Genomic DNA, 121896 nt, shown 5'->3' on the forward strand with positions numbered 1-121896 from the left:
AAGAAAAGGAAGAAGAAGAAGGAGGAAGAAGAAGAAGAAGAAGAAAAAAAAAAAACCTGAATCGGCAAAGATTAATTCTTCCCCCCCCCCCCGCGACCCACTTGTTCCAACGCCTCCACAACTGCTTGGGCTTTGTTCATGGGTTCTAAAGGAGTCTAATGGTGGTGGTGGTTGACGAGATTTACATAAAAAATGGCGGATCGCCGTCACACCACCTTCGCCACACCCCTCACAGTTTCTTCCATTTTCACCACCAAATCTCTCCAAATTTGGGATGTAATAGGTAGAGGGAATGTCATGAAGTTGATTCTAGGTGGTTAAGTAGTGCAATTTGCCGGAAAAATGGGTGAAAATTTGTCGGAAAAAAAGAATGATGCGGGTCAGGTCGCGGGTCAAAGAGAGACCCGGCCGTTCCCCTCCTTCTCCCCTCCCTCCTTTCTCTCATTTCCTCCTCCCTCATTCGCCACCTCATTTCTCTCTCCTCCTCCCCTTGGCCGAAACTCTCCAATTTCTCTCCTGAAACTCTCTTCTTCCTTTCTTCCTTCTTCTTCCTCCTTCTTTTTCTGGGTTGCAAACGACTTTTCTTTTTTTTTCTTTTTTCTCTCCTTCTTCTTCCTCTGGGTTGGGGGCGCGAGGGAGAGGGGGAAAATGGATTGTTAATTTTTTTTTAATTTTAATTATTTATTTAATTTTTAAATATTTTTAATGACACATGGCGCCTAGTCATTGTCCACATGGACGCCACGTCATCACTTAACGGGAGAACTAACAGTTTGACTAACGGATGTATGAGACTGTCCCAAAATTAACACTTTAGGTATGACTCTGGGATGCAAAAAAAATTGATGTACTAAATGTTGAAAACCATGAAACTTGAAGGTAGTAAACAGTCTTTTGCCCAACTAAATATATAAATTTATGATACAAAGTTTATGACATACCCCGTCCCGAAGGAGGGCATGCTGGCCGTCACGTGAGAGTGACGTAACCATTTGCACAGTACGGAAGCTTTAAGATACAATTTATAAGTTAATACACCCGAAGGTGAGTCCTAATTTTGTCCAATCTGTCAGAACACCGTCAAATTCCTCGTAGTCACCACACCTTTGTGATTCCTGAACCTGGAGGGGCGCAAAACCAAAATTGAGTGGGTCAGTAAAACAATTCTTTTCCAAATCCAAACATTTCTCAAAACGTTGTAACCCCTCTCCGTAAAACCTGTATACTTTCCCAGAAATATAAAATATAAATATACATATATATATTCTCAATACTTCAATTCATTAACTCAACATTTTCATCATAATTATGCCATGCCACATCATCTCAACATTTCTCATATTAATTATGCCATGCCACATCATCTCAACAGTAATAAGGTATGAATGCATCAACATAAATCATATCAGGTGCAATAAAGTAATCAACCGGAGGCCCTCTATTAGCCCGGTTGAACCTAGAGCTCAAAATCTATCACTCTCACACTCTGCCGGAGTCACTCCGCGTGACCTGTACGGCCTTCTGCACATAAGTTACGCTCTAGTGCTTCTCATAAATCATCTGTGCACATAATCTAAGGTCACCCACCAGTCGGAATCTCACTAACACTCTCGCGACTGGCCTGTCGTACCCACTCCGCGTGGACTGTACGACTAGCATCTACTTGGATCCAAGGCGAGCGTGCGATGCGGTGAATACTATAAGCACTAAACTATGGTGCAGGATTTGAGCTCAATATACATCAACATCATCATAACAGAAATAACTACTCACGTGTGCGTCCACCGCACCATTTCATACATATGCATCATAAATCAATTCTTACCTGTGCGTCCACCGCACCAATTCATACATATGCATCATAAATCAATTCTTACCTGTGCGTCCACCGCACCAATTCATACATATGCATCATATATTAATTCATGCATGGCATTTCAACTCACATTTCTATATACTTTTCATATCAATTCTATGCATGGTATTTCACTTCCCGTTTTTCCACATAACTCATATGCATTTCATTTTAAACATATTTTCATTTCAATTCAATTTCTGGGAAACGTCAAGTTTATATATATACGGAAAACAAAACTGCCCACTCACCTGGAGTTCGTCCAACAACTCCCTAGCACCACACATCAAGGCGTCACGACGATCGCCGCCTAGAATAGTAATCAAATCCAACCTCAGAATTCATATCGATAGAATATATAACTTATATAAAATACGTCACTACGTAGTTCGATCCGGAAGATCTGCCACTCAGATTTTAAATCCATAACTTCCAGAGGTCCACAATATATCTCTAGGACAACATCCTAAAATTTCATCACCATCCAACGGTCAGATCTCCGTCAATTAACAAAACTAAGTGACTGTTTACATTCTATTTTATGAACTTACAACTCAAATTCCGGAAGATCCGTAAATCGGATTCCCAATCCGTAAGTTCCTATAATCCTCAAATATTACGTATTACAACGTATCAAAGTTTGGTGACGATCCAACGGTCGGATCATCAATTCACATTTTCACCTAATGCGAAAATTATAAAACGTTATTTGAACACCTAACCAACAATCCTTAATAACTTTCTCATACGGTGCTCAATTTGGGTATATGAATATACCAAAGTGATCTACTCGACGTCACGAACGTCGACATATTTTTAGATTATTTTTTTGATGTGCCACGCGCCCCCACGCGCCAGGACAAGCACGGGGACACGCGCCCCCACGCGCATCATCCCCAACCTTGGTTCGCCGGACTGGTTTTTCCGGCGACCGGAAAACTGGAGAATTTTCAAATGCTTCGTTCTCCTTCGTTTCTCAACCATTTTCTTCGTATAATATATCAAATTGAAGCCCTCAACATGTAGAATCATAATATACTACTTTAAAGCTCTAAAAACTACGAAATCTTACCGGAAAAATTCCACAAGAACCGGCCAACTTTGAACGTGGTGATCCCGACGTCCAAAACTTCCAAACAACATACTCCGAGCTTCCTTGGGACTTCCTAAAGCTCACTGTGAGCTTAGTTTGGCCTAAAACACAACCAATTCAAAGCTCATGAACAGTACACTTTCACGGGGAGTTTAGAATCTAGGTTTTCCGAAGTAAAACTTACCTGAAATTGGTGTCTACGTGATCGTGGAGGTTCCAGGAGTTCGATGGTGGTCTTAACTCCGTTGTTGGTAGAAGTTTAGGGTGGTTTTGGAGCTTGTCCGTGTGAGTTCGAAGGAGAGGGAGAGAGAACTGAGAGTTTCGTGAGGGAGGAGAGAGAGAGTGAGACAATGTTACGGGTTATGGGGAGGGTTTTGAGGTGTGGGGATCCCACGTGTCCAACCCAATCCCAATTTCATAAATTCCCACATAAAAATCCAAACTTAAGCCTAGTTTAAGTTCCTAAAACCAAATAACTTAGGAACTTTAAGTAAAACCAATCGTTAAATTTTCGCCCCTTAGTCCCATTTAAGGGCATTTTCGTCTTTTCACGTCCTCGAAATTAAAATTCCGGGACGGGCTGTGACAGTTTAGCCATAAAACATAAATATATCATATGTAATTTTTCTATCGTTAATTAATTATACAATATCAGATGATGGTAAACACATGGGCACAAATACAACTAAAACTTTAAAAAATATGGGCACAACAAGAAATTAATATATGGGTACAAATTAAAACTGAAAAGAAAATTGGTACAAATTAAAAATGGGTACAAATTAAAAATAAAAATATATGATAAAAAATTTAGCCATAAATATAAATATACTAATTGTAACATTTTTAACACTAAATGAATATTTTTAGGTAAAAATATTTTATTATTGAAATAATTAATGATGTTATTAATACCCGAAGACCTTGATCAAAAATTGAAAAAGAATAAGGTTTTAATCAATGGAGTAGCAAAAGGAGGGATGGGAACCTAATTTATCCTTGATTTAATTAGTGATTTTATATGATTTAATTAGGTTTGATATGATTTAATTTGGTCTTGGTTTCCTTGCCTTTGTGCCCACTCATCAATTTCTCATATTCCACGGGTCATTTTACCCATTCCAATATTCCTCCACATTCCAGGCCTTTTTTCGCCCGAATCATCATCCGCAGGCCTTGTCCGCCCAATTCAACATTTCTCAATAGCACAGGTATAATACGACTTTTCCATCTACTTTTTACAATTGCATGATCCTTTTAACGTTCAAAATTTTCATAACACATAACATTAATTTGAGACTTCAATTAAACGCTCATCTTTAAAGCTATAACATGAAATACAATATTTTAAAATTTTCCTTCTCCCATTCAATCATACGAACACAACCATTTCACAATCATCCATATCCATGATTTAAATGAAAGGCATTCTAACTACTATTTGAAGTAATAATGATGCATATGAATTTCACTTCACATTTTCTAAGATTAAATAAAAACTAACCGAACCACTTATTCAACATACAATCAACATTCATCGACAGAAACTCTGCTTCCAAATAAATTAACACAATACATGAGCTCAACACATCGATACCAACCAAAAGCAATGTCACATAAGTAACACAAGGCTTCAACCCAACAAGATCCAACGCTTAACTAGCATCCCGTCAGAGTTACAAATGACATTACCTAAAAAATCGTTCCTACACTACGGTAAAGGTACAAGGACCTAATACCTAAGCTCTGATACCATTAAAAGTTGTCACGCCCTGATCACGACATACTTCCAGGATCGACACATGACGTCACCAAATACCCGTAACTCAACATATCCCGCCTCCGGAATATGTACAAAGTATAATTCAAGATCCAGATGCATAATAATTTTTCGTACACTTTATGGTTGCATCTAACCTCTTTGTTAGACGGCCTACGTACTCTCAATAAGGATGAAGTCATTCGTAGTTCAACTTCACTATAACTCGACATATAACACAGTCTGTTGAAACCCAAAATGCATAACATTTCTCAATCAAACATTTGGACTTGACAAGCATGAATTATTCAATTCAAACTACATAACAACCCACATGACAATCAAGGTTTCTATTTCATCCATCATATAAATCATTATGTTTCAACATAAAATCGCTATTCATATCATGTAATATATCAAAGAATCAACACAGCACAATAGTATCCTCTAATCGAATTGATCAATGACCTAATCATATTAATAACAATCATATTCAACATCCTTCCACAATCATCTTAAGTAACCCATTCCATGATATCAAGGAGGCACGATATTAACATTTAATTATGTTAATTAGTTAATCAGATCACACCTCAATGCACAAAATTAATAAAGGACTTCTACATAATTCCCTACTTGGATTTCAAGTAATAACTTGATAATTCTAATTTATATTCACAAGATCTATTGTGGGTAAATCTCATTCACTCGAATCTAGGGAACAAGTCTAACTTATGGAAATGAGCAAGAGTAGGGATTCCGGACCACTCAACGTAATCCAAATTAGGATACGATTCCAGACCATCACTCAACGGAATCCGAGTGGATACGATTTTGGACCATCACTCAACGGAATCACGGAGTACAATGCATAACAACCACTAAATGAAACCCAAGCTGGATACGATTTCGGACCATCACTCAACGGAATCGCAGAGTATAAGGGATTCCAGACCATCTCTCAATCAAATCCGAGTGGATACGATTCCGGACCATCACTCAAAGGAATCCAAACCAGGATACGATTCCGGACCATCACTCAACGGAATCGCGAAGTATAAGGGATTCCGAACCATCACCCAACGGAATCTAAACTAAATTATGATCGCCTATCAAAATGTGCCAAGTACAACTAATCATCATCATCTCTAAAATGCGTATGGTCCCCCATCACGGATATACCAAGCAGAACCATAAGCATAATTTCATCATGCAGGCAGTGATCACCTATCGCAGATATACCAAGCATGATCACCCCTAAATACATATGGTTCCCCATCACGGATATACCAAGCAGAACCATATGCATAATCTAATAACATAGGCAGTGATCACCCATCGTGGATATACCAAGCATGATCACCCCTAACAATCCCCCATTGCGGATATACCAAGCAAGACTGTATTTTGTAGCTCTAGGTAGTGATCACCCATCGCAGATATACCAAGCATGATCACTCCTAGAATGCGTATGGTCCCCCATTGCGGATATACCAAGCAGGACCATCCATGTACCAATGCTATATGGTGCAATCAAACCAACACACAACCAACCTCCTACCTCCACACTTATGATTTACAACATGAGCACATACACCATCCATTTCTGTAATTCCCATCTAGATTCCAAAGCATTGTTTCAAATTATTACTACAAGCATCCACCACCTCGATCAACTCTTATTCTCAAGTATATGCAATTACTAAATGCATCACTTTCGACTCTAGTCTTAATTAGATTACTTGGGACTACTAATAACACTATGAGATCCAAGTACTATTTTGGTTAACTTGCATTAGCATGATCAAAATAAATGTAACATTTGAATGAAACACTTATAGAAAATAAGTGAAGATGTTATTTACAAATATAGATGTGTCTGTATATATAAGCCTTGGCAATTGGTGCATATATATTTCCAGGGATATAAGCAAGTTCCTTTGAATATGCATACATAGACATATGTATACGGTAAAAAAGAAAATCATTTCATCCCTTCATTATTTTATACATACATATGAGGATTCGTTCTACTTCAGACATATGCAAAAAGGTCTGATAATGTTAAACCAATGAGATGGAATTAATATGTTCATCAATGGTTATTCACTGTCATTCATATAAAAGCCATGGCTATTCACTATCATCACAAAGACAAAATATGGACCACGTCTGACTAAATGTATACAAATAACTCTAGCAACATTGTACTAAATATAAAGAGAAACAATTTCACATTATGAGACAATATAAATGTCGATTCCCCATCATCAACATTACATTAATGCATTCACTAACTTTAAAGCAACAATTGCAACATGAAAAATGGGTAATTTTCAAATAAGACTATACATACATAGTGTCAACCATCATCATGGTTTTCTACTAGCCTGGGATGTTAGGTAACAGCTGAGAAAAGGCACACCAAAGCAGCAGAGTTATAGGTGTTCATCAAACAAAACCAAAGAGACTATCTCCCAATAGTAAGAGCCACATATAGTATAATGTAATGATCATCATATTTTCAACATTAACTAAATAAGCTCAAATTTACATGGTAGCTAAAGCTCAACAAGGGAAACACTTTTCACAACTAAGCCAACAAAAAATTCTAACCGGAAACCGTCCAAATTCACCGGAGAAAACCGGATTTCTAGAGTTCTACACACCCAACTCTAAAATGAATACGAAAGCATGAACCAAGCATACCAACTTGAAGATTATGAAGAGTAGATGAAGTTTCATACCTCATTCGAAGAAATGGTTGCCGGAATCACCGGAAAAATGATAAAACCACCGGAAAAGTCGTGGGTTTTGTGGCTTCGAACTGCAAATATGGAAAATAAAATGGGAAATCTATCACTACGGAGTTGTAGGGCTCGTCAAGAGCTTTCCATGGACACCAAAATCACCCAAAACGGAGCTCGGACGGAGTAGATACAAGCGGGTCAAGTTTGTGGGTTAACCGGTCCAATTCACCCCCAATATGGGTTAGAATCAGACCCTCTCCCTTTCTCCCATCTTTTTATTTTTATTTTTTTTTTCAGAAACCTTCCCCTTTTTAAACTAGCTTAACCTTTAACCCACATGTGGGAATTAAATAATTCCCACAATCTATAGTTCACAACTTCAAACATCCGTAACTATACCGTTATAACTCGAACTCGCAAACGGCTTTCACCTATGCGTTCGTGGGTTCGAACCCTAGTTAAAACTTCGAAAAGTCAACGAAAGATAAAGATTGATTACGAAAATTCAAACCCGATAACTATTCGATTTAATTCCCAAAATTTATGGAATTCAAATTAAGTAATAAAAATGACGTAAACGTGAAATACGAACTTAAATTACGAGATACATACTGAATAGTGAAATTCTGGGGACGGGATTTCACAATCCTCACCATGGAGACTTGCTGGTTGATGGTTCCATTCTCGAATTAGTTAATTTTTTTTATTTATTTTGTGTTGTTTTGTGTTGTTTTGTGTTGCATATCAGGCTGTGATATATCACTTTGGCGAGTCGTTTGTGGCCTTGTTCTTGCAATGGCTTTTGTGGCGCCGGTGCTAGATTTATTACGTATGCCGTAATTCTAGCGGATCTACACTAGTAGCTTATGGTTCTTATGTATTGTGGTAGCCATGTAGGGGTTTTCCTTATTAGCAAATTTATGGGGATTTATCTCCCGATCAAAATATTTGGTCACTACAGAATTATACCCATCTGACACCTCGATTTAACTTTGATCGTACGTGTTTGTTCTGATCAACAAAATTATATCCCTTCTGTCATAAAATAAAATAAAATAAGCAGGCCATCATGGCATTTTAACCACTAATTTACTTTTCTCTGTCCTCTAATTCTTCAGCAGCGTTTTGCGGCGCATTTGTGCATATGAATTTTTCTCGTCAGTTACCCAATCTTTAGAATTTTCGCGGGCCTTTTTAATGTTTCTGCCAATTGGAACGCATGCGGTAAGTTTATTTTTGAGGAGTGAACATTTCCTTGCTTTACATTGGATATGCATGTCTACTAATTCTAAGATCATGATGGGAAGTTTATTACTCCCTGGATGCTTTCAAGGTTTGAATCTATGTATCATTTCTTCTATGGGTATCTAACGTATATTATTCATCCTTTGCTTTAGTCTCTACCTCGATTTTCTTGGATTAAGCTTAACACACTAATGGTTTGTCTTAAACAATCATAGTTGTGATGCTTGTGAGGAAGTTTTCAAAATAAGCGTATATGTATGAGTGTTTTTTTTTTTATACCACAATATATTTACACTAAAGGCAGTGGCGGAGGCAGTTAAGGACTACAGTAGTCCTAGGCCTACTCTCACTTAAAAAATAAGATTAGTCTACTACACCTATTTCTATTGCTTTGCAGCCCTTCTCAACAACTAAAACAAATTCATTCATTATCTATTTTTCATCTCATAGATACCATCCCAAAAATAAGTATATATTTTAAATGGTCATTTATCACAAAGAGTAGTGCTATCTGCATACATTTTTTTACCTTTAACACATTTTTGTTAATTTATGTCATTCAATATTCAATTCATTCAATCAGACGATCGCAAATTGAGAGGGTGTATGGAAAGCAAAAAGAGGTGTGTGGATAGCACAACCCTCTCACAAATCAATAACATTAAATTAAAACCCATCATTCACTTTTAATTAAAATAAAATCGTCTTTCACTTATGCACGGGGAGAGTTTTTACCTTTTCTTATTGAATTTCATATATTTAGCCATTCTAAATCCCAAATTTATTGAATAAAGAACAAAAAGGTTTGTAATACTCTATTATTCACTATAAAACATTTGTTTCTATTCTATCCCACCTCTTACTTGAGTTTTAGGGTTTGCAAAGATTTTCGTACTTCTCTCTATTCAGTTTAATAATTATTTAAATACTATAGATGACATTATGCAACTGTTTAATTGCAATTCGTCAAGAATAATTTTGATTACTATGGATAGATAAAATTATCTATGCATATGTTAATTTTGACTACTTAATTATTTGGATAAATATTATGATGTTTTGCATTAATAATTTTATAACCACTATTTGTTTTTCTTCTTCTATACTTGTTTGAGGCCCCTCCTCACAAGAAATCTTGGCTCCGCCATTGACTAAAGGGATATGAGATAAATTGATTTTGAACTTGTTATCATCGAGAATCGAATCTAAGACTACTTACTAGTGAAAATGAATATCTCTAAACTATCGTGCTAAGTGATAATATAATTGACAATAAGCTTAAATTCATTGACTAAAAATCATGTCACCAATCCATGAAAAATCTATCTAACACAATGGATTTTTATTCCTACAATATATACAAGAGTGATCTTGAGTAGGATCAAAACGACAATAGGTAAATTACCATTGTTGTTTCTAGGGCTGGCAATTCCTGACACGACCCGATAATCCGACACGACATGACACGAAATTAACAGGTGTTTAGGTCGACACGATAATGAATCGAGTCGTTATCGGGTAACCCAATAAGCACCTGTTAAGATAGCAGGTTGATTCGGGTATACACGTGGGTAACACGATACATGATAAGTAAAATATTAATTTTATAATTTTATAACCCTAAAAAAATACTATAATAATTATATATATTAATTTAACAATTTTATACCCCTAAAAACTATAATATATATATATATATATATGTATATTAAATTAACTATAATAATTATAATAATTATATATACTATAATAATTATACCCCCAAAATATTAACTATAATAATTATATATATATATATATATTAAATTTTATAAAAACTATAATAATTATTAATTAATATGCATCCATTGATTCCATAATTCCATTCCATTCCTGTTGCGCCCTTTGAAGAAAAAGGGAAGGAAAATGAAAATTATAAGAAAAGCTGAAAAGGAAACAAAAAAGAGAGGGAAAGATGGGTAGGCCGCCCTTTGAAGAAAAAGAAGGGAGGCAAAAATGAAAATTATAAGAAAAGCTAAAAAGGAAACAAAAAAGAGAGGGAAAAATGAAAATTAATAAAAGTGGTGAGAAATTTTATTTTTTTAAAGTTATTAACTTTTTATCATACATCCCACTATTTTTATAATGACACGTGATGTACTACTCCGTGTACTGGTCGATTATACGTGCAAAATAAATAGATTTAAATCTACTTAATAAATAAATATATATATACACACACCATTGAACTTGATGGGATACGAATTATATGAAACTAATTTCAACGATCGAACCGTCAAACTTGTTTGTATATGCTTCGAGATCATATCAGCAAAAAATCGTAAAAAACAAACATTTAGAGATCAAGTAACCGAACAAAACTTTTCGATGGTTATAAAACCAAAAATCACAATTTAACAGTTATTTTAACTCCGATTTTGATTATTTTTTTATAGCTACACTCCTTAATTTTATATGAATACAATGAATGAATTCGATCGTTAATTTAAAATATTTACACTAGTGAATACCACAAAATCTTATGTTATACTTTTTGAAAATATAAATAAACTCTAAGTGTTAGTGAATCTACCGTTTTGATGAGATATGCATCATACAAAACTAATTTCAATGATCTAACCGTCAAACTTGTTTGTATATACTTCGAGATCATATACGCCAAAAATTGCAAAAAACAAACATTCAGAGATCAAGTAACGAGACAAAACCTTTCAACGGTTATAAACGAAAAATCACGATTTAACGGTTATTTTAAGTCCGATTTTGATGATTTTTTACAGCTACACTCTTTGATTCTATATGAATACAATGAATGAATTCGATCTTCAATTTAAAATATTTACACTAGTGGATACCACAAAATCTTATGTTATACTTAAGAAAGTATGAATAAACTCTCAAGTATTAGTGAATCTATTGTTTTGATGGGATACTCATTCTACGAAACTAGTTTCAATGATCCAACCGTCAAACATGTTTGTATATACTTCGAGATCGCATACACCAAAAATTACAAAAAACAAACATTCAGAGTTCAAGTAACAGGACAAAACTTTTCGACAGTTATAACAAGAAAAATCACGATTTAACAGTTATTTTAACTCCAATTTTGATGATTTTTTGCAGCTACACTCCTTGACCCTATATGAATACAATGAATGAATTCGATCTTCAATTTAAAATAGTGTAACACTAGTGGATACCACGAAATCTTATGTTATACTTAATGAAAGTACGAATAAACTCTTAAGTGGTAGTGAATCTATTGTTTTGATGAGATACACACATTCTATGAAACTAGTTTCAACGATCCAACCGTCAAACATGTTTGTATATACTTCGAGATCGCATACACCAAAAATTACAAAAAACAAACATTCAGAAATCAAGTAACGGGACAAAACTTTTCGATGGTTATAAAACGAAAAATCACGATTTAACGGTTATTTTAACTCTGATTTTGATGATTTTTTACAGCTACACTCCTTGACCCTATATGAATACAAAGAATGAATTCGATCTTCAATTTAAAATATTTACACTAGTGGATATCACAAAATCTTATGTTATACTTAATAAAAGTATGAATAAACTACAATAATTATATATATTAATTGCATATCCTTGCACATTTAATATTTGTAATAGATTAGTAGTGTATGTATTATTTTTTTATTAGGCTCTTATTTTCGAGTGTAGATGTAGTACTTAAACGACAAATGTGTTTTAATGTTTTGAAGTAATATTTATGTGGCAATGTGTGGTATGTGCAAATTTAAGAAAAAAAATATTTTTCTTAACGGGTCGGGTCACTGTGATACGACATGACCCATTAAGATAACAGGTGTTACACGAAAACAATACGAATATGACAGACACGACTCGTTTGCCAGGCCAAGTTGTTTCCATTTGACTACAGAATAATTTTATTCTCATAGACCCTACTCGTAACTTTCCTCTGGTGGAGACCTAAATTTTCTGAATGCAGCCAAGGTTGCCGCCCAACTTTTCTACATTCCAACTGCTTGGAAAATCATCCGAATTTGAAAAGAAGTTGAGAAGATTGACTAACATCTATGTTTCTTAATCAACTCCCAAAACCATAGCTTTTGTGAGGTGTGTATATATATATTTATAGAATGATTGTGTGTTGAAAATTTTGAGTAGAAATCTTCATTTTACATTGTTCCATATTAGTCACTACTAAAAGGTTTCCTCACTTTATAAGGTTTTGTCTCTATTAAAAAGTGATCGAAGTGTTGGACATTGGAGAGTAACATTGGGCTCAAACCTTGGGTTTTGGACTTTGGGATGTGCTAATTAATTGATAATTAATATATTAAAAGATGGGCTCGGGCTCTAATAATTAAATTCTTTAATTAATTAATTTTTAATTTCAGATTTAATTAATTAATTAATTTTTATATTAACACTCATATTTTCAGATGAAGTCTGAAGTGATGAAAAAATGCCAGAGAGCAAAGCACCCGTATGAGAAGATGTCTTCCAATAGACGCACCGTTCTCATACTTGTTGCGAACAAGCATAAACCTATTATATATACACTCATCTGCATGACATTTATAACACAGAAAAATCAAATTCATCTTCTACAATCTCAAACCTTCTTACTGAGAAAACCATAAAGAAATTCACCAGAAGTCTAGTTTTCCGGTGCTAGAATCTTGACTTTAATCGTTAAATCCTGGTGAAGTAGACGTCTGTAAAACTACAAGCACAAAGTATGGATGAAATTTCTATTTCAAGGACATTGTGGTACGCAAGCCTCGATCTTCAGTTTATCTGTTTAATATTATTTCGTTTTGTTTATACTCTGTTAAATTATTCATTCTTATTTATTATTTGTTAACATATAAAAATTTATCAATAATTGTTGATATTTATCCAACACCGTGGACCACGAGACCCACCAAAACGGAGACATGTTGTATATGCTGACAAAAGATATAAGAAAATGAAATCACTGTGATATCTAGTCCCACCCATTGACGAATGATAAGTGCAAAGACTTAAAGATGCCTTTCAACTTTAAAAAGAAAATATCTCTACGGGCCAATTTGAAGAAGGCAAGTGGTTAGCCGTGTAAAGCTTGGCTTAACGGCAGCAGACAAAGTTGACGTCCGCATGACATTAGTTACAGTCTCGTTTTTTTTGTGCCTGTAGTACACGTGCATCTTGGGTGAGTGGGGCGACAATTTTACTGTCGTGGGCTTTACTGTTGCAACTCCAAAAGAAAGCCCAACAACTGGCCCACGTGGCACGATGAGAGCACGATGAGAGAGATCAAGATCGTTACATTTTAAAAAAGTATTTGAAAATTTTATTGTTGTACCACATGGCAAGTGTTGGAGCATCGGATTCAATAACTAAAAAACATATGGTCATGATTAATTCAATCGTTAAAAATGAAAAAAAATTACAGGAAAAGGAAAAAAAAACCAAAAGTGAAAAATTAATTTTTTATTTCATAAATATCCAACCATCTTCTCGTTCACCTTTTATTTTTAATTAATTAGGTTTGTTGTAATGTATGCTTTGGTTGGTATTTGAAATTAAATTATCGAAGTTAAAAATAATAAAAAAATCAAAGTTCACAATTAAACACACTTACAAGTCATAAAAAATAAAAAAAAATATTTTTGTGAATAGTAATTGTCTTTGCCCTTGGCCAACTGTTGAAGTTGCACAAAGACAATCACTTTTCAAAGGGCAATTCCAAAGCCCTTGCCCTTGCATTGCCCTGGCCCTCCGCCAACAGGTGATATAGTTTGGCGTCTTACTTTCAAGTAGGGTTGTGTTGGTTTACTTTATATCTTAGCTCACCTACCTTATTTTCATTTTATTTTTTCATTTCTCTTAGAATCAATAAATAACAAACATAAAATTTTAGTGGTCGTCTTATAACTATTTCGTTTTTAATTTTTACTGTTTTTTTTGTCCAAAAACTATTTATATTTGGCTAAATAGCCAAAATGGTCCATGAGATTTGCATAACCCATCACTTTGGTCCCTAACATTTAAAATCAGTAAAAGTGGTCCATGAGATTGTCCACCATCCATCATTTTGGTTATTTCATTAAAAACTCCGTTAAGTATCCCGGAACTCTTGCCGGAAGTTTGGGCAATTTTCAAAGCTTCGTAACTCAATCGTTTCTTAACCAAATTTGACCCATAATATATCAAAATGAAGATAAGAAAGTGTAGAATAATATTATATCTATTTGGAAGCCCAATGGCTGTCGGAGATGGCTGAAAAATAGCCTCAAAGTTGACTGGTCCGAGGGAAAACTGGAAAATTCGCCGGAAATTGAGTAAACTTTAAACGTTCATAACTTCTTCAATACTCAACAAAATCAAGTGATTGAAAAAATGAAAATCATACTTCTCGACGAGACGAAGAGAATGGTACCTTTTTAGATGGCTAACTAGCCGTGATTTGGTCTGAAAACAGCTCGAAAGTGGCTGTCTTGGTCTCGAGTTAGCCACTTTCGAGCCGTTTTCTGGCCAAACCACAGTGATTTATCAGTCTAAAAATGTACCATTCTCTTCGTCTCGTCGAGAATTATGATTTTAGTTTTTCAATCACTTGATTTTGTTGAGTATTGAAGAAGTTATGAACGTTTAAAGTTTACCTAGTTTCCAGCGAGTTTTCTAGTTTTCCCTTGGACCAATCAACTTTGAGGCTATTTTCCGGCTATCTCCGGTAGCCATTGGGCTTTCAAATAGATATAATATTATTCTACACTTTCCTATCTTCATTTTGATATATTATGGATCGAATTTGGTTAAAAAACGATTAAGTTTCGAAGCTTTGAAAATTGCCCAAACTTCCACCCAAGAGCTTCGAGACACTTAACAAAGTTTTTGACGGAAGAACCAAAATGATGGATGGTGGATAATTTCAGGGACCACTTTTATCGATTTGAAATGTTAGGAACCAAAGTGATGAGTTATGCAAATCTCAGGGACCATTTTGGCTATTTAGCCTTTATATTTCAACCAAAAAGTGAGAACAATTGCAGTTTTAATTTAATTATGAATGTAATGGTAGAAATCCTAGTAGATTGCATTTAGGAGTATTTTCCAGACCTTTTGTATTACTTATAAGGTAAGCAAACCCATTATGTTTACTATAAATAAAGGCACAAGTTATGAAAAATATTATCACAAAATCTCCTCACTCACTCTTCTCTCTCTCCCCTACCTTACCCTCATCTCCCCTCACTAAAATAAGTATACAACAAGTTATCATTAACCTCATGACTTTGAGCTACACAGTTGGAGAAGGATCTTCTAAAATCAAGTTCAAAGACCTCCTAAATTTCACCAAAACCTTTTAAAACATGATTTTAATTTTTGTCAAATCCTACTCGTGTAAGTCGCGGCTTGAAGCCGTGTGAGCTGTGTTGCCAAAACCACTATCCCAAGATCAAAATGACAATGTTTCACTGTGTCGTCATTGTCTTTCAATCCCCGCATCCTCAACGACCTTCAGTGACCCCTGCACACTTCTCCAACGACTTGCAATCATCCTCCAACCTCGAGAAGGTATTTCCTGGTGGAAACAGGAGATTCCAGGAGAATTATTGTTTTACCCCTTAATAGCTAAACTATAAGAGAAAATTATAACAATGGTACCTTAACTTTAATCCAATTGGAGCAATAGCCCTTCAATTAAAAATTCATGTGTTTGTACCATACTTGACCAATCCCGAAACTACTGAGCACCGGTCAACGTTATACCGTCAAGGACCCAAAAGAGTTTCCCTCCAGCCCGGAGGCCAATCACAGTGCGACACGTGTTGACATCAGAAGCAAATCACAGTGCGACACATGTCAACATCAGAAGCTAATCACAACACGACACGTGTCAATGTCAGAACAAAGCTAGAAACTCTTCTATAAAAGGAGATCATTCTCCCACAATATTTCTAAATGTCATTTGTACTAAATCATTCACTTGTACTCACTAAAGGAGAACTTGAACCTAAGTACATGTGTAAACCCTTCACAATTAATGAGAACTTCTCTACTCCGTGGACGCAGCCAATCTGGTGAACCACGTACATCTTGTGTTTGCTTCCATGTCTCTATCCATTTACATACTTATCCACACTAATGACCAGAGTAATCTAGCGAAGGTCACAAGCTTGACACTTTCTGTGTTACCAAAGTCCACACTGATTTTGTGCATCAACATTTGGCGCTATCTGTGGGAACGACACTTATTCCCACTCTCTTCAGCTTTGTTAAGCTGGTTTCCACCATTCATACACTCTCTTTTGACCAGGCATCCATTTCCAACATGGGGAGCAAAAGAAGCCACATCACACAGAATGACACCCCTCTTGCACCTGGTTTAAAGCAACGAAAGAAGGAACAAAAGACGTTTGCTCTTCAGGCTAAAATCGATGAGCAAGAGGCTCAGAACAACAAGATATCGATGAAGAATGAGATCCTCCAAGAGCAGTATGAGAAGGTCTTCGAAATGCTCCACGAGGCTAGATATACTAAAACACACGAGCTCATCACCCCTGTGGAAGTCAACCATTAACTGGGTGCCCCCCAACACGGAGGGTTATTCGCCTTCGACATAGGTATTCATGTTGATGAGCGAGCTACTCATCGAAATGGCGACCAACATGAGACTTCTTTTAACCCAGCTGCTTTGACCCGAAACAGGAGGAGTGGAGGAAGACACCTCCTTACAGAAGGAGTAGAGGGATCGAAAGTCATCTTTCATGACTGTTGAGACTTCTTAAAGCAACGTCGAGACAATCCCATCCAGGTAAGCTTGAAGATCAATGACCCAAGGGTCTCTGAAAGACTCGGTCCCCTCCCATGTCTCAGGCCGGTTACCAATTTAGGGAAGGGGCAATAAGTCCTAGAGAAACACGAAGGTATAAGGGACTCAGAGATGTTCCGATAGACATACCTTGGAAGTCAGTACGGCGAGTCCAGGGAAAAATCACATGCTCTTGATCAAACCTTCATACTTTCAAGAGGAGATGGAGATTTATGAAAGAAAGCTCCAGTGGTACATGACTCCACTCAGGACCCTCTTGTCTTACAACTCCTTAAGGGAGTAAACAAGTTGAAGGCCGAATGACAAGCTGAGATACCTGATTGGAACCAACCTAGGTTTGCCCCTCTTACAAGGAGGATCCTCGACACCACGCACCAAGCAAAGACAAAGCAGAAGCTTGGCTTGCAACTCTATACTGGAAAAGAGGACCCGATTAAGCACCTTAACTTCTTTAAGTCCACCATGGCATACCGAATGCACACCGATGAAGAGTGATGTCTTCTCTTCCCCTTCACCCTCTCTGGCGGAGCTCTAAACTGGTATTGCCATCTTCCACCTGAGACAGTAGACTCATTTGAGGAATTGAGGAAACTGTTTGTTTCTCAACACATTTTCCAGACTGATCGCTTGCACTCTGCGGATGACTTGTACATTATTCGCCATAAGCCAGACGAGTCATTACATATGTATGTTGGCCACTTTAGCTATGAGTATTCCCGTTGTGTCGAGACAGATGACAAGACTACCCTCAAAGCCTTCACAGCAGGCTTACGTGACTGTTTCTTTAAGTACATGATCGATGCCAACACTTGGAAGACTTACTCTGAGGTGATGGTGCATACTTATAACCATGCCTCCGCTGAGGCAAGGACATACTAAGAGAAACCGCCAACAACCATTCCCTATCAACAAGTGGGGAGTGGAAGCCAGACCCACCCAAATGAGAAGACCTCAACCTTCCAAACGGCAGCAGTGCCTTCCCCTGCCTTAATTAATACTTTGCCAAGTTAACAGACATATCAATCTCAGGGCAAAAAGAAAAAATTTCATCCTCACCAGTTTCATTTTAGTGAAATGAGTAAGGGACACTATCGCGATAACCAAGGGTATCGCCACGATAATGCCCATCCCCAGGCAGTCAACATAATGGGCCATGCTTGTGTCAGGACAGGCCCTACCCTGAGGTATGAGACATACACACCTTTGAACGCCACATGCGTGGCCATTTACCCCAGCATAGCACACCTGATACCGAAGTCAATGCCAAGGCAGTAGGGTTACAAGCCCACGAAGAACACGGGCACGTTTTTCTGCCACCACGAGCGGAACGGCCATGACGACGATAAGTGTATCACCCTTCGTGATCATATTGAAGCTTTGGCATGTGAAGGAAAAAATGATCAATTCCTCATTCACCCTCTACGAGGTAACCGTAATCAACGCCAGGTAAATGTGATATATTCCATAAGTGGTGGCACACCCATATCTAAATCTTCCAACAGGGCCATGAAAAATAGTGAATAAGCTTTAAGGTCTGGCTACCAAATGTTTCACATGGAAGACATCAGGGGAGGCAAGTATCAAAAGCCTAACTGGGATCCAATATGTTTCTACCCTGAGGAAGAAAGAGGTATCATCTACCCACATAACGACCCACTGATCGTGAAAGCTCACATAGCCAACTTTGAAGTATGATGAATCCTGGTAGACACGGGGGCTTCAGTCAATATCATGTTTGCTGAAGCTTTCAGGGCACTTAATGTAGCTGAACACTTGCTCGAACCCTTGATTTCTCCTCTGATAAGTTTCTCCAGTGATATCGTGCAACCTTTGGGGAGCATACACTTACCTTTCACCATTGGTATAGGCCCTTACACAGCTACCATTACCACTAACTTCCTGGTGGTTGATTGCCCAACGGCATACAATGCCATCTTCGGACACACATGCATCAATAATCTCAAGGTCATGGTATCAACACATATGTTGTTGATGAAATTTCCAACCCCCTATGGCAATGGTTACATCAGAGGAGATCAACTTAGTGCACGATCATGTTACAACACTTCGGTCAAGCAACAGCACCTGCCTGTGCCTAAGGAAACCCTTTCTATACATGACTAAGTCATAAAGACCAGCCCAAATGAAGCCAACTTGGATCTTCACGGTGGCAATAGTCAACCCGACGATCGTCAAGATGACTCTTTCACCCAACAAGTACAACCCACTGAAGAGTTGGAGAAGATCTCTATCTCAAAAGATTATCCGGATCGCATGGTGAAGATTGGCACCACCCATTCGGTTGGCATTGATCTCTTTTTTGCAAGAAAACACTAAGGTCTTTGCCTGGTCATACGAAGACATGCCAGACATTTCTCCCGATATCATCTGTCATCGCTTAAGTATTGACCCTAGGACCAAGCCAATGAGATAGAAGCGAAGATCTTATGACACTGAACAGTACAAGGCAATGAAGGCAGAAGTTGAAAAACTCAAAGGCATAGGCTTCATCCGCGAAGTCAATTATCCAAGGTGGGTAACTTTCCTCTTCCTCTCATAGACAGACTTATATATTTCTTCTTCCTTATTAAGAAAAATCCGACCAAGGAAAGTCTCCTGCTCCAAAAGGTCTTGTGGAGAATGTGTGTTGATTACACCGACCTAAACAAAGGATGCCTGAAGGATAGCTTTCCTTTTCCTCTCATAGACAGACTTATAGATTCTACGGTAGGGTGTGAACTCTTGAGCTTCATGGATGCTTACTCAAGATACAACCAAATCCTCATGAACCCTCAAGACCAAGAACACACAACCTTCACTATTGACAGGGGACTATATTGCTATAAGGTCATGCCCTTCGGCCTAAAGAATGCAGGAGCGACTTATCAGAGACTGGTCAATTCAATGTTCGCCAAACAGATTGGGAAGAGCATGAAAGTTTACGTTGATGATATGCTAGTCAAGAGCAAACATGTTGACCAACACATCACTAACCTATCTGAAACTTTCACCATTTTGAAGAGGTATCGAATGAGGTTGAACCCCAACAAATGTGCTTTCAGCGTAGGCTCTGGCAAATTCTTAGGCTTCATGATAAGCCAACAAGGCATTGAGGCTAATCCCGAGAAGATCAAAGCAATCCTTGACATGAAGGAACCAGTAACTTCAAAAGACATCCAAAACCTTACTGGCAAGGTGGCAGCCTTAACTAGGTTCATCTCTAAGGCCACAGATAGATGTGCTCATTTCTTCAAAGCACTTAAGGGAGGTAAGAAGTACATTATATGGACTAATGAATGTGACAAGGCATTCAAGAACCTCAAAGACTACATGAGTAAAGCCCCTCTGCTCTCCAAACCTGAGGTTGGTGACACTCTCATTATCTATCTGTCGGTATCGGCTTCAGCAGTAAGTTTCGTTCTCATTCAAAATGATGGTAATGTCGAACGACCTATCTACTACGCTAGCAAGACCTTATAAGATGCGGAGACACGATACTCCAACATTGAGAAATTGGCTTTAGCATTGGTCATGTTTGCTCGAAAACTTCGCCCTTACTTCCAAGCACACTCTATCATTGTGCTTGCCAATCATCTTCTTTGACAAATACTCCAAAGTCCTGACATTTTCGGGTGAATGATCAAATTGGCGATATCATTGGGTGAGTTTGACATATCTTACCAACCAAAACCAGCTGAGAAGGGCCAAACAGTGGCATACTTTATCGCCGACTTCGCACATCCTGTTGACATTGTTTCTACTTCCTAAAGAAGTGGTTTCATTACCCTCAGAAGCTCAGAAAATATAACCAATAGCCCCAGCATGGAGTCTATATGTTGATGGCTCGTCCAACCAACAGGGTTGTGGAGCAGGACTAGTCCTTACGACCCTTGACAAAGTGGCAATGAAGTATGCTCTTTATTTCAAATTCAAAGCGTCGAACAATGAGGCCAAATATGAAGCCTTCCTAGTAGGCTTACGTTTGGCCAAACACCTTGGGGTTAAACAAATTAATATCTTCAGTGACTCCCAATTGGTGGTTAACCAGGTCACCAACAACTTTGACGTTAAGGATAACTCCATGGCAACATATCTGGCACAAACACAATTGTTGCTCAAGCACTTCCACTATCAGATCACCCAAATTCCTCGAGCGACAAATAGTCATGCAGATGCTTTGGCTCGACTTACCTTAGTGGTGGAAGACAAGATTGGGAGAAAAATTCAGGTCGAATTGTTGGCAGCACCAAGCACCATGGCTACGGAAGTGTGCAACTTACAACAGGAGAATAGTTGGATTACCCCAATTTATAGATTCTTTGCTCATGTCACCTTTCTAAATGACAAAGTCCAAGTTAAGCAGATTCGATACAAGACTACCCGTTACTTGATCATTAATGACAAACTCTACCCGTTACTTGGATTACCCCGATTTATGATGCCTTACGCCCGCAGAGGCAGAAACTGTCCTTCGGGAAATACATGAAGGAGTCTGCAGAGATCATGTTGGATCTCGATCCCTAGCACACAAGGTTTTTCACCAAGGATATTACTGGCCAACACTCCACCAAGATGCCATCATAATATCCCGCTCATGTGATAAGTGTTAACGCTGCGTAACTATTCCTCACTCCCCTACCGAGCCACTCACTCCTATGATCAGCCCTTGGCCCTTCGCCCAATGAGGACTTGATTTGAACGGCTCAATGCCTGCAGGGAAGGGCAAGGTTCGCTATGCAATTGTTGCAGTTGACTACTTCACAAAGTGGGCCGAAGTATAATCCTTTGCAACCATTACTGAGGCAAAAATAGAAGACTTCGTATGCAAGAACATCCTTTGCAGATTCGGCATTCCCAATGCGATAATCACTGACAACGGGTGACAGTTCGACAACAATAAGTTCATGATGTTCTACTTTAAGTTCAACATCAACTTATGTTTTGCCTCCTCAGCTCATCCCGAGTCTAATGGACAAGTTGAAGCCATCAACAAAATAATCAAGCGAACTTTGAAAACCAGCTTGGACAAGGCTAAAGGTTGTTGGCCAGAATTTGTACCCCATGTTCTTTGGTTATACCGCACTTCGTATCGGACATCAACAGGAGAAATCTCATTCTCACTTACCTTTGGTACAGAGGCAGTTGTCCTAGTTGAGCTTGAGCAAGCAACATTCCGAGTCCAGAACTACGTGCAAAGCAAAAATGACAAACAACTTACCCTCAACTTAGATCTAGTCGAGGAACACAGAAACCAGGCTCACTTGAGGAATGTCGCCTATAAGCAGCGCATCTCCAACTACTATGACTCAAGGGTCAAACCGCGTTCTTTCAAAGTGAGGGACTGGGTATTGAAGAAAAGATTACTCTGGGACAGAGTCCCAAGTGAAGGAATACTTAGTCTAAACTGGGATGGACCGTTTGAAGTTGTTGGCATCAATCATCCTAGCTCCTACAAGCTTATAAGCTTCGATGGCAAGACCTTTGGTCATCCATGGAACGCTGATCACTTGAAGTACTATTACAAGTAAACTCACATTGTATAAGTGTTAAGTTTCAGCCGTTCGGCATCCTATGTAACGAAGACTATTTGGCATGAATTCAATAAAGAGGTGATTTAGACAACTCAGTCCTAATCCCCTTACATTTCTAGCAATGAAACACTCAGGTTCAAAGCTTCAACATGAATGCTTCCAACATGAAACAAAGTCTAAGTATATGTCAACATGACTATATAAATAAACAAACAGCTTCACAGTATATTCATTCAATCATACATTCCAACACATTCATACATAAGCCAACTGTGCTTCGAAAGGGTTCAACATACTTTGTGTCATTCAACACTTGCTACAATGTGCCTCGACACCTTGCCCTTATTCTCACCAACCAGGTGATGAAATGTGAAGAAGGAACTCATCTTCATGCCACCAACCAGGTGATGAAATGTACAACCCGTACTCTCCTTCATGCCACCAACCATGCCACCAACCAGGTGATAAAATGTACAACCCGTACTCTAATATCATTTGGCAACTTGCCACTCATGCCACGAACCAGGTGAAGAAGGAACTCATCTTCATGCCATCAACCAGGTGATGAAATGTACAACTCGTACTCTCTTTCATGCCACCAACCAAGTAATGAAATGTACAACCCGTACTTTAATATCATTTGGCAACTTTCCGTTCATGCCACCAACCAAGTGAAGAAGGAACTCATTCTCAAGCCACCAAGCGGGTGATGAAAGGTGATGAAGGAACTTACCTTCGTACCACCAACCAAGTGATGAAAGCAACTTACCATTCATTCCACCTACCAGAAGACGAGTGGTACAACTTGTACATGTGAACTCCTATCATTCACAAATAATAAAAAACCCTCAAGCTTGACAACTCAACTAGGAGAGCACTTATGCCCAACAAGAGTTATAGTCACCAACAAAGTCTTATTGCAAGCCAACAACAACTTCAGTGCATGGCATACGAAGATCAAGCTATTCAGCCCTCTTGCATCTACTTCAGACATTTCTCCACTGTAACAATGCAAACACTACAACTCGTAGAAAGCTTCACATACTGTTTTGATTAAGACAGTGTAAAGCAAAACCAATTTATGGTGCCTACAAGAGCTTCATCAATGGAGGGCAACCACAATTCTCAAAAGCTTCACACACTCTTGATCAATACAATGTGAAACAAAACCAATTTATGGTGCCAACAAGAGCTTCATCAAAGGAGTTCAACCACAATTCTCAAAAGCTTCACACACTCTTGATCAAGACAGTGTGAATCAAAACCAATTTATGGTGCCAACAAGAGCTTCATCAATGGAGGGCAACCACAATTCTCAAAAGCTTCACACACTCTTAATCAAGACAGTGTGAAGCAAAACCAATTTATGGTGCCAACAAGAGCTTCATCGATGGAGGGCAACCACAATTCTCAAAAGCTTCATACACTCTTGATCAAGACAATGTGAAGCAAAACCAATTTATGATGCCAACAAGAGCTTCATCAAATGAGTTCAACCATAATTCTCAAAAGCTTCACACACTCTTGATTAAGACAATGTGAAGCAAAACCAATTTCTGGTGCTAACAAGAGCTTTATCAATGTAGGGCAACCACAATTCTCAAAAGCTTCACACACTCTTAATCAAGACAGTGTGAAGCAAAACCAATGTATGGTGCTAACAAGAGCTTCATCAATGTGGGGAACCACAATTCTCAAAAACTTCACACACTTTTGATCAAGACAGTGTGAAGCAAAACCAATTTATGGCGCCAACAAGAGCTTCATCAAAGGAGTTCAACCACAATTCTCAAAAGCTTCACACACTCTTGATCAAGATAGTGTGAAGCAAAACCAATTTATGGTGCCAACAAGAGCTTCATCAAAGGAGTTCAACCACAATTCTCAAAAGCTTCACACACTCTTAATCAAGCCAATGTGAAGCAAAACCAATTTATGGTGCCAACAAAAGCTTCATCAATGAAGGGCAACTACAACTCGTAGAAAGCTTCACACACTCTTGATCAAGACTGTTCGAAGCAAATTCAATTTATATGGTTCATCCAAACCTTCGACTATTATAAGGTGTGGCTTGCATCACAATCTCTTGCTCAACAGTGCGGAAGCAAAATTTGTATATGTTGTCTTTCCCACATTTTCAAAATTCTAATTTTCCAAAAAAAAAAAAGGAAATTGGGAAATTCAACAAATTTTTAGTTTTTCCAAGAAAAAAAAAGAAATTGGGAAATTCAACAAAAGCTTCACACTATCTTGATCAAGATAGTGTGAAGCAAAATCAATTCATGGTACCTAACAAAACTTCACCACAAAAGCTTCACCAACAAAAGCTTCATCAATGGAGGACAAATACAAATTCTCAAAAGCTTTACACTATCTTGATCAAGATAGTGTGAAGCAAAATCAATTCATGGTACCCAACAAAAGCTTCAACTCGAAAGCTTCACTTACAAAAACTTCAACACAAAAGCTTCACCTACAAAGCTTCAACTCCAAAGCTTCACCTACAAAGCTTCAACACAAAAGCTTTACCCACAAAAACTTCACCTACAAAAGCTTCACACACTCTTGATCAAGATAGTGTGAAGCAAAATCAATTCATGGTACCCAACAAAGCTTCAACCTCAAAGCTTCACCCACAAAGCTTCAACATCAAAGCTTCACCTACAAAGCTTAATATATATATATATATTTTTTTTTTTTCGGAAATTCGAAAATTCGAAAGAAAAAAAATCGAAAAAAAAAATTGCCTAGGCTTCCTCTTATTTGGGCCTAACAACTTTCATAACAAATATATATGAAAGAGGAGTTTTGGGCTACCACTTAGAAAGGAAATGCCTCATTCGTCAACTCCCTCGACCGAAGACTTGGGGGACTCTTACCATATGCTACTGCACCTTGATACTCGGAAGTCTCGCGACCACTCAGTGACTTGGATTTTTCAAGTCTCAAACCGAGAAGTTTTCCTCACTTGGAAAATTAAGGGAGCACTACCTCAACATACATGCTTCACTCACAAAGCTTCAACAAAAGAAAAATTCAAAGAACTTAGTGAAGAAGGCTTTGGTGTATTTAACACAATATGTTGAAATGAAGCAAAGCTTATTTATTGATATCTTCGATAAGTTACAAATATGTACATATACATGAATGAAAATAAACAAACAAGAAGGAGCCTTCACAAAGGTTGCTTAGGAGAAGTCTCAGCAGTCGGCAGAACCCCAGAAAGAGTAGGCACCAGAGGGTGATCATTCGGAGCCTCAGTATTGGGTAGAACCCCATAATGATGAGGCACTGAAGGATGATCATTTGGAGCTTCATTACGCGGTATAGCCCTGGAAGACGAAGGCAATAAATGCCTTTGGAACAAACCCACAAACCTCTGATGATCAAGCAAAATCTGACCATCAGATTCCTACAGCTGGTCAAGCTTCCTCTTCATGTTTGTAACATAGTCATGTGCGAGCCTGTGCAACTGTTTATTCTCATGCTTGAGCCCTCTAATCTCCTGTTTAAGACTTATCACTTCAGCCGCCAATGATTCAACTTGGCGGGTTCAAGCAAATAGGTGTTGGGCCATATTAGACACAGAACATGCACACTGAACATTGAAAGCTAAAGAATCCTTAACAGCCAACTCATCAGATCGTTTGGAAAGTAATCTGTTATCTTTGGGAGTGAGAAGGCTCTTAGCAACCACCGTAGCGGTCATATCATTCTTCATCACAGAGTCCCCAACGGTAAGAAGACCAGTAGGGGATAAGAAGGATGGGCGCCATATGTTGTCTTGAGGAGACATAGCTGCCTTTTCACCAAAGTTCAAGTCAAAACGACGGTCGGATGGGCCAGACATTTTCAGAAATGATAAAGGAGAAATAAGGTCCAATAAATTTCTGAAGTACAAAAATAAGGGGAAAATTCCTACAAGCAATAACTTTCTGAATGTACTTCTTGCACACAATTGGTGCCCTTATAAAAGAAAGGGCAACAAGGCCGTTTGTTCAAAAATCGAAAAGGCACCACTCTTCGGATTTCGAAGAGGCACCACTCTCCACACATAACATCAGCTCTTCGGGTACTATAGATAACTTTGCTAAAGATCTCTGACAAAGTTTAGACACATAAATTTTGAAGGTCTAGCTACCCTACTATTACCCACAAGGGAAAAAGAACAACATCATTGCTTGATAACTGAAAAGTCCCTATGTGTGTCAACCTCCGTGCTCCGTGGCAAGATAGATTGGCAAAAATGCCCAGCCTTTACTCACATTCGAGAAAACACTCCCAACAAGATTGCTTACTCAAAAATCGAAAAGGCACCGCTCTCCGAATCTCGAGAGCCAGACTCCTAACAGGATTACTTGCTCAAAAATTGAAGAGGCACCGCCTTCCGAATCTCGAGAGCTAGACTCCTAACAGGATTACTTGCTTAAAAATTGAAGAGGCACCGCCCTCCGAATCTCGAGAGCCAGACTTCTAACAGGATCACTTTCTAAAAAATCGAAGAAACACCGCTCTCCGAATCTCAAGAGCCAGACTCCCAACAGGATTGTTTTCTCAAAAATTGAAGAGGCACCGTTCTCCGAATCTCAAGAGCCAGATCTCTAAAAGGATTGCTTGTTTGAAAACCGAAGAGGCACCGCTCTCCGAACTTTGAGAGCCATATTTCCTTAGATAAAGCTTGCCTGCAATCTGTCACCTCTTTCGGCAAATCTCCTAGCTCGGCGACTTGGGGGACTCCTACTACATGGTTTGTATAGCGCTTGACCAAGCCTGAAACTACAAGTAAGCTTCAAGTGAAATTGATACATTACCTTGTGCATCTCCACCGATTAAAGATACCATCCTTGGATGGAGGAAGAGTACTTCCAGAGACGATACCACATCTACTTATGAGACAGATAAAGCAAGTGAAGACGATACCACACTTCGGTACTTAGAAGTTTCATGATTACTCAGCGGCTTGGATCTTGCAAGTCCCTAACCGAGAAGCTTCCCTCACTCAGGAACTTAGGGGAGTACTGTTTGTACCATACTTGACCAATCCCGAAACTACTGAGCACCGGTCAACATTATACCGTCAAGGACACAGAAGAGTTTCCCTCCAACCAGGAGGCCAATCACAGTGCGACACATGTCAACATCAGAACCCAATCACAGCGCGACACGTGTCAACATCAGAAGCCAATCACAACACGACACGTGTCAATGTCAGAACAAAGCTAGAAACTCTTCTATAAAAGGAGATCATTCTCCCACAATATTTCTTAATGCCATTTGTACTCACTAAAGGAGAGCTTGAACCTATGTACTTGTGTAAACCCTTCACAATTAATGAGAACTCCTCTACTCTGTGGACGTAGCCAATCTGGGTGAACCACATACATCTTGTGCTTGCTTCCCTATCTCTATCCATTTACATACTTATCCACATTAGTGACCAGAGCAATCTAACGAAGGTCACAAACTTGACACTTTCTGTTGTACTAAAGTCTACACTGATTTTGTGCATCAACATCATGAATAGTGGTATTTACCTTCTTACAATGTGTAGCTATGGTTCAATAGGATTAAAGTTGAGAGATTATTGCTACAATTTTCTTAAACTATAATGTGTCTAATATCTAATTAGGAGGGCAAAAATTAGTCTTTTGAATGTTTCACATTTTTGTCATTTCTCTTTATAATAAAATATTTTTCTATTTTTTGATTTATTTTGTTGAATCTATTTTTTAATTAAAAATAACAAATGATGCGGGTTTGTTTTGAATTTAATAATTAGACCCTAACTCTATTAAAAAAAATAATTAGACCCTAACTAATCAGTTTTAAATTAATATTTGACTTGTAGTTAAAGAAAGGGCAAAATTTGGTATTACGAATCAGTTTTAAATTAATATTAGACCCTAACTAATCACTTATGCCCTCTCCTTTTCTATATGGAGTACAGAGATGAGATAACCTTTGACTAAAATGCTACATGGCACCGGGAAGATGCCTCAAATTTTGAAGCCCTGATTAGACATTGCATTGTAGTTTATGTTCTACAGTTACACGGATACAGACTTTGTATTGCGGTTTCTATTTTATTAGACTTGACTAATTTGACTATAATAAAAATAAAAAAAACCTATGATCGTAGTCTGAATTTACAAATACCAATAACTACAATCCAGCGTTTGAAACTTGTACTTACCTCGTAAAAAAATATAAAAAATGTGAGAAATGAAAGATGCCATTGTTGTAGAGCCAAAAAATACTCAAGAGACGACACGCGGATTTTTAGATGAAGATGAAAAAATTACCCTCGAGACACACCAGGTTTCTTACACGCGAACAACGGAGAATCATCAATCAACCGAGTCAAGAGTGTCCAAAATAGGTAACAAGTTCAAATTTATCTCATTCATCTTTACTCTATATCCTCTACAAGGAAATCATTCCATAACCTTCAAAACCTTCCATATAAATTAAATTAATTAGGCTAATTAATGGATTAATTCCTAATTAATCCATTAAACACCAAATTAATCACCATTAAACCCCAAAAAACATCCAAGGGCCGGCCACTCTCTCTTCCAAAGAGGGCCGACCATGCTCTATAAATAGGACTCCATTTTCTTCGAAGACTAGGTCCACACTCCTGTAAAACTCTAAAAACTCTCTAAACATTTTTTTCTCTAAATTCTAACTTTGGCATCAGAGATTCTTCGGTCATAGCCCCCATCAATTCATCGTGGGTCCGTGAGGCTTTTGGCCTTAACCAAATGTGTTAATTGTTTTGTAGGTGCACTTTTGTCCAAGATCAAGAATGAAGAAATTTTCACCCACAATTATGGTGACAGAGTTTGTAATTTTGTATGCTTTGAGTGATTAGTGTACACACTACTTGATTGACCTTTTATAATTAGCATAAATATTGTAACATTTTATTGATTAAAAGAGAGAGGAAACATGATTTAAATATAACTTTTTTTTAGTGCAACAATACATTTTACATTAAAGGAATGAGGAATTCGGTTAAGCCACACAATAGGCAATCTAATTTGGTATTGAATTCGTTATCCATAAGATTTGAACCTAAGACCTCTCAATTACAAGTGAAGAAGAATATCACCAGACCGTAGTTTTTTTGAACAAACGATATTATCTATGCTAAGGGGGACTGGTGGGCTTACCCTCACAATGGGCTAGCAATAATGTAGTTCAAACTCACATTTGATGAAAATCGAACATAAGACCTCTCACTTACAAGTGAAAATGAATACCACTAAACTGTAGTTTTAAGAGCACTAATGTTGTAGTATTTTTATTTTTTTTTCGAAAACATTAATGTTGTAGTATTACTGTATTAGTATTGTTGGTATCTATCTATCTATATCTATATTATTAAGAGAACCTTCCTTGTCAACTTTTTCTCTTTTTTTTTTCTATTTTGCCCTCACTTTTGATACACACTATTGACAAAAATGAGGCAAAATAATAATTTTGTACCTTTTGACAAAATGACAACTATATCCTTTTTTTTCCTATTTTACCCTTTTTTTTAGAAAATGACAATCATATGCTTATTTTTTCCAATTTTACCCTCACTTTGGATACACAATATTTACATAAGGAGGAAAAAATAGGAAAAAAAGGGGGAAAAAGTTGACAAGGAGGCTTCTCTTAATAACATTTTTGATACACAATATTTACATAAGGAGGACAAAATAAGGAAAAAAAAAGGAAAAAAGTTGACAAGGAGACTCCTCTTAATAATAGTATAGAAAAAAAAATTGCACTTATTAAGAGAAATTATTCACACACACAAAGTGTGTGCTCTCTGCTAATATTATTAATATGAGCCATGTTTAAAAATAATTCTATTTTTAAATATTCAAAATTTAAATACTACCAAACGTTAAGATGCACGAAAATAGGATATTTTAATTTGTAAATTGGTTGAAATTTTCATAGGTGAAGCCAATCAAACCTATTTTCAGACCGAAAATCTTTCGATCCCATGCAGTCAATGCTAATGGGTGTGCTTAAGAGTTGGTGGCAACCGAATACCTCTAATAAAAAAGAATAAAACGGGTGTTAATAACAATTTGGGAATCTTAATACAACACTTCGGGTACTGTTCATTTTTAACGAAAATGACATTTTTACCTTGAAAAGTCACTCATAGTACTATTCACTTACACCTTTATTTTGTCATTTTCATTAAAACTAAAGTTTTTGAGAACTTTTCTTTAGTTTTCCTTAAAAATTAAAGTAGAACTAGACTGAATCAAATAGCACATGAATTTTTGTACCCGAATCAAAATACTCCAAAGCAACACCAAGAGATGAGGGAATAAAAGTGTATCAAACTCGTCAACCAGATTTAAATATGAGACATCTCACTTATCAGTGAAAAATATGAGAACATAATATTAAGTGATAATTTCACATAAAACATAGGGCTAACTAAATTTCAAAAATGGGTCACAAGGTTTCAATTTTCTCACATTACCCCCCTAAAATTTTAATATTGTATTAATTTACTCATTTTGTCTAATAAATTATTTAAATATTCATTAAATTGATGACATAGTTAGCAAGAAACCCGTAATCACATTTCAGCGAGTAATACTATTTATACCATGTTTTTATACCAAATTTCTATATCATCTTAGGTGTCATCTGATGTGGACAGCACATCATTTGAAAAATTTGCAAAACCTAAAGAAATAAATGAGAAAGACTCCTTGTATACCATAAACATCATTGAATTGACTAGTTTTTCTTATTTATTAGTTTATTAAATAATGAACCAAATTTAAAAATCTCATTAATTTAAATGATATGACTGTTTATATCAAATACTACCCAAAGAAATGCTCTTTACCCAAAACCTTTCCTTGCTGACAGCCAACGGCCCAAATTCCTCTGCCAACTCACCCGTGCTCGAATCCCAAAATATTACCAACAAAACCACCACCCTCCACTCCCGCTTCAATTCCACCGCCATTGCCTTCCTCCCCGAAACCGCACGACGACGAGGCTCTCCTGCCCTTATCACCCACATTCCGAGCCCTCTTCTCGTGCTGTTCCTCTCCTCCGCCTTCCTTCCGGTCCGGCGGTCCGGTTCTCCTTCCTTTCCAGGTATTATTATCGTTCTATCGTCACCAATAGTTTGCATGCAACCAAAATAACAAATTGTCGTTTTATTTTATTTTGATTTTAATTTGGTTCTGGAGAATCGGGGTCGGATTCCCTTTCGTGCCAATTCCTGCGATTGTGCTGTGTTTGGCAACCGGGAATTGGTGACTGGATTGCTTAGAAATGAATGAGAAAGTTGCATCTTGCATGCTGCATGTGAATATGGGATTATTTTCTGTTTGTTTTGTTTGAGGAAATGGAATTTTCCCCTTCAACTATATTGGCAAGTTTCAGAATTGTGAGTATTATTGCATGTTACAGATCCTTAATCCTTAGCCAAGATAGAATTTTGGAAAACTTTCAATGTGGTAGATGGTTTCTTGCTTCTTGAAATATCTGGGGCGGCTTCCAAATTCCAAGCATTTTACTTTTTGTAATGTTTACTTATGGAATTGAATGTCATAGAATCGTAAGTGATGGACACAAATTGTTGTGTAATTTGAGGTCAAAATCGATTTTTGTCTGTTAGGTTTAGACCGCAATGGTGTGCTAATTATGCCCCTTTCTTACTTGTCTGCTTACCGTCTTGCTGATTACCGCAATGGGGTTCGGAATTTCGTGATCATTAGCAATCTTACATTTATTGGTTAAATTTGTTGGCCTTAGTCATGTTAAATTCCTTGCTTATTCTTCTTGGAACATTTCCACACCAGGATATTAGGTTGCTTGGGTAATATTCATCGTTGTGGTGTGGAAGCGCAGCATAATCGTTTATTATGGGCGCCATGGAAAATGCCATAGTCAACAGAGAAGATCGTATTCCAGCAGAAGCTAGGGAGATTCTACAATCATTGGCTTCCCAGTGGGATGACGTGGTGGATTCAAAGGCACTGCAGGTGATCCCTCTCAAGGGTGCAATGACAAATGAGGTTTTTGAAATAAAGTGGCCATCAAGGACAGGGGAACTTTCACATAAAGTTGTGGTTAGGATTTATGGTGAGGGTGTCGAGGTGTTCTTTGACAGGGATAATGAGATCCGAACATTTGAACACATGTCAAAGAATGGTCAGGGACCTCGTTTGCTTGGGCGTTTTCCAAATGGCCGAATTGAAGCGTTCATCCACGCACGGGTACTTTCATTTTTACTTATCTTGCTGTCGTTCTCTAGCAATCTCATAATTCGCATTTAAAATAATAAATAAAGGAAGTTGCTTTGGATGGTTCCTTACTGGTGCATTTCTTGAGAACACAAAATATTCTTCCACGATTTCTGATTGGGGTTAGGAGTATATTATATGCACCATGTTCTTTTTTCTATTAATGCTCAGTTTATTTCTGGTGCATGAGAATGTCATGCTAAATTGTCTTGTCGAGTGTTTTATGACTACCTTCTCTAGCTCAATATCAACTTTAGTAAATAATTATAATTTTCTTCAGCAAGCGATTAATTCCACTTTGCGTTTTACAATTCCTTTTAGTGGTGGTTATGTATGAGAAAGATGAACGCATCTATTTCATATCTTGGGTTACATGGATAAATTGCATAAAGAAGTCAATTAAAGAGTTCTGTAGCTCCTTAAACTATGGAAGCACTTTTTTGTTCCTTTCCTGATTTTATCTCTTTCACTTGTAAATTTTCAGACACTCTCAGCATGTGATCTACGTGATCCAGATACATCTGCTCTTATAGCTTCGAAATTGAAGGAGTTCCATGAACTTGATATGCCTGGTCCAAAGGTTGTCACCCTCTGGGATAGATTGCGGTACATTACTTTGTTTCTGCTGTACTATTCTCTGAAAGATTGAGATTATACCATGTGTCTAAATTAAGTGAGAATAAATTGTCGCATGAATTAATGTTCCGACTGTTGTTATAGCTTCAATCATTTCTTTGTAAATGTTCCAGAAATTGGCTCAGTACGGCCAAGAGATTGTGTACCCCAGAAGAAGCTAATTCCTTTCAGCTGGATTCTATTGAAAACGAAATCCCGTTACTGGAGAGGGAGCTCTCAGGGATTCATGAACGTATGGGTTTTTGCCACAATGATTTACAGTATGGTAACATAATGCTTGAGGAAAAGAGTAAATCGATAACCATAATTGTAAGTTCCTCATTCTGCTTTTAATTTCAATTTTTTTTATTTTCTCATCTGAATTTTGGAGTAAAAATCTTATTTTCATTTGATCTTTTAGTTTTTACTTTAGTAAATAGTTAAGATGTTTACATTACTATGCAACAACGAAATACCTAGTTATAAGAGTGTATTTTGCTTAGATGATTTCTAATTGTAGTATGGCAGATGTCATTGGTAGAAAGGATGAAAAGTATTTCAAATAGCTTGTATCTGTGAATTTCACCATATAATTCCAACTGCTAACAATGCCCAGAAAAAATTAAAAAAAGATTAGGATTGAGATTATCATTAATCATATGGAGATAGTATATCAGTTTTTATATGGATATATAGGTTTGAAGTTTAAACGTCATCCTATATGATGTTTCGTTGGAAGGATTATTGACTAGAAGAGTATGAATTTGATTGTGCGAAGAAAGTTCTGTTCTTTTCTTTCTTTTTTTCTTTTCATTTCTTGGGAAGCTAATTCAGCGCCATGTTTATTGGTATATCCAATTATGGCATCGACAATGTGCGATGGGGGCATGAACAAGAGTGGGAAGATTCTTTGGTTCTGATATTATATTTAACTTTCCTGCCAGGATTATGAGTATGCAAGTTATAATGCTGTACAATTTGACATAGCAAATCATTTCTGTGAGATGGCAGCTGAATATCACACTGATACACCTCATATTTTGGACTACAGCAAATATCCTGGTTTGTCATCTGTACTGGCACATTCTTTTGTGTTTATCTTGTATTATTTCCTTCTGTGCCATGCTATATCTTGACCTGTCACAACAGGTTTGGAGGAGCGTCGGCGGTTTGTTTGTTTGTACCTGAGTTCTTCAGGTAATATTATTTATTAGATTATGTTGTAACCTCTCTCAAGAAATTGGAAGGATTTATTTGATATTCTCTGAATTGTGGGATTTGTATGCAGGCAATCAACCTACTCACAGCGAAGTGGAGCAGCTGGTTCAAGATGTTGAGAACTATACTCTTGCAAGCCATCTTTTTTGGGGCTTATGGGGAATAATATCGGTACTCATCGTTTCAACATAGTTTCATGGATAGAACCTTATTATCATAGAAACCTATTGCCACTGTGACTTCCAGAATGACAGCTAACCCCTTAGGTTCTTAATATGTTTTTCTTTATTTTCTTTAAATGCCTTGTTTCTCTGATTTTTTAATTTTATTGGTAATCTAGTTTCTTTTTCATATCTTAGCATGCCGGCTCCTGTTGAGACTTGCCATATTGATGGTTTATCCTATAAGCTATCATGTCAATGTCAGGCCGTTGTTTTAATTTTTAACTGTGATCAAGGTTACATAATGGGTTGCAATACTTTCATGTGGCTGCATTTAATTTTGTCTCTACATTTGGTTTTTCATTTTTCAGGAACATGTGAATGAAATTGACTTTGACTACATGGAATACGCAAGGCAGAGGTTTCAACAGTACTGGACAAGCAGGCCTAAGCTGTTGGGTTCCGTTGGATCTCCTCCAGATATTGTAACTGATGGTAACTGTGCTGTTTAGCTCTCATGTTTAATTCACATTTCTATAGTCCTTTTGATTGCACTGCATTACAGTCCAGCAAGTGTATTTTGTTATCTGATAATGACTTTATAGGAAGAACAAAAAAACCCCAAGTTATTTTCTGTTTTTACTTGTCTCCTTGGATGCCTCATCTTTTGACTGATCCTATACCGTTTTAGTTATGTGATGAGCAGTCGGTGATGTATGCTTTTCAATGGAAATTTTGTGCCTTGACTTTCTCAGTTGATTCATCTAAAGGTGGCATAAGCCTGATATTGTGATCTTCAAAGCTCGGGTAGATGGGAGTAATCATGGTACTTTAGGCTGAGTTTGGGTTGGGTGAACCGTGAACATAAAAGGTAACTTGATACGGATGAAGTTTTAACGAGTGACCATTTTGGGAGTCCTAGTACTGAAGTCGTGATCACCAATCAGGTTCATTTTCCCATAGCTATGAGACATCACTTGTAGTTTGCTATTTATCCCAAGCTAAATTATAGCTACAGTTCTTGACCGTGAATGGGAGTAGAGGTATCTGTCTAATGGAGGAGCTCTTGCTTCTTTCTGTTTAATTTCCATACTGCGGGATCATAAAGATGAGTCTCCTACATCTAGAGAGACTGGAGCAGTCACTCTGAGTGGTAAATGTATAAAGGGGGCTGTAAGTTTTGGAGAACAGTGCCTGAAAACCTTAGGCAATGGTAGAAAACTGACCCGTTTGAACAGTTATACAAAACTTCTTGTGTCTATCCTGTGGAACGAGTCTCTTAACCGTGATCCTGCCTATGTTGAAGACTCATATTTCTTCTTTTTATTCTGGAATTTGTGAGTGGAGTACTGATTGATTGGTAATTGTGACAAAGGATAGTCATGAAAGTAATCTCTTGGAATGGTAGCATCGAGTTTCAAATTTCCATTTAGACCAAACCCAACTCCAGGCTAAAAGCCAAATTTTAGGTTTACTCAACCTAAGCCAAATTTGCAGGTTAAAAGCTAAAAGTCAAATTCCCTCTAAAAATTAGTCCAAATGCGAGTGGACTCTCCGGAAACAAGCCCAGCCGCAGCCCACCCACTCGCCCCCATTGCCCCACGTGGCATCAAGCCTTCAGCGCTTGACATAGGGGGGGTCCATTGTCACAACAGCTGTTGACCACTTGCAGGAGCCCAACAGCTTTAATTTGCACTGGACGACTGATATATTTGGACCGTTGGATAACCAACGGTCCAGATTTAAATTTTGTTTTATAAAAAAATGTAATTTTAAAATACGTTGAATCCAACGGTTGAGATCGGATATAATCAAATCTAACGGTAAAAAAAAGATCTGACGGTTGAAATTTAAATCCAACTGCTAAAATAATTAACAAAAATTATTTAACTCAAAATTCACCCAAAAACTCTATAAATACCTATGTATTTGTTCAAACATCCACACAAAACTCACTTTTCTCGTGTGTGTCATGTGTTTTACATGTGTTCTATGTGTGCTTTATCTCTACCATGTGTTTTGTATGTCCTTCACATGTGTTTTGTATGTGCTTCACATGTGTTATGTGTTTCATGTATTTTATGTTTATACATCTCTATCATGATTTTCATATTCTTTTATAGTGTTTTATGAGTTTTATGTATCGATTTAGTGATTTTTCAATATTTATCGGAATTTAAATATTTTTATATTAAAATGTTCATAAAATTAATTTACGATAGTCTACATAATTTTTTTCTTAATTTAAGAAAAAAAAATAGTCTAAGTTCATTATTTAATAATCTAGGGCTAAAATTTTAAACAAGAATGGTTAGAGTAGAAAATCTGTTTCTGAGCTAAAAAGTTTAGCTTTTATCCCAAGGGTTGGAGATGATCTTTAAGGAGCTAATAGTTTAAATCGTTGACTATATTCGGGGCATGTCTTTATTATGTAATCGGAGGTCAAGAGGTAGCTGATGAAAGTTGGTGGATATTTTGGTGTGGGTATCAATAGTTTTTTGTCTTCAGTCTCGTTGCTGTTTTAGCTCTTTTATTTTTCTTGTGCAATTTCATGTTGTATTTCTTGCTTCTGCGTCCCATTCTTTGGTTTATGCAACATCTTCAGGTCATGAAGTTGCTCCATACATATCCTTAATATTTCATATTTGACAGTTTTCCCACATTATGTAATGCATATACAAATAAGTAAATGAAAAAGTTTCAGTTAAATACGAGATGCATGGAGTGCTGCTTGACAGCACAAGTGACGCTGTGGAGACCCTCTTGTTCTTTGTTTTGTTTTTTTGTTTGGTTGGTGTGAATATGGTTAACTCCGCCTATGTATCTTACATTGCCGGTCCCAAGCCCGGATAAAGGAGGAGGGGGAGGGCGTCAAGTAGTCGACAGCCGGCACTCCATGATCACGTCGAATACTTATGAAAATGAATCCAGAACAAAATCGCGCTAAAGCTAGGGCGTCACCCGTAAGTGGCGCGCTGTGTGGCCCGAGCACAGTGATAAATGAGCAAGGGTCGCTGTATCTCCATCGGCACCCGGATGCAGTGTTAAATGAGCAAGGGGGCCATAGAAACTTCTTTTCGAACGACTCCACTCAAAGTTGTTTGGGAGCATATGCTCCTATCAACTTTACACGGGACACACAAAAGAAGTACTTTGATCCTATTAGACGGGGGAGGGTGAAGAAGCTAGGACATAAGGGTAGAGTTCAAGAGAGCAAAATGCGTTTAGGAACGTGGAATATAGGAACCTTAACGGGAAAATCTATGGAAGTAGTGGAAGTTATGGTGAGGAGAAGGATAAATATTATGTGCCTACAAGAAACTAAGTGGGTTGGTAGTAAGGCAAAGGATCTAGAAAACTCAGGGTTTAAACTTTGGTATTCGGGCACAAATAGAACGAGAAACGGTGTTGGCATCATCGTGGACAAGACCTTGACACAAGATGTTGTAGATGTCAAGAGGGTAGGAGATAGAATCATGGCAATCAAGATTGTAATAGGACAAGAACTTATCAATGTGATTAGTGCGTACGCACCTCAAGTAGGGTTGGATACGAGTTCGAAGGAGAAATTTTGGGAAGACCTTGGAGACTTGGTGCAAGGAATTGCTCAGACGGAGAAGTTATTTATAGGAGGAGATTTAAATGGACACGTGGGCAGGGAGACAGGCAACTATGGAGGTTTCCATGGTGGCCATGGTTTTGGGGAGAGAAACGAGGATGGGGAAGCTATCTTGGATTTTGCAATGGCATATGATCTTTTCTTAGCCAATACCTTCTTTAAGAAGAGAGAAGAACATGTGATCACCTACAAGAGTGGGTCGTCAAAAACACAAATAGATTTTCTCCTAATGAGGAAAGGGGATCGTATAACTTGTAAGGATTGCAAAGTTATACCAGGAGAGAGCGTGGCTAATCAACATCGCTTGTTGGTGATGGATGTACATATCAAAAGAGTGAGACAAAAGAACAAGACTTGGAAGTGCCCAAGGACTAGATGGTGGAATCTAAAAGAAGAAAAACAAGCCATTTTCAAAGAGAAAGTAATCACCCAGTGTGTGTGGGATAGAGAGAGGGAAGCTAGCCAAATGTGGGATTCCATGGCTAGTTGTATTCGAAAAGTAGCAAAAGAGGTATTAGGAGAGTCCAAAGGCTTTGCCCCACACCAAAAGGAATCTTGGTGGTGGAATGAGGAGGTACAAACAAAGGTGAAGGCTAAGAAGGAATGTTGTAAAGCCTTATACAAGGATATGACCGATGAAAATGGTGAAAGGTATAGAAAAGCGAAGCAAGAAGCGAAGAGAGCTGTGAGAGAAGCTAAGTTAGCGGCTTATGACGATATGTATAAGCGACTAGATACCAAAGAAGGAGAGTTGGATATCTATAAATTAGCTAGAGCAAGGGAAAAGAAGACAAATGACCTAAACCAAGTGATGTGCATCAAAGATGAGGATGGAAAGGTTCTTGCTACAGAGAACGCGGTTAAAGACAGATGGAAAGGTTATTTTCATAATCTTTTCAATGAAGGGCATGAAAGGAGTGCTTCTTTAGGGGAGTTGAGTAACTCAGAAGAGTGTAGAAACTACTCTTTTTATCGTCGAATCCGGAAGGAAGAAGTGGTTGTAGCTTTGAAGAAGATGAAGCATAGAAAAGCAGTAGGCCCAGACGATATACCAATCAAAGTGTGGAAAGTTTTGGGAGAGACAGGTATAACATGGCTCACTGACCTTTTTAATAGGATTTTGAAAACGAAGAAGATGCCAAATGAGTGGCGAACGAGCACTTTGGTGCCTATCTACAAGAATAAGGGCGACGTACAAAATTGCATGAACTATAGGGGTATTAAGCTAATGAGTCATACAATGAAGCTCTGGGAGAGAGTCATTGAGCATAGATTGAGGCAAGAGACACGGGTTTCGGACAACCAATTCGGGTTCATGCCAGGGCGCTCAACCATGGAGGCAATCTATCTCTTACGAAGATTGATGGAAAGATATAGAGATGGGAAAAAGGATTTACACATGGTCTTTATAGATTTGGAAAAAGCGTATGATAGGGTCCCAAAAGACATTCTTTGGAGGATTTTAGAGAAGAAAGGAGTACGAGTAGCATATATCCAAGCTATAAAGGATATGTATGAAGGAGCAAAGACTGCCGTAAGAACTCATGAAGGACAAACCGAAAGCTTTCCCATAACTGTAGGATTACATCAAGGCTCATCCTTAAGTCCTTACCTTTTTGCGTTGGTAATGGATGAGTTAACAGGACATATTCAAGATGATATTCCTTGGTGTATGCTTTTCGCAGACGATATAGTGTTGATAGATGAAATTCAGGAAGGGGTAAATGCAAAGCTTAACCTTTGGAGAGAAGTGTTGGAATCTAAAGGTCTTCGCCTAAGCCGATCAAAGACAGAATATATGGAGTGCAAGTTCAGTGCAAATGGAGGCCAAAACGAGTTAGGGGTGAGGATCGGAGATCAAGAAATACCAAAGAGCGACTGTTTTCGTTACCTAGGATCTATCTTGCAAAAGAACGGAGAATTAGATGGAGATCTCAACCATAGAATACAAGCTGGATGGATGAAGTGGAAGAGTGCATCCGGCGTGTTGTGTGACCGCCGTATGCCACTGAAGCTCAAGGGAAAATTTTATAGGACGGCAATAAGGCCAGCGATGCTGTATGGCACAGAATGTTGGGCGGTGAAGCATCAACACATACACAAAATGGGTGTAGCGGAGATGAGGATGCTTCGTTGGATGTGTGGGCACACGAGAAAGGATAAGATTAAGAATGAGGATATCCGGGGTAAAGTAGGAGTAGCCGAAATTGAAGGCAAGATGAGAGAAAATCGGTTACGGTGGTTTGGACATGTGCAACGAAGGCCTACTGACGCTCCGATTAGAAGATGCGACTATGGGACAGAGGTTCAGGGCCGAAGGGGTAGATGAAGACCTAGGAAAACTTTGGAAGAGACTCTAAGAAAAGACTTAGAGTACTTGGATCTAACGAAGGACATGACACAGGACCGAGCACAATGGCGTTCTAAGATTCATATAGCCGATCCCACTCAGTAACTTGGATTTTCCAAGTCTCCAACCGAGAAGTTTTCCTCACTCGGGAAATTAAGGGAACACTACCCCAACCTACATGCTCCACTCAGAAAGCTTCAACATACAAGCTTCAACAAAAGAAAATTCAAAGAACTTAGCGAAGAAGGTTTTGGTGTATTTAACACAATACGTTGAAATGAAGGAAAACTTATTTATTGATATCTCCGATAAGCTACAAATATGTACATATACATGAGTCAAAATAAACAAACAAGAGGGAGCCTTCACAAGGGTTGCTTAGGAGAAGTCTCAGCAGTCGGTAGAGCCCCAGAAAGAGAAGGCACCGGAGGGGGATCATTCGGAGCCTCAGTACTGGACAGAACCCTAGAAGGAGGAGGCATCAGAGGTTGATCATTTGGAGCTTCATTACGCGGTACAGCCCCAGAAGACGAAGGCAATAAATGCCTTTGGAACAAACCCACAAATCTCTGATGATCAAGTAAAACCTGACCATCAGTTTCCTTCATCTGGTCAAGCTTCCTCTTCATGTTTGTAGCATAGTCATGTGCGAGCCGGTGCAACTGTTTATTCTCATGCTTGAGCCCTCTAATCTCCTGTTTGAGACTCATCACCTCAGCCGCCAATGATTCAACTTGGCGGGTTCGAGCAAATAGGCGTTGGGCCATATTAGACACAGAACATGCACACTGAACACTGAGAGCCAGCGAATCCTTAACAGCTAACTCATCAGACCGTTTGGAAAGTAGTCTGTTATCTTTGGGAGTGAGAAGGTTCCTGGCCACCACCGCAGCAGTCATATCATTCTTCATCACGGAATCCCCAACGGTAAGAGGACCAGTAGGGGAGACGAAGGATGGGCGCCATATGTTGTCTGGAGAAGGCGGGGCTGCCTCTTCAACAAGGTTCAAGTCAAAACGACGGTCGGAGGGGCCAGACATTTTCAAAGGTGTTGAAGAGAGAAGAGGTTGGACAAATCAAGATCTTAGAAGTGCGAGAATGGAGCTTCTACTGGTGGAGATTCAAGTGTGCTTTGGAACTTAATGCCAGCCCCTATAAAAATCTGCACTCGACGGAGCTTCAGAAATCGAAGAGGCGCCTGCTCAGAAATCGAAGAGGCGTTTGCTTTCTCAAAAGTTGGGCTGCTTAGAGACCACGAGGGTTGATCTCAGAAATCGAAGAGGCGTTTGCTTTCTCAAAAGTTAGGCTGCTCAAAGACCACGAAGGCCGATCTCAGAAATGGAAGAGGCGCTCGCTTTCTCAAAAGCTGGGCTCCTCAGAGACCACGAGGGCCGATCTCAGAAATCGAAGAGGCACCTACTTTTCCAGCCTTGTCAGCACCTGTCACACGCACACTCAGCTTTGCGGAAATTATGGGCATTTTGTCGAAGACTTCTGAGGAAGTAGAAAACACATGAATCTTACTGTTCAATCACCCACTTCCCACACGCAACAATAGCTCATGGGTACCACAGATAACTTTGCCAAAGTTCTCTGCCAAAATTGAGCACGTAAAGCTTGCAGCTCCCACTACATCGCTCTGACCAAGAAAGGTAAAAGAATAGCAAAGAAACAGCACTAACAAAGTTTAGACCCATAAATTTTGAAGGTCTAGCTACCATATTATTACCCACAAGGGTAAAGGAACAGTACCACTGCTGGATAATTGGAAAGTCCCTGTGTGTCAACCTCTGTGCTTCGTGGCAAGGTAGACTAGCAAACATGCCCAACCTTTACTCACACTCGAGAAAACACTCCCAATAAGATTGCTTGCTCCAAAATCGAAGAGGCACCGTCCTCCGAATCTCGAGAGCCAGACTCCCAACATGACTACTTTCTCAAAAATCGAAGAGAGGGTAAAGGAACAGTACCATTACTGGATAATTGGAAAATCCCTGTGTGTCAACCTCTGTGCTTCGTGACAAGGTAGACTAGCAAACATGCCCAACCTTTACTCACATTCGAGAAAACACTCCCAACAAGATTGCTTGCTCCAAAATCGAAGAGGCACCGTCCTCCGAATCTCAAGAGCCAGACTCCCAACATGATTACTTTCTCAAAAATCGAAGTGACACTGCTCCCCGAATCTCGAGAGCCAGACCCCCAGCATGATTGCTTTCTTAAAAATCGAAGATGCATCGTTCTCCGAATCAATCGAAGAGACGCTTGCTTTCTCAAAAGCTGGGCTGCTCAGAGACCACGAGGGCCGATCTCAGAAATCGAAGAGGCACCTACTTTTCTAGCCTTGTCAGCACCTGTCACACGCACACTCAGCTTTGCGGAAATTATGGGCATTCTGTCGAAGACTTCTCGAGAGCCAGATACCATAGACCACTTTTTCAAAGTGCTCTGACAGAGTTAAAACATGTGAAGCTGACAGCTCCCACTACCGTGCAATGACCAAGCAGGGTAAAGGAATAGCATTACTACTTGTTAGGGAGACTCCTATATATGTCGACCTCCATCCCCAACGGACAGGCAGACCTGCAAAAATGCGCAACCCTTCCTCATATCTGAGAGGGCACTCCCAACGAAGCCTTTCGAAATATTCAGCTTTCTTTCCCCCCGATAATACCTCTGCAAAGAAGCTATACTAGAGCAAGAATATCTCATATCATCAGGGTTAAAAGCAAGAGTATCCCATATCATGCTTTTTCCCTGTCTTTTCCTTTGGCCTTGTTTTTACCTGCAAGACAAGAAGAAAGAGAGCAATCAGTCAGCACTTGGAATCAAGCTTCCAGCCAGGAACTGACTGCTTGGAACCCCTTACCTGATTACTTACCTGGCATTGCTCTCGAGTACTCATCTTCAACATCTTATGTTTCCAGGGAAGATACCGCATCTGCTTGAGGAACAGATAGGGCAAGTACGAAGGATACAAGGAAGCATGTGGAGACAAGCGTAACAGCACACGTGCCGATACATCCATTACTCTGTCAAAAGCAAAAGTATCCCATATCAGCAGGGTCGAACGTACTCTAGATTTGATGGACTTGTTTTGACCCTCAAATTCTTCAGTCGGCTCTGGAGGAAACCAGAAAACCCTCCAGCTCAGTTCAAGAATAAGCCTGTGGAAAGTTACTTCTTCAAAAGCAAAAGTATCCCATATCATCTCTTCTCATTTTTCTTCTCTTTATCCTTCATGCTGCTGCAAGATGGGGAGAAGGTGAACAATCAGCCGGAGCTCTGATTGCTTACCTTGTCTGTCACCTCTTTCAGCAGATCCCTTAGCTCGGCGACTTGGGGGACTCCTACTACATGGTTTGTATTGCGCTTGACCAAGCCTGAAACTACAAGTAAGCTTCAAGTGAAATTGATACATTACCTTGTGCATCTCCACCAGTTAAAGATACCACCCCTGGATGGAGGAAGAGTACTTCCAGAGAAGATGCCACATCTACCTATGAGACAGATAAGGCAAGTCAAGACGATACCACACTCCGATACTTAGAAGTTTCGTGATTACGAGATCATCCTCTCACAATATTTCCTAATGTCATTTGTACTAAATCATTCACTTGTACTCACTAAATGAGAGCTTGAACCTATGTACTTGTGTAAACCCTTCACAATTAATGAGAACTCTTCTATTCCGTGGACGTAGCCAATCTGGGTGAACCACGTACATCTTGTGTTTGCTTTCCTATCTCTATTCATTTATATACTTATCCACACTAATGACCGGAGCAATCTAGCGAAGATCACAAAAAGCGACCGTTTTCGCTACCTAGGATCTATCTTGCAAGAGAACGGAGAATTAGATGGAGATCTCAACCATAGAAGACGAGCTGGATGGATGAAGTGTAAGAGTGCATCCGGCGTGTTATGTGACCGTCGTAGGCCACTGAAGCTCAAGGGAAAATTTTATAGGACGACAATAAGGCCAACGATGTTGTATGGCACAGAATGTTGGACGGTGAAGCATCAACACGTACACAAAATGGGTGTAGCGGAGATGAGGATGCTTCGTGGGATGTGTGGGCACACGAGAAAGGATAAGATTGGGCATGAGGATATCCGAGGTAAAGTAGGAGTAGCCGAAATTGAAGGAAAGATGAGAGAAAATCGGTTCCGGTGATTTGGACATGGGCAAAGAAGGCCGACTGACGCTCCGGTTCAAAGATGTGACTACGGGACAGAGGTTCAGGGCCGAAGGGGTAGAGGAAGACCTAGGAAAACTTTGGAAGAGACTCTAAGAAAAGACTTAGAGTACTTGGATCTAACGGAGGACATGACACAAAACCGAGCGCAATGGCGTTCTAGGATTCATATAGCCGACCCCACTTAGTGGGAAAAGGCTTTGTTGTTGTTGTTGTTGTTGTTGTTGTTGTTGTTGTTGTGGTGTGAATATGGTTCTCAATGAATTTCATTTCGTGTATTGTCCAAATACATTTCTATCCGCTTGTATTGTAAGTGTGTAGGCTTTTTTTACATGTTTCATCTACCCGGTGATTTTCTTTTTCTGTTGTCCGTTCTTCAGGCTTTTCTTTTATGTGAAAGTGAGTTTTGGTTTGCAGGCGAGCAAAAGGGAACTGAAAAAACATTAGCTAAGCGGCCAAGTATGTTGAAGAAGCTTAAGAAATATTTCAGCTTCACAAAGACGAAAACTTAGGTTTAGAGATTTTCGCGACTAAGGGTGACATCAGTTTCAGACCGGGGGAGGGCGTGGGGTGTGAATTCGTGAGCGGATTGCATAATGGGATGAAGTGTGCGTACGGTGTAACATGAGACTGGTGTGGCGACTGCAGAAAGTGGGATTTGAGGTTGTAAACAATCGATCATGTCTTCATGTGATCGATCTATGAAGACATTATCGATCTGTCATAAACGTCCTCTCGTATATTGGCATTCGCAGACGTGTGGATGCAACTTTTGGAGCCTCTGCAGTTCGAGTGGCCCTTTATTAACAAGCGCGTAGACGTTAATATCGTTGAGAGTGCCGTCTTCTTCGATGGAATGCAGTGTTTGATTATGTACTGTTGGTTTCTATTACATATAATATACGTATTTCTTTTCTATTTTTCTGCCTTCTGTCTTTATTTTTTTGATAAATTTTCTCTGATTTCTTGGTGACAAAACAAATCAAATTTTCTCAAAACTCAGTAACTTGCGAATTTGGCGACGGTACATGCATTTACTTACATTCACTATATAACGGCTGCGGTATATGCCTTCAAAAACGTATTGCTTGAAAGATTGTCTATCTACATCAGATGTTGGAAGAATTCAGAGTCAAAGATTATATTCTAACACTACCACTTTTGAGTGGTATGAAGTAAAACGGGTTGACCTGAAATCTGAATAAAACTTAGGCGATTATAATTCACACTACAACAAAGAGCTCACATCGCTAAACCCAAAATCATAAACCCTAAACGATTTTCTCTCCAACAAATTGGAAGTCCAAATTAATTTAAATTTTCACGAAACATTTCATCTATTTATGACCTTTTTTCAAGTGCCATTGCAAATTACTCTTCAGAATTCTATTTTTATTGATCAAATTAGGGGCACAATGCAACTTGAATTTGGATGAACACAATTGAATTTCAATTTAATGTTCAAAAGAAAGCATAATTTTTTTATTATAAGATGGAATAAACTGCAAATATTTCATTTCAAATCACCAAAGGTAAAGTCAAGAAAAAATTACAAGTATATTTTTAATACTTAATTTTATATGACAAACAATCAAAATTCTTTAAATGACTATGGATAAAAGTAAATACCCTAAATCAATTACATATTATTAAAAAAATTCCTAATTTTGTCATTCCGAGATTAAATTTTGGCGTATACGATTTTAAGATCACTGAAACTTATAATTGTAATTATAGTATTTCCTTTTTTTTTTTAAAACAAAAAAGACAAAAAAAGATGAGTTGCCACGTAGCCATCTCAAAATCCACCAAACCTCCAACACAACGCAAAGGACACCCAATCCGCAAGTACAAAAATATCCTCTCTCCCTCTCCACCATAATCTCTGATTTCTGCTGAGTCTATCGAGTGTTATTCTGCTTCTGCAAACAATGGCAACCGCAGCACAAGCTGTGATTGCAGCAGCAAACACATTCACATGTACATTTCCTACACAAAGGAGCTTCTTCTTCTCCAGAAAACTTCAAAAAGTTAACCATCTCACACTAGTTAGAGCTTCCACTGAAGATGCTGACTGTAATGTGGAAGAATGTGCTCCTGACAAGGAGGTAACCCTCTCTCTCTCTCTCTCTCTCTCTCTCTCTCTATATATATATATATATATATATATATGTACATATATCTGTCTGTATCACGTATGTAATTATGTATGTATGTATATAAACTCTACCTTAGGTGTTTGGTGTAAGATTGTTAATGGGTTTGATCTTAAAGTTGGATATGCTTATTTTTGTGACTTAAAATTAAGTGTTTAATTAATTGGCAAGCAAAAGTCTTGAATTTAACCCATCAATGTTGGAGCTTTTTGCAGTGATGGGCTATTTGGTAATACCAGATTACTGGATTGGATACCTGAGTAAAGAGAGACCCTAATTTAGGATTAAGTTTAACTATAATTAGTTAGTGATTTTCCCCTGTAATTCTTTCACTTCTAGTTATGTTTTCTGTAGTAATTGGGGAGACTTGTTGCTGCCTTAGACGCTAATTTAGGATTAGGTTTTACTATATCTAGTTGGACTTCAATCACATTGCAAAACAATATGTTTGAATTCTGAAAGACAAACAAATGAAGATTTTTGCTTGGTCTTTGTATTCTTTTCATGGACTTGTCTACCGCGTATCCTCATGGCATCTAGGCAGTTTGAAGAGTGAATTCCTGAAGGGAAGAAACGACTCAACTGCTCTTTGATTGAATCTGGATTTGAAGCACTTTTAGTTGTTTTTGTAGCATAATTGGAACCTTAATGAGCAAGTATTCCTTGTTGAAATCCTGTTATGATTCACCTCACCCGTGCCTTGATGCTATTGGTATACTGTCTAAGTCTCCCTTTGCATCGTTCATTGTACTGGAAGAAAGTTTGTAAATCTCTGCCACCAGCGGAAGCCCATACACAGCAAGAAATTGTTGCAATGTGTCTGGAAAATTTTTGCCTGTATCTGTGGATGGGAAAATATTACCAACTATCTGTTCAGAAATCAAAACATATTGGAGTAAAACTCTCAGAACCACAAATGTTGAAACTATTCTTGAGGTACCATTGTTCCAAGCTGTGGTGTCCTCATCCTTCTTCCTCACACGAGTCTGTCTTTCTCATGAAAAACAAATCTGACTGGGAACGAAAACCTGACAATTAAAGAGCGGTTGGTTTCTAGGGTCAATCAATGTTTATCGGTAACACTAAGTATACCTAGCTGCATTCTACTTGACAAAAAAGGATAATTAAACAAATATATTTTGATATTTTTATCGTGATGTGAATAGGTTGGAAAAGTGAGCGTGGAATGGTTGGCTGGTGAGAAGACAAAAATTTCTGGGACGTTTCCACCCCGCAATCGGGGTTGGACTGGATACGTTGAGAAGGACACTGCTGGACAGACAAACATATATTCTGTGGAGGTTAGAATTATTGCGTTCTTTTTCCTTTTTGTTTTTTCTTTGATAAATCGGTGTTTATTTCTTATCTGAATACCGAAAAAACATTGAATGTACTGGACAGAACGATTATAACTGACAATCACTGGCGGAGGCACCATGAGACTAGGGATGGCCGAGGCCTATCCTGACTTTTATGCATTTGGAAAGTATGCATCTTTCATTTGCTTGAAGCCTTGCTTTTCAAATTCCAAACATAACCCCATCGGTCCATTTCACAATTGAATTTAATATTTTATCTATCTCCCTAATACAAATTAATAGCATTTAAAATCAAAGCAACAATTCACCTTTCTTTGAAGAGTAATAGTTCAGTTTTAGTCATAAAAATTAAGAAACAATCATCTTTTACAATGCAGCCAGACTTCAAAACTTTCCCCTTTCTTTTTGAAATCTCATACATTTTATCATCCAAATCCGAAATGTCGTCAACAAATAAGTCTCATATTTCTTTAATTCTCTATTGTTTCCTCTCTATTCTACACTTACATGAGAGTTAAGATCGTTCGTAAAATTTTTGTGAATGAAATATTATCGATGCATATATATTATGGAATTTTAATTACCTTTGATGCATGTTTTTTAAGAACCTTTGTAAGAGGCCCATCCTCACAAAAAATTCTGGCTCCGCCACTGCTGACAATTATGAAAGGAAAAAAAAAAAAAAAAAAAACTCTATGAAGTTATCCAGAGCTTCAGTTGAGCGATGATACATGATAGCGTGCACAATTCAGAGGGCAAGGCAAAGTGTACAAAGTTCATTAACCATACCCTCCAAAGAGATGTTTAAAACCTACTAATGAATATTGTGGCTATCTGTTCAGAGGGTTTGGTTGTTTTTTCTCTTTTCCTCTCTTATTTGCTCGAGACTTGAGTATATTTCACGTTATAGTGTGTCAACTTTCGTAACTTGTCTACGTTCTCCAGCCTGCAGTTTACGTAGCAGAAAGCGTAATAAGCTCTGGAACTGCAGGGTCTTCTGCCGATGGAGCTGAGAACACAGCAGCAATCACAGCTGGGGTTGCCCTCATTGCTGTTGCTGCAGCTTCATCAATACTCCTCCAAGTAGGTAAGAACTCACCTCCGGTGGTGCAGAAGGTAGAGTACTCTGGGCCATCACTTAGTTACTATATCAGCAAGTTCAAACCAGAGACAACCGAAGCCTCGGCGCCAAGTGTGGTTGAATCTTCCCAGCCGGAACCCTCCCAGATTCAGGTTGAATCAGAGGTTCAGCTGGAGCCTTCAGAGAGTGATGTCAGCAATATCTCTTAGGCAATGAAACTGCTCTAATTTTCTGATATGTAAAATTTACTAAATTTTTTTCTCTATCATCATCAATGTATCTGAGTAATTGTTACTATGTATGTCGTGATACATCTTTGAACAAAAAAGTGTAAATCACAATACACAAGTTGGAGGGAATGTGATTTTGGAAGAATATGACAGATTTTGTATGTCATTTTAGAATAGCTAAATGTGTTTTCAAGTAACCCAAAGCACTTCTAATGACAATGATTGTCAGGAAATGTAAAAAGAAAAAAAAAAAAAAAAAAAAAAACATTCACGGAACACAGAAAGCATGGAAGTGTTTTTTAGAAGCACATGCTTCTTCAGGAAGCATTTCAAGCACTTCTCTCAAGAAGCATTTCAAGCGTTTTTCTCAGGAATCACTTCAAGTTCTCCCTCTCACTAGTTGCCATCTCCTCCTAGCCCATGTAATGGTTGTCCGATTGTTACTCTCGGCAGGAACTAAATTCATGCTCTCATAAATTTTGGTCATGGCGTGCATCTTACTCTGAAGAGACATTTCGTGGTAGTCTGATTCGTTCTGTTGAAATTTCTGGGTTGTGCAGCACGAAGGCGGGAAGGTCTTTAAAACCCTCCAGTGGTTAGTCCACAGTTTGGACAAAGAGAAGGTTACTTTGGGAGTCATTGTTGCTGAGGATGAAAGTAGGACATCACGTCACTTGAGGCATTGTGCGTCCGAGCAGAACATAGCAGTGACGGAAAGTTATTAATTATTACTTTTACAAGTACATTGGCTCACATGCTATTTTTCCTATAAAATTAAAAATTGAGCCTACATCTTTTTTTCAGAATTTAGTTGGATCATAAAAGCTTGCATTAGATAAGCTCCTTCTGTTTCCAGATAAAGGTCGTCCCGCTTTACCAACAATTTAGATCTGAGAGATCCCAGTTTCTGCAACAGCATAGGTAGTAGATGTGCTGTATGTATTTGTAATTTTGTAGGATACATAGTATGGCGATTCCTGAGCTTGCGACCACACGTAGGTAAGTTTGGCGACCGTAGGCAGTAGATGTGTCCATGTATTTGTAATTTATTAACATGTAAGAAGGACAAATATCCTCTCTTCTTATTTCAATTGGTTTATCACCTTATTTTTCATCAAAAATTTTATTTCAAGGAAACAAAATTCTACAGATAAATCACCTAATCCTTACAATATTCTCTCTTGTATCACCAATCTCCATATCTTGACCTTTATATATCTTCTTGTTTGTGCTTTGGCTTGCCAAGTGATGAGACTCTATATAAAGAAATTACAAACTAAACGATTTTCTGTTTCTCAATATGTACCATGGGCTATTTAAAGAAAAACTCTAAAACGAAAATGAAAAGAAAAAAGGCCTACCATACATGCATAAGACCTAAAATACATGCAAAATAAGGAATACACGTGGAAGTTTCTATTTCCATGTAAACTTAGTAACACTGGGCATATCAACTTGTTAAACTAAATTTATAAAATATGTGACGTGTCATCAATAAAAAATATGCATGTTAATCAACAGTTAAGTAATAATATAATCATCAATAATCAATCATATAATTAAGAAAGTCAAGCGAATATTTTTTTTAATACATTGTTTTGAGTCACTAGCTTCTACACATATCGTTGTCTAACTTGTTAGGTAGCCCTACTTTAGTATGAGCTGCCCATATTAATCCCTGGGACATTTTTCTTTTCTTTATCAGTTGTTCAACCTTCAAAGTGCCTACCTTAGGCACATAGTGTACGATTTATAAGGGATTAATTAATTAGTCAAAAATTAATAAATTGCAGCAGAAAGCTCAAGGGCCGGCCAGCATTCTTTCCATGTGATTCACCAAATTCGGCTTAGTTTATGAGCCACAAAAAAGTTGCATGTTTCAGCTTGAAATATATATATAAATATATATATATATATATATATTTATATACGTATGTGTGTGTATATGTTGTACCATACTTGATTAATTTCGAAACTATCAAGCATTGATCAAATTCATACATTTAACAATCTAATGAGAGGTTCATTCTGAGGTACTTCTCCCAAAATACAAGAGTTTTCCTCCAATCAAAAAGTAAATCACAGCATGACATGTGTCAAAGTCACAATAAAGCATCTAAAATCCCAGATCGATCGCAGACCTAAGCTGAAGATCCTTCTCAACTATAAAAGAAGATTAATTTCCTACAATTAAGAATTCTTAATATCATTATTGTACTTAAATTCGTTATTAGAACTCAACAATATTCTAAAAATCAGCCTAGAGGCCCGGTTAGGCGCTAGACAATGGTCACATTCATTTATTAAATATCGTGCGATTATTGTTCGTCAGGTACTGTTTATATTTAATTTTAATAAAAAATTTATAATAATTTATGATTGTGCAATATACGATAAACAAATGTAATTAAATTTTTTTTGAATTCTTACAAAAAAATCAAAAGAGGATCCTCATTCTCATAAACCAACTAACTCAGCTACATTAAGAATGGTGTCCCACCTCCCTCCCTTCTATGCGTCTCTTTCCCTCCTTCCCTCCCTTTTTTATTTAATTTCTTCAAATTGTTAATTTAAAAGCTTTCTTTTTTTTCATTCAAAATAATTAAATGATTTCTAACCCACATGTCGCACTTCTTTATCTCTCTTTAAATTTAGTATAAATTCATATAACATTTTAAAATTATTTTGTAAAGTATTAAAATGTATAATTATATAGTAAATATATTTAAATTTGTCTAGTCATATATATTTATGTCTACGCGCCGCCTAACTACCTAAATGCTAGTCGGATCCTTATTCAGTAGCCCGACTAGCGACTAACGTCTTTTAAAACTATGAAACCCACTAATGATGATTATGCTTGAACCTATATATTATATATGTAAGCCCTTCACTATTAATGAGAACTCCTCTACCCCGTAGATGTAGCCAAACTTAAGGTAAACCACGTATATCTTATGTTTACTTCCTTATCTCTATCTTTTTACATATTATCATCACTAGGTGACCCAGAGCAACCGAGCGAAGGTCACAAACTCAACATTTTACGTTGTTCAAAAGTCTCATTGATTTTGTACATCAACCATACTAATGATATGAAATTGGGTATAATTTCAATCTCATTCTTGTTCCCAAGTTGATAAAGGAACATGATTTTTTAAAACCAATGCTTTTCAAGTTTAATGTTATTCCTAATTATGACATCAAATTGTTTGTTTCTTTATATGTCTATTGACATGAACTTAAATCTTCCTTGCATTTAGGTAGTAGATGTACTGTATGTATTTGTAATTTTGTATGATACATAGTATGGCGATTCCTAAGCTTGCCACCGCATGTAGGTAAATTTTGCAACCGTAGGCAGTAGATGTGTCCATGTATTTGTAATTTATTGTGTCCATGTATTTGTAATTTATTAACATGTAAGAAGGACAAATATTCCCTATTTTTATCTCAATTAGTTTATTATCTCAATTAGTTTATTATCTCCTTATTTTCCATCAAATAGAAATTTTATTTCCAGGAAACAAAATTCTACAGATATCACCTAGTCCTTAAACTTGACGCAGACCCATATCTTCATCGATCTTAGAGACTGCCGCAGTCGTAGCGGGTATGGCCGTGTGACTCGCTAAACAGGACTGCCAGAAGGACAATGCATATGAGCTTAACAAACTGTGATGAAGTATGAAACATTTTCCCAATCAGGTATGTCTGCAAAGACAATCGCAGAACTCGAGTCTTTCGCTCTTTCACATACTGATCCAACGCTTCCTCTACCATCAGTTTAGTTCCTCTTCCTCTTAGATCAACGCGAGTTTTCTGAGCTAGGCACCGAGCAAGCACAACTGCATCTTCTAGTGCGGCTGAGCCACCTTGTGCAAGGAAAGGTCCCATGGTATGCATGGCATCTCCCGCCAGTGACACAGTCCCCGCGCGAGAGGGTATTCGTAGTATGTCCCATGGTGCATGGTATCTCACGTACTCTGTGAGATGTATAGAGTCTAGCTCGCAATTCTTAAACATCTCTATGATGCTTGTAGGGAAGCCCTCCACCGATTTCACTCCCAACTCCCGAATTAGTTTCTGGTCCTTAGAAGCTGCCGAATCTGTTCATAAAAAGGTAAGTCCGCATTTTAATAATATTATACGAATATGTACATAGTGCTTGTGATAATATTATACATTTATGTTATAGTTCTAACGAAATAAACGATAGAAACGACATAGTTTTACGTACCTTGAGAAGAATGTTTTCGAGTCATGAACCAATACACCAGGCTTTCGGTCATGGGGAGTCGTCCCACCTGAGTATCATCTTTTCTCGTTAAAGTGAACTCACTACCGAATTCATGACCATCTGGATATCTTGTGAAGCCTCTTATGACACATATTCTGAAAATATTAGAAGCCTTCATCCCCATCACATTTGATACGATTGAGTTCACTCCGTCGCATCCAATCACAACCTGCTTCCACATTAGTATACATGCATAACCCAAAACACAAAATGCAAGTCATATTGATTAGTTTGCAGGCTAGCAAGCTATGACAGACTTTTCCCTGCATCGCTGCTATGGTAAGATCTCCTCTTTGAAAGAAAAAAAAAATTAAAATCGAAAGAAATCTGCATTTGATCTTATCTCAAGTTGGAAACATACACTTTGTTAAAAGTACAACACCAGCCCAAATAATAAAGACTGGCCCATGATGAAGAAACAAAGGAGAAAGCATGCATATGCTAGAATCTTTTAGCATGAGTGTGTCGGTGGGAACAAGCTAGAATTGTCTAGCAATTATAACAAATGTGTGGTCATAAGAAAACGTCCATGTCGGTAGGCTGGTTCTAGAATAACAAGATTAGTATTATGTATAGCCCATGTCGGTGGGGCAATAGGATAATCGGCAAGGCCACCTATAAATATGGGTGTGGTGTAACCAACCAACCAATCAAGAAATCAAGTAGTAGTAGTAGGCAACCAAGTGAGAGTGAGAAGCAAAAATAGTCTTGTAGGAGTGTGAGTAGTGTGAGTGATCTAGAGTGTTTCTAGAAAGTGAGTGAGTGTTATTGCTTCTAAAGTTGTGTTCTTGTGAGTGTTGTAATATTTTGTGTGTGTAATACAAGTAATTTGTTTACTTGTGTTGTCTCTCCAACACTTGTGTTAGAGTTGTGTATTCTAAGTTTTCTTTCCAACACACTTTTTTTTGCCAACTTATGTAAACAGATATAAAATACGTTGTTTATGAGTTAGAATTGACATTAGAGGTCGCACTTGGTGCGATGGCAAGTGCCTTCGTCCATGAGCGGTAGATCTCGGGTTTGAGATTTGGGAGCAGCCTCTCCATAAAATAGGGGTAAGGTTAGTCGACATTCATCTCTCCCAGACCCTGCGTAAAGCGGGAGGTTTGTGCACTGGGTCCGACCTTTATGAGTTAGAATTGACATTACTTGGCATGAATTCGTAAATCATGCAAGACCGGTTAACACAGACAATAAACAGATTGACTCGGTGTCAGACAACTATACAAGACCAATTAACACAGACAGTGAACAGGTTGACTTGGTGTCAGACATGACTAACCTAATCTCTTACAAGAGTAGTGTTATTAATTAGTATTATAGGAACAAAATAACCCCTTACTTAATATTTATATAGATAAAAAACAAACAACACATGAAGTTGTACTGGAGAAGTCAGAACAATTAAGCATTACTTACCTTGGGGTTCAAAATTGTTCCATCTTGAAGTTGAAGAACTGGAGAAGAAGTTCCGGGATTCAACTTAACAGAATGCACTTCGCACCCGAAACGTACAGTGTTTGGAGGCAAGTTATCAGCCAAAACACTAACGAGATCAGTCCTCTTCAAAACTCTCAGTTCTTCTTTCCTGTAAATTATTTATTCACCTTATTACTTTTTATTAAGAATCTAAACGACACCTCATCAACGTTTCACATAATAGGAAACATTAAGGTAAAAGTAGACATCATAATTAAAGATAGAAGTCTAATCAAGTTGTTAGTCCAGTGGTATTAATTTCTCATCTCAATGTTCAAAGATATCTCCAATTTGAATCTTTATTTCCGCGTGTATAGATAAGAAAGGTCCAAACCTAAAGGGAGATGAAAGTTTGAGAACTCACCCTACATCCATATTTTCAATTTCACCACTACCGAGTGAAATAAGTTGTCCGCTGAAGATAAATAAAAATATTAATTAGACCATACGTAAGAAATCTGATAATTTATGGAAAATTAGAGAGAGAGAGAGAGAGAGAGAGAGGAGATAGAGAGATTCGTACGAGAGTATAGGAAAAGAAGTTTGTCTAAGGAGTGAGGCAACACCAAGCTGATCAAGTGCACGCCAGCCGTTTAGATGCACGATAATAGCTACCCCGGTTGCTGGCAATCTGTTTGATCTTTCCAGGACCACGCTTCTAATGCCTTTCCTGCATGCCAAAATTAACTACAACTATATATCATCCTAAAGTTCGAAGCATTGATGGGATTTATGACTTTCTGTCACAAAATCTGAATGGTCTAGGACCCGTACATAGCCTAAAAGAACTTGCAGAGAAAGGACTTATGATATGTTCCAGAACTAAATGAACGTACGTATGAGTTCTGGAAAAATATTGACATCTATCACTAAACAAAGGAAGTATTTAGAAAGAACAGAAATTAGGCTGGTGTAAGAGTAAAACCTGTGAAGAGCAAGAGCAGTGGCAAGGCCGCAAATCCCACCACCCACAATTACAATACTCTCTCTTGTATCACCAATCTCCATATCTTGACCTCTCTATGTCTTCTTTTTTGTCCCTTGGCTTGCCAAGCGATGAGGCTCTATAAAGAAATGACAACAAACTAAACTATATTCTGTTTCTCAATATATACCATGGCCGCTATTTAAAGAAAAACTCTAAAAACAAGATAAATAAAATTAAAAAAAACCCTCACAACTACGTGCCTAAAATACATGCAAAACAAGGAATACAAGTGGAAGTTTCTAACTCTATACAAATCTAGAGTAATGCTAGGTCGACCAACTTTTTAGACCAAATTTGTAAATCATGTGATGTGTCACTAGTAAAAAATAAGCGTATTAATCTATATTTAATAATTCAATTATCAATAATTACTTCATATATTTTACAAAATTTAATCTGAATATTTGTCTCCTTAACATTACCCACAAACTTACTAGATAACGAAAAGCTCAAGCAAATACTTAATATATTGAATTACTAGCATCTAAACATCTAGTCGCCGAACTTGATAACTAGCCCTACTTTAGTATGACCCATATTGATCCCTAGGACAGTTTTTTATTGGTTGTTCAAATTTCAAAGTGACTACCTTAGGCACATAGTTTACGATTCAGAGGGAATAAATGTGCAACAGAAAACGCAAGGGCGGGCAAGCATTCTTTGCATGTGGTTCACCAAATTCGGCTTAGTTTATAAGCCTCATAAAGCTTGCATGTTTCAGTTTGAAATAACTATATATATATATGGGCCAGCATTCTTTGCATGTGGTTCAACAAATTCGGCTTAGTTTATAAGCCTCATAAAGGTTGCATGTTTCAGTTTGAAATAACTATATATATATATATATTATACTGATTGTATAGAATTGGGTATAAGTTCAATCTCATTCTTGTTCCCAAGTTGGTAAAGAAACATGATACCAATACTTTTCAAGTTTAATGTTATTCCTAATTATGACTTCAAACTTGTTGTGAATAATATGTGGATGGCCCATATAAATAGTTTTTTACTATTTATGCACAGTATTTTCACTATTTATTTGTGGAAAATTTGTAAAATGAATAGTGTTTTCTCTTTGTTTATAAAATGATTGAAAGGTGAAGAAGAGGAGGGACCCATGGGAGAGATAGGAAGGAAGAAAGGAAGAGAGAAAAAAAGAGGAAGAGAGAAAAAGAAATGAAGAGGAGAGGAGATAATAGAGAGAGTTATCTTTGTACTCATATTATTCCAAATTATAATGAAAGCACCACTGCTGCCCCGATGACGTACTCTAGTCACACTGACTGTAGAGGAACCTCGTAAATTTTGTTTCTTGTTTATTTATTCTACTGCACACACCGTCTATTTTACAACACGTTATCAGCACGAAAAACTCTCATGTCAGTGGAAGGCACAACGCCATAAATCCGATGAAGCATTACCTACCTTCCACCTCTACTAGCCAAAAATCTCACAGAATAAAAGAGATGTCCATTTTCTGTATCTCCCACCTCGCCAGAAGCACCCCACTGAATTCTGGTGAGAATTAAAATTTACAACGACCTGAAGTTGTCACGAGATAAGAAAACTCGTACTTGACAACTGGTTTCTAGAGATCCAGAAGAATCTCGTTAGACTTGGAAACCCAGAACGCGTCGTTCTTGACGGATCTCGAGGACTCACAGTAATTCTAGCCTTGAGTTTTACACTGCTCGCCCTGGCGCCCATGGCCACCATCTTTTGATGGCGTTGTAGTCCTCTGAAATAAAGCTTGGCGTTTCAGACCCTATAATTCTCTCTTTGTCTGAATTAAGCTTGAAAATCCTCAGAGCTCCCTGTTACCTACAAGAAGTTGAGAGATAATTAAGTATGATGGTTTCTGCTCAGGGCAAAGAAAAGCCAGCGCCATAAAGCTCCAGAAGAGCTCCTTTGATGCGTTGGAATTGTGCACAGAAAAGAATAAAAAAGGAAATGGGGCCAAAGATTTGGAAAGGTGCGTTGGAATTGTGCACAGAAAAGAATAAAAAGGGAAATGGGGCCAAAGATTTGGAAAGGTGCGTTGCACCATGTAAAATGAAAGAAAAAGGCAAAGTTTTTTGGAATGGTATAGAATGTGAATGAATAATAATAATAATAATAATAAAAGAGGGTCAAGGTTTTTGGATGGTGTTATACCATCTGAAAAGAAAGAAGAAAATATATATTTATTTATGTGAATGGTGTTGGCTTAAAACACTTTCATAAGTTTTATTTATTTAAAACAATTTATTTACAGTGGGTAGAATTATTACCCTTTGCTTTAAAGCTTTGATATTTATGTGTATGGTGTTGGTTTAAAGCCCATGTCACAAGTTCTATTTACTTTAAAGCAATTTATTTATCATGGACGGTTTTTCCACCTACTGCTTTAAGTTTTGATTTATGTGAATGGTGCTGAATTAAAGCCTTTGTCACAAGCTTTATTTACTTAAATGCAATTTATTTACTATGGCTGGAATTACCGCCTATTGCTTTAATTTATTTATTGTACTTACCTTTTGTTATGATAAATATATATATGGCCTAAAGTTCCTTGATCATATCAGAACCTGAAGTTTCTTGATCCTCATCACATAAAATGATTGGACCCGAAGTTCCATCATGCAAAAAGATCAAGCATGAAGTCCCTAGATCCTCAAGATCAGACATGAAGTTTCTTGATAAGTACCTTAAGTTTGAAGTGCCGCAATGTCTCAACTTAATTGTAATAAAAGTCATAAGAGTCTCAGTCTACAGACTATTAAATAAGGACCATAAGTTCCTTATGTCCATACTCAAAATGGTTTAGCAGAAGCATTTATTAAGCAGATGAAATAATTACCCGCGCTCTGCTCATGAAAACGAAATTGCAAGTTTTCTACATGTGGACATGCCATTGTACATAATTCACTATTAAGTTTGGTTGAGACCAGTTACCAATCATCGATATTTCTTAGTACAACTCGTGTTTAGGCACCAGCCAAACATTACACATTTACGAGTTTTTGGTTGTGTTATCTATGTGCCTAGGTATGAATGATTTTCTAGACCTTTTCTTTGTATGAATGATTTGACTCCATCAATTAATATTTGATTTAATTAGTGATTTGACTCCATCAATTAATATTTGATTTAATTAAATGAAAATCAAATAATTCATTTCCGCCAAGTGTTGACACGTATCCTTCTTGATGACTTGTCTGATTTTGATGAGTCACATTCATCTGTACGATTTGTAAGACACATGGCGCATGCCACGTATGCCCTGTCATGTTGAAACGTTCATGTGTTGGTGAACATTTATTTTACCAAATTTTCGATGTTTACACATGCCCCCACTTTAAGGCGCGCCTTATGCATGTACTTGTCACGTATAGAATATGTGTTTTGAAGTCTCTCGCAGGAACCAGATCGCCTCCGGATCCATATATACTGAGCCTGCTGAGCAGGCGATCCAGGTCATTGAAATTTGATCCAACGACTACAAACAGAGGGGCCCATGAAAATGCAATGGAAGAAACAGACCAACATTTCAAGTTTACAGAAAGAAAAATGATACATTTTCAACTTTACAAGTCTAAACTGGACTATTGAATAGTTGTTGGATCAAATTTCAACGACTCGAATCTCCTGCTCAGCAAGCTCAGTTTTATTGGATCAGGAAGGGATCTGGTTCCTCTCTCGCATAGTGTGTAAAAGATGTGACAAAGGAGTAATGGAGTCAGTGACTAACAAGTTACTTGTCAAGTGGAAAGGATGGTGTGGACTGGTGAGAGTGAGAGGAGGAAAAGACAGAAAAAAAATAGGAAAGAGAGAGAAGAGGAAATGACGAGTGTGAAGAGTGAAAGATTGATGAAGATGTAAGTGTTGTGAATAATATGTGGATGGTCCACATGAATAGTTTGTTACTATTTATGCACAGTATTTTCACTATTCATTTGTGGAAAATTTGCAAAGTGAATAGTGCTTTCTCTTTGTTTATAAAATGAATGAGAGGTGAAGAAGAGGAGGGACTCCCGGGAGAGATAGGAAGGAAGAAAGGAAGAGAGAAAAAGAGAGGAAGAGAAGAGGAGATAATAGAGAGAGTTATCTTTGTACTCCTATTATTCCAAATTATAATGAAAGCACCACTACTGCCTCGAGGACGTACTCCAGTCACACTGACTGTAAAGGAACCTCGTAAAATTTGTGTCTTATTTATTTATTCCACTGCACACAACGTCTATTTTACAACAAACAGTACATTGTGTGTTGGATTTGGCTTGGTTTTAGGACTTAGGCTTGTTTGTGTGATTTTATTACCTTTTCATTACATTCAAGTTTTTGGTGAAGAAAAAATTTTGGTGGAGCTCTTTTTATTAAGGAAATTTTAACGAAAAGCGTATGGTATTGTTCATTCTAACGAAAAATCACATTTTTACACTAAAAAGTCAATTCTGATACTATTCACTTTACCATTTATTTTATCTTTATCGTTAAAACTCAAAATTTTCAAACATTTTTCATTAATTTTCCTTTTTATTAAAGCTCAAAACAAAAGTTGCATGTCTTTTTATCTCTTGAACAAACAAAAGAACATTACAACTTAAAGCCAGAATGCACAACTAAATTTAAAAGAACGGGCCAAATTGCAGGATGTGAAGGACAGTCACAATTCCAACATTGCCTCCATTGAAAACCAATTAGGAGGCATACTTTCCCCAAATCCCTTTCAACGCCATTGCCACCTTGACACTTCGTGCCTTGCATGTTGTATGTACCCTTTTCTTTTCTTGGTACATTGCTAATTGAGGACCCTTTTTTATCTTTCCCAAGCAACATTAATTAACATTTTTTTTTCCTCAGATTTCACTTGAATTAGACCCTGACGAAGAACACACTGAGCTCAGGGCCATTGTTTCCATCCGGATTCATCATATAATATGTCTCCGAATCCCTAGACCCAACAACACGTTCGAACTGTGCTCGCATGTACATTAAGTCACCATCTGGCAACTCAGTTTCATTCGGTATCACCCCAGCACCCATGGACACTGCATGCAACACTTGCATCACACTCAAGCCATCCCCCGTCGGTTCTCTTCTAACTCCGTACCCTGATTTCTTCCCATTGCAATACAACACCCATATCGGCTCATCAACGATCTTCGTCTTCTCACCCGGTTTCTTTTCGCACTCCAGGGCTATTCTAACAAGCCCCGTTCCCATATCTTGGAGAAGCTTTCCTGTGGGTATCCCAAGCTCAAGGACAAGCATGGGAAGACATCTAGGGCTTTCCTGGATAACGAGGTTAACTCTAGCTTTACGGCACCCAAATAGGGTTCCAGTCATCCGTGTCCCTCCGTGGAGGTGTCCGTCTCCAATACGGTTTCCGTGGAGCGAAACGGGGATCTTGCATGAAGGAGATATGATTGGAAACGACCGGAAAACAGCACGAAAGCGCCGGAAGAGTTTTTTAGGTCTTGATGGGCCTTTTTTGGTGGATGGTTGGAGGGAGATATGTGGAGGTGTATTCACCGTTGGTGTAGTTGGTTTGGGGTTTTGGGACCATGGCGACGACACTGGTAGCCGTGGCGGTGGTGGTTGTGCTTCCACCGCTGCCATAAGAAAAATTGGTGGTAGGTAGGTTGCTGAATTGCTCGGGACGGCAATGCTTGAGTGATGATTTGGTGAGAGCTTGGGTTGTGGTAAAGAATGAGTTAGGATGTGTAAGAAGAGGAATTTAAGTATGTAATTTTGTGGTGTGCACGTTGCGATTATTGATGAATAGTTTAATGGGGGAACTAAGGTATCGAATGTTTTTTTCCTTGTTTATAGTGACTCTGGTTAGGCTTTTAGTTTGGTGGTTTAGCTAAAGATAGATATATTAACAAAGCCGTACGTGGCAATAAGCTTTTTAGTTTTTATTTCTTTATTTTATTTGCGTCAACATGTTTCTAGATATTTTCGAAGCTACTTATTAACTCCAGTTGAGGAAACAAATTTAGTGTGTCCGGTAACGAGAATACGGATGATACATTACGTGTTTTTATGTAAGTGGTGAAATTTTTTATTTTTTAAGTTATTTACTTTTTCCCATCATTTATATAGTAACATGTAGTGTACCATCCCGTGCCGATCATACTGAAAAATCTCTCACGGTGTACGGAGTGTTACTTCACATGAAAAAAAAATGATATACTACTTCGTGTTTCGAACAAACTGAAAAATCTCCTCCAATTGAGGCTTTATTGTTGCCTTGCACACGAGAAGAAATATGTACGATAAGTAGTGCACTCTTAATTTTCTGACATTAGTGCTTATCTACTAATCAACTTGATAAGTATTCTTAATTTGGAAAGAAAAAAAAAGAACATTGGTCATCATCCCTTCAAATGAATTTTGATACAAATTGTAACACAAATAAGCCATATTAGCAATGCTTTTTTTCCCCACATAATTTGTAAAACGTAAAATATCTCCCTTTAATTCTTATTTCTTTTTAATTTTAAGTTGTCACATAATTTTTGAAGGTTAATCTAATCAGCCGTCCGGTACTTCAGTTGACTTTTGTTCTTGCCAGTTGACTATGAATATTATATTTTACTTAGTTTTCGTTTCTCATTTTACTAACCATTTTAGTAATGTTTGGTTCAATAAACATATTGTCTTTCCTCAATTCCAGATACTGAATATACTTTCGTTTAAATTGTTAAAAAGTTATCCACAAGATCGATAATATCAGAAGTAATATAAAACTCTCCATAAACTATAAAAAAAATTTGACAAAAAACATATATAAATTCTATTAAAGGAAAAAAAAAAAAAACTAGAATGTTGACGTGTAATTAGTCCATTCCTAACTTACACTAATATTGTCTTAACTTAACCACTTATTGTTAGGTGTTGGATTTTATTATAAAAAATCTCAGTATTTAAGTAGTGAAGCCATACACTTATATATTATATTTTATTTTTTCAATTCCCCGATATTGGACTTATATTCAACAGCCACTACCCAAAAGAAGTTTGGTAACCTTTATTTTCTAGTAAGTACAGTTAACCACATATATTCAGAGCGACCCGTTACAAAAGGAGCCAAGGCTTTTCAAGATATGACAAAATAATATACAGTTAAGTTCATCAAACCCAACACCTATTGATATGTTGTTAGGTTAGAGCAATATTGATACTTTTATGACAGACCATGCTGGCTCTAAAAAGTTTATCAATTGCAATTTGATTAAGTCGAGTTTTTTTCTCATTGTCATTACTATAGTATCAAGTTATCCACTATATGAGAACATAAGGCATACGAGGAACTTGAGCAAAATAATTTAGGGTAGTGTTATCTACAACTATTTTTACTTCTTATACATTTCGCTTAATTTTCAGTCATCGAATCGAAGAAACTAAAGAAGACAATGATAAAAAAAAATTAATAAGAATGTATGAAAAATAAAAATAAGTGCGTAAATAGCATTATCCATAATTTATTTACTTTCACCATTTTCATTAAAACTCCATGAAAGAAGTGATCAAAGGGGAAGAAAATGTCTATATAATTGACTTTAGAATAATTTGAGAGCATGTCGAGGAGCATGAAGTCAATGTTGACAACATTGAATCTTTGATCGTTTACTTCCTCATATCCAAGTCCTACAGTAGTTTGCACTAAAATGCAGCCCCTCACAAGTTTGTCTTTATTTTATCTTAGTTTTATATATTTTATTTTATAATGTTTAAGTTCTTTATTCAGTTGAAAGTTGTTAAATTAAACATTCATATTTATATTTGTAGAGAAGGGAGAGGCACTCATACGAGTCCCTCATAACAAGCATTTAAATTTTAAAGAATTGTTTTTATAAATTAAGATAAATTACATGATCATCTTTACCAAAGTGTCAGTAATAATTTTTTTTAAGTAAATAAGAACTTGTTTAGAAGTACTTTTAAAATGGTCAAAAACGTTTGATGACAATGTTCTTGGAACAAATCCTTAGTAGAAGTGCAAGCAATCCAGTCCTGCAATAAGCGCAATTATGTAATAGTTTCAAATGAACCCTAAGTAATCAAGATAGCAGCTTTACTTGCTCGAGTAAATCAAGATAGTAAGCCTGGATAAACAAATCTAGATTAAAAGGAAGCTCCCACAGCACATTTGCCGTAAATCTGGTCCTCAAGTGAGACCAATCACACAATGCACAACTCAATACCCCGAAGTGGCACAAAAGAGAAGAAAATAAGGTGGCGTAAACACCAAGGCAAGGAGTTGCCAAGCCGCACATCTGTAAAATTAACAACAAAACGTGTTGAGTCAAATTGGAGACGGGACATCGTACCAGGGCCGAACCAATACCGGTACAAAAAACCCGCCGGAATCTAGAGAATGTGGCAACGAAAAAGGACACTGGTGTGGTGGAGAACTGACCAGAGGTTGTGGTTAAGCTGAACCCAAACGCCCAAATTAGGCCATAAAGTCCCCAAATCGAAGGATTAAAGCAAGCACACAGCCTTGTGCAAGCTCCATCAACACGACATCGATCTCCAACGAGAATCGGGGTAGGTTGCTCCACCAATTTCGAACAAGAATTGGGGCCGTTGCAGGTGGCGCGAACAAAGGGCGGGGGAGGACAGAGCGAGGAGGTCGAGTTGTTACAACCCAACCACAAAAAACACCTCTTGCAAACCATATAGACTATAAGTTATAGTGATACCGATCCCAGACTGTATAGACTACAAATGTACCTCGCAATAAAAAATAATCCAAACAAGTTACAAGTTACAGCGCACACTTGAGGATGCATGTAAAGTCTTCCGAATACAACACACTACAGCGAAATTAGCACGAGCCTTCTGTAGGAAAGCGTAATTCCGTGTCTATGATGAGTTACTGAATTAAATTCACTCATTCACGTGTCGATCAAAACTGAGTAGAACAGAGAGACATCAAACCTTTGAACATTGCACACTAATTAGACGGGATTATATGTACCAAGCGCAGTAACAACCGCTCTCAAAGCAGTTGGAGCTAAGTTCTTTGACTACTGCCATGTACGCCTTTCTTTGAATAGCCTTTTAGAACCCAGTTGTAGACTCGAACTCCCTCATTGGAGCTTTTCGCTTCCCATGAGCATTACATGACGGTAAACTGCTGTGCATTTGATCATCTGTCACCACATCCATGTCTCCTTCACCTAGTGTTGGAACTTCAGCATCTTGTGGTAAAAGCGAGTGAATATGTGAATGAGAGATTTGAGGCCGGTAAGTGTTGTCAGTTTGTTGCTCAGTCGCTCCAAAGACTTCTTGTTTGGAGTCCAATGATGCTCCTCCAGAAAGGTCTTGTGCATTAAAGTCCATCTCATTAAACATGAGGTTTGCAACGGCTCTGTCAATGGTGTTCGTCTCTGATTCCATCCTTTTCTTGCTCCCTGGCCTGAATATGAAATTTATTTTTCGATCAATAAGGGCCTGAGAGACAATAACCATGACAAGGACATGGCAAAAACATTAACAAACTAAACTATAATTTGACCATCACGATTCTGCAACGCCAGTTTTCTAACCTGAAATGGACAAATTATATTCTAACGAGACAGAAGTAATGCAGTAAGTATTACAAAATATACCTGACTGTTTCATCCTGGGCTGTCCATGATGAAGCGTTTTCATTTTCCATTGCTTCATCTCCATCTTGGCTCTGTGTAGCGTGATTTTCTTTTGAGTTATTGGCAAGTCGGTACAAGGAATCTCGAAAGCAAATTCGGGTCTTCTCATTCAACTGATCATTAAAAAACAGGGTAAGATTTCATAACAAAAGATGAATGTGATGGATGTGCTTTACAACATGCGCATTATTCGGCTTGTAAAATTTAAGTTTACCTGTTTCATCACCATTTCTAGTTCATGTAATACAGACTCTTCAACTGATGACTCCTCACCACCAAGTCCAATCATGCTGGTTTCTGCTGTCTGTAACATAAACAAAACTACATTAATAAGATACTGCTGGTCAAGAAAACAATTACTACAGAAATATACAAATGCTAGTACAAAAAATCAACTGCAATAGCAGATGTTAGCAACCTTCAATGAGGGATTCTCTTTCATTTTCATGCAAATAAAAACAGACAATGAGAGAGCACAGATGCAGAAATCTAACTATATGGAGAACATACGTCTGTCAGCAAAAATAAGTGTTTTTTTTTTTTTAACATAGTGAAACTTTTCTTCAAAATAAAAGAAAGACGAGGAAAAATGTAAGGCCCATTAGTTAAATACTTTATCATAATCCTTTTATCTCTTTTCATGTAGACGGGGAGGGAAAAAAAGATGAGTGAGGAGAGATTAGAGAAGGGAAGGAGAGAGTATGGAAGTACACAACAGAGCTCTAGAAGGCTTAAAACTACAAACAATTTGTATTTGTTTTAGTTTTAAAAAGCATTTCTCTTTTTAATTACATAAGAAAATATAAGAATAAGATGTTATTCGATGGAATGTACAGCAATTACTCTAACTGTTTTGTAGTTAGGTGTAGAATAACAAATAATATCATTCAAAGTAAACCTTCTTATTTTCCTTGAGTGTTGAAACCAAGGAAAATAAGAAGGTTAATGTTAAAAATTTAGAGCTAGGATGATTCACAGTTACCAATAAAAACACTAGCAGATATAAAATCCCAAAAACAGCAACCTCAGGTGGTATTAAATAAAAATAGATATTACATAAAAGCACTTGGGACATTGCCATAAAATTGTGTCAAAGCACATAATGCATAAACAATGATATGGTATAGATGATAATGTGACTTGTCTTACAGAGTAACTACAAGGCCACAACACAGATCAGATTGAGGACATCAAACTTTTCAAGTTATCATATGATTCATATCCTAGTTAATGAATTTTTTCCCGAAGATGAAGTTCTCGGGATAAATTATTAAACAAAGTCTGCATCCACGTAGCCAGATTTTTTTTTTGACTTTTAATGAAATCGGGATTTTATGTTTCTAAAACTACATACATACCATCTTACACTCTGGAAACTACAAAGAATTATGCACTTCCTGTTAACTTAAAAAGCATAGCAGATTTTCAGTAAAACCAAGTTCTACGCAATACGCAAGTAATAGCCACTTAGACACTTCAACATATAGATATATGAATATTGTTAGTAACCCAAGCATTTTTTGAAGACAGCTGTCCCCAGGATCCAAACAAGGCAAGCTAATGGTTCAACTAAAATCTTACCTTTAATGGAAGACAATCTTTGTGCTCCGAGTTGCATTGAATAAACTGTGAAGTAGTGACATCCCCTTTATCTGAACCCACAGTTGGTGACAAGGCATGAGTTTGAAGATACATTGAATTTCCTGCACTGTGCACACTGCTCGAGATACTTGGTGATTCCAAACTCATGCTTGTCGAGATACTATCAGCAGGTAACATGCCATTGGAATCAGAACAAAAATAGAATGATTTGTGTGCATTTTCTGATCCAGGAAGATCATCAAGTAAGGAACTCCTGCATTAAGGGAAAATCAGATGTTAAAAAACAAGCACAAATCAGATGACATTTTGATTGAATTTAAAGCACATAAAATTTGGGCATATTGGAAACAATGGATACTGAATGACTCTAGTGCATCACCAATAATGAAACTTTATCTTCTAAAATAGTCAAAGAAAAGTAGGATCTTCCAAGAATGGTGTTATAAGTTTGGATTTTATGCTTTTAAATTATTCAGTATCATGCAGCCGATGCCATCTTTCGTACTGGAACCAGCCCCAAGATAAAATAGTGCAGATATGACATGAAAATACAATGGAGCAATTCAATTTCCACTGGATTTCCTATTGATGCCACAATTGATTATGACAAATTAAGGCAGTTAAGAAACTACATCAAGTATCTTAATCCCAGAGGTTACGCTTGTACAAGAAAATGTCATCCATCTGGTCGAGTCCTGCTAGGTCTTCAAGTTGATTACAGGCCCGATTGTATGAAAGACTGGTCTGCTGAAGAGAGGCCTCGGACAATCCTTCACATGCACTTGAACTGCTCGACAGATCTTTTTCATTAACAGAAGTTTCCATCATGGCTTCACCAGACAAACTGTTACCACTGAAGTTGAGCTCTCTATTGAATTGTGGATACATTGAAAAGCATTTATTAGTCGACTGAAAACATTCAGATGGACTTATTCCCCATCTTGACCAACTGTCTGGTGATGGAAGCCTATCCGATTGTCCATCATTTGGAACAACAAAATCATCAACGCCAGTTCCGTAATACAAATCCATGAGACTTAATCCTGAAATGGATAATAGATATGTTATAACAAGCATAAATGAATAATCATCACAACATGTAATTCTATTTTTCAGATTTTGTGAACTTATTTGTGTTAGGACGAGTCAACAAAAAACCAGAAGCAAAATGGGGGGAAGAAATCCTATATCCCCTTCATGTCGGTTCTCCAGTATAATCATACACTTCCAAGTCTTATACAATTAGATAACAAAGCAATAAATCATTTACAAAATTTCATCTATTCTTTAAACCACTATATCCTCAGTGTTCTTGTAATCAAACAGAGATCTAGATGTCTTGTTTGATTACTAGGATTGGATTGGATTAGATCGGACAGGATAATCATAATATTCAAGGTGTGCTTGAAGGTAAGACGAATGATTTTTCATTTTGAAGAGATTATAAGGGATTACACATGAAGGAAGCTTATTCTTTTTAATCCTACCATTTTGTAGGGACTCGAAGTGATAACTTTCATTAATGAGTGATCCATATTATGCCTTCAACTCGGATAAAATCTCTTAATTTCTTCCTTCAACATACCTCGAATATAATGAGTAATCCAATACAATCCAATCCTAGACACCAAACAAGCCCCTAGAGGTAAAGGAAAAGTATTTCAAGAAGCATACTTCAAAAGGTTAGTCAACTAAGCTTCTTCTACATGAAAAGTATGACCAAATTAACAAGAGCTCAAATCTAGTTCCAGATCTGCTTAAAACAATAAAGGTAAACCATTTAACTTCACAATTTCTTTGATTTCCAATACTGACTGCATCCAATATATTATATAATATTCCCTTAAAATTTGAAAATTCATTTCTTTCGTACACTTTCACAGCATCAGAACCATCCAGAACTCATCAAATCAAGTAAAACTCAAAAGTCAAGCCACTGTATCAACCATCATCAGACAATAACATAACAGCAGTGAATAGCAAGATCAATCCAAAACATCCAACAGTAAAATCCCAAAAAAAACCAAGACTTTTCACAACTGATACAAATCAAAGAGCTAAGAAAACATACCTTTGGATTGATTATTTGGGAATTTGAACAGGACCCAGTTTCTAATTCAGAGATTTAAGTCAGCCCAGATGAAGAAATTCGATATATCAGACTGAAAATTGAGATGGGTTTCCGTGGGCTTTGGAGTGTTTGAGTGTTTTCAGCTGGAAAACAAATGAGGCGGCCGTGGTTTTTTGGTGGCCAGGCTTTTTCTGGATTTTAATTTAGACTAAAAATAGACAACTTGGAGGTAGATAACAAGATTACAGATGGAAGAGAGAGAGAGAGAGAGAGGGAAGGAGAGAGGAGAGAGAGAGGAAGGAGAAGAGCTGGTTGCTGCGATTTCTTGTGGCTGAGAATAATAGGGCCGAGATTAGTGGCTGCGAGGGCTCCATCTAAAACTGCATTCTCATTGGCCCACGTGTCCGAATCTGGTCCCCATTGTGAGGAAATCAGATTTATTACTTGGTGTAGGATTGCGCTTGGGATGCCCGAGACGAGAGCTGCATCTGATATTTTATTTCCGGAATTACCCCTGTGGTGTTTAATTACCGACGTCTCGGGGAAGCAAGAGGCAAGCGCGGTACGTGGGCCGAATGGCCATTTCACACGTCGTGAGCTGTGAATGCCTTCACGTTCGATGGTCCCGCATAGATTTCCACGCGCACACGTGGCTTTATATGCTTGGGCTTGAATGACACGTAGTGTCTAGGGGAAATCGAGGGCAGCAAACAAAAAAAATGTTGTGGCTTGGTTTGCTTGTGGGGAAACAGGGATAAGATACAGTCGGATGCAGAGTATCAGAAGATGAGGGCCACACGATTCCTGGTACCCACGATCGCTCTAATAAAATGAAGCAGGTAAAATGTTTCGATAACGCTTGTCACGGTGGGCGAAAAGTTTATGCCAATAATATAAATAATAAACTCTTAGTGGAACAAAAGATCCCAATGAACGTCATGAATGGGAGATTTTCATGTGTAACTGAAATACGGAACAATATAGCACATGTTATCATAAATTTTAAAAGGTGCTTACAAAAAAAATCTTTTCTTCAATTGGATAAGAACATGTGCCACTTTATGTTCCGGCATACAGAAAAGATTCTCTATTTTTGATAATTTCGCCATCGATCCAAGGACCAGAAAAATTCATAGAAGCATTTCTCGTTCTTGAGAGTAATTAATGGAATGTTGATGCAGAAACCTGCTAAATAACTTAATAATGTTATCACCAGACAAACTATCACTAATAATGAATTTAAGCGGAAAAGCACTAAAGTGAACCGTTGATATTTTCTAGTTCCAGTTCCGGTTTGAGAGTAGGACCTCACTCTCCAGCATAGGCTCCCAATTCGTAATTACGATAGTTCCGAGAAGCACTTAATGGAAAACGCCATAAACACATACCATGATCCATAGTTGCTGATTCTATAAACTCTTTGGCTTCATCTAACTTGCCGAGCACGGCTCCATACGTCAACCATGCAAGCATAATATTCCACCCTTGGGGCTATGCCAAATTCATTAGACATCATCTTGAAATACATCCACCCTCTCTCGACGGATCCCATATGGCTGGAAGCAGAGAGAAGATTCACGAATGTAACGTAGTCGGGTCTTGCATCCTCCAACCGCATCTCCTCGAAGAGCTGTAGAGCCTCAATGCCCCTCCCATTTTGTGAAAGCCCTGATATCATTGCGTTCCAAGTTATTGCATCCCTCGTTGGCATCCTCCTGAACAGCAGATTGCCGTCTTCCAAATTCCCACATTTTGCATAGAAGGTTGAAAGAGCACTTCCAATTGGTACCTCAAGACCGAACCCATACTTGATGGTACGGGCATGGATTTGCTTTCCTTGTTTAAGAGCACTTTAAGACTCGAACATGCTTTTTGAGGATGTTCATTGGGCATCATTCCCTCCCTCAGCATTCTGCGATACAAACTCAAAGCAGCTTCATTCTCCCCATTTTGCGCATACCCTCCAATCATTGAAGTCCAAAGAACAATATCAGGTTCTTTCAAATAATCAAACCCCTTACGAGCATCCAACGCTACCACATTTGGCATACATGTCAACCAAAGCTGTCATTATATACATTTGGAATTCGAAACCCATATTTAATGAATGGCTATGAACTTGTCTTCCTTCTTCGAAGGACCGGTACTGAGATGGAAGCTGCGAAGTGAGACTCAACAACCGACGACGGCGGCAGAGCAGCGGTTCTGTTTTTACTACAAGTCTTTTCTACAGCCAATTTTTTTCACTTTTCCCTTTTTGTCCCTCAATATCGCGGGAACTATGTTGCCATCAACGAGGGCATTATAGTCTGCAAATTTGCAGTCGGTGTATGAGCGAGCGTTGGGGCTTTTGAGAGGCTCGGAAAGTTCTGCGATTCCCGCCGGTGTTGAACGGAGGACTCTTTCCCGGGTAAGTTACAATTGGGTCCGACTTCAATATTTTTTTTGTTTAATGCTAATCTAATTTAGGATTGCAGATAGCTTCTCGATTTGTCTAATCGTGCTTTAGTTGCGTTTTGAGCAATTTTAGTGCCTAGAACACGCAATAGTCTGTTTTATCATTCAAATTATTTATTGTGCAGCTCACATTATTGGGGTTCCAGTTTTTTTTTTTTTTTTTTTTAATTTATGAATTAAGATGGTTGCTCTTTTGTTGCAGTTCGACTTAGATCGAAGTAAGAATGTTCAAGAACACGTTTCAATCCAGTTTTCTGTCCATTCTATACAGCCTCGGGTATGCTATCTGTTTCTTTCTCGTATTTGGAGTATTTTCTTATCCTTGCGATTGTAACATGGACGTTAAGCTGTGCATTGTTTTGAATACTCAGGAGCAAGCCTTTGCAGATTTGGGATAAAGAAGGTGAGTGGTTTTGACTCTGGTGGAGAAGTAAAACATGTTGATTGAATTTTGAGGTTCTTGTGAAATTCACCTTTACGAATTATCAATATACAATGATGCATTCAGACTCTTCAGTGTTGTTTACATCTTTCACATTTTTTCTCCTAATTGTGGTCCGTATTGACGAAGTGCCTGTAGCTTCTATAAATCTTGAATGCTTAATCACACTTTCGAATTGGAAGATGAAGGTTCTTAATCATGGTTCAATATTGTCTTCCTCATCGCAATCCATCCCTCTTATCGTCAAAGGAGTTTGTCTTTTCTGTTTGAATGTTTAAGCTGAGACCTTGTTTCGTGATTAAGTTAATATTGTGTTAATCCTGTTAAGTACGGAGATTTTAGTTCTTCATGCTCAGCCTTCTACATCCATGTTAATACACCATGTACTTTTGCGCATTAGCCACAAGAATCGGCAGTCCCCAACAGATGGATCCCTTAATACTTTGTTATACCATTAAATTTTAGAGTTTCCTAAGCGTGTTCCTGACCAAGTAAATAATGAGGCACATGCATGTTGGAATGTCTGTAGATTTAATGTTTGTATTGGACTATGGAGCATTGCTTATGCTAGAGTGAAAACAATCTCTGCTTCAGGCGTTATTGTTAGGCCATGCCTTTGAGGTATCAACATGACGATAGAGTAAATTGTGCCTGGTGATTTGATATTATGTTTTGTTTTGTTGAGCAGTTGTTGACGGGCATATAAAATGACCACAGGATGAAGACATACAATCCAATGTTCTTGAAATAGTTGGGTCGAACATCCAGTCCACATACATTACTTGCCCAGCAGACCCATCAGCTACACTGAGTATAAAACTTTCATTCCTGGTTATGATTATAAAGAATCTGAACAAATATTTCACATTTGAGATTCAAATTCTGGATGACAAGAATGTCAGGCGATGTTTTCGAGCTTCCAACTTTCAAGTGTGTAAGTTTGCCCATGTTTATTGATGTTTATCAACTGCGTTATGGGCTGATCTTAATGTTCTCTGTTTTCTCCTTTTCTTTTCCATTTGGTATTTCAGGGAATATTCTGGTACGCCATAATGCTTCTTATGTTTTTCTCAAAGATATCTATATTTCGCAAACAAGTCTAGGCGTTTATGGTTGTCTTTTAAGATTCATTTGGGATTAACTCATATCGTTGTTTTCTGAACATCTGTCGCTGTTGCAAACAAGTTTAAGCGTTTATGCTTCTTATGTTTTAGTGAACATCTATCTTTGTTCTTTATTATTGAATGGCTATTACTTTGACTGCCGAAGAATTCTGATTTGAATTTATAATGCAGTGACTGAAAATGCTGCACATTGGAGTAGTCGTGCTGCTCTAGAAATGTCAAAGCGATAAAAGATACAAGAGGTTATGCATTTATTTTTGTTTTGTAGGCTGTAACTCGAGTGAAGCCATATATCTGCACCATGCCCTTGAGTATGGATGATGGCTGGAATCAAATCCAGTTTAATCTAGCTGATTTTACAAGGAGAGCCTATGGAACAAACTATGTGGAGACATTGCGAGTTCAGGTTCATGCAAATTGCCGCCTGAGGAGGATATATTTCTCTGACGGCTTGTACTCTGAAGAGGAACTTCCTCCTGAGTTTAAGTTGTACCTCCCAATGCAGGTAATTTGGATCGATCCAGTCTTCTAATGCCTGCAATTATGCTTCTGCACCTTGTCGTTTGATGTCCACTCATTGCTTATAATGTTTGTGCTGCACAGAAAGCATGATATGATTCAACAAAGGAGGGATCAAACGTATTGGAGCTGGATTTTGAGACTTTTTCACCTTCTGCACACTCCCTCTTAAATTTGGGCTTTGAGGCGATTAAGCAAGAACAATATAACAGAAGGGAGAACCATTCAATTTTTCAGAAATAAATAGTGATGATGAAAAGAAAATATGTGAATAACAGTTCATCTGCAATATTCATCTAAAGATGTATTACTACATTACAATTGTCAACTGTTTGTGTTCTTGAGAAGAACAAATGCTTTCATTTTCGGACCATGAAATGGACCATCTACAACAGATATTACAGAATTTTTCTACACATTTGTGTAACAAATGCTTCCTGAGTGTTTGTATTTGATGGGAAAGTAGCACCAGTGCAGGCGTAATGATCCACCAAGCAGATATGCAAGTAGCAGTATTGGGGAAGAAGCTTTGAACAATAACAACAATGTCATCAGATTTGAGAGACGCATCCAAGTTCATATCTTTGCTTCCACCAAGAGACTTCTCCTTCCCTCGTTTTCTTGGTGAACCAACACCACTTTCCTAACAAAACTCGAGGGCATAAACCCGCTTAAACATCACTAAAACCTTGTTTGAAGCCATACATTTTTCCAGTGAACCATATCCTTGCTTTCGACATCCATCTCCCCTTCGTTTCTGCGGCTCATAACATCCCCAGTGATAGAGCATAACGCTGCAATCTCTCAGTTCCTCTGGATCAATTCCAGAGAATAAGATGCTCATAGGCTGTGAAAATAGGCACAATTTCAGATAAAACTAAAAGTGCAGGATCTTTTTCTTTTAGGACAATATGTGAACATTCCAACAAAAATTCATGGAAGGTTTGTTTGTTGACAGTTAATGTAGTGAAAGACGATGGAGCTTTACCTTCAGATCGATACGTCCTCCCACTTTATTTCCACATCAAATCGTGAAAATCTTGTTTCTTCTCATCCGTTTCGAGAAGATGGCAACACAAGTGCTCTCCTTTTTCATACCCCAGCTCAACATATACGAATACTCCTAAATTCAAAAATGGTGAAATTATAACCAATTGATTGATCTTATAAAACAACCATGAGGAAACATCATTCCAGGGGTTACCTATCCAATTGAAGGAGAATCATATTCATGCCGCACTGCAGGAGAACCATTCATGAATAATTTAATTGATGGACATTTAAATCATTGGCCTTAGAAGATCCAATCTTTTCAGTTCCACAGTTTGATGCCTGCATCAGCAAAGCCGACCAACACGGCAGTGACATAACTTTGCCCTGAAAGCATAGTTGAATTTCACCGTTAACATTTAACCAATATATAAGCCTAAATGATCAAGTGATTTCTTCTTCCCTCGTTTTCTTGGTGAACCAACACTGGTTTCCTATTAAAAAAAATGGAGGGCATAAACCCGCTTAAACGTCACTAAAACCTTGTTTGAAGCCATACGTTTTTGTGGCGAACCATCCTTGCTTTCGACATCCATCTCCCTTGTTTCTTCGGCTCATAACATCCCCAATGGCAGAGCAAAATGCTGTAATCTCTCGGTTCCTTTCGATCACTTCCAGAGAATAAGATGCTCATAGGCTGTGACAATAGGCAAAATTTCAGATAAAAATAAAAGTGCGGGTTCTTTTTCTTTAAGGAGAGTTTGTGGACAATTAATGTAGTGAAAGAAGACAGAGCTTTACCTTCAGATCGATGCGTTCTCCCACTTCATTTCCACATTAAGTTGTGAAAATCCTGTTTCTTCTCATATCCGTTTCGATAGGATGCCAACACAAGTGCTTTCCATTTTCATAGCCCACCTCAACATATCTGAATGCTCCTAAATTCAATTATGGTGAAATTATAAACGATTGATTGATCTTTAGTAACCAAGCAAATGGATCTTAAAATGAAACCTAATTCGTTCAGCTTCTTAAATAATTCCAACCAATAAATAGATCGAGTTAGCATCAACATATACGTGGGCTTTTTCTTTATATTAATGAATATAATCAAAGTCTCTCTGACTATCTCCGTCTCTCTTTATCACAATTAGAAAGGGAAAAAAGTATGTTATGAACTTTTCAGAAACAATTCTGAAGAAACAAAAGTGAAATGGATCTCAATGTTATCTGCAATGTTCAACATATGAAATATCGTTCCTGTGAAATGTGTAGTGTAGCAACTACCCACCTGCTCTAGTAACGTAATGTACTGACTTCCAACAAGCGCAAGCATGCAGGCAGTGCTCCAAAGAAATCTGGCCTCCATTTTTGTTTCGTGGTCATCGTCACCCGTTCTCACTGCAACAGCTGTGTACGTACAAAAGAACATATCTGCACCCACTTGAAGATGGCAGCAACATGAAGAGAAGATGAGAAGGCATGCTGGTTGTATTGAAAATAAAGCAGTATATGAGTAAAACAACATTCCAAGGGTTACCTATCCAATTGAAGGAGAATCATATTCATGCCACACTGCAGGAGAACCATTCATGGACGATTAATTGATGGACGTTAAAATCATTGGCCTTAGATAATCCAATCTTTACAATTCCAAGTTTGCTATCTGGATTAGCAAAGCCAACAAACACATTAGTGACATAATTTTGCCTTGAAAGCATAGTTGAATTTCCCTGTTAACATTTGACTAATACATAAGCCTAAATGATTAAAGATAGATTCTACAGATAGATGTAACATATTTACAAAAGCCTTTGGAATAATGCCTTCACATTTTACTTGAGATGAAACTATTATCTGCAGTGGAGTCCGACTCTCAAATTGGGACAGCACTGCCATTATCTGCAGTGGTTCTCTTAGCCATCTCCTCCAGCAACTTTGCTTGGAGATCTCTCACCTGCACATATATGATCGATTTAGTTAAAAACAGAACTCCATGTTGGCTCCGAAAGATGCTTGCCTCAAAGATTTCCTTCTTGTCATATGACCTTATTCTTTAGTAGAGCAAACCTTTTACGTTGGACAACTCTTTTATTTTGCTCCTCAATCCATCCCCTCAGCGTCCTGGACAAGGGACTGAAAAGAACTCATCACTCGTAACGGAGTAAGCGCACAACTACAAAGTTATAATCTGCATACTATGTATCTTCTACTTACTTTGCATTAAGAGCCCCATCACAGAGGAAATTCAAAAGCCTAAGATTTTGGGAGAAGCTTAAGGCATCATATCCATCCCCGCCTTCACTAAAACACTCAGAAGGCAACTCCTTCATAACGGGGTCAACCATAGAGACCCTGGATGCGGAGATCAGGTTCTCCAAATCTTGGAACCATGAGCAGTTGGTGCTTGTTTGCTATAGAGATCTAAGAGAAAATAAAGTTGGCGTAAACCATATGAATTATTTCACCATTACAGCTTACTAAAGTACTTTATGCATAACTATAATACACTAGGCAGAGTTCTTACTCCTGTATGAAGAAGAGCATATAGCTATGAAATCAAACAATGGAGTACTGTCCAGGCCATCCACTTCGTCCACTTCCTCGACGAGATAGTTCTCGAAGAACAGATTCAGCTTGGGACTTTTCAATTTAAAAACACTAGAGTTAAAAGAAACAAGAAAAAAAAAAAAGAGATTTCAAGTGAATTGGAAGTTCAGGAATGCTTTTAGCACAGTAAAGCGGTGCACAAAATCAATTAAAACAAGATTAGAGAAACATTTAATCAAATATATAATAGAACAAAAATAAGAATTAACTTGCTAAATGTTTCACAGAACTTCAAAAACTGTAGAGCATTTTCCATATCCTCAGCAGCTAATGGTGCCCTGAGGTAGGGGAAGCTCAAGATCTATCTCTCTGCTCTCAACGCGGCATTCCTTGACCCTGCAACACCCTCTTGCAGCCTTGCCCTTGCCCTTGGCATCATTCTCATTCACAGCAGCACCACCATCTCTGCTGCATTACAAGTTTCCATCAACTTGTCCTGCTTTGCTACATCCAAGTACTTCACATCTTTGCTACATCCAAGTACTTCACATCTCCTGCAAAAACTCAAGACCATAAGCCCTCTTAAACAGAACTAAAACCAACCAACAACAATATCAATATGAATTCACAAAGAAAAAACTATAATCAACAGCACCACCATCTCTGCTGCCAACCTCTTGAGTCTCAATCCTAGACTTTAAGATGCTTTCTGACTTCCAACAAGCGCAAGCATGAAGGCAGTGCTCCAAAGAAACCTGGCTTTCATTATTGTTTTGTGGTCATTGTCACCCGTTCTCACTGCAACAGCTGTGTATGTACAAAAAGAACATATCTTTACCCACTCGAAGATGGCAGCAACATGAAGAGAAGATGAGAAGGCATATGCTGGTTGTATTGAAAATAAAGCAGTATATGAGTAAAACAACATTCCAAGGGTTACCTATCCAATTGAAGGAGAATCATATTCATGCCACACTGCAGGAGAACCATTCATGGACGATTAATTGATGGACGTTAAAATCATTGGCCTTAGCTAATCCAATCTTTACAATTCCAAGTTTGCTATCTGGGTTAGCAAAAAAGCCGACAAACACGTCAGTGACATAATTCTGCCCTGAAAGCGTAGTTGAATTTCACTGTTAACATTTGACTAATACATAAGCCTAAATGATTAAAGATAGATTCTGCAGATAGATGTAACATATTTACAAAAGCCTTTGGAATAATGCCTTCACATTTTACTTGAGATGAAACTATTACAGAATCTGAATCTTGGCTATGGAATGAAAATGGTGCCATGTACGTACCTCACTTTGACTTGAGATCTCAAATGATGACTTGATCATCCATCTCGATGCAAGGAATGTGAGCTATCTTGCTCCACTCTTGTCCCGTCTTCTTCTGACACCGCTTCTCCAGGGAAGGACAATCCGTGATGCTCAGAAAAGAGAGCGATGCCGGCAAACCATCTTTTGGCAGGAACTTGAGACTAACACAGTGGAAAATTTTGAGCACTTGAAGAGAAGTGAGGTGTTGAAGTCCCTTTCCCTCCAAAGATTTCAGACTTTTCATGTCCCAGATTTCGAGCATGTGAAGAGTGGTAGGGAGCAGCTGTTCCTTGAGCAACGTCTCCAACACATCCTCGCTTCTCCAGATCAAAAATGTTCGAAGGGAGACAATTCGTTGCAAACCCCAGTACTCCACTGAATGCTTCAGTTCCTCACAATCATAGATTTGAAATGATTGTAGGTTGGGAGGCAAACCCCCTTCTGCAAATGACTTAACATTTGGAAGTTCGCCTATCCATAAATCTCGAAGGCCGGTGAGGGTGTGTATTCGGTCGGGCAATAACTTCAAATTCTCATTCCCCGAGACTGATAAAAAAGCCAGCTTGGGAGTGGGCAATCCCCCGTGGGGAAAAGAGACCAGATTTGGACAGGAATAGATAGAGAGATAGTTGAGATGAGTGAGATTTTCGTCTTCAGCCCCTTCTCCAATGGAAAGGGATTCAAGATTTTTACTGCCCCAGATATCAAGAGTTGAAAGTTTGGGGAAAACGCCCAGCGGGAAGGACCTCAGTGAATCACAGCTCTCCCACAATTCCAAATCTCGAAGGGATGCCAATTTGGCCATCATCTCATGAGATAGGAATTCTAATCTCCTGCAATTTTCTATTTTAAGATATGTCAACGAAGTGGGTAGACCATTTCGAGGGAACGATAAGAGTGATGCGCAGTTAACGAGACACAATCTTTGAAGACAATTGTTGAAGTGCGGCCGCAAGCATTCTCTGCGACTAAAAAATTGAATCTCAAGTTTGGAAAGAGAGGAAAACGACTCCGTCTCCAGTAACGACGACAGACCAGGGCATCTAACTATCTGCAGTTCTTCAAGAGACTGTATCAAGGACTCCGTGTTAACAATGGGAGACCACGGTATCCATCTCGTTCTGGTAGCCCTTTCATGTAGAACCTCGCAGTCGGACACGGAAAGTTTTCTCAAGCAAGGAAGATGATCGGGCAAGTTTCCCCTCAGCTTCGGACATTTCTCTAAAGTCAGCTCCTCAAGACGGGGAAAGTCTAGAGATTGACCTCCACCTGGACAAGGTAGCCATTCCTCCCACTCCGGCATCTCTTTGAACTCTAGCTTCTTGAGAGATTGAAATGGCTGAATTAAAGAAGCTCCATTACCCCTGTAGAACTCAACACCAATACTCATGACAGATTTCATTCTTTCTATATAGAACTCTTTGAGAGCGGGTAACCGTCCAACTGGTGGCAACCACAAACAAGTACTACAATCAGAGAGACGCATGACTTGTATGTTGGAGAAGGAAAAGTCTCCCAACCAATCTGGAAAGCTAGTTCCACCATAAAATCTGATTGTCAGCTTCACCAGGTTCACGGAAGGTTGTAGGCTTTCAAGTACATGTCTCTCTGTTATGGAATCATTTGCATCCTCACGACCCCATGCCAACTCTACTTCGTTCAGATCTTTCTTATCCTTCAAATTGGCCCCCAAGGCATCTATAGGATTGACAACATTTTGCAGATTCAAGATAGAGAATTTTCCTCGAAGGTGCGACAATTGCCCCAGTTCTCCAATGCCACCTGACCCACTAGATTTCCCCAACACAAAAGCAGTCAATGTTCTCAAACTTTTTAGTCTACCCATTTGCACCGGCATCTCTTTTACACAAGTTCCACCAATATCAAGATGACGCAAATTTATCAATTTTCTCATGTCTGCAGGTAATTCAACAAGTGAGGAACAACCGAACAACAATAGAGTTTGCAAATTGTATAGAGTACACACCGTATCTGGTAACCTTATAATTGCAGTGTAAGACAGATCAATGTAGCGTATGTGCAAGTGTTTACCAATGGTATCAGGTATTTGAGTGATATTTTTATATCTTGACAGTGACAACACCCTTAAACATTTTAGTGCTGGTAACAAGTCCTTTAGAACCTTTATGCTTACATAGGTCACATTCCACTCCTCGTATGGTCCTAAAGACATGGGAAATAGGGTGCGCAAACACTTAATTTCCTCCAATGGCTTAAACTTTGCAGCAGTATCAAATCCTCCTCTCATATATGACAAATGTCGAACTCGCTTAGGAACTTCATGTGGCTTTCCCTCATCCAACCTAAAACAAAATTCTCCAGACACAGACACAGCCAAGTCGTTAATGAGATCATGCATTGTGAAACTTGATTTCCCAATTAATGATCTTTGAAGTAGAGATCGTGACAATAGTTCATCAAAGTATCTCTCGCCAACCTCTTCCAATCCTTTACCACTCTCAGCTTGTAGAATTAAACCCAGTGCCATCCAAAGTTGAATTATATTTTCCTTTTCAAATTCATAATCCTTTGGGAAAATTGAGAAATAAGCAAAGCATTGTTTCAAATAAATAGGGAGATAATGGTAACTCAATCTTAATGATGGAAGAACACCTTTATCATGCAATATCTCCCAAAGATTGTTGTTCAATATGTGACTCCATTCCTTGTAATCCACATTACAACCTAAGAGACCACCAAGTGCTTTTGCAGCTAAGGGAAGACCATTACACTTGCGTGCAATTTCCTTACCAATATCTTCCAAGTCTGGATGCTCACTAGGATTTTCATTTCTAAATGTATGTTTTGCGAGTAACAACCAACAATCTTCATCCGACAAATGTTTCAAGTAGTGAATAGGCACGGTGTGCACTAAGGATGCAACACTTTTGTTCCTCGTTGTTACAATGACCTTACTTCCCCTCGCCCCATAAGTAAAAGGAGCCCGTACAAGATCCCAATCAGTATAGTTGTCATTCCAAAGGTCGTCCAACACAAATAGGAACTTTTTCCCCATCACTTGTTCCCTTAGTTCAACTTGAAGCAAGCTATCTTGAAGACTGCAAGGTTTTGAGCTAATTGATTCAATAAGGGTTTTAGTTACCCTCGTAGCATCAAAATCTTCAGAAACACATGCCCAAGCAGTAACATCAAAATGTTGTTTTATTTTTTCATCATTGTAAAGGAGCTGAGCAAGGGTTGTCTTACCAACCCCGCCCATTCCCACTATGGGGATTACTGATACGTGGTTGCTACTCTCATAATCAGATAGCAACGTTGTTTTCAACTTGTCTTTATCTCCATCCCTACCATAAAGACAAAATTCATGCTCAACCAAGAATGTTGTAGGAGTTCTTTGAGAAATTTTCCCCTTAACACCTCCTATAAGACCAAGGAGATTAATTTGTTTTGCTAGGTGTTCTAACCTTTGGAATAACTCTTGTATCCTACCATTCATGCCTTGATAAAAAGGATTAAGAGAGGTAGATAAGAAGTTCCACACCTGGGTTTTCTTAGTTTGATATTCAGCTTCCACCTTGGAGCTCAAAGCTTCAGCATCAATCTCATTGAGTAGATCTTCCGCATCAAAGACAGCATGTTTGAGCTCATTGAGCCAGCTTCCCACAACAGGGTTGACAATCTGCTTCTCCTCTGCATCATTGAGCACTGCATGAAGGGTTAACTGACACGCCCCGTTCCCGATATTTCCCCGAATACCAGGATAGGCACGTGCTGGCCGACACCAGAGGGTGACGAAAGCCATTTATTGAGTGCAAATGCCGAAAACAATGAATAATGAATATGCATTTAAGGAACGTGTTCAGAGCACACATCTAATCTAGAACATTAAAAGAATTAATGTAAAAATTTAATGAACACAGAAGTGGGTCCTACACCGAGAGGACTCGAAGATACCGATGCGGAAGTGCCTGGATGCCGGGATTGTACGCCTCGATTCTAAGTCCTGAAGGGGGCGCAAAACAAACATGAGTGGACCAATTTGATATAAATATAATAAAACAGTTATCAACGTACTAACCCCCAGGTTTATGAAAACATATATATAATGATAAACATAGGTTTTCCGAATTCTAGCATGATGTGCAGTATCTCAAATCATAACTCATATATAATAATCACTAGTGAATTGTCCGATAACCTGCAGGCCCCATGCCGGCTCCCCGTCTTTGAGCAGACAGTCAGAGGAAAATACACTTCAGGCCCCATGCCGGCTCCCCGTCCCTGTGCTAAATAGCCAGAGGAAACACACTCCAGGCCCTATGCCAACACCAAACCGTCGCCCGGGACGGACCGGAATCTATCCCTACGTCCCGTAGCGGAAAGGACCACTAGGTAAGTACAAAACCATTGAACATACATATATTGAAAAACAACTTCATAGTATAAAGTCATCCATCATCTATACTATAAAGAGGTGTTCGAAACATGTTCTAAATATCATATCGTCATCCATCAGATATTCTATAAGAACACGGGTTATAGGAAAAATAGTAATAATTCAAGGTAGCCTCAGTAAGCATGTTATCTCACAAAACGTTTCATAAAACGTAATCATTAAATCATGCATTTCATGTATGCATTTCTACTATTAAAACATGCTTTTGAAGGGGTCCACTCACAGTACTTAGCCGCCGAAGAGCCACGCAAACTAACGTCACCAATATTGCCCCTAAGCACATAAAGGGTCCAATTAATAAAACTATATAATAGCAATTGGATTTGGGAAAACGGACGTTGGAAACGGATTCAGAACGTCGAATTACCCTAAGAAGGGTCCCGGACGAAAACCCGAAAAGTCAACTCTAAAGTCAATGTTGACCGGAGGTCAACGGTCAAATTAGGTCTAACAGGTTTTAGGCTTGAAATCCGGATTAGGGTTTAGGTTAAATAGGATTAGGATTTATTGGGTTTTGGTTTTAGGGTTCTAAGATTAAAAGGGTTTGGGTTATAAAGGGTTTAGGGTGAAAATGGGTAGTTTGGGCTTAAACCCCAAACACACACACACACCACAAACAAACACACACACACACACGGGCTGCACACACACAGCCCATACACACACGGCCCAAAGGCCTAATAACCAAAAGGGTTGGGTTTTGGGTTCTAAAGGGAATGGGTTTTTAAAAGAAAAAGGGCTTAGGGCCCTGACTTGGAAAGCCCAAGGGCTTAAAAGCCTAGGGTTTTCTGGGTTGCTGCTCACGGGCCGAAGGCCCTGTTCCAAATTGGCCCAAGGGGGAAAGGAAAGGCCGGATGGCCTGGGTTTGTTGAAAGAGAAGGCCGGAAATTCGGCCGGAAAACCACCTAACTTTAAACGGCCATAACTTTGTCAATACTCAACGAAATCAAGCAAGACAAAAATGAAAGTTGTAGCCCTTGAAGAGACGAAGAGAATGGTACCTCACACGACGTCTAACTCGCCGTGGTTTGGCCGGAAAACGCCTCGAAATCCGTCGGACTCGCCGGAAACTGGGTAAGATTCAAATGAGTATAACTTCTTCAATACTCAACGAAATTAAGTGAAACAAAAAGGAAAGTTATACTACTCGACGAGACGAAGAGATTGATACCTTGCACGCCGGCCAACTCGTCGTGGTTTGGCCGGAAATGGCCTCGAAAGGGGCGGTGCTCGCCGGAGCTTACTCCGTGCCGTCGAACTCGCAGGGCAGGGTCCGGGGTTCGTTGCGAGCCTCTCTTCGATGGTGACTCGGTCCTAGTGAGTCCAGGGGAAGAGAGAGATGCGAGAGGTTGAGGGAGAGAGAGACAGGAGAGCTGAGAAGGAGAGAGCTACGGGAGGGAGAAACGAAGAAGAAGAAGAGAGAGATCAGAACACATAAAAAAAATAAACAAGGTGGGCCCCACGGGCTCACCAATTAAGGCTTTAAAACAATTTTAAAATATAAAGGAGGGTTGGGGTGTTTCAATCTACCACCCTTATAAAAAAATTTCGTCCTCGAAATTTAAAACAACTTACTACACCGAAAATACTTGAAAATAGGAAGAAGAATAATATATATATATGTAACGAAGAGATCAGGTAAGAGCGGTTTCACAAAAGAGAAAATGCCACGCCGTCGCGATCGGCTGCAATGATTCCATCTTTCGTGCCTCCAGGCTCAAACTTTTTTTTTTTTCCATCAGTGTAAAAATAGAACACATACTTTAATAAAATATAAAGTTGAAAACACAAAATAGCTTAAGGCCAGATAACGTCAAAATAGATATGTACTAACATATAGTTCACAAACTCGAATCAACTTAAAAATAAAAACAGAAATACTTTTCCAAAAACATTTGTAACGTCAAAACAATTAACTAGAGTAAATGAAGTTAAAATACTTATACTGAAAACCAAAACTGAAAAATGAGAGTGGGTCTCGCCCAAGAATTCGAAATGTCATATATTCTGAGAATAGATGTGCCTTTAGGTCGAGTCCCAAGAAATAAAAATTCTGAATCTGCATCAGCTGCTGTAGACGAATCTTCTTGCCCACTTGCTTAACGAACCCACCAAATAAGCTATCGATATCACAGTCTGCAGCCCGCAATATCGACCTCACATTTGTTGTCTCGATAGGCAAGTAGTAATTTCTCAAATGGTGTACAATTTCACATATCGTAGGATCGATCCTCCAAATACAAGTTCGCAAGACTTTTCAGTCAACCAGTGTTTTCCATGAAAAACTATCGTACCAGGTCGTAAAAAGTACCATACACCAAACCGAACAAAACAGAAACTGTCGTCATAAAACTCTATCCAGCACCAAGCATCATATCCTTCTCAGTTCTTCCAAATGTGACCAACTACTTCAGAATTTCACCAGTAAAGAACCCATTTGAAAATTGTACCTTGGGATTCAAGAGAAGTGGCTACCATGTTAGTAGTAGACCCAAAAGCTCAAATCAAGCAAGCAGAAAACGAGAAGTCATCTTCCTCAACACGCAGTATCTCTTACGAACTGTTGTAGTGCTCAATCCACCTCTCCATTTTTGCTTAGTTGCAGATTTCAAGTCAAACAAGATCAAAATTGGTGGAAAGAAGAACGACTCGCAAATGGTCATCCTAACAACCAAAGACCACACGCACATTTCGAGAGAAGTGTAAAGATTATCCAATTCTCGCTTCGACCGTCCTGTAGTGCCATCTCAGAATGCACCAAACAGATCTGCTAGAAATGTTTTAACAACCACGTACTCACAATAATAAGGTTCAGAAGTGGAGCAATGGAAATGTGCGTTGAGGCGAACACATATAGTTGGAAAATAACCGATGTGATGCCTATGAATTCTAGTAAGATGGTGATACAATATGCTGACCTTCTGCACCAAAATCTTCACCAGTCTCTTACCAAAATACAGCTTAAACCTCATACCCACATGGAATTCTTTATGGTAAGTCTGGTAAGCTTGTGAAAAGATTATGCTCCCAACATTCATGTCCGAATCAACACGAACTGGGTGCCCACTTTCACCGAAACGATCGATTGTGAATTTCTCACTGGTTAGGCGAGAAACCATGTCGAGAAGGCTAAAATAATACTCAAGAATTTGAGGATCAAAACAAGTCCATAAAAAGATAGATTACAAGAAATCAGGATTTGAACTAGAAACCACGCCAAGAACAAGCTCATATTGTTCTGGCATGATTCAATTTTATATTGAGAAACCAACAAGCGAAGGAAGATAAAGATGCAGAAATAGAGTCATTGTTTCTGATTATTTTGCAAATCATCACAGTATGGTCAACTGGTTCTTAGCCAAAAGGAAATAGGTCTAAGCTCAAGGATAGTTAATAACTGATAATAAGATTTAACGAGGTCAAAAACATTACGAGATTCACAATACTTTGTGAGAGTTGTTTCAAAGTTCAGAAATTAAACATAGAATCTCTGAATCAGCAGAATGACGAAGAAGAAAGATACAAAGCAACCTGCGTATGCATGCAGTGACACGATTGGCTACCTTAAAGTGATGCTCTTGAGCAAACCAAAGCTCAATGAGTCCAGAGAAGTTTAGAGTAAAGTTCGATCTTCGTACAATGATAAACATGGTAGAGTCTCAAGCCATTACAATGAAAATTACAAGACTGAACATTTAGGCTGCAAGCAATAGACTAAGTTCACCTTCGCCAAAAAGTACGCGGACGAGGAACTAGGGTTTGCCACCAGGTACCCAACCCAGGTGAAATTCAAGGAATCTGTTTATCCAAACAAAACTGGATATTCATCATCCAAATCCAACTACAACAACAACAAGAATTGCAACTCAATTTGAAAATTGATGAGAATAACGTCTGCTACTGAGGAGTTTCTCAAGATTTCAATGTAGAGCCGACTCCGCCCGCAATTCCTAGGGAACGCATGTTGCAAAGTGGCATCGCCATTTCAAATCTACAGCTGGTCTTAACCAGAATTCCTCAAATTGAGATTTCTAAAACACGTCGCTGAGTATCGATCCGATGCTGAAAGTCGTCCAACGATTCAAACACGTCACCGATGAGGCACAATCCCGACACGAATTCTTGAATTTCAACAAGAAGGTGACAATTCAATCAGAGAGAGATTCACACAACTGCACCGACTGGCACAAAATCCGGAAGTCGTGACATCCAAATGATGTCAAAACCAACACTTTAAGAGAATAGAAAAGAACCCTAAGTATGCTCTGAACAAACCACGCTCTGAAACCAATCTGACACGCCCCGATCCCGATATTTCCCCGAATACCAGGATAGGCACGTGCTGGCCGACACCAGAGGGTGACGAAAGCCATTTATTGAGTGCAAATGCCGAAAACAATGAATAATGAATATGCATTTAAGGAACGTGTTCAGAGCACACATCTAATCTAGAACATTAAAAGAATTAATGTAAAAATTTAATGAACACAGAAGTGGGTCCTACACCGAGAGGACTCGAAGATACCGATGCGGAAGTGCCTGGATGCCGGGATTGTACGCCTCGATTCTAAGTCCTGAAGGGGGCGCAAAACAAACATGAGTGGACCAATTTGATATAAATATAATAAAACAGTTATCAACGTACTAACCCCCAGGTTTATGAAAACATATATATAATGATAAACATAGGTTTTCCGAATTCTAGCATGATGTGCAGTATCTCAAATCATAACTCATATATAATAATCACTAGTGAATTGTCCGATAACCTGCAGGCCCCATGCCGGCTCCCCGTCTTTGAGCAGACAGTCAGAGGAAAATACACTTCAGGCCCCATGCCGGCTCCCCGTCCCTGTGCTAAATAGCCAGAGGAAACACACTCCAGGCCCTATGCCAACACCAAACCGTCGCCCGGGACGGACCGGAATCTATCCCTACGTCCCGTAGCGGAAAGGACCACTAGGTAAGTACAAAACCATTGAACATACATATATTGAAAAACAACTTCATAGTATAAAGTCATCCATCATCTATACTATAAAGAGGTGTTCGAAACATGTTCTAAATATCATATCGTCATCCATCAGATATTCTATAAGAACACGGGTTATAGGAAAAATAGTAATAATTCAAGGTAGCCTCAGTAAGCATGTTATCTCACAAAACGTTTCATAAAACGTAATCATTAAATCATGCATTTCATGTATGCATTTCTACTATTAAAACATGCTTTTGAAGGGGTCCACTCACAGTACTTAGCCGCCGAAGAGCCACGCAAACTAACGTCACCAATATTGCCCCTAAGCACATAAAGGGTCCAATTAATAAAACTATATAATAGCAATTGGATTTGGGAAAACGGACGTTGGAAACGGATTCAGAACGTTGAATTACCCTAAGAAGGGTCCCGGACGAAAACCCGAAAAGTCAACTCTAAAGTCAATGTTGACCGGAGGTCAACGGTCAAATTAGGTCTAACGGGTTTTAGGCTTGAAATCCGGATTAGGGTTTAGGTTAAATAGGATTAGGATTTATTGGGTTTTGGTTTTAGGGTTCTAAGATTAAAAGGGTTTGGGTTATAAAGGGTTTAGGGTGAAAATGGGTAGTTTGGGCTTAAACCCCAAACACACACACACACCACAAACAAACACACACACACACACGGGCTGCACACACACAGCCCATACACACACGGCCCAAAGGCCTAATAACCAAAAGGGTTGGGTTTTGGGTTCTAAAGGGAATGGGTTTTTAAAAGAAAAAGGGCTTAGGGCCCTGACTTGGAAAGCCCAAGGGCTTAAAAGCCTAGGGTTTTCTGGGTTGCTGCTCACGGGCCGAATGCCCTGTTCCAAATTGGCCCAAGGGGGAAGGGAAAGGCCGGATGGCCTGGGTTTGTTGAAAGAGAAGGCCGGAAATTCGGCCGGAAAACCACCTAACTTTAAACGGCCATAACTTTGTCAATACTCAACGAAATCAAGCAAGACAAAAATGAAAGTTGTAGCCCTTGAAGAGACGAAGAGAATGGTACCTCACACGACGTCTAACTCGCCGTGGTTGGGTCGGAAAACGCCTCGAAATCCGTCGGACTCGCCGGAAACTGGGTAAGATTCAAATGAGTATAACTTCTTCAATACTCAACGAAATTAAGTGAAACAAAAAGGAAAGTTATACTACTCGACGAGACGAAGAGATTGATACCTTGCACGCCGGCCAACTCGTCGTGGTTTGGCCGGAAATGGCCTCGAAAGGGGCGGTGCTCGCCGGAGCTTACTCCGTGCCGTCGAACTCGCAGGGCAGGGTCCGGGGTTCGTTGCGAGCCTCTCTTCGATGGTGACTCGGTCCTAGTGAGTCCAGGGGAAGAGAGAGATGCGAGAGGTTGAGGGAGAGAGAGACAGGAGAGCTGAGAAGGAGAGAGCTACGGGAGGGAGAAACGAAGAAGAAGAAGAGAGAGATCAGAACACATAAAAAAAATAAACAAGGTGGGCCCCACGGGCTCACCAATTAAGGCTTTAAAACAATTTTAAAATATAAAAGAGGGTTGGGGTGTTTCATTAACAACGTCAGCTTCAACTTCTCCATGAGCGAACAATCAAGCTTTTTCCCCCGAAACAGATCCAAGAACTCGCCGGAACCAATCTTATCGCACATCACGTGGATGGAAGCAGAGAGAAAAGCCTCTCCAATCAAAGCTCCTGCCATTTCACCTCTCTATCTCTGTTTTTCTTTTTTCTTCGAAAAATTGTTAGAGGTGAGGAAGAATAAGAGACTTATAGGATTTATTGTTTTGGAAAGAGACGACTTGATAAATAAATGGCATTATCACAACTTAGGGGTGGTGAGCAATCCCGTTAAAATAGAACTTAATATATACATATTAAAAACAAAAACAAATTGATGCAAAATCTCCCAACGACTAATACTATTTCAATTCATGCATGAAACAGACACATTTGTCCTTTCATGCTACTTGGTTATAAGCAAACATCATGCATTTATTAATACTATTCCAAGTCATGCATGAAACCTACACATTTGTCCGTTCATGCCACTTGGTTATAAGCAAACATCATGCACAAGTTGTTTACTAATTAGCATTACTACTATTAGCATGTATCATGACCGTTTTCTTTCTGTTATTCATAAGCCCAAGACATTGTAAGAAATAATGTTGATTATTCAAAACGAATCAACAACTAGTTGCAGTGATACTTCCAACTTGATAAAGAAAGGGAAAAAAAGGAAGTCGACTTCCAAACTAAAATAAAATGTATATAAATATAGAAAATTGTTATTAGCTGAAACACCCCAACCCCTTTTATATTTTAAAAAATTGTTTTAAAGCCTTAATTGGTGAGCCCGTGGGGCCCACCTTATGATTTTTTTTGGTTTTTCCCCGGTCTCTCTCCTCTTTCAGCTCTCTTTTCTACCTCACTCTCCCGTTTCTCTCTCTCGGACCTCATCTCTCTCCCTCGCTGCAACTCTTTTCCCCGATCAACACTCAGCCACGCCATCTGCTGAGAACTCACCATCTAAACCTCGTCCCTTTCCTCTTCCTCTTGCATCTGCGCAACTTGGCGAAACCAAGAAAATAACCTCCGGCGAGTCTGACGGCTTTCGAGGCCATTTCCGGCCAAACCACGGCGAGTCGGCCGGCGTGCAAGGTATCAATCTCTTCGTCTTGTCGAGTACTATAATTTTCCTTTTCGTTTCACTCAATTTCATTGCGTATTGAAGAAGTTATACTCATTTGGATCTTACCCAGTTTCCGGAGACCTCCGAGGCTTTCGAGGCAATTTCCGGCCAAACCACGGCGAGTTAGACGTCGTGTGAGGTATCATTCTCTTCGTCTCTTCTAGGGCTATAACTTTCGTTTTTGTCTCGCTTGATTTCGTTGAGTAGTGACAACGTTATGGCCGTTTAAAGTGGGGTGGTTTTCCGGCCGAATTTCCGGCCTTCTTCTTCGGCAAACTAGGCCCTTCAGGCCGTTTCTCAACCCACGGGCCTTAAGCCCGTATTGCATAAGCCCAAAGCCCTAGCCCAATCCTTTTAATTGTTTTTATTTATTTGTTATTGGTTTAGGACCCAAAAGGCCTTCGGGCCATTAGATTTAGGGCCCGCAGCCCATTAGTCCAACCCAAAAACCTTTTGAGGTTTTTATTTATTTCCTGTTTTAGAATTAAGGCCTTGGGCCAATTTGAATGGGCTTTCAGCCCTTTCCCAAACCCTTTTAACTTAAGGGCCTTAAGCACTAAACCCTTTAACCTTAGGACCCTAAACCCAAAAATCCTAGGTTCCTAAAATCCTTTAAAACCCTAAACCCATCCAATCCCAAATCCCCTATTTTTATTTAAACTCTAAACCCTAATCCGGGTTCAAGCCTAAAACCCGTTTGACCTAGTTTGACCGTTGACCCCCGGTCAACGTTGACTTTAGGGTTGACTTTTCGGGTTTTCGTCCGGGACCCTTCTTAGGGTAATTCGACGTTCTGGATCCCTTTCCTGTCCGTTTTCCCAAATTCAATTGCTATTATATAGTTTTATTTATTGGACTCTTTATGTGCTTAGGGGGCAATTATTGTGACGTTTCCGTCTTCGCTAGTGGCGCAGCTTTTGGCAACTAAGTACTGTGAGTGGACCCCTTCTAAAATTACATGATTTGATAATTTAATTGCATAAATGATTAGCATGCCTACGGATTTATGATTTGATTTATGTGAAGCCTGATGATTTAAATATATTGATTATCGTCTCGTGTTTTGGTGAGGAATTAATTGTTAGCCTATACTGAGCTATATTTCAATATATCGTATTTTCTATAAAAACCATGAACTGGTAGACTATCTGACAGATGACGATAGGATGCTAGAACATGTTTTTGAACCCCTCTTTATAGCGTAGACGATATTCGGTAACCTATGCTATGAAGTGGTTATTTAAGAGAGACGTAACTATTTGTGCGTACCTAGTGGACACTATGCCGCCTGGGGCGAGGATCTGGTGTTGGCATGTAGGCCGGGAGAAATAATCCCTAGCGAAAGGCTGAGGGACACGGAGACAGGCATTGGGCCGGGAGGGAGTTATCTCTGGCTACGGGCACAGAGACTGAGGTGCAGGCATTGGGCCGGGAGTTATGTTTATTCAGTGATCTTTCTAGCAGCACACCGCGTTTACGAGACGATTTACGAGACGTTTACTGTTTTGATTTTCCGCGATGTTATTCCGCGATATGGCTTTTTGAGATACTTTGGCATGCTAGGATTTTTATTAAATCCATCACTTATTATGCTAGTAGTTTTCATTTATATAAACTTTGGGGGTTAGTATCTTGATAACTGTTTTATTATTATTGTATATATAAACTTGGTCCACTCACCTTTGTTTTGCGCCCCCATTCAGGACTTAGAATCAAGGCACCTAATCCCGGCGTCAAGACACTTCTGCAGCAGCATATTCGGATCCTCTCGAATGTAGGACTCACTCCTTTATTCATTAAATTTTATCCTAATTCTTCGTAGTGATTAGGTTTAGTTGTATGCTCTGAGCACGTTCCTAAACTGTTAATTCATTGTATTTCAAATTTCTAACCTTTATTTATTTCTTATTCTTAGCTTTTGTATCAATTAATGGCTTTCGTCACCTCCGGGTGTCGGCCAGCACGTGTCGGTCTTGGTATTCGGGGAATATCAGGGTCGGGACGTGTCATTAGCACTCCAAAAATCTCATTTGGCACTCCAAACTTTCTATAATTAGAAAGAAAATTACACTTGTGCGAATGTAGAATAAGATTTTTGGAGCGCTAATAACAGTTCCCTAAATATGTCTTAACAAATATTGTACATGGCATTGACTTAGACTTTCGCAAATAGACTTATAATTTTTGGTATCTAATAAATATCTAGATTGAAAATAGATATTTATGAATTTAATCATTAAAATGCATAAGCTCAATTATACATTCAAGTTAGATCAATTCCTGAAGTTTTGGTCAACAATAAAACTGTTTACCTATGAGTTCACTTATAAAACGTGCAAAGACGATATACTTTTTAACCACAGTTCTATGTATTGTGAATATTTGTCCGCAACTTTTGTGGCATATAGAGGCTAAAAGATACTACGATATTAAATCCATATATGGTCGAAATATTTATCAGTTTAATCATTAAAATGCATAAACTCAATTACACATCCAGGTTAGATCAATTCCCGAAGTTTTGCTCCACAATAAAAACTGCTTAGCTATGAGTTCGCCTATAAAACATACAAAGGCAATATACTTTTTAGCCACAGTTCAATGTAATGTGAATTGTTGTTTGCAAATTTTGTATCTAATAAATATCCACGGTTAAAAATATTCATTGATCTACCAAAAGTTATCATGGACGTACCTATTTTTCTACCACATATAGGAATATAGAGGCTAGAAGATTCTCATTTAATTGAAACATACCAAACTCATTAAACGCTCTAACCAGAAGCTCATACCGATTATTAAGCTAATTAGTGCTCTAGAAATTTAGAGATGTCAAATGATGAAGAAAAGGAAAAGGAAGAGGTTTGGATGACTACGAATGAGTAGATGGGGGTGCAAAATGACAATCATGGGAGATGGAAGGATTTTTTAAAGAGAGAGAGAAGGGGATTTGCTCCATGGAGATGATGGACTGGTTAGCATTTTATTTTTTATTTTTAAGTAGATTGAGTTAGGTGTAAAAAGAAGTTTGATTGAGTTGAGTTTTGATAAGTAAGGGCGGTTTCAAAAATAATGTTGGGTGTAAATAGATAATGATAGATAAATCAAATACAATGTGGATACAAAAAGTAAGATGTGTGTTGAGATACAAAATATGGGTTCAAATAAAATTTCCCAAACTCTCTCACGGTCAAGTTAGTGAATGATTTTGGACTTAAGCAGTGGACAAGAGAATTCAAGTGTTTAGATTGTGTTATCGGAGATGAACCCTATATGGGTGTATTTATATAGAGAGACATTTTTAGGATTGAAAATATCTAGGAATAGATCTTGCATTGTGATTACTTGCCGCACTCGCTAGTCCCTAGATTGTTGGAAATTCAAGACTTAAAGATCTAATGGTGTCCATATCTGGATCAAAGCATGGTTATCTAGCGGAGTCGTAAAGACTCCGATTGGTGCCCTGGAATCGGATAATGGTGGCATCACTATCCATCTGATACAACTCCGTCCGCAACTGATGAATCCATAACCGGACTTCTGAAGTAACTGTATTCAGATCAGCTTCATTCTAAAAAATCATCGTCCACAATTATCTCTAACCATTCATTTGAAAGGCAATCTGATGCCCTTGATGATGGATTGTTATCCAAAGGCCATTTGTTTTGCTCGACTGCGTTCACATCATTTGTTAGGCTGTCAGCCATTAAAGCTTCTGACCCAATGTAGCTTTTCGACAAAGACCCAAAATTTCCAAATGAGCTCTGAATATTTCAATTCTGGAGCTTTAGTGTTCTGGGCTTCTTCTGCAACGGGGTCTTGCAAAGAAACATGGTGTATTTGCATAGAGGTTCGTGACTGAAATTGCAGTGAAGGAAAACTGAGTCTGTGGGTGTTAATTGCAGAGCTTTTAAGTTGGAAATTAGTCGGGGAAAAAGAAGGGGAGAGCGGGAGGGAGTTTGGGGGTTGTGGAAGAGAGAAGATGGTGGAGCACATGTGGTAAGCCATTTCCCTCTCTGAAATTGGGTTGACTCACTTTTGCCTTTATATTCATAATGTATAGATCGGAGTGTTCGTCAACTCGGGCCACAACCAACTAGATGACCAACTGGACCGGAGTTGCTTGCAGCAGAATTGGTGGGACTCGACGAGTTGTTTCTCTTGATCTTTCCGAATTTAGACTCACTGGCTCTATATGTTGGTATATGGTCCAGCCCATGATCAATGTTCTAGATTATTCTAGTAAGCAAGAGATGAGGCTGGAGCTTGCTAGACAATTCTAGCATGTTATTAAGTTGATGGAAGAAGCTAGAGAGTACTAGCTTCCTTGGTTGCAAATGGAAAGATCTAGAAGCTACAAGTATGTGGCTAGTCTAGATTTTTCTATACTAGAGGTTTGAAGAAGGAACTAGAAACTAGTAGAATGCCAAGCCCTCACCTATAAATATGGGTGTGATGTAACCAATAGAGAACTAAGAGTGAGTAGCAAAGGATCAAGTCCAAAGCTAGAGTTCCACTCCAAGAGTGAGAGTGAGAGTGTTCCACTACACATTGTGTGAGTGAAGTTTAGAGTGATAGAAAGTGTGTGTTATACTTTCTTGTATCCATCAAGCCTTGTCTTTGGCTTGGTAAGACTACTCTTATTGTATTCATCTTTTTCATATAGTGAAGATTCCTTGTTTGGTGGACGTAGGCATAAATTGCCGAACCACATAAATTGTTGGCGTCCATTTTCTACTTTACCTTGTGCATTCTCTATCTTGTAGTACCGACATTCCTAACAAGTGGTATCAGAGCCCGGTTGGCTCGTACTGCGAGATGGAAGGAAGTGGCACTATGATCAAACTCACCAACTCCAATTGGGTAACATGGAAGCCAAGGATGGAGGACATTCTCTATTGCAAGGATCTGCATGAGCCAATTGAAGGAGATGCCGCTAAGCCAGAGAGCATGTCCGATGCCGAGTGGAAGAAGATGAATCGCAAGGCTATTGGCACAATTAGACAATGGGTGGACGATAGTGTTTTTCACCATGTGTCTAATGAAACCAATGCTCGCGAGTTTTGGACAAAGCTTGAGTCCTTGTTCGAGAAGAAGACTCCAGCTAAGAAAGCCTTCTTGATCAAAGAGCTCATCAATGTGAAGTACAATGATGGTTTAAGTGTAGCAGAACACTTGAACAATTTCCAGAATATCATCAACCAGTTGGCTACTATGAAAATGACAAGCGCTCTTGTTACTTGGATCCTTGCCAGACAGTTGGGAGACCTTTGTGGTGAGTATAAGTAACTCTGCTTCTAATGGTGTTCTTACCCTTGATAATGTTAAAAATAGCATGCTCAATGAAGAAACAAGGAGAAAGACTTCTGGCACAGATAGCAGCCAAGTATTTGTCACAGAGAACCGCGGAAGAAGCAAGAGTAGAGGGCCTAGAGGTCATGGCAGGAGTCCTAGCCGATCCAAGTCAAGGTTCAGGGGTGCATGCCACCACTGTGGCAAGGAAGGCCATATGAAGAAAAATTGTCGAGTTTGGAAGAGAGAGCAAAGGGAAGGAAACAATCAGAAGAAAGATGATACTGGCAATACCACTGCTGTCATATGTGGTGATGTACCAGAAATATTGTCTGTTGGTGAATGTCTGCATATGGGCAACTCTGACAGAGACATTGAATGGATCTTTGACAATGGAGCTTCCTTTCATGCTACGTCCAAACGGGAGTTCTTCAGTACATACAAAGAAGGTGACTTTGGCATAGTGAAGATGGGGAATGAAAGCTATTCCAAAATTCTTGGAATTGGTGATATATGTCTAAGAACTAATCTCGGCTGCCAATTGATGTTGAAAGATGTGAGACATATTCCTGATATACGTCTCAATCTGATATCCATCGGTACCCTTGATCGACAAGGATATTATCACCATATTGGCGAAGGAAAATTGAAGCTTACCAAAGGCTTAATGGTGGTAGCAAGAGCACGACTTTGTTGTACGTTGTACCGGTCAAATGCCAAGGTTTTGAAAGGTGAGTTGAATGCTGTGGAGGACTCATCTCTAGACTTATGGCATAAGAGGCTAGGCCACATAAGCGAGAAAGGCCTACAAGTTTTGGCAAAGAAGTCTCACATTCCCTTTACCAAAGGAACGTCGTTAAACTCTTGTGAGCATTGTTTATTCGGAAAACAAAGAAGAGTTAGTTTTTCTGTTCCATCTACAAAGAAAGGAAACTTGTTAGATCTTGTTTATTCAGATGTGTGTGGTCCCATGGAAGTCGAGTCACTTGGAAGAAATAAATATTTTGTTACTTATATTGATGATGCTTCACGAAGGGTGTGGGTGTATTTGTTGAAAACCAAAGACCAGGTGTTTCAGACATTCCAGGAGTTCCATGCCATGGTGGAGAGGGAAACTGGGAAACCTCTCAAGTGCCTTCGTAGCGACAACGGCGGCGAGTACACATCTCACCAGTTTAGAGAGTATTGTGTAAAACATGGCATACGTCATGAGAAGACAGTTCCTGGAACTCCACAACATAACGGTGTTGCTGAAAGAATGAACCGAACCATCATGGAGAAAGTCAGGTGTATGTTGAGGACTGCAAAGTTATCTAAGCAGTTCTGGGGTGAAGCTGTAAGGATAGCCTGCTATTTGATCAACCGATCTCCATCAGTGCCATTAGGTCTTGATGTTCCAGAGAGAGTATGGACTGGTAATGATGTGTCTTACTCTCATCTGAAGGTGTTTGGTTGCAAAGCTTTTGTGCATGTGCCCAAAGAGCAGAGATCGAAGTTAGACTACAAAGCTACACCGTGCATCTTTCTTGGTTATGGCGGTGAAGATTTTGGTTACAGATTATGGGACCCATACCAGAAGAAGTTTATCCGAAGTAGAGACGTGGTCTTTTATGAAGAACAAACAATTGGGGATTCGGATAAAGAGGCACAACCAGATGGCGCAGTCAGAGGAGTTGATCCATTAGCTTCAGATGAAGAAAGTCACGATGACATCCCTGAAGCAACTGCCAATGAAGTGCCTGCAGAACCAGATAATGCTGATCAGGGGGAGCCTGATCAAGATGTGCCAGACCATGAGATTGCTGATCAGGTGGAGCCTAGTCAAGAAGAGCAGATTCAAGGAAAACCCAATCAGGGGGAGCCTTCAGCCCTACAAGAGAATGAAGATCAGGTCAGAAGATCCATCAGAAATCGAAGACCGTCTACCAAGTATTCTTCATCAGAGTATATCATGTTGACTAATTATGGAGAGCCTGAAACATATGAGGAGGCCAGAGCTCATAACGACAGTGACAAATGGATGAAGGCAATGGAGTCGGAGATGGATTCCTTATCAAAGAATGATACCTATGAGCTGGTGGAGCTTCCAAAGGGCAGGAAAGCATTGAAAAACAAGTGGGTGTTCAAATTGAAAAGAGACGACAACATGACAAGGTACAAGGCTCGTTTGGTTGTCAAAGGTTTTGGTCAAAAGAAAGGAGTTGACTTCGATGAGATTTTCTCACCGGTGGTGAAGATGACTTCCATTTGAGTTATCCTTGGTATGGCAGCAAGTATGGATCTTGAGCTCGAGCAGTTAGATGTTAAAACTGCATTTCTCCACGGAAATTTAGAAGAGGAGATATACATGGAGCAACCCAAAGGCTTTGAAGTCAAAGGTAAAGAAAATTTGGTGTGCAAGCTCAAGAAAAGCTTATATGGTCTTAAGCAGGCTCCGAGACAGTGGAATAAGAAGTTCAACTCATTCATGGTGAGTAATGGGTACAAGAGAACTCATGCTGACTCTTGTGTCTATATCAAACAATTTTCTGGAGGTAAATTCATCATCTTATTGCTTTATGTTGATGACATGTTGATTGTCGGACAAGATACCTCTATGATTAAAAAGCTCAAAGAAGAGTTATCTAAGTCCTTTGACATGAAGGACTTAGGGCCAGCCAAGCAGATTTTGGGCATGGATATAATTCGTGACAGAAAATCCAAAAAGTTGTGGTTGTCACAAGAAAAGTATGTTGAACGGGTGCTTGAAAGGTTCAACATGAAAGCAGCCAAATCGGTAAGCTCACCTTTAGCCAATCATATCAAGTTGAGCAAAGAGTCGTGTCCAAAAACATATGAAGAAAAGGAGAAAATGGCAGTTGTTCCATACTCTTCAACAGTAGGAAGTATCATGTATGCAATGGTGTGCACACGGCCAGATATTGCTCATGCAGTAGGTGTGGTGAGCAGGTTTCTCTCTAATCCAGGGAATGACCACTGGGAAGCTGTTAAGTGGATTCTCAGATATTTGAAGGGGACTTCTAAGATGTGCTTGTGCTTTGGCGGTTCCAAACCAATCTTGGAAGGATTTACAGATGCTGACATGGGAGGTGACCTGGATGGTAGAAAATCTACATCTGGGTACTTGTTCACTTTTGCCGGGGGAGCCGTGTCTTGGCAATCCAAGTTGCAAAAGTGTGTTGCTTTGTCCACAACCGAGGTTGAATACATAGCCGCTACAGAAGCATGCAAGGAGTTGTTGTGGCTGAAGCAGTTTCTCCAAGAGTTGGGTTTGAAGCAAAGTGATTACGGCATTTATTGTGATAGTCAGAGTGCTCTGGACTTGAGCAAGAACACTACATATCATTCACGCACTAAGCACATTGATATTCGTTATCACTGGATTAGAGACGCTATCGAGAACAAGTTGCTGCAGCTGAAGAAGATTCATACTGATAATAATTCTTCAGACATGTTGACAAAAGTAGTCACAAAATCAAAGTTGGAATTCTGCATTAAAGCTGCTGGGATGAACTCCAGGTAACTTGGAGTCATGATCGGAATTCCTCCCTCATGGACTGGAGGGGGAGATTGTTGGTATATGGTTCAGCCCATGATCAATGTTCTAGATTATTCTAGTAAGCAAGAGATGAGGCTGGAGCTTGCTAGACAATTCTAGCATGTTATTAAGTTGATGGAAGAAGCTAGAGAGTACTAGCTTCCTTGGTTGCAAATGGAAAGATCTAGAAGCTACAAGTATGTGGCTAGTCTAGATTTTTCTATACTAGAGGTTTGAAGAAGGAACTAGAAACTAGTAGAATGCCAAGCCCTCACCTATAAATATGGGTGTGATGTAACCAATAGAGAACTAAGAGTGAGTAGCAAATGATCAAGTCCAAAGCTAGAGTTCCACTCCAAGAGTGAGAGTGAGAGTGTTCCACTACACATTGTGTGAGTGAAGTTTAGAGTGATAGAAAGTGTGTGTTATACTTTCTTGTATCCATCAAGCCTTGTCTTTGGCTTGGTAAGACTACTCTTATTGTATTCATCTTTTTCATATAGTGAAGATTCCTTGTTTGGTGGACGTAGGCATAAATTGCCGAACCACATAAATTGTTGGCGTCCATTTTCTACTTTACCTTGTGCATTCTCTATCTTGTAGTACCGACATTCCTAACACTATAAGCCACCATGTTGGTGGCTTGACAATTCGATGATGATGATGAGCGGTGGAGACGGAGGACTAGAAACTTCGATGATGATGAGTATATTTAGAGATAGGGATTTTACTTGGAAAAGGGAAGGGCAGAGAACGAAGAATCATGAACTTTAGTATAAATGGTATTATAGTATTTTTATGTGAAATTTTTGTAAGCCCCCTCTCAAAAACTCGACCTCTGATGTCCATCGGACGTCAGACGACGGCTGGGCATGGCTGCACCTTTTACGGCCTTCCGAGGGCTTTCTAACAGTTTTGGCTTTTTTCTTTCATTTTTGGATTTCGTCGCAGGTATAAACTTTCATCTCTTGTCGATATCTTGCTACCTGTGAAGTTTGGTTTTTGACGAAAAACTGAGTTTCTGCTTACTGGAAACCATCGCGCATGGCGGCACATGTGGTGGTGTATGGGCAACTCTAGTGACATGGATTTTGGATAGATGTTCTTGATGCCCCAAAGCCTATATCCAAGGGCCGTTTGTTGAGATTCGAAGCGATAGTTAATTATTCAATTTTTGAATTAATTGTATCGTCGTTCAATTTTCACAATTGACATCGTTGGATCGTCGTGCAATTTTACGAGTATGCTATTTATTGATTGTCGATCCTTTGTTAACTTGTGGAATGGAAATCCAACGTTTGGATCTTTCATACTGAAGAATCTAGTGTAGAATTTCACGCTGAAACTCAAAACTCAAAACTCGCTTCATATTGCCTTGTTTCCCTAAATTTATTAAACATCCATTAAATTTGCTTATGTGGCTTTAAATTCTATGAAATCAATGGAATTTTATATTTTTATTGGATTAATATTTTGGTTTGTCGTTACTGTTTGATTTGATTAATAATTTGGCCCCATTTTCATAAAATTAGTTTTGTTTTACATCTACATTTTTTTAATCCACATCAGCATATATGACAGTTTTTTAACGAAATTGGCAAAAACAAAGCAATCTGGAGCAAATTTTGAGTTTCACGGACTAGGTGGAATCTACTATATAAATCATATAACACAACTATGCTCAATTTTACATCAAGTTTTTTTTTAACTCCAAGTACTCCATATATTTTCTTAAATTATCCATAAGAATTAATATACTACATTAACTAAAAACTGACCACTATAGTAATATTATTATCCTAAGATAGCTAGTAAATTTATTTATTCACTTAAATTATAATTCGGTTGATGCACGCTATATAAAATTGAGAGCTTTAATGAAAATGGCTTGAGTGAAGTTTAATTTAATCAAAAATCATCTTATATTATTATTTAACCAAAAATACTTTAGATTTAATCATAAGGACACAACTAATCTATATGAAATCCCACAAACATTAAAACTACATGGGCTGAATTAAAAGCCCAAAACAGAATATTTTCAGCGCTTGCCCCTAACAGAAACCCATTCCGTCAGCCGATCCCGTTAAAAAAACTATACAACATTTCAAGCGAACAACAAAAGGCAAATATTTCAGTTAATTAAATCCCACCCCGCTCTAAACACCTCACTCGCCATCGCGGTCTCCCACCTCGCTCGATTTGCCGTGATTTGCCGAGAGAAACAATCCCCTGAATCTCACAGTCGATCTCGTCTGCTTGTTCCAGGTTCGATCAGATCTTTGTCTCTTTGCTACAGACTTTATTATTTATTTAATTAAATCCCGTGTCATTCTATTTGTTAGATGGTAGTTTCCAAAAAGTTTTTGAAAATTTTATGGTTTTTTTTGTTTGTTCATTTATGGATGAATTGATGGACTGGGTTGTGGTTTATATTTATATTTGTGATTAGATATGGATTTCTTTATGAACTGCATATGGGTTTATTCTGTTGATTTGAGCTCCGAAGGACTGAAAATCCCAGAAAGATTCATGAGACACATGGAAGGCAGAACATCGGGGTTAGTTTCGTTGTTCGACCTTAGCGGCAGTGCGTGGAGCGTTGAATTGATTCAATAGAATGTTGGTTTGTTCTTGCATCATGGGTGGTCGGCATTTGTGAGAGACCATTACGCATTTGATGAGGCCTGGTGCGGATGTTGTTTTATTTAAGGTAAAGGCATCGATCCAAAATATGTGTGGAAAAAGAGATGGATTCAATGTTAACAGTAGAACTTGTTTGCAGATGTCATCAACACATGAAGTAGCTCCATCGTTTAGTCCTCTAAGTTCTATTCCGCTTGTTACTCGTCCAGCCTTTCTCTTTGATTGTACTCAAACGGATTGCCCCAGGGGGGTTTTTCTTTTTAATATAGTTTTTTATTTTCTATCCAAAAAAAAAAACAGCCTAAATTTTAATGAAAATGAACACCAACTATCACTATTTCTTAAAGTGGGCACTGATTATTTCTTAAACTGAACACTGGTACTATCATTATTTTTTAAACAGAACACGAACTATTTCTAGAATTGAACATTGACTATTTCTTAAACTGAACACTGCTACTATCATTATTTTGTAAACTGACCACTAACTATTTCTAGAACTAAACACGATACTATCACTATTTCTTAAAGTTAGCACTAACTATTTCTTAAATTGAACACTGCTACTATCACTATTTTGTAAACTGAACACTGGTACTATCATTATTTCTTAAACATAACACACACTATTTTTAAAATTGAACATTGAGTATTTCTTAAACTGAACACTGGTACTATCATTATTTCGTAAATTGACCACTAACTATTTCTAGAACTAAACACGATACTATCACTATTTCTTAAAGTGAGCATTGCCTATTTCTTAAACTGAACATTGGTACTATCATTATTTCGTAGACTGACCACTAACTATTTCTAGAACTAAACACGATACTATTACTATTTCTTAAAGTGAGCACTAACTATTTCTTAAACTGAACATAGACTATTTCTAGAATTGAACATTGACTATTTCTTAAACTGAACACTGGTACTATCACTATTTCATAAACTAACCACTAACTATTTCTAGAACTAAACACGATAATATCACTATTTCTTAAAGTAAGCACTGACTATTTCTTAAACTGAATACTGGTACTATCACTATTTCGTAAACTGAACACTGATTGTTTCTAGAACCAAACACGGGTATTATCACTATTTCTTAAACTGAACACTAACTACTTCTTAAACTGAACAGAGTGCAAAGTGAGCATCTTTTGTAATTGGTTGGGTCCCCATCCCTTCTCCCTCACCATCCTATTATAGGAAATGATTGTAGAGTGCAAAGTGACATATAAATAATTATGATTCAATTTTAGAGGAGCTACAAAGCCACACCAAACAACTTTTCTTACAACAAAATGGTATGACTGATAACTCAAATTTTTTTACCTTCACTCAGCAACATCCTGCAAGTGCAGGAAAACCAAAAGTATATTGAAAGATAAAAATCTTCATATGTGCAAATAAATCAAGTGAATAATCATTAATCACAAATGCTGAGAAATGAAAATATATATACCCGCAACATGATTTCTAGCTTTCTCTAATTTATCAAGAGCAGCATTTCTTGGCTTTCCATGCTCATCTTGGCTCTCAGTGCCGTCTTGGCTTTTCCTTTTCAGTATCCCGTTCCTCGTCCTTAGAAGATTCTTCTGAGTCCTCAGCAACTTGCATGTCGACAAGGCTTTTTGCTACCGTCTGAGCAACCACAGCTGCCTACATCCAAAAATCGCCACTTCACAAACTAAACCACAAAATGCAGCAAACCTACACTCTTCTATTTGGACTAAAAACATAAATCTTTGCATAGTTTATAATTAAACTGCCACAAGCAAACAAAAACATATACATGCATGTAATCAGATTACGGCACCAAACTCTTAATAACTTAAACCTACTTTGAGATTCGCAATCTAAAACAGTTAATTAACTCTGCAATTATCAAACACCACCAAAAACACTAATCAACATTTCCCAAACTTATAAACTCTAATTCCCAAAATACACCAAATCAAGTTGCATATTCAAATACATTTATCAAACGCTGGAGATTTGAGAAGACGGACGAAAAGCCCCAACCTCCCTATCCTTCGCTTCTTTCCGAAGCGAGATCTGCGTATATTGTTCACATGCATCAGGATTTCAATTGCATTTTCCAGAGTTGTTGGGGTTGTCGATACGTGTGTTGGAATTGTGATGAAATTAACGAAAGGCTCTAAATCTATAAACCTTCTCTCTCTCTCTCTCCATCTGAAGCGAAACGAACCAACGGACAAGACTTAACGTCAAGGGTAAAATCGAAAGCTCGATATATTATATTTTTTGGGCTGGCTTGATATTGGATTTTGTACTAACCATTAAATAAAGTTCTTACATGATTTTTGATTAAAATTCAAAGTATTGAAGACATTTTCATTAGTTTTCCTTAAGTTATTTTGATTCACTTTCAGAAATAGTGTTGGTTATTTTGTTGTGGTTTTAGATATAATGTTTATTTTGTTACCTTTTAGAAATAGTGTGGGTTATTTTAGTCTAATTTTAGAAATAATGTGAGTTATTTTGTTGTAGTTCTAGAAATAGTGTGAGTTATTTTCGTTTAGTTTCAGAAATAGTATGAGTTATTTGTTGTAGTTTCAGCAATAATGTGGATTATTTTGGGCCAGTTTAAAAAATTGTGTGATTATTTTGGTGTAGTTCCAAAAATAGTGTGAATTATTTTGGTTCAATTTTAGAAATACTGTGATTATTTGACTGTAGTTTCAAAAATAGTGTGAATTATTTTTGTTCAGTTTCAGAAATAGTGTGGTTATTTTGTTGTAGTTCCAGAAATAGTATGAGTTATTTTGGTTTACTTCCAGAAATAGTGTTAGTTATTTTACTGTAGTTTAAAAAATAATGTTTATTTTGTCCCCTTCCAAAAATAATGTGCGTTATTTTGGTTCAGTTTCAGAAAGAGTATGAGTTATTTTGCTATAATTCAAGAAATAGTGTGGGTACTATACTATTTATGAAACTGAACACGGGTACTATACTATTTATGAAACTGAACACGGGTACTATACTATTTATGAAACTGAACACAAATACTACACCATTTATGAAACTGAACACATTATTACACTATTTATGAAACTGAACACAGATACTACACTATTTATGAAACAAAACATTGGTAATATCACTATTTCTTAAATCGAACACTGACTATTTCGGAACTGAACATGGGCACCATACTATTTCTGAAACTGAACATTGGTGTTACACTATTTATGAAAATGAATGCTGGTACTATCACTATTTCTTAAACTGAACGCTAACTTCTAAAACTGAATATGAATACTATGCTATTTCCAAAACTAACAAAGACATGATCAGACACCTAGCTAGGATTCGAATACAATTTTCCACATACTTCCAAGATGGCTTGGATAGACTCTATATATAATTAATTGCTAATTATAATAGCATCAGCAAAACCTTGTTTATAAGTTGTCATAGCACTCACCAAAATAAACTCGTACTTTTCAACTTGTCTTTCTCAAAAGACTAAATGATAATTAGTTTCAAATGTGGACCATCTCCATATGGCTTTTGGTTAAAAAGATGTGGTTTATGATAAGTAGAAAGCTAGCTTTCTCTATTGGCAGCCTCTTTACAATTTCATATTTGTATTTTATAATAATAAAAAGATGTGCTTCCCCTCTTGATAATTGGGCTCATCTTTAACTTCAAGATCAACCAAGTTTGCTTCCATATCGTAGACCTCCTTGCGAATGATGGTGCCATTCTTGTAGTTGGAATTGTTGGTGTAGCGGAGCTACGTCGTCGGGTCGAAACTCGAACTCTAGGAACTCGTGGCCGAACTTGCCCTTGTGGCCGACGTAGTACCTCAGGTAGAACTCGTTGGTCTCTTCCTCTCCGGCTATCTCCGTCTCTCTCGCTTGCTTTTTTCTCTCTTCCTTCATCCTCAAAGGCTCCTAATATGGTGATTCGAAAAAATGGTGGAATTCGAATGGAATGGAAAATGAAAACAGAGATGTGGAGAGATCGAGAGAGAGGTAGAGAGATCAATTCGATTACAAAAATGGAGGAATTGTTTATGTGCAGAGGAGAGATCAAGATTAGGCAGAGAGATTGAGAAGGGAGATCGAGAAATAGGGATTACGTGGAAAGACTGAGAAATGGAGAGAGGATCAACGGGAAATGATTTGCTGTTAAGGGTAAAACTGGAAACTTATTTCTTGGGCTAATCTTACTGGGCTGGTTTGATGTTGGGCTTTGTCCTAACCATTAAATAAATTTATTATCTGGTTTTTTATTAAGATTCAAAATTTTAAAGCTCTTTTCATTAATTTTCCTTATAAAATTATCTCTAACTTTTTCTGCAGGGGCAAATTGACGCCAAAAGAAAAATATTGAAGCAGCATGTAGATGCCCCCTCAATTAAAAACTTCTTGTGGCTGTCATCTGCAGCTTTAGCTATCAAATAATCAAAGACATCGTGCAATATTTGCAGAACTCTGAGATTATTGCTCTAATATTTGTACACATGTAACACAAATGTCTTGTGAAAAGATAGAGAAATTTGCAGAGATAATACCTGAAGAGACCTATATGTATATATTTTTCTGCTCGTATCTTTTCCTTCCAATCTAGAACTACGAATGTTTACAGACAGGTCAGTATTTAGGAGCATGCCTTTGAGGTATCGACATGAAGATAGAGTAAATTGTGCCTACTGGTTTGATATTATGTGTTTGTTTTGTTGAGCAGTTGTTGATGGGGATATAAAAAGACCACAGGATGAAGACATACAATCCAATGTTCTTGAAATAGTTGGGTCGAACATCCAGTCCACATGCATTACTTGCCCAACGGACCCATCAGCTACACTGAGTATAAAACTTCCGTTCCTGGTTATGATTGTAAAGAATCTGAAGAAATATTGCACATTTGAGATTCAAATTCTGGATGACAAGAATGTCAGGCGACGTTTTCGAGCTTCCAATTTTCAAGTGTGCAAGTTTGCCCGTGTTTATTGATGTTTATCAACTGCCTAATGGGTTGATCTTGTTGTTCTCTGTTTTCTTCTTTTCTTTTCTATTTGGTATTTCAGTTCAGGGAATATTCTGGTACACGATAATGCTTCTTATGTTTTTGTATAAAAGATATGTATGTGTGTGTGTGTGTGTGTGTGTGTGTGTATTTCGCATACAAGTCTAACCGTTTATGTTTGTCTTTTGAGATTCATTTGGCATAAAATTGGTCCTGTTGCATTCTTACTTCTTTGTTAATATTATTCATGACTGAAAATGGTAGGTAAAGTTTTGGACTAGTACCAGTAGGAGTTCTGGTGAACGTTTACTGAATAGGCACAATTTCAGATAAAACTAAAAGTGCAGGATCTTTTTCTTTTAGGACAATCTGTGAACATTTCAACAAATATTCATGGAAGGTATGTGCACAGTTAATGTAGTGAAAGACGACGGAGCTTTACCTTCAGATCGATACGTTCTCCCACTTTATTTATTTCCACATCAAATTGTGAAAATCTTGTTTCTTCTCATCCGTTTCGAGAAGATGCCAACACAAGTGCTTTCCTTTTTCATACCCCAGCTCAACATACACGAATACTCCTAAATTCAAATATGGTGAAATTATAAACAATTGATTGATCTTATAAAACATGCATGAGGAAACAATTCTGTTTATTTATTTAGTGATCTTATAAACGATTGATCGATCTTAGACAAGTTGTTTATTTATCAACTTTTCATAAACTGAAGAAACAAAAGTGAAATGGAACCCAATTTTTGTTATCTGCAGTGTTCAATAAAAGAAATATCGTTCCTGTGAAATGTGTAGTGCAGCAACCACCCACCTGTTCTAGTAACATAATGTACTGACTTCCAACAAACGCAAGCATGAGGGCAGTGCTGCAAAGAAACCTGTCTCTCCTTTTTTTTTTCTTTTTTTTTTCTTTTTTTTTTTGTGGTCATCATCACCTGTTCTCACTTCAACAGCTGTGTATGTACAAAAAGAACATATCTGCACCCACTCGAAGATGGCAGCAACATGAAGAGAAGATGAAAAGGCATGTTGCTTGTATTGAAAATAAAGCAGTATAAGAGTAGAACATCATTCCAGGGGTTACCTATCCAATTGGAGGAGAACCGTATTGATACCACACTGCAAGGAGAACCATTCATGGACAACTAATTGATGGACACTAAAATCGTTGGCTTTAGATAATCCAATATTTACAGTTCCACAGTTTGCTATCCATATCAGCAAAGCTGAGAAACAGGGTAGTTTTAACATCTCAAATGTTAAAACATGAAAAGCATTTCAACCAAATGGAAAAACATCTCAAATGTTGAGCCTTAACAATAGTTTTAACATCAATTATAGAAAGCGAGAAGCGTAATTGAAAGGATGAAGATGTTAGAAATGGGAATTTACCTTCCGGTATCATGGCCATAGCATTGACAACCTCTGTGGGAGCGTCAGCAGCCTCACTTCTGAGTACTGAAACAATGGAGTCCGACTCTGAAATCGGGACAGCATTACCACTCCCTGTTGGCACCAAAAGATGCTTGCCTCAAAGATTGCCATATGACCTTATTCTTTGGTAAAGCAAACCTTTCACGTTGGAGTCGATGGACAGATCTTTTATTTTGCTCCTCAATCCATTGGCGTCCTGGACGAAAGACCGAAAAGATCTCGTCACTCATAACGCAGTAAACAGGACAATTACAAAGTTATAATTTGCATATTATGTATCTTCTATTTACTTTAGTGTTAAGAACCTCATCACAAAGGAAATTCAAAAGCCTAAGCTTTTGGGAGAAGCTTAAGGCATCATATCCATCCCCGCCTCCACTAAAACACTCTACGGGCAACACTGCGGCAGCTCCTTCATAACGGGGTCGACCTTAGAGAGTTCACCAAATCTTGGAACCATGAGCAGTTGGTGCTTGCTTGCTCTAGAGACATAACTGAAAATAAAGTTGGCATAAACCACATGTATTATTTTCACAATTAAAGCTTACTAAAAGTACTTTACACATAACTATAATACACTAGGTAGAGTTCTTTCTCCTGTATGAAGAAAAACATATAGCTATGAAATCGAACAATGGAAAACTGATCAGGCCGTCCACTTCGTCCACGCGAGAGTTCTCAAAGAACAGGTTCAGCTTGGGACTTTTCAATTTAAAAAAAAAAATAGAGTAAAAAGAAACAAGAAAAGAAAATGGGATTTCAAGTGACTTGGAAGTCCAGGAATGTTTTAGCACCCCAAAAAAGGGTGAACAAAATCAATTAAAAGAAGTTTAGAGCAACATTTCAATCAAATATATAATAGAACAACAGTAAGAATTACCCCTCTAAATGTTTCACAGAACTTACAAAAATTGGAGATCATTCCCCACATCCTCAGCAGCTAATGGTGCCCTGAGGTAGGGGAAGATCTAGATCAACCCCTCTGCTATCAATCCGGCGTTCTTTGACCCTGCGACACGCTCCTGCAGCCTTGCCCTTGCCCTTGGCATCATTCTGATTCACAGCACCACCATCATCTCTGCTGCTTTACAAGTTTCCATCAACTCGTCCTGCTTTGCTGCATCCGAGTACTTTACATCTTTGCTCAGAAGAGAATGCTCTTTTGGAATAATTGTGTATTCTATTCATCTCTCAAGGAGGGGTTTATATGATGTTACAATTCTATCAACAAGGAAAGAAATAATTTACATAAAATCATATTAAACTAAGAATCCCAAGATTACAGGAATATACACAAAAAGTCAACATTCCCCCTCCAGTTGGTGCATATATGTCACACATGCCCAACTTATGTAGGAAACTTGAAAACTTATGACTTGAAACAGCCTTTGTGAGGATATCTGCCAACTGATCTTCCGTTCTTATCGCTGGTTCCTCAATTATCTTCCTTTCCAATTTCTCTTTGATGAAGAACCGGTCAACTTCAACATGCTTTGTTCTATCATGCTGTACTGGATTATGTGCAATATCACATGCAACTTTATTATCACAAAATAATTTCATAGGTTGATCATGTTTTATACCCAAATCCCTTAGCATAAGCTTAAGCCATAAAATTTCACAAAGCCCTAAGGTCATACCTCTGTATTCAGCTTCTGCACTAGACCGGGCAACCACATTTTGTTTCTTACTCCTCCAAGTAACCAAGTTACCCCCAACGAATGTAAAGTAACCTGATGTTGAGCGCCTGTCATCCACTGATCCTGCCCAATCTGCATCAGTATAACCTTCAACTCTAAGATGATTATTCCTTTTAAACAAAATTCTTTTGCCTGTGCTTCCCTTCAAATATCTTAAAATCCTCATCGCTGCATTCATATGGTGTTCTCCAGGATCATGCATGTATTAACTCACTACACTCAAGGCATATGCAAGGTCTGGTCTTGTATGTGCCAAGTACATTAAACGGCCTACTAACCTTTGGTATCTCCCTTTGTCAACTGATACTTGATTAGGATCAACACTAAGTTTCAATCCTTCCTCTAATGATGTAGCTACTGGCTGACAAGCTGACATGCCGGTTTCGTATAACAAATCAATAATATACTTCCTCTGAGACAAATAAATTCCAGAATTGCTTCTCGACACCTCAATCCCTAGAAAATATTTTAGGGATCCAAGGTCTTTCATCTCAAATTCTGTAGACAAGTATCCTTGCAAGGCCGCACGTTCTTCTGGATCATTCCCTGTTACAACCATATCATCTACATACACAATGAGTGCAGTAAGCTTCCCATTTCATCTTTTCAAAAACAGAGTATGATCGGAATTACTTTTTGTGTAACCAAATGCTCTCATAGATTTTGTGAATGTTCCAAACCATGCTCGAGGGAACTGCTTCAAACCATACAAGGATTTTTTCAACCTGCATACCTTTCTTTTGTATTTATCAGGAGCACTACATCCTGGTGGAAGATCCATCTAAATTTCTTCTGTCAAATCTCCATGCAAGAATGCATTCTTCACATCAAACTGTTGTAAGGTCCAATTAAGATTTGCAGCCAAGGACAACAAAATATGAACTGTGTTGATCTTGGCCACATAGGCAAATGTATCTGTATAATCGATTCCATATTTTTTAGTGTGCCCTTTTGCTACCAGTCTTACCTTGAAACGATCCACTGTCCCATCAGCTTTGTACTTGACAGTATAGACCCATTTGCATCCCACAGGTTTCTTGCTAGCTAGCAAGTCCATGATCTCCTGCACACTGTTAGGAATAGATACAGTAGATAATTGAAACACAAATGACTTATTTGATTCTGATAAGTGGCTGGTAGACACATAATTACCTAACGGGTATAACACATTAGATTCTTGGTTGGGTCTATTCACCGGGTACCTAGTTTTGCATTTAGGGTCAACTTCGTAAGTAAGTTTAGGAATACCTCGGTTGACACGGTTAGGGAGACAATGTCGTGGTGGAGCATCCGGGATCGAAGACGATTGATCATGGTTATTGGGCCTCAAGGGTGGTGAGACCAACTGTGAGGTAGTTGGCGACAATGAGTTGTCTAATGGTGAGGAGGTTGGCAGTGAGTTGTCCAACGGTGAGGAAGGCAATGAATTTTCTGGCGGTGTCGGCTCATCAACATTGCTTTCATGTGAATGATCACCACTTAACTCCAGGGCATTACCACTTAATTCCAAGTCATTCACATTATTACTTTCTTGTGAATCATCACCACTTGTTTCCAATACATCACCACTTAAATCCAAATGATTCACATCATTATGTTTTTGTGAATCATCACCACTTGTTTCCAATACATCACCACTTAAACCCAAATGATTCACATAAGGAATAGTATAATCAAGAGTTTGAACTTCTGTCTGATTCTCCCCCTGAAGTGCAGACTCTGAATGGGCAAAGTACATATCGTTTTCATGAAATGCAACATCCACAGTGACAAACAACTTTTTCGTCAGAGGATGATAGCAGCGATATACTTTTTTATTAGAGGCATACCCCATAAACACACAACATAAGGCTCGAGGTTCAAGCTTACTCCTATGCTGTTTATGGAGATGAATGAAAGCCACACAACCAAAAACGTGAGGTGGAAGATTTGGAACTGCATGAGCATCAACATGTGAGGAGAGAGCCTAAAGAGGTGTCTGAAAATCAACTAATCGGGATGGAACGTGATTAATGAGATACGCAGCCGAGGTGAGAGCTTCTCGCCAATAGGATAACGAGAGATGCCCCTCGAGTAAGGAAGCATGAACAACCTCCAGAAGGTGACGATTCTTGCGCTCTGCAACCCCATTTTGTTGTGAAGTGTATGGACATGTAGTTTGATGAACAATACCATGATGATCCAGAAAGGCACGAAGTTCAGAGTTCATATACTCGCCACCATTATCACTCATGAGAACCTGTATTTGTGACTTATACTGTACTTGATCCATTTTATGAAATTGCTAGAACAAGGAAGTAACTTCACTTTTTGACTTCATCAAACAAACCCAAGTCAGACGTGTGCAATCATCAACAAAAGTAACGAACCAATAAGCACCACCAAATGTAGCAATTTTAGATTGTCCCCAAACATCAGAATGGATTATCATAAATGGAACAGAACTTTTTGTCAAACTGGACGGAAACGAAGTACGATGACTTTTAGCTAGTTCACAAACACCACATTTAAAGCTAGAAACGTCATTCTTAACAAATAGGCTAGGAAACAACCTCTGTAAATAACCGAAAGAAGCATGTCCAAGTCGACGATGCCACAACCAAACCTTCGAAGCTTTATTCCACTCCCCCTGAGATCCTTCCACAGTAAGAGCTTGAGTCAACAGTTGGGTACTATTTAATGTCAGCTCCAAGTAGTAAAGCCTCCCTTTTCTGATACCATAACCAATCGTCTTGCGAGTCCGAATATCCTTAAAAACACAAAAAGAAGGCCAAAAAATAACAAGACAATGTAGGGCGACGGTTATTTGAGCAACAGATAATAAATTATAATCAAGAGAAGAAACAACAAGGACGATATCAAGATTAAGGGTATCTGTAAGGGAGACATCGTCTTCCCCAATAATAGGGGCAGGGTTACCATTGGCAACACTTACAACAGTTTTGGTGGATGGTTTTAGGGTTTGTACCTGTCTAGAATCACAAGTCATATGTTCAGTGCACCGGAATCAATTATCCATGTATTATTCGTAACAGATGCAGAAACCTTTAAAACTTTACCATCGTTGTTTGTGTGTTCAGAAGCTACCTTAGCTTTGGCAATCAATGCACACGACTCATTACAGCGGGATGACGAGTCCAGTATGTCATTTCTCCGCATGAGTTGAGTGGAACGTCTGAGGTGATTGATAGGGCCAAGATTCCAAACCAACTAGGTCAACAATGCGAGACCCTTAGAAAAAAAACAAACACTAACACAAAAAAGGACAAACTATTTTTTATTCCTTTTTTTTTCTTTTTTCCTTTTTTTCTTTTTTTCTTTTTTCTTTCTTCTTTTTCTTCTTTTTCTTTTTTTCTTTTTTCTTTTTTGCTTTTTCTTTTTTTCTTTTTTTCTTTTTTTCCTTTTCTTTTGTCCTTTTTTCCTTTCCTTACGCCTGGGGACTTCCTTCAACACACGGTAAAGCAAAAAATAAATGCAGATAAGACCAAATCACATTTCCTTACACCTGGGGACTTCCTTCAACACACGGCAAAGCAAAAAATAAATGCAGATAAGACCAAATTAGTTTCGCAGAACACGAGTCAGTTTCTGGTGCATACAAAATTGCAGACAGAGGTCGTAGTTGTCAACCGGGATTTGCAACGGCAAGGTTTCTAGATTAGGATCTCAGTTCGTGGGTATGCGATGCAGCAACGAACAGTAGTAGGTGATTGCAGGGATCGGCTTAGTGAACTTGGGTCAGCAACGACAGCGTCGCTCACTGGTCTGGATGGATGCAGGGGTCAGCTCGGTGAACTCGGATCAGCAACGACGGCGTCGCTCGCTAGTGTGATCGTGCGCTGCACAACTGGCTGCACAACCGATGGTTCTTGGTTCTGCGCACAGCGAGCAACTTTTTTCCTTTTTTCTAACCTAGGCTCTGCCACAAAGAAGGGAATGCTCTTTTGAAATAATTGTGTATTTTATTCATCTCTCAATGAGGGATTTATAAGATGTTACAATTCTATCAATAAGAAAAGAAATAATTTACATAAAATTATATTAAACTAAAAATCCCAAGATTACAGGAATATACACAAAAAGTCAACATGCTCTGATCAAGGGCATTCTCCTTCCCTCGTTTGCTAGTTGAATCAACACAAATTGCCTGCCAAAACTTGAGACCATAAACCCTCTTAAACATAACTAAAAATCAAACCAACAACAGTATCAATATGCATTCACAAATCAAATACTATAATCAACCGCACCTCCATCTCTGCTGCCAAAATCAACCTCTTGAGTCTTAATATTCCCAGGCCATTCCTTGACTTTATGATGCTTTCTGACTACCTTGGCATTGACATCCTTATGTAAGCAAACACATGTTGCCCTTAGATGATATAGTCCTGAAATTTAGTTGAATTAAATAATTAAAAACTGATTGATTGATTAATTAAACACACAGAAAATAATTGAAGAGAAACTTTTAGAGAGTCTGAATCTTGGCTATGGAATGAAAATGGTGCTATCATTTAGTTTATGGAGAGTTTTATATTACTTCTGACATCATCAATCTTGTGGATAACTTTTTAATAAGGGTAAAAGACTGTTTACTACCCTCATGTTTCATGGTTTTCAACATTTAGTACATCAAGTTTTTTTCGTCTCAGAATCATACCTAAAGTGTAAATTTTGGGACAGTCTCATACACCCGTTAGTCAAACTGTTAAATCTGCCGTTAATTGTGACGTGGCGCCCATGTGGACAATGACTGGGTGCCACGTGTCAGCCACATTTTTTTTCTTTTCTTTTTTCTTCTTTCTTCTTTCTTCTTCTTCTTCATCCGATTGCAACTTTTTTTTTCTTCCTCCTTCTCCTTCTTCCTTCTTCCTTCTTCCTTCTTCCTTCCCCTTCTTCTCCTTCCTTCTTCTTCCTTCTTCCTTTCCCTTCTTCTCCTTCCTTCTTCCTTCTTCCTTCTCCTTCTCCTTCCTCCGAATCTGGGGAAGTTTTTTTTTTTTTTTTCTTCTTCCTCCTTCTTCCTCCTTCCTCCTTCTTCCTTCTTCCTTCTCCTTCCTCCTTCTTCCTTCTTCCTTCTTCTTCCTCCGAATCTGCCCAAATTCGGTTTTTTTTTTCTCCTTCTTCCTCTTTTTTTCTCATTCCTCCTCCTTCCTTCCTCTTCTTCTTCTTCTTCCTCCGAATCTGCCCAGATTTGGCTTCTTTTTTTCTTCTTTTTTCTTTTTTCTTCTTCTTCTTCTTCTTCCACCGACTGCAACTTTTTTTCCTTCTTTCTTCTTCTTCCTCCTCCTTCCTCCTTCTTCTTCCTTCTTCTTCTCCTTCTTCCTTCCTCCTTCTTCCTTCCCCTTCTTCTCCTTCTTCCTTCTTCCTTCTTCCTTCTTCTTCATCTTCCTCAAAAAAAAAAAAAACCTTCATCTTCCCCAGATTCGAAGGAAGAAGAAGGAAGAAGAAGGAAGAAGGAGGAAGGAGGAAGCAAGAAGGAGAAGAAGAAGGAAGAAAAAAAAAAAAAAACCGAATCTGGGTAGATTCAGAGGAAGAAGAAGAAGAAGAGGAAAGAAGAAGAAGGAAGGAGGAGGAAGAAGGAAAAAAAAAAAAAAAACTTCCCCAGATTCGGAGGAAAAAGAAGGAGAAGGAAGAAGAAGGAAGAATGAGAAGAAGGGGAAGGAAGAAGGAGGAAGGAAGAAGGAGAAGGAGGAAGAAAAAAAAAGTTGCAGTCGGAGGAAGAAGAAGAAGAAAGAAGAAAGAAGAAAGAAGAACAAAGAAAAAAAAACGTGGCTGACACGTGGCGCCCAGTCATTGTCCACATGGGCGACACGTCACAATTAACGGCATATTTAATAGTTTGACTAACGGATGTATGAGACTGTCCCAAAATTTACACTTTAGGTATGACTCTAAGACGAAAAAAACTTGATGTACTAAATGTTGAAAACCACGAAACATGAAGGTAGCAAACAGTCTTTTACCCTTTTAATAATTTAAACGAAAGTGTATTCAGTATCGGGAATTGAGTAAAGATAATATGTTCATTGAACCAAACATTACTAAAATGATACGTTCCTCACTTTGACTTGAGATCTCAAATGATGACTTGGTCATCTATCTTGATGCAAGGAATGTGAGCTATCGTCATCCACTCTTCTCCCGTCTTCTCCTGACACCTCTTCTCCAGGGAAGAACAATTTTTTATTTCCAATAAAGAAAGAGATGCCGGAAGACCCTCTTTTGGCTGGAATTCGAGACTATCACAGTGGTGAATACGGAGTTCTCGAAGACAAGTGAGGTGTTGAAGTCCCTTTCCCTCCAAAGATTTTAGACTTTTCATTTTAGAGATTTGGAGACTTTTCATGTCCCTCGACCTGAAGCCAGGGATTATTTCTCCCGGCCCACATGCGAGCACCATAAACCTCGCTGTTGCGGAATAGTGACCACTAGATAAGCACAAAACCATTGAACATAGTATTTCCAAACATAGGTACATATATCTCAAAAACATCTTCATAGTATAAGGTCATCTATCATCTATACTATAAAGAAGTGGGTAAACACATGTTCTAAATAGTATATCGTCATCCATCAAATACCCTACAAGAACATGGGTTCGATAGAAAAATATGGTATTCCAAAATATTAGCAGTAAGCATAATATCTCATAAAACGTAATCATTAAATCGTGCTTTTTATGTATGCATTTTTACTATTAAAACATGCATTTTAGAAGGGGTCCACTCACAGATACTCCGTCAAAGATGAGCCGTACGAAATAGGAATGACGGAATCGCCACTATTAATTGCACCTAAGCACATAAAGGGTACAATTAACAAAATTATACTCAAACGATTGAATTTGAGAAAATAGATATCATAAACGGGTCCATGACGTCGAAATTAGCCTATGAAGGGTCCCGGACGAAACCTAAAAAAGTCAACCCGAAAAATTAACTTTGATGGTCAAAGTCAAAGTAATCGGTCAACATTAACCTGGTCAATGGTCAGACCGGGTTTGAGTCAACAGGTCAAACCGGGTCACGGGCCAGATCAAGGGTTTTGGTTGGGCTTAAAGGGTTTGGGTCCGATGGGTTTTAGGGTTAGTGGACCGGATCCATGGCCCAAAGGCCTGTATCCAATAGGGTTTTGGGTCTGGCTTTGACAGGCTGGGCTCAAGTTCTACGAGCCAAAGGCCCAAGTTCCATGCGACCCAAAGGCCTTAGGTCTTAGGGTTTTAAAAGGGTTTCACCGGGTTGGGCTTAGAAGCAATGGCCCGAAGGCCCCATATCTACACGGCCCTAAGGACCGGTTTTAGGAAATAAATATAAAAAAAAGGTTGGGCTTAAGGGTCACGAAGGCCTAGTCTATTTGATTTGGCTTGAAGGCCCTTTCTTTGTCGAGGAAGAAGGCCGGAGCCTTCCAAGCTCCGGTTAACGTCATTTCACCGATCTACCCTCTGATCTACTTACGAACATGAAGATACAAGAACGGGGAAGATGGACGGGGTGGCCGGGATCTCGTGCAAAAGGCACGGGGCTCGTCAGAGAGATTTGGGTGCCTTTAGGTGTCTCGGAGCTTGCAGAGACGAGGGGGAGTGAGAAAGAGTACACGGAGATGGTAGTGGCGGTGCGTCGACGTCAAGGTGGAGGTGTAGGTGTGCGTGGGTGTGATCGGGAAATGAGGTGAGAAGGGGAGTTTCGAGAGAGAGTGAGAGTTAAGAGCTGAGAGTGAGAGATCCGAGAGAGACTTGGGGAAAAAAAAAGGTAAGGTGAGTTCGTGGCCCGCCACGTGGCAGCGTGGGGGAGAAAGAAAATCTAGATAAAGGGTCCAAATTCAATTAGGATAAGGGACCTTATTGCACATTTCAATAACTTTTAGGGGAAATGTGGGATTACAAAGAAATTTTGGGGAGGGGTTTTACAAATCTTCCTTTCATATATGACAAATGCCGAACTCGTTTAGGATCATGTGGCTCTCCTTCATCCAACCTAAAACAAAATTCTCCAGACACAAACATAGCCAAGTTATTAATGAGATCATGCATTGTGAAACTTGATTTCCCAATTAATGATCTTTGAAGTAGTGATCGTGACAATAGTTCATCAAAGTATCTCTTGCCGACCTCTTCCAATCCTTTACCACTCTCAGCTTGTGGAATTAAACCCAGTGCCATCCAAAGTTGAATTATATTTTCCTTTTCAAATTCATAGTCCTTTGGGAAAATTGAGAAATAAGCAAAGCATTGTTTCAAATAAGTAGGGAGATAAAGGTAACTCATTCTTAATGATGGAAGAACACGTTTATCATGCAATATCTCCCAAAGATTGTTGTTCAATATGTGACTCCATTCCTTGTAATCCACATTACAACCTAAGAGACCCCGAAGTGCTTTTGCAGCTAAAGGAAGACCATTGCACTTGCGTGCAATTTGCTTACCAATTTCTTCCAAGTCTGGATACGCACTAGGATTTTCATTTCTAAATGCATGTTTTGCAATTAACAACCAACAATCTTCATCTGACAAATGTTTCAAGTAGTGAATAGGCGCGGTGTGCACTAGGGATGCAACACTTTTGTTTCTTATTGTTACAATGACCTTACTTCCCCTCACCCCATAAGTAAAAGGATCCCGTACAAGATCCCAATCAATATAGTTGTCATTCTAAAGGTCGTCAACCACAAATAGGAACTTTTCCCCCTCGCTTGTTCCCTTAGTTCAACTTGAACAAGATATCTTGAAGACTGCAAGGTTTTGAGCTAATTGATTCAATAAGGGTTTTAGTTACCCTCATAGCATCAAAATCTTCGGAAACACATGCCCAAGCAGTAACATCAAAATGCTCTTTTATTTTTTCATCATTGTAAAGGACCTGAGCAAGGGTTGTATTACTAATCCCCCGCCCATTCCCACTATGGGGATTACTGATACGTGGCTGCTACTCGCATAATCAGATAGCAACGTTGTTTTCAACTTGTCCTTATCTCCATCCCTACCACAAGGATGAAATTCATGCTCAACCAAGAATGTTGTGGGAGTTCTTTAAGAAATTTTCCCCTTAAGACCTCATATAAGACCAAGGAGATTAATTTGTTTTGCGAGGTGTTCTAACCTTTGGAATAACTCTTGTATCCTACCATTCATGCCTTGATAAAAAGGATTAAGAGAGGTAGATAGGAAGTTCCACACCTGGGTTTTCTTAGTTTGATATTCAGCTTCCACCTTAGAGCGCAAAGCTTCAGCATCGATCTCATCGAGTAGATCCTCCGCATCAAAGACAGCATGTTTGAGCTCCTCGAGCCAGCTTCCCACATCATGGTTGACAATCTGCTTCTCCTCTGCATCATTGAGCACTGCATGAAGGGTCAACAACGTCAGCTTCAGCTTCTCCATGAGTGAACGATCAAGCTTTTTCCCCCGAAAGATCCAAGAACTCGCCATAACCAATCTTATCGCACATCACCTGGATGGAAGTAGAGAAAAAAGCCTCTCCGATCAAAGCCCCTGCCATTTCACTCTCTCTTTCACTCTCTGTTTTTCTTTTTTCTTCAAAGAATTGTTGGAGGTGAGGAAGAATAAGAGACCTTTAGGATTTATTGTTTCGGAAAGAGGCCGCTTGATTTAATTTTTGGTGAAGTGAAATGTTAAGGAGACTCTCCATAGATTTTTCGTTACCTCATATTTTGACACAATGTTTTATAATGTTAGCATGTGAACTGTGCCAGAAACATGAAGTGGCGGCGGAGAGTCCTTTAGAGAGATTTTTCAGTGTACCCAGAACACGAGGTAGTACACTAAGTGTCACTATGCATGTGGTGAGATATTTGTGTTAAAAATTTAACAACTTTAAAAAATAAAAAATAAAGCTTTTCTTCACTTATATAATAACACGATGTGTACATTGTGTTCTGGTCGTAATGAAAATTTTCTCCACTTTTGAGAGAATCTCCTTAACTTTTCTCTTTGGTAAATAATTGTGTGGACCCCACAAGTACCATGTAGTCTTAATTCCCTGTAATTTAAGTGACAATTTCCTATTAGTTGGTTGGTGTGAGAATGAGAGAGTATGGGTTGGATGACCTTCAATCGGCTTCCTTCCAGGGAGACAAGGGCGGAGCTACCATGGGCCTAGGGGCGGATGCCCTCACTGAGATTTTTCTGATGTTGGCATGCTGCTCAAACTCATCTGGTTCTGCAGCAGCAAAGCCCCCACTGCGATTTTTTTGTTCCTCCGATCTGGTTATGCAGAAGCAGAGCTGGGTGTTAATTTTTTTTTTCAAAACCAGGCCAAAGGCAAAATGAACCTCAGTTCCTCCGATCTGGTTCTGCAGAAGCCTGATCTTTTTTTTTTTCAAAACCAGGCCAAAAC

The 121896-nt window shown here is 38.5% G+C and overlaps 7 protein-coding genes and 7 long non-coding RNA genes across 36 annotated transcripts; 6 read left to right on the top strand and 8 right to left on the bottom strand.

Moving 5' to 3' along the window:
• Nucleotides 1–1055: 1055 nt before the first annotated feature.
• On the bottom strand, nucleotides 1056–3306 carry LOC139197305 (uncharacterized). 2 transcript variants are annotated; one of them, XR_011582569.1, is made up of 4 exons: nucleotides 3133–3306; nucleotides 2928–3049; nucleotides 2107–2165; nucleotides 1056–1121 (listed from the first exon to the last, which is right to left on the bottom strand). It is a non-coding gene; the product is annotated as an uncharacterized lncRNA (long non-coding RNA). The 2 variants fall into 2 exon arrangements; XR_011582568.1 differs by lacking the exons at nucleotides 2928–3049; nucleotides 3133–3306 and having other exon boundaries at nucleotides 2107–2911.
• Nucleotides 3307–31915: 28609 nt separating this feature from the next.
• On the top strand, nucleotides 31916–46423 carry LOC103409986 (probable choline kinase 2). The gene is made up of 9 exons (XM_029105165.2): nucleotides 31916–32189; nucleotides 32900–33316; nucleotides 33828–33949; nucleotides 34093–34288; nucleotides 34903–35020; nucleotides 35108–35155; nucleotides 35247–35347; nucleotides 35709–35832; nucleotides 45923–46423. The coding sequence occupies exons 2-9, from the start codon at nucleotides 32963–32965 to the stop codon at nucleotides 46015–46017; spliced, it is 1158 nt and encodes a 385-aa protein (XP_028960998.1). The 5' UTR covers nucleotides 31916–32189; nucleotides 32900–32962; the 3' UTR covers nucleotides 46018–46423.
• Nucleotides 46424–47315: 892 nt separating this feature from the next.
• On the top strand, nucleotides 47316–50467 carry LOC103409987 (protein MAINTENANCE OF PSII UNDER HIGH LIGHT 1-like). The gene is made up of 3 exons (XM_029105166.2): nucleotides 47316–47613; nucleotides 48828–48962; nucleotides 49926–50467. Exons 1-3 carry the CDS (start codon nucleotides 47437–47439, stop codon nucleotides 50268–50270), a joined length of 657 nt encoding a protein of 218 aa, XP_028960999.1. The 5' UTR covers nucleotides 47316–47436; the 3' UTR covers nucleotides 50271–50467.
• Nucleotides 50468–53736: 3269 nt separating this feature from the next.
• LOC103438584 (monooxygenase 1-like) lies at nucleotides 53737–57196 on the bottom strand. Its single transcript, XM_008377113.4, has 6 exons — nucleotides 56996–57196; nucleotides 56594–56740; nucleotides 56435–56485; nucleotides 56011–56179; nucleotides 54532–54760; nucleotides 53737–54400 (listed from the first exon to the last, which is right to left on the bottom strand). Exons 1-6 carry the CDS (start codon nucleotides 57076–57078, stop codon nucleotides 53880–53882), a joined length of 1200 nt encoding a protein of 399 aa, XP_008375335.2. The 5' UTR covers nucleotides 57079–57196; the 3' UTR covers nucleotides 53737–53879.
• Nucleotides 57197–58174: 978 nt separating this feature from the next.
• On the top strand, nucleotides 58175–59234 carry LOC114825760 (uncharacterized). Its single transcript, XR_003774559.2, has 2 exons — nucleotides 58175–59030; nucleotides 59092–59234. It is a non-coding gene; the product is annotated as an uncharacterized lncRNA (long non-coding RNA).
• Nucleotides 59235–61683: 2449 nt separating this feature from the next.
• LOC139197899 (protein MIZU-KUSSEI 1-like) lies at nucleotides 61684–62717 on the bottom strand. Its single transcript, XM_070825867.1, has one exon. It carries the CDS (start codon nucleotides 62657–62659, stop codon nucleotides 61913–61915), a length of 747 nt encoding a protein of 248 aa, XP_070681968.1. The 5' UTR covers nucleotides 62660–62717; the 3' UTR covers nucleotides 61684–61912.
• A 2375-nt stretch (nucleotides 62718–65092) lies between these two features.
• LOC139197306 (uncharacterized) lies at nucleotides 65093–65605 on the bottom strand. The gene is made up of 2 exons (XR_011582571.1): nucleotides 65466–65605; nucleotides 65093–65322 (listed from the first exon to the last, which is right to left on the bottom strand). It is a non-coding gene; the product is annotated as an uncharacterized lncRNA (long non-coding RNA).
• Nucleotides 65606–65766: 161 nt separating this feature from the next.
• On the bottom strand, nucleotides 65767–70723 carry LOC103438585 (protein LNK3-like). Its single transcript, XM_008377114.4, has 6 exons — nucleotides 70376–70723; nucleotides 68972–69347; nucleotides 68284–68557; nucleotides 66917–67006; nucleotides 66664–66815; nucleotides 65767–66470 (listed from the first exon to the last, which is right to left on the bottom strand). The coding sequence occupies exons 2-6, from the start codon at nucleotides 69334–69336 to the stop codon at nucleotides 66113–66115; spliced, it is 1239 nt and encodes a 412-aa protein (XP_008375336.2). The 5' UTR covers nucleotides 69337–69347; nucleotides 70376–70723; the 3' UTR covers nucleotides 65767–66112.
• A 1532-nt stretch (nucleotides 70724–72255) lies between these two features.
• Nucleotides 72256–108480, top strand: LOC103418550 (uncharacterized). Of its 8 annotated transcripts, none has more exons than XR_011582587.1 (6): nucleotides 72256–72785; nucleotides 73035–73109; nucleotides 73204–73235; nucleotides 73963–74208; nucleotides 74570–74903; nucleotides 75002–75333. XR_011582587.1 is itself a non-coding variant. In XM_070824443.1 (6 exons), exons 4-6 carry the CDS (start codon nucleotides 74161–74163, stop codon nucleotides 75008–75010), a joined length of 294 nt encoding a protein of 97 aa, XP_070680544.1. In that variant the 5' UTR covers nucleotides 72256–72785; nucleotides 73035–73109; nucleotides 73204–73235; nucleotides 73963–74160; the 3' UTR covers nucleotides 75011–75333. The 8 variants fall into 8 exon arrangements, 6 of the variants coding, with proteins under 6 accessions (XP_070680544.1, XP_028961021.2, XP_070680545.1 ...); XR_011582588.1 differs by having other exon boundaries at nucleotides 73963–74204; XM_070824443.1 differs by having other exon boundaries at nucleotides 74667–74903.
• LOC103455438 (putative disease resistance RPP13-like protein 1) lies at nucleotides 75184–85594 on the bottom strand. 14 transcript variants are annotated; one of them, XR_011582584.1, is made up of 16 exons: nucleotides 85395–85594; nucleotides 85225–85293; nucleotides 79765–83770; nucleotides 79398–79523; nucleotides 79132–79264; nucleotides 78435–79011; nucleotides 78125–78331; nucleotides 77978–78043; nucleotides 77747–77864; nucleotides 77448–77573; nucleotides 77199–77341; nucleotides 76709–76835; nucleotides 76467–76604; nucleotides 76122–76294; nucleotides 75906–76040; nucleotides 75184–75764 (listed from the first exon to the last, which is right to left on the bottom strand). XR_011582584.1 is itself a non-coding variant. In XM_070824439.1 (4 exons), exon 3 carries the CDS (start codon nucleotides 83567–83569, stop codon nucleotides 79784–79786), a length of 3786 nt encoding a protein of 1261 aa, XP_070680540.1. In that variant the 5' UTR covers nucleotides 83570–83770; nucleotides 85225–85293; nucleotides 85395–85594; the 3' UTR covers nucleotides 77477–77573; nucleotides 79765–79783. The 14 variants fall into 14 exon arrangements, 1 of the variants encoding a protein (XP_070680540.1); XR_011582583.1 differs by having other exon boundaries at nucleotides 76709–76845; XR_011582577.1 differs by having other exon boundaries at nucleotides 76709–76845; nucleotides 77199–77350.
• LOC139197308 (uncharacterized) lies at nucleotides 88621–90564 on the bottom strand. Its single transcript, XR_011582589.1, has 4 exons — nucleotides 90422–90564; nucleotides 90252–90320; nucleotides 89474–89523; nucleotides 88621–88797 (listed from the first exon to the last, which is right to left on the bottom strand). It is a non-coding gene; the product is annotated as an uncharacterized lncRNA (long non-coding RNA).
• LOC139197309 (uncharacterized) lies at nucleotides 91746–93799 on the top strand. The gene is made up of 4 exons (XR_011582590.1): nucleotides 91746–91884; nucleotides 91986–92054; nucleotides 92788–92848; nucleotides 93619–93799. It is a non-coding gene; the product is annotated as an uncharacterized lncRNA (long non-coding RNA).
• Nucleotides 102835–103689, top strand: LOC108175130 (uncharacterized). Of its 2 annotated transcripts, XR_011583161.1 has the most exons (3): nucleotides 102835–103013; nucleotides 103198–103458; nucleotides 103531–103689. It is a non-coding gene; the product is annotated as an uncharacterized lncRNA (long non-coding RNA). The 2 variants fall into 2 exon arrangements; XR_001791953.3 differs by having other exon boundaries at nucleotides 103198–103536.
• LOC139187630 (uncharacterized) lies at nucleotides 104885–109362 on the bottom strand. Its single transcript, XR_003774707.2, has 3 exons — nucleotides 109222–109362; nucleotides 108838–108976; nucleotides 104885–105056 (listed from the first exon to the last, which is right to left on the bottom strand). It is a non-coding gene; the product is annotated as an uncharacterized lncRNA (long non-coding RNA).
• Nucleotides 109363–121896: the final 12534 nt, after the last annotated feature.

Source organism: Malus domestica, chromosome 07 (genome assembly GCF_042453785.1).
Source record: "Malus domestica chromosome 07, GDT2T_hap1".
In the NCBI taxonomy this organism is placed as follows: domain Eukaryota; kingdom Viridiplantae; phylum Streptophyta; class Magnoliopsida; order Rosales; family Rosaceae; genus Malus; species Malus domestica.

What these genes read in the sequence shown, in the direction of transcription:
- LOC103409986 (XM_029105165.2), top strand. Translation starts at nt 32,963, where the DNA reads ATGGGCGCCATGGAAAATGCCATAGTCAACAGAGAAGATCGTATTCCA. An exon ending in GGACTACAGCAAATATCCTG is followed by an intron (nt 35,021 to 35,107) that starts GTTTGTCATCTG and finishes CTGTCACAACAG; the next exon opens with GTTTGGAGGAGCGTCGGCGG. An exon ending in TTTGTACCTGAGTTCTTCAG is followed by an intron (nt 35,156 to 35,246) that starts GTAATATTATTT and finishes ATTTGTATGCAG; the next exon opens with GCAATCAACCTACTCACAGC.
- LOC103409987 (XM_029105166.2), top strand. Translation starts at nt 47,437, where the DNA reads ATGGCAACCGCAGCACAAGCTGTGATTGCAGCAGCAAACACATTCACA. An exon ending in AATGTGCTCCTGACAAGGAG is followed by an intron (nt 47,614 to 48,827) that starts GTAACCCTCTCT and finishes TGATGTGAATAG; the next exon opens with GTTGGAAAAGTGAGCGTGGA. An exon ending in CAAACATATATTCTGTGGAG is followed by an intron (nt 48,963 to 49,925) that starts GTTAGAATTATT and finishes TACGTTCTCCAG; the next exon opens with CCTGCAGTTTACGTAGCAGA.
- LOC103438584 (XM_008377113.4), bottom strand. Translation starts at nt 57,078, where the DNA reads ATGGAGATTGGTGATACAAGAGAGAGTATTGTAATTGTGGGTGGTGGG. An exon ending in ACTGCTCTTGCTCTTCACAG is followed by an intron (nt 56,741 to 56,995) that starts GTTTTACTCTTA and finishes TTTGGCATGCAG; the next exon opens with GAAAGGCATTAGAAGCGTGG. An exon ending in ATTGAAAATATGGATGTAGG is followed by an intron (nt 56,180 to 56,434) that starts GTGAGTTCTCAA and finishes AATAATTTACAG; the next exon opens with GAAAGAAGAACTGAGAGTTT.
- LOC139197899 (XM_070825867.1), bottom strand. Translation starts at nt 62,659, where the DNA reads ATGGCAGCGGTGGAAGCACAACCACCACCGCCACGGCTACCAGTGTCG.
- LOC103438585 (XM_008377114.4), bottom strand. Translation starts at nt 69,336, where the DNA reads ATGGATTTGTATTACGGAACTGGCGTTGATGATTTTGTTGTTCCAAAT. An exon ending in CAGATGGATGACATTTTCTT is followed by an intron (nt 68,558 to 68,971) that starts GTACAAGCGTAA and finishes CCCTTAATGCAG; the next exon opens with GAGTTCCTTACTTGATGATC. An exon ending in AAGATTGTCTTCCATTAAAG is followed by an intron (nt 67,007 to 68,283) that starts GTAAGATTTTAG and finishes TTTATGTTACAG; the next exon opens with ACAGCAGAAACCAGCATGAT.
- LOC103418550 (XM_070824440.1), top strand. Translation starts at nt 73,057, where the DNA reads ATGTTCAAGAACACGTTTCAATCCAGTTTTCTGTCCATTCTATACAGC. An exon ending in TCCATTCTATACAGCCTCGG is followed by an intron (nt 73,110 to 73,203) that starts GTATGCTATCTG and finishes TTGAATACTCAG; the next exon opens with GAGCAAGCCTTTGCAGATTT. An exon ending in GCAGATTTGGGATAAAGAAG is followed by an intron (nt 73,236 to 108,113) that starts GTGAGTGGTTTT and finishes TTTGTTGAGCAG; the next exon opens with TTGTTGATGGGGATATAAAA.
- LOC103455438 (XM_070824439.1), bottom strand. Translation starts at nt 83,569, where the DNA reads ATGGCTTTCGTCACCCTCTGGTGTCGGCCAGCACGTGCCTATCCTGGT.